General features: G+C 42.7%; 2 protein-coding genes across 5 annotated transcripts; one reads left to right on the top strand and one right to left on the bottom strand.

Annotated features, from left to right (window-relative positions):
* Nucleotides 1–30,997: 30,997 nt before the first annotated feature.
* LOC110498987 (renalase) lies at nucleotides 30,998–88,788 on the bottom strand. Of its 4 annotated transcripts, XM_036955825.1 has the most exons (6): nucleotides 88,616–88,747; nucleotides 78,604–78,756; nucleotides 43,307–43,373; nucleotides 38,662–38,835; nucleotides 34,312–34,487; nucleotides 30,998–31,535 (listed from the first exon to the last, which is right to left on the bottom strand). In XM_036955825.1, exons 2-6 carry the CDS (start codon nucleotides 78,715–78,717, stop codon nucleotides 31,383–31,385), a joined length of 684 nt encoding a protein of 227 aa, XP_036811720.1. In that variant the 5' UTR covers nucleotides 78,718–78,756; nucleotides 88,616–88,747; the 3' UTR covers nucleotides 30,998–31,382. The 4 variants fall into 4 exon arrangements, with proteins under 4 accessions (XP_036811720.1, XP_036811717.1, XP_036811719.1 ...); XM_036955822.1 differs by lacking the exon at nucleotides 43,307–43,373 and having other exon boundaries at nucleotides 88,616–88,788; XM_036955824.1 differs by lacking the exon at nucleotides 88,616–88,747 and having other exon boundaries at nucleotides 78,604–79,511.
* LOC110498985 (lysosomal acid lipase/cholesteryl ester hydrolase) lies at nucleotides 88,775–101,953 on the top strand. The gene is made up of 10 exons (XM_021575755.2): nucleotides 88,775–89,170; nucleotides 92,309–92,426; nucleotides 93,806–93,917; nucleotides 97,805–98,003; nucleotides 98,597–98,706; nucleotides 99,086–99,222; nucleotides 99,423–99,569; nucleotides 99,726–99,797; nucleotides 100,408–100,476; nucleotides 100,912–101,953. The coding sequence occupies exons 1-10, from the start codon at nucleotides 89,031–89,033 to the stop codon at nucleotides 101,149–101,151; spliced, it is 1,344 nt and encodes a 447-aa protein (XP_021431430.1). The 5' UTR covers nucleotides 88,775–89,030; the 3' UTR covers nucleotides 101,152–101,953.
* Nucleotides 101,954–103,443: the final 1,490 nt, after the last annotated feature.

Consider the following 103,443-nt stretch of genomic DNA (forward strand, 5'->3'; position numbering starts at 1 on the left):
TGGATTAGAGGCTAGCGCTCTGTGCCGCTGACATATGTGGGAGTGAGGAGGACATGATGTTCCAATGGAAGATGGGATGGCAGCCATAAAACAAACTCTCTCCCAATATCTCATTGAAAATAATGTGCCTTTTATCAGTACAAGTGGGGATTACACATCTAAGAGCCAGTGTGTTGTCATCCTCAATTTAAAAGAGAGACCAGTGATAACTCTCTCCTCACAAGAGAAATATCAAACATTTGATGTACAGTAAAGGAGGTAGGTTTTTCCTGACATTAAATTATGCCAGTGAGAATTACGAGACACATGACAGTGATTTCTACTGTAGATCCTTCCCTGTAGACATGTATGTTGTAGCTACCGTAAACGCATAGGCCAAACGTGATTAATCAGACAAACAGATTAGCCAATAGAGGTCTTCACTTAGTCTTCAATTAGATAATGAGATGATATCATCAAGAGGCATGGAATAAGATGGCCTCTGTCTCCCCGTGGCTTCCTATCCTCTGCTCTATCATACAGAGCTCTGTCTATTGTTCTTATCCTATTCACTTCAGTCAGTCATTTCGGCACAGTACCAGTTCGAGTTGGAAGGAATTGCTCCTTCTTAGTTTCCTTAGTATTTTCTTCTGTCAGGCAGGTCAGTTGCAGGTCGGCGTGGGCCAGCAACATTGCTCCTCTAGCTCGTTGTGTATGTCTGTTTTACTCAGTGACCAGAGGAGACACACATGGAGTCCATTTGGCAATTCACTGTTGCCACTGACCCTCTTCACGGGGGATGATGCAAGTATAAATATGGGCAGAAGGGGCGAGTGGGTGTTGCTGTGTTTTGAACATGACGGCTAATCAAAATAATGCAGTTTCAATAGCATGTGGACATACGCAAGATAAACCTGGATGGTTGTGCTCTGGTTTTTCAGATAGGGGCTGAGGTCACTCGAGCCTGGATGTTTCACTCTTCTTCACCAAGGTGTCAGTCCAGACCAGACAACCCCTCTCTTAGCGGGTAATATACCTTGTATCTACTGAAATACTACCTGTGACTTTTGAGCTTTGTGGGTCACCATTGGTGTTTGGGTATGAAAGGCTGGGTGTTAGAGAGAGCTCGATAAATCATAAGCCTGGGGCTGAGTGTCTCAGACAATCAGCTAGTTCTTTGGCGTGCAAGATGGCACCGACAGAGGTTGTCGCCATGCTTTTAGTCCTTAGGAAACTATGCAATATTTAGTTTTTTTAACCTGTTAGATCTCTAGGGGCGCTATTTCATTTTTGGATAAAAAACGTTCCCGTTTTAAGCGCGATATTTTGTCACGAAAAGACTATGCATATTCTGACAGTTTTGGAAAGAAAACACTCTGAAGTTTCAGAATCTGCAAAGATTTTGTCTGTAAGTGCCCCAGAACTCATTCTACAGGCAAAACCAAGATGATGCATCAACCAGGAAATTAGCAGAATTTCTGAAGCTCTGTTTTCCATTGTCTCCTTATATGGCTGTGATTGCGCAAGGAATGAGCCTACACTTTCTGTCGTTCGCCCAAGGTCTTAGCAGCATTGTGACGTATTTGTAGGCATATCATTGGAAGATTGACCATAAGAGACTACATTTTCCAAGTGTCCGCCTGGTGTCCTGCGTGGAATTCGGTGCGCAATTGCCAGCTGCTTGTACTTTTCCATTTGATATAGGGGAGAAACCATGTGTCCAAGAACGATATATCAATGAAGAGATATGTGAAAAACACCTTGATGATTGATTCTAAACAACGTTTGCCATGTTTTCAGTCGATATTATGGAGTTAATTTTGAAAAAAGTTCGCGTTTTGAGGACTGAATTTTCGGGTTTTTTTGGTAGCCAAATGTGATGTATAAAACGGAGCTATTTCTAATACACAAAGAATCTTTGTATCCTCATTGAAAACATCAGAAGTTCTTCAAAGGTAAATTATTTTATTTGAAGGCTTTTATGTTTTTGTTGAAATGTTGCGTTGAAATGTTGACTACAGCTCAGCATTCAACACCATATTACCCTCCAAGCTCATCATCAAGCTGGAGGCCCTGGGTCTCAACCCAGCCCCGTGCAATTGGATCCTGGACTTTGACGGGTTGCCCCCAGGTGGTGAAGGTAGGAAACAACATCTCCACTTCGCTGACCCTCAACACTGGGGCTCCACAGGGGTGCATGCTCAGACCCCTCCTGTACTCCCTGTTCACCCAAGACTATATGGCAATGCACGCATCCAACTCAATCATCAAGTTTGCAGACGACACAACAGTAGTGGGCTTGATTACCAACAGCGACGAGACAGCCTACAGGGAGGAGGTGAGGGCACTGTGAGTGTGGTGTCAGGAAAAAAAACCTCTCACTCAACATCACCAAAACAAAGAAGATGATCGTGGACTTCAAGAAACAGCAGAGGGAGCACCCCCCTTTGGCTTGTCACCCAAAACCCTGACAAACTTTTACAGATGCACAATCGAGAGCATCCTGTCGGGCAGTATCACAGCATGGTATGGCAACTGCCCATCGCATTACCGGGGGCAAACTAACCGCCCTCCATGACACCTACAGCACCCGATGTCACAGGAAGGCCAAAAAGATCATCAAGGACAACAGCCATCCGAGCCACAGCCTGTTCACATTGCTACCATCCAGAAGGCGAGGTCAGTACAGGTGCATCAAAGCTGGGGCCGAGAGACTGAAAAACAGCTTCTATCTCAAGGCCATCAGACTGATAAACAGCAATCACTAACTCAAAGAGGCTTCTGCCTACATTGAGACCCAATCACTGGCCACTTTAATAAATGGATCACTAGTCACTTTAAACAATGCCACTTTAAATAATGCCACTTCAATAATGTTTACATATCTTACATTACTCATATCATATGTATATACTGTATTTTATACCATCTACTGCATCTTGCCTATGCCACTCGGCCATCGCTCATGCATATATTTATATGTACATATTCTCATTCACCCCTTTAAATTTGTGTGTATTAGGTAGTTGGGAAATTGTTACGATTACTTGTTAGATATTACTGCACTGTCGGAAAACTAGAAGCATAAGCATTTCGCTACACTCGCATTAACATCTGCTAACCATGTGTATGTGACCAATAACATTTGATTTGATCTTGGTTTGATGAGCAAAACTCAGTAACACAAGATGCCCTTTCGACCGTGGCTGAACTGAGTGAACTCCAAACCCAGTGAACTTCCAACCCAGCACCCCTCTGGGAATACCACCCATCTCCCTCCTCCAGATGTGGGGCTCAAAGTTCAGAAACCACACCACAGTTTAGAAAAACTGTTTGTGTGTGTGTTGCAATTTTGCGACTAAGTGTGCAACAGAGACCATTCACAAAACAAGACCAACAGGATTCTTACAGAAACCTCTTGAGGTTTTCCTCAAAACAACCTCATTGTCTTAAGTTCTTATGAGGGAGAGCCAAAAATGTCCCTCGGAAGATCTAAGATCTGCAGCTGTCCATTTTACAGCTTCTTTACACATCTTCGAGTGAACCACCCTAAGTGATGAAGTAAAAAAAGGCCCATCGCATCAAGGGCAAGACTGTCGAGAGGTCATGCGTTTGACATCTCTACCTAATAATAGTTAACGTTCCAAGAATGTCAAGGACTCAAGGTTCACATACTCCTAATGAAAATGGACATTTATGGACCTCTAGTTTGACTCTGGGTCATCATCTGATCACTCAGCACACCCAAATAAAAGCCTTCTCTATATGACTGCCCAATGGTGCACTCAGGCAGGCCCCTGGCCCTGAACAGACATACATAGATGAGAGCCATCCACCCAGAAGAGTGCACACAACACCTTCACCAATAAACCTGTGAACCCACACAGAAGCCCCATACATATGAGATAGCCTGCCCTATGTCAGCACTCATCACGGATTTAAAAGATGTTCATTTATTTTAAGTTGGTAAAAAACTAAGTAATAATCATATCCGTGAATGTCTTTGGTGGCCCACTTCATTATAATAGATTATAAGGTAACAAACAAAGGCCACTTTCCTTTGAGGTTAACATTCTATTTAGTTACAGCTAAAGGACTGAGACTAGAGAATCAAGACAAGTTGCCTCAGAAGACGACGGGCTGGCCATTTTAACAATGAATATGTGTCTGGGTGTGAGGCCAGGCCAGAATAATCTGCCTCGTGGTCAAGAGTCAAGGTCCCTTACCCGGTCTTCTCCCCTCTTTCCCTTAAGTCCCCAGTCCATCAGTACTGCCTCCCCTCATTATTCAGGAGCCATTATCTCGTCACAAGGTCACAGCAGTGCCACAGGGCCTGCTATATATTGGCCCCTATTTTCTTTTGACAAACCCATGTGTGTTACAGCGGGGCCAGCATTTTCATTCTGCCATAGAATTCCCTTTCACTATGTCCTGATTACTCGGGCTTTCTGACATAACACAACTAAGTGCATGGTATTACATATCTGGATTGATCACTCAGGACTCACTGGGAACAGATGTCATTTCAATGTAAGGTTTTGATTTCAATTTGGTTGAGTTGTCAACTGACGTGAATTCAACGTGAAATCAACAAAAATGTCACCATGTCAAGTTGGGCGGAAAAAAATACAATGTCCTTACGTTGATGACAAATCCAATCAGTTGTCCACGTTGATCCAACGTCATCATGTGGAATGTTTTGGGTTGAAATGACGTGTAAACCATGATAATTAAACCATATTTTATACAGTGGGATATGTACATGTAGGTCTATATAGGGATGGGTTTCTGGAGCAGAATTAAATGCATGAGGACTAAGCACAGGATATATAACTATGTACAGTGCCTTCAGAAAGTGTTCACACCCCCTTGACTTATTCCAAATGTTGTTGTGTTCCAGCCTGAATTCAAAATATATTTTTTCTCACCCATCTACACAAAATACCCCATAATGACAGTGAAAACATGTTTTTTTATAAATAGTGACAAATGTATTGAAAAATAAATACAGAAAGATCAAATGTATATACAGTGAACAAAAATATAAACGCAACATGTAAAGTGCTGGTCCCATGTTTCATGAGCTGAAATAAAAGATCAAACATTTTCCATACTCACAAAAAGCTTATTTCTCTCAGATGTTGTGCACAAATTTGTTTACATCCCAGTTAGTGAGCATTTTATGCTTGTCAATATAATCCATCCACCTGACAGGTGTGGCATTTCAAGAAGCTGATTAAACAGCATGCACCTTGTACTGGGGACAATAAAAGACCACTCTAAAATGTGCAGTTTTGTCACACAACACAATGCCACAATGTCTCAAGTTTTGAGGGAGTGTACAATTGGCATGCTGACTGCAGGAATGTCCACCAGAGCTGTTTTCAGAGAATTGAATGTTCATTTCTCTAACATAAGCCGTTTCCATTGTCGTTTTAGAGAACTTGGCAGTACGTCCAACCGGCCTCACAACTGTAACCACGCAAGCCCAGGACCTCCACAGGACACAGGACCGGCTTCTTCACCTGCAGGAAATCGATTGATTTCCTTATAGAACAGTAACTCAGCAAAATATTTGAAATTGTTGCATGTTGAATTTATATTTTTGTTCAGTATGTATATCTATTCACACCCCTGAGTCAATACTTTGCACCTTTGGCAGCATTTACAGGTGAGTCTTTGTGGGTAAGTCTCTAAGAGCTTTCCACGCCTGGATTGTGCAATTGTTGCCCATTATTATTTTCAAAATTCTTCAAGCTCTGTCAAGTTGGTTGTTGATCATTGCCAGACAACAATTTTCAGGTCTTGCCATAGATTTTCAAGTAGATTTAAGTCAGAACTGTAACTCGGACACTCAGGAACATTCATTGTCTCTTGGTAAGCAACTCCAGTGTATATTTGGCCTTGTGATTTAGATAATTGTCCTACTGAAAGGTGAATTAATCTCTCAGTGTCTGGTGGAAAGCAGACTGAACCAGGTTGTATTGGATTTGCCCCAAACATAACACTTTGTATTCAGGACAAAAGTGAATTGCTTTGCCACATTTTGATCAGTATTACTTTAGTGCCTTGTTGCTATAAGTACGCATGTTCTGGAATATTTTTATTCTGTACAGGCTTCCTATGTCAATTATGTTAGTATTATGGAATAACTACAATGTTGTTGATCCATCCTCAGTTTTTTTCCTATCACATCCATTAAACTCTGTAACTGTTTTAAAGTCACCATTGGCCTCATGGTGAAATCCCTGAGTGGTTTTCTTCCTCTCCAGCAACTAAGTTAGGAAGAAAGCCTGTATCTCTGTAATCCAAACTGTAATTAATAACTTCATCATGCTCAGAGGAATATTGAATATCTGCTTTTTTCCCCCTTTTTCCCATCTACCATTTAGGTGCCCTTCTTTATGAGGCATTGGAAAACCTCCCTGGTCTTTGTGGTTGAATTTGTGTTTGAAATTCACTGCTTGACTTTGTGTACATACAGATAATCATAAAAAAATAATGTTAAACACTATTATTGCTACTTATTATGTGACTTATTAAAGCTAATTTGTACTCTTGAAATGATTTAAAACACTTCAGCTTTTCATTTTTAATTCATTTGTAAAAAAATGAATAAAAAAAAACATCCATTTTGAGATGATGGGGTATTGTGCGTAGGCCAGTGACACAAAAATCTACATGTAATACATTTTAAATTCAGTCTGTAACACAACAACATTTGGAAATATTCAAGGGGTGTGAATACTTTCTGAAGGCACTGTATGTCCTGAGTTAGGGTTAACCCTAACCACACATTGGTTTTACTATCCTTGTGGAGACCAAACCACTGATTCCAATTCAAACTCCTAGTTTCCCTAACCCTAAACTTAACCCAAACCCTTAACCTAGCCCTAAACACTAACTCCTAACCTTAACTCATAAGCCTAAAATGGTATTTTTCCCTGTGGTGAAAAATACACGCACACATGCACACACACTAATAAAAAGCAATCACATGGATGTTGCAGTCCCATATCTTAAATCACATTGACAAGTCTGGTTGGTTAATAATGAAAGAGCTGGTTTGGACTCAGTGAGAACGAAAATAGTTAAAAGGTTTTCATCAGAGATGCCAAACCCCAGCTTAAACTGTCTTTAGCACAATAAACCGGATTGAGATCAGATAACCCACAGCGGTGGAGATAAAGCATTTTAGCCCAACAACAGAGTAATAAGTATCTTTACAACCAGCCTATTAAATTCCATCTGGTCTTCTGGCGTGAGTTGACCACGGTCGCCTGCCCTGGTTGAAGGCACCATGTCATTTCAGACTGGTGTATGTAGAGGTCCTGTGTTCCAGTTCCACACTGTGGCCAACTGTTACATAAAACAACGACAGAGTGCTCTGGGCATGTTTAGAGGTTTCTCCAAACTTGACATTTCTTGGCGTTCCTGGAGTTCCCTCTCTGTTATGTTAAAGCATACCACTGATAATCAAGTCACTTAGGAAAAAGGATGTCTTTATATGGTCACAAAGAGAAGTCCCAGTCAGACTAGAAGTCACTCCACTCCATTACTGCAGGTCTGTGAACAGACGGCCAGCTCAGGCCCGGGGACGAGAGGGGAACAATGTATGCATTTAGCCCTCTGCCCTCTTATGTGAACCACTCTCTACTCTCGGCTGTTGAGTTAGCACTGAGAGGTTAGAGGAGGATAAACAATCCTAGTAGTGACATTGTGGGGAGGCCACTAACCCCAATCCCCTCGACAAGAGAATGGGTAAGGGAAATGAGGGTGCATGGGGGCTTGGGGTGTGTAGAGTCACGTGACCGGTGGTCCCAATCCAGGAGTCCCGAGGGAAGGACTCCTCCCTACTGTTGAGTTACAGAGAGAATCTCAAAGAAGAGTCCCAATCCGCCTCTACCCAATGTCTCCTCGTACAAACCCCAAATAAGTGTAGCATTGTTCTGAAACAAAAATATGGAGATCAGTCTAAATTACGAAAATACTCACTGTATCAAGCTTTCAGAGTAAGCTAAACATGTTGATGTGTGTGGACAACCTCTCCCCATGCTGCCTGGCAGGCTGCAGCTGATGAGATCTCTTAAGGGTTAACCCACTCTTCCGGACACCCCATTGCGGCTGCCCCCCCCCCCCCCCCCCCCCCCCCCCCCGCCTCTGCAGTTTAACTTCCCTAATCCATGTCTGCATCACTCCCACTGCAGCCGTCTCCCCTCCTCCACCCGTCCCCCAGAAATCAACTCTTGTCTTCAGGTTACTCTCACTCCTCCATCAGGTGTTGTGGATATTGGAGAGGACACTTGGATGAACTGCTGGGGGTGGAGGGGAGGGATAGCATTTGGTTGCAGTGGAGATGAGGATGGGGAACATCTGTGGAACAGATAAAGGAGATGCTTTGCTCATTTTCTCACGAGCCCTGGGTAGAACAAGGCCAAGCACAGTTCATCTCTCCATCTCAGCTCTCTCTCCTCAATGGCTGGTGTTTGCCTAAAGCCTTCAGGGGCTTCGGACCAGCCCCCAGCAGCCCCCACCAGCCCCCGACACACAGGACAAGAGCACAAGGAGGAAGTCAGCCCAGAGGTCTCGTGTGTGATCAAAGTTAGCCCTTATAAGCCTCATATTTGTACCAAACCCCAGTTATTTTCAAATGGCTTTAATTTCAGCTAGGTAAACAATATCCAGGCGTTCTCCTTTTTCAACCTCCCTCTCCAACCCTCCTGCAGTATTTCCAACCCCCTCACACTTTCCCCTATTACATGGATGGAGGGAAAGGGAAAGTTGAGAATCTAGATTCCTCCACAGGATAATTAATTTTCTGGGTATTAATGCTGATTTCAAAGGAGTATGTTAGGAGAGTGTCCCCTCGGGGGACCTCACATCAAAACCTTGAATACTTTACGATGACAAGAAAGTCAGCCATATGGAGTGAGGGAGCTCCGCTCTTTGATTCTCTCTCCTTCCATGTTACAGTCCATCAACCACATTGTTATTCCGGACTTGTCTCATTGCTAATGAGATTTCCAGTCTGCTAAAAAGCCATGTTTTTCTTTTCCTGTCTTATGAAACCCAACACCTTTTCCCTTTTCGCTAAGAAGGCCGTGAGATCAAGTGACCAAGAGTCCTTCTTTATCCCATCATTACGACGCTGACACCATCAGAGGGAAACAATAGAGGCTTTTCTCATACGAAATATATATGATATATTTTTGTTACAACCACAAAGAATGTATTAACACCCCTTGACTTTTTCCACATTTTGTTGTGTTTAGAATAGATGCAATTGAGATATTTTGTCACTGGCCCCATTATCTTGAAGTGGAATTGTGTTTTTCAAAAATGCTACAAATTAATACAATATTAAAGCTGAAATGTCTTGAGTCAATAAGTATTCAACCCCTTTGTTATGGCAAGCCTAAATAAGTTCAGGAATAAAAATGTGCTTAACAAGCCACATAATAAGTTGCAGGGACTCACTCTGTGTGCAGTTATAGTGTTTAACATGATTTTTGAATGACTACCTCATCTTTGTACCCCACACATGTAATTATCTGTAAGGTCCCTCAGTCGAGCAGTGAATTTCAAACGAATTTCAAACACAGATTCAACCCCATTGTTAATTGTTAAGGAAAATCCCAGAATGGAGCTAAGCACATGTAAAATTCTAGAGGAAAACCTTGTTCAGTGTCCTTTCCACCAGACACTGGGAGATGAATTCACCTTTCAGTAGGACGATAACTTAAAACACAAGGCCAAATCTACACCAGAGTTGATTACCAAGAAGACAGTGAATGTTCAGTGAATGAATGTGGCAAAGTTACACTTTTGACTTACGTCTAATGAAAATCTATGGGAAGAGCTGAAAATGGTTGTCTAGGAAAGATCAACAACTAATTTGACAGAGCTTGAAGAATTTTGAAAAGAATAATGTGCAAATGTTACACAATCCAGGTGTGGAAAGCTGTTGGAGGCTTACCTATAGACATACCCAGAAAGGCTGCCAAAGGTGATTCTAACATGTACTAACTCAGGGGCTTGAATACTTATTAAATCAAGATATATTAGTGTTTTACAGTGCCTTCGGAAAGTATTCAGACCCTTTGACTTTTTACACATTTTGTTACCTTACTGCCTTATTCTAAAATGTAGTAAAAAAAATGTTTGCACATTTATTACAAATAAAAAACAGAAATACGTTATTTACATAAGTATTCAGACCCTTTGAGACTCAATATTGAGCTCAGGTGCATCCTGTTTCCATTGATCATCCTGTTTCTACAACTTGATTGGAGTCCACCTGTGGTAAATTCAATTGATTGGAAATTATTTGGAAAGGCACACACCTGTCTATATAAGGTCTCACAGTTGACAGTGCATGTCAGAGCAAAAACCAAGCCATGAGGTCGAAGGAATTGTCCGTAGATCTCCGAGACAGGATTGTGTCAAGGCACAGATCTGGGGAAGGGTACCAAAACATGTCTGCAGCATTGAAGGTCCCCAAGAACACAGTGGCCTCCATCATTCTTAAAAGGAAGAAGTTTGGAACCAACAAAACTCTTCCTAGAGCTGGCCGGCCGCAAGGCCAAACTGAGCAATCGGAGGAGAGTCCCTCTGTTGAGATGGGAGAACCTTTCAGAAGAACAACCATCTCTGTAGCTCTCCACCAATCAGGCCTTTATGGTAGTGGGCAGACAGAAGGTACTCCTCAGTAAATGGCACATGACAGCACACTTAGAGTTTGCTAAAAGGCACCTAAAGTCTCTTAGACCATGAGAAACAAGATTCTCTTGTATGATGAAACCAAGATTGAACTCTTTGGCCTAAATGCCAAGTATCACATCTGGGGGAAACCTGGCACCATCCCTACGATGAAGCATGGTGGTGGCACCATCATGCTGTGGGAATGTTTTTCAGTGGCAGTGACTGGGAGACAAGTCAGGATCGAGGCAAAGATGAACAGAGCAAAGTACAGAGAGATCCTTGATGAAAACCTGCTGCAGAGCACTCAGTACCTCAGACTGGGTTCACCTTCCAACAGGACAACAACCCTAAGCACACAGCCAAAACAAAGCAGGAGTGGCTTCGGGACAAGTCTCTGAATGTCCTTGAGTGGCCCAGCCAGATCCCGGACTTGAACCCTGTGTAGCTGTGTAGCAACACACGCCATCCAACCTGACAGAGCTTGAGAGGATCTGTAAAGAGGAATGAGAGAAACTCCCCAAATACAGGTGTGCCAAGCTTGTAGCGTCATACCCAAGAAGCCTCGAGGCTGTAATCGCTACGCAAGGTGCTTCAATAAAGTACTGCGTAAAGGGTCTGAATACATATGTAAATGTCATTTTTCCGTTTTTATTTTTTTTATTAATTAGCAAACATTTCTAAAAATCTGTTTTTGCTTTGCCATTATGGGGTATTGTGTGTAGATTGATAAGGGAAAAACTATTTAATACATTTTAGAATAAGGTTGTAACGTAACAAAATGTGTAAAAAGTCAAGAGGTCTGAATACTTTCCGAATGCACCGTATTTTTCAAAATGTTTTATTATTATTTATTTTTTTTACAAATGTTAGAATTGTTTTATTTCCACTTTGACATTAAACTATTTTGTGTAGATCATTGACAAAAAAAATACAATTCAATCAATTTTGATCACACTTTGTAACACAACAAATTGTGGGAAATGTCAAGGGGTATGAAAACTTTCTGAAGGCACTGTATGTGTCCATTATCCTATATGGAGGCAGTGATAGAGCAATCATGGGATCTGGCTCTTCATATAATCCTACACACCACCATCTCTCCTCCAGCTCTGACAGAGATGTTTGGGAGATAATCTGGGTAAGAATGGAGATTGCATGTTCTCCCTGGACCACAGAGGAGCCACACACTGGCGCCGGAGGGGATGGCTACTCCCAACCAACTGTGCTATTTTGTTTGTTTTTTCACATTGTTTGTAACTCATTTTGTACATAATGTTGCTGCAACCGTCTTTTATGACAGAACATAGCTTCTAGACATCAGAACAGCAATTACTCACCTCGAACTGGACAAATATTTTTTATTTAATGAGTCCGACGCGAATGATATACTGCTTTGTCAAGACAAGACCCAAATCTCTGTCATCAGCGTGAAGAAAAGACAGCATTATTGGCCAACGTGCAATCAAAACAGGAAACCAAACTGGACGATCTATGATTAAGACTATACTACCAATGGGACATTGGCTGAACGACAACACGGATAATATAAAGCTGCCTAGCTTCTCCGTGCATCAGCAGGACAGAGCAGCTACGTCTAGTAAGACGAGGGGCGGGTGTGTGTGTCTATTTGTCAATAACTGCTGGGGCGCGATGTCTAATACTAAAGAAGTCTAGAGGTATTGCTCACCTGAGGTAGAATACCTCATGATAAGCTGTAGGCCACACTATTTTCCAAGATAATTCTCATCTATATTATTCAAAGCCATCTATTTATCACCACAAAACGATGCAGGCACTAAGACTGCACTCAACGAGCTGTATAAGGCCATAAACAAACAAGAAAATGCTCATCCAGAAGCGGTGCTCCTGGTGGCCGCGGACTTTAATGCAGGCAAACTTAAATCCATTTGACCTAATTTCTACCAAAATGTCACATGTGCAACCAGAGGGGAAAAAAACTCAAGACCACCTTTACTCCACATACAGAGAAGCATACAAAGCTTTCCCTCGCCTTCCATTTGGTAAATCAGACCATAATTCTACCCTTCTGATTGCTGCTTACAAGCAAAACCTAAAGCAGGAAGTACCAGTTACTCGTTCAATACTGAAGTGGTCAGATGATGTGGATGCTACGCTACAGGACTGTTTTGATAGCACAGACTGAAATATGTTCCGGGATTCATCCAATGGCATTGAGGAGTATACCACCTAAGTCACCGGCTTCATCAATAAGTGCATCGACGACGTCGTAATCACAGTGACCGTACGTACATATCCCAACCAGAAGTCATGGATTACAGTCAACAACCGCACCGAGCTAAAGGCTAGAGCTGCCGCTTTCAAGGAGCGGGACACTAATCCGGACACTTATAAGAAATCCCTCTATGCCCTCAGATGAACCATCAAACAGGCAAAGCATCAATACAGGACTAAGGTTGAATCCTACTATGTCGGCTCCTACAACATTTTATGCTCGCTTCAAGGCAAGCAACACTGAAGCATGCATGAGAGCAACAGCTGTTCCAGACTGTGTGATTACGCTCTACGTAGCCGATGTGAGCAAGACCTTTAAACAGGTCAACATTCGCAAAGCCGAAGGGGCCAGACGGATTACCAAGATGTGTACTCAAAGCATGCACGGACCAACTGGCAAGTGTCTTCACTGACCAAGTCTGTTATACCTACATGTTTCAAACAGACCACCATAGTCCCTGTGCCCAAGGAAGCGAAGGTAACCTGCCTATATGATTACCGCCCCGTAGCACTCACATAGGTAACCATGAAGTGCGTTGAAAGGCTGGTCATGGCTCACATCAACACCATCATGCCAGAAAATCTAGACCCACTCCAATTTGCATACCACCCCAACAGATCCAAAGATTATGAGATTTCAATCACACTCCACACTGCCCTTTCCCAGTTGGAGAAAAGGAACACCTACGTGAGAATGCTGTTCATTGACTACAGCTCAGCATTAGACAATAGAGCCCACAAAGCTCATCACTAAGCTAAGCACCCTGGGACTAAACACCTCCCTCTGCAACTGGATCCTGAACTTCCTGACGGGCCACCCCCAGGTGGTAAGGGTAGGCAACAACACATCTGCCACGCTGATCCTCAACACTGGGGCCCCTCAGGGGTGCGTGCTTAGTCCCCTCCTGTACTCCCTGTTCACCCACAACTGCATGGCCAAGCACAACTCCAACACCATCATTAAGTTTGCTGACGACACAAGTGGTAGGCCTGATCACAGGCAACGATGAGACAGCCTACAGGGAGGAGGTCAGAGACCTGGATCGTGAACTATAGGAAAAAGAGGGCTGAACAGGCCCCCATTAACATCAAAAGAGCTGAAGTGGAGCGGATCGAGATTTTCAAGTTCCTTGGTGTCCACATCACCAACAAACTATCATGGTCCAAACTAAAGGTCGACCGATTATGATTTTTCAACGCCGATACCGATACCGATTATTGGAGGACCATAAAAGCCGATACCGATTAATCGGCCGATTTTTTTATATTTTTTATTTGTAATAATGACAATTACAACAATACTGAATGAACACTTATTTTAACTTATAATATTTATGTAATATAATACATCAATAAAATCAATTTAGCCTTAAGTAAATAATGAAACATGTTCAATTTGGTTTAAATAATGCAAAAACAAAGTGTTGGAGAAGAAAGTAAAAGTGCAATATGTGCTATGTAAGAAAGCTAACGTTTCACTTCCTTGCTCAGAACATGAGAACATATGAAAGCTGTTGGTTTCTTTAACATGAGTCTTCAATATTCCCAGGTAAGAAGTTTTAGGTTGCAGTTATTATAGGAATTATAGGACTATTTCCCTCTATACCATTTGTATTTCATTAACCTTTGACTATTGGATGTTCTTATAGGTACTTTAGTATTGCCAGTGTAGCAGTATAGCTTCCGTCCCTCTCCTCGCTCCTCCCTGGGCTCGAACCAGGAACACATCGACAATTAGCGTGCGCTAACTAGCTAGCCATTTCACTTTGGTTACACGAGCCTCATCGCGGGAATTGATAGGCTTGAAGTCATAAACAGCGCAATGCTTGACGCACAACAAAGAGCTGCTGGCAAAACGCACGAAAGTGCTGTTTGAATGAATGTTTACGCACCTTCTTCTGCTTACCACCGCTCAGTCAGATACTTGTATGCTCAGTCAGATTATATGCAACGCAGGACACGCTAGATAATATCTAGTAATATCATCAACCATGTGTAGTTATCTAGTGATTATGATTGATTGTTTTTTATAAGATAAGTTTAATGCTAGCTAGCAACTTACCTTGGCCCACTGCATTTGCGTAACTCCTTGTGGAGTGCAACGAGAGAGAGACAGGTCGTTATTGCGTTGGACTAGTAAAGGTTGCAAGATTGGATCCCCCGAGCTGACAAGGTGAAAATCTGTCGTTCTGCCCCTGAACAAGGCAGTTAACCCACTGTTCCTAGGCTGTCATTGAAAATAAGAATGTGTTCTTAACTGACTTGCCTAGTTAAATAAAGATTAAATAAAGGTGTAAAAAAATGTAAAAATAAATTCAGATCCCAAAAGTTCTACAGCTGCACCATCGAGAGCATCCTGACCGGTTGCATCCCCACATGGTATGGCAACTGCTCGGCATCTGACCGCAAGGCGCAACAGAGGGTAGTGAGTACGGCCAAGTACATCACTGGGGCCAAGCTTCCTCACATTCAGGTCCTACAGTTGAAGTCGGAAGTTTACATACACTTAGGTTGGAGTCAATAAAACGTGTTTTTTTCAACCACTCCACAAATGTCTTGTTAACAAACTATAGTTTTGGCAAGTCGGATAAGACATCTACTTTGTGCATGACACAAGTAATTTTTCCAACAATTGTTTACAGACAGATTATTTCACTTATAACTCACTGTATCACAAAACCAGTGGGTCAGAAGTTTACATACACTAAGTTGACTGTGCCTTTAAACAGCTTGGAAAATTCCAGAAAAGGATGTCATGGCTTTAGAAGCTTTTGATAGGGTAATTGACATAATTTGAGTCAATTGGAGGTGTATCCGTGGATGTATTTCAAGACCTACCTTCAAACTCAGTGGCTTTATGCTTGATTTCATGGGTAAATCAAAAGAAATAAGCCAAGACGTCAGAAAAAAAATTGTAGACCTCCACAAGTCTGGTTCATCCATGGGAGCAATTTCCAAATGCCTGAAGGTACCACGTTCAAGCCACTGCTCCAAAACCGCCATAAAAAATCCAGGCTATGGTTTGCAACTGCACATGGGGACAAAGATCATACCTTTTGGAGAAATGTTCTCTGGTCTGATGAAACAAAAATAGAACTGTTTGGCCATAATGACCATCGTTATGTTTGGAGGAAAAAGGGGGAGTCGAAGAACACCATCCCAACCGTGAAGCACGGGGGTGGCAGCATCATGTTATGGGGGTGCTTTGCTGCAGGAGGGCCTGGTGCACTTCACAAAATAGATGGCATCACGAGGGATGAAAATTATGTGGATATATTGAAGTCTCAAGACATCAGTCAGGAAGTTAAAGCTTGGTCGCAAATGGGTCTTCCAAATGGACAATGACCGCAAGCATACTTCCAAAGTTCTGGCAAAATGTCTTAAAGACAACAAAAAGTCAAGGTATTGGAGTGGCCATCACAAAACCCTGACCTCAATCCTATAGAAAATGTGTGGGCAGAACTAAAAAAACGTGTGCAAGCAAGGAGGCCTACAAACCTGACTCAGTTACACCAGCTCTGTCAGGAGGAATGAGCCAAAATTCACCCAACTTATTGTGGGAAGCTTGTGGAAGGCTACCCGAAACATTTTACCTAAGTTAAACAATTTAAAGGCAATGCTACCAAATACTAATTGAGTGTATGTAAACTTCTGACCCACTGAGAATGTGATGAAAGAAATAAAAGCTGAAATATATCACTCTACATTATTCTGACATTTCACATTCTTAAAATAAAGTGGTGATCCTAACTGACCTAAAACAGGGAATTTTTACTAGGATTAAATGTCAGGAATTGTGAAAAACTGAGTTTGAATGTATTTGGCTAAGGTGTATATAAACTTCCGATTTCAACTGTATATACTAGGCGGTGTCAGAGGGCCCAAAAAATAATCCAGTCACCCAAGTCATAGACTGTTCTCTCTGTTACCACATGGCAAGCAGTACCGGAGCGTCAAGTCTAGGACCATTGGTCTCCTTAACAGCTTTTACCCCCAATCCATAAGACTGCTGCTACACACTGTTTATTATCTATGCATAGTCACTTTACAAATTACCTTGACTAACCTGTACCCCCGCATATTGACTAGGTATCAGTACACCCTGTATATAGCCTCGTTACCGTTATGTATTTTTCTTGTGTTGCTCTTTATTTTGTTTATTTCTTACTTTAGTTTATTTAGTAAATATTTTCTTAACTCTACTTCTTGAACTGCATTGTTGGTTAAGAGCTTGTAAGTAGGCATTTCACTGTAAGGTCTACACCTGTTGTATTCGACGCGTGTGACAAATAACATTTGATTTGATTTGAACATAACAGTCAACAAGGCAAGGCTGAAAAAAATTATATGCTGAAATCTGTTTTAGAAAAACTGGTCGGTCTGACGACATTTGTGTGACCTCCTGGCCTTTCCCACAGATATAAAACCCCTAGAGTCTGAAGGCTGGAGAGGGCCACTGTGGTGGGCAGACACACTGCTCTACCTCCTCTCTCCATCACTATATTATACTCTGTCTCTCTCTTGTAGGCTCCAATGGTAGAGTACAGTACCAAAGTGCCTGATTGGTAGTGAGTGGCAAGATGTGTCTCTCACCTGGTGTTGGGAACACCAGGGTGGATAATTCATCCAGTTTACTGTTTCAGACATCACATTGAGCTAGGCCAGCTTACCACAAAACACTTGTTATCAACAAGGCATAAGTCAGATGATACAGGGCGCAAAAAAATAAGACATTTGTAGAGAATTTATTTTTGAAAGATGAGAGGCAGAAGGGAGGCAGGAAGGAAGGGAGAGAATAAGAGAGACAGTTAATTGTATTAACATCACTGTATTAAACTGGTTGCAACAGCAAAGCTCTTAAAACATTCTTTATATAGTTTGCGACTTGCTAGCTTGTCTACGCAAACATTATACCTTTAAAGTATTTATAGACACTATGTTAATTTATACTTTTTGTCCCATGGATATGGACCGAACACATATAAATTAACCAAAGAAGAAGGCTTTTGCAAGATCATGAAGTTTAGAATTATAATTTTTTAGAGATGAGAGATCCGCAGTGAGTTTTACTGTAACCTGAGCTGTTTCACATACAGTCTTTAAGGGTTAATCTCTTCACAGGTTCGCCTCTTATCTTCTCACCTCAGAACAGAGATTGTGGTCGAACAAGAACACATGCCAGATGACAGAAAGAGTTTCCTGTCTTTAAGAGAAGGTGGCAAGTGAGTGTGTATACGTGCATGTGTGTGTGTGCATGCCTACGTGCATTTCTTAACGTGGGTGTGTGCAAGAGAGAAAGAGAGGGGAATACTGTATAGTCAGTGGACTAAATCATTCTTCATAGCCGTGAAAGATGCTCATTCTCATGGACTCAGACTTGAGGGAGTTGATAAATAACCCGTTTGAAATCGTCCGGAACTGTTTCAAACCACATTTGAGCGATCACATATCCCACTTTTTTTCCATTGGTGTCACAATTTAATAAGAGGAAGGTTGAAAATGTACTTTCAATAGATGTTATAATTGCTTAGACCTATTCAGTTTTATATAGAAAGTATAGCTTGCATGCTGTGTTGAGATGAGCAAAATGGTGAGCAAAATGTCTCATTACACATTCAGTTTGTGTATCAACAACCCTGCTTAATTGCAAAGATTAAATTTAAATGATTAAATTACCATCTTTGTCACTTTTTAACCACAATGGCCAGATTGTAAATTGATGTGACGATGCCAACTTGAGCAACTAGCACTGCCAAAAGTGCACAACAACAAACTCATGATCACAAACTGAATTTACAAGCAAACAAGTCTGTAAAAAAATGTATGATCTTACTAGTACAACCAACATATGGAATCTTGAATCCCTTAATGAGATGAAATGAAACGTGAAATAAGGATAAATTGTTAATGTATTAAATAAATTAATCATGAAGAAGGAATATTAATGCAGCAATAAAAAAGTCACAATCATTTAAAAAACTGTCCCAGTCAGAAGTATGAGTGATTAGACTGGACTGTGTAGCTATCGGCTCTATCCCCTCCCCCACTCCTTATCTCCCTCTCTAATCGAATATCAATGCAGGGCAGCTTTCACAGATTTTGTCCCCTTTTTTTTCTCTCTCCCAAAGTCTAAAGTCTAAAGCTGTTACAGATGTACAACCCAGGGAAGGCTGTTGTGGGTGTATTATACAGCGTGCGAGTTTAATCTGTGCTGAAAGGCTTAGTATCACAGCAGACTACTCTGGCCTGCGAGCGGCTGGGCTTGACCAGTGTGTGTGTGTGTGTGTGTGTGTGTGTGTGTGTGTTAGGGAGCTGTCCAGTCAGAGGCTGCATTTATCAAGTCCCTTGATTAATTATCTGACCCACTCTATTGGCACAGCTGAGGGATTTTCAATAACAATGTAGGGTTAAGAGCATTTTCTTCACAAGCAGTCAGACAGTGAGGGAATACTGCTACAATACACTACAATATACTACAATGCACTATAATAATACACTACAGTGCACTATAATACTACAGTACACTATAATAGTACATTATAATACTACAGTACACTACGATACTACACTATAATACTACACAAGATTACACTATAATACTACAGTACACTATAATACTACACAATAGTACACTATAATACTACAGTACAGTATAAGACTACAGTACACTATAGCTCTACAGCCCACTACAATTCTACAGAACACTATAACACTGCAATACACTATAACACTACAGTAAACTATAACACTATGTTGATCTGAGACTGGGCAGAAAGAACATTGGCAGTCCCAAAGATATGCCACAAAAATATTTAAAAATCTAAATAAAACAGTGAAATACAGTACTACAACAGCCGAGACTGTAACAAATACAGTACAACTTTGTAATAATTGAAGACTATTGTTAACAGCGTGTGTGTTGTGTCTGTATTGTGTTCATGGAGGTCTATGAGTACAATATGGCTATTTTGGGAGTAGGTAGAGGTGATACCTAACCCCTGGCATAGGTTCACCCCTCTAGTCAACTTCTAGATTGAAAGCGTTCTTACATTCAACATTGCCTTCTGGTTTGGGAACCTCTCAGTCAAGAGCAGAGATGTTTTTTAATTGTGATATTCTACTCTCTTGTGTTTGGTGTCAGTCATATGGATTTGTATTTAGCTACGGTATTCAAATTCAATTTTGAATTAACGATAATTCGCTACTTACTAAAAAAGCCTATAGGGAACACAAGGATAATGCGATAGATATGTATTTTTATAACACATTCAAATGCCACAAAAGCTAATGCAAAAAAAAACAAATGCAACAGCATGCAACAGCATGCAATGAAAGGTTAGTTGAGATCAGTTGACATCAGTTCAGTCGATGATCAGACCCTCTGTCTCTTCTGATTGGTTCCTTCAGACTCTGAACTTCCTGGTCAAACGGCTGATTCCAGTGTCCTCTTCCGGGTGACCCTGGTCACACTTGAGGCGATCCCACTGTCACTGACCTTATCTGACCTAATAATACAAATATAAATAAAATGTTTAATTTTAAGCACTTTCAAAGTCACCCAAGTACACTTGTACATATGGGGGAGATAACACAAAAGCAAGAAAATGTCAAGATAAAAAATAAAACAAAACACCTTTTTGGCACTGGCTCATTCTCTTACAGGGAACCCATGGTGGCGTCATAGGGACGAGAAAACTGTCACAGTCCTCCAATCTTCTCTTCTTCTTGGAGAGCTGGCCCTCTGGCTGAAAGTCTCCTGGGTGACTAATGGCTGATTCTTGAAACCATAGAGGTGTTCTCCTTTGGTGAGTGGCTGGGGACTGCCTGGTCGGGTTGCGGCTGTGGCTGACTCCACATATGTTGGCACCCCCACAGGGACAACAAGGACGTAGTCAGGCCCTGGTGATCTCAAGGCTGGAGCTCTGGGGGTTCTCATGTTGCTCTCCCACTACGACCTCCAGGATCTCCAGGCCCAAAGGGGCCATAGCATCAGCCACTGCCTGTTCCAGATCACCCCGGCTCAGGGCATCATACCTGGCCACTGAGGCTTCATGATCCTGGTCTTGGCCAGAGGGACCAAGCAGATGATGTCTGTGAGGGTGTGGGTTGGTATAGGGATGTTGGTCCATACGGACATGATGGCATCACGCAGTTGCTGCAGATTGGACAGCGGTACATTCATGCTGCGAACAGCCCATTCCATCGCATCCCAAAAATGCTCTATTGTGTTGAGGTCTGGGTCCTGCGCAGGCCACTCAAGTAAACTGTACTCGCTGTCATGTTCCACGCAATGTCATGTTCCACTCCTCAATTGTCCAGTGTTCGTAATCGTGTGCCCACTGGAGCTGCTTCTTCTTGATTTATCTGATAGGAGTGGAACCCGGTGTGGCCGTCTGCTGCAATAGCCCATCTGTGACAAGGATCGAGTTGTGCGTTCTGAGATGCAGTTCTGCACACCACTGTTGCACTGTACCGTTATTTGTCTGTTTGTGGCCTGCCTGCTAGCTTGCATGATTATTGTCGTTCTCCTTCGACCTCTCTCATCAACAAGCTGTTTTCACCTACAGGACTGCCGCGGATGTTTTTTGTTTGTCGCACCATTCTTGGCAAACTCTAGACACTGTCGTGTTAAAGCCCGGGAGGGGCGGCTGTTTCTTAGATACTTGATCCGGGACGCCTGGCACTGACGATCTGTCTTTAGAATGTTGACGTAGCATGCTATTAATGGTTTCCATGGCTCACCAAGCTGATTTCCTTGTGATGCACTAGATTCGTGCAGGTGTTGTCATAATGGTGGTTACTGTATGTGGCCAGGGAAAGACGGAGATTTAAACATTTTTTTATAATATTTGTCCAATTCAGATAACTATTTTTCAGGAACTTCTTGTGGTGGTTCATACAACAAAACCGTACAGACAATAGAGGACATGATATAAATTGCCAAACAATACTTCAAAAAGGCAGTCAGTGTGTGTATACAGGGTATTCTGGTCTCCTTCCCCAGAGAGCTTGCCTGTGCACACTTCCTTTACTCTGCAAAGTGGGTGTGATGCTGCTATATGCTCTCTCCCTCTTTTTTCATTTGCCGTTTAAAAAAATAATAACCTATATAATAACCCCCTCCCTGTCCCTGTATTTAACAGTAATGATTGTAGGATCCCCCTTCTGTCCTTTCCTCCTGTCTGAGGCTGAACCACTCTCTGATCACTTCCTGAGGGCCCCGGGGCTTCTCATCATAATACTCCCATCTCTGACCACCACAGCTCAACGACTACACGTCTCCTTACACACAGCTAAATGACAACTCTTCTCTCCTCTCTCTCCGCCCCTCACATCACAGCTGAGTTTGGGTGTCTACACACATGTAACCAGTTCAACTGAATAATGAGAACTCATCTATGATGTTGCAATCAAAAGCTGCATGTTATGCAAAAAAAAAAATACATTCTTCAGTATTATTCATGTGCAGCAAGACACATTTTTGGAGGATTGTTTTCTTTGGGCCAATTGGGGTAGAGAGAGAGTAGAAACAGAGGATAATGCCTTAAAAATGTTGTGTGACTTGGTGTCAGGCCGAGACATGGATTGTCCTGACAGAGAGCAGTGAGCACTTTGTGGGATGGAATCAGTTCACCATCCCCGCTGCGGGGAGCTTGGCACAGAGCCTACTAATGTCACATGTGGTAGGAGACAGACAGGGCTGTCATTCACTGACAAAACAGTCCCTGCAAAGGGGAAGGCCAGCACTGGTCAGACGAGTTAGGCTCGACTCACCTTGGCGGCTCTGCAGATTCCAGGTATTTAGTAGCTTGCTTGGCTGACTGGGGCGCAGCACAGTAATGACAGGCTGCAGTAGCTCTGCGGAACTAGCCGAGGAATCATAATCAACACAACATTAGGGGCATGTCATTTTTTTGGGCTGCTATAGACACCACCTCCTGGGCTTTAGTGTTAATACCTCAGTGTGTCCTATATGTGCAGTGACACTATGTATTATATTATAGAGGTGTTGTGGTAGCATGCAATATTCACCCTCTTGCGACCTGGATTTGATTCCCAAGCGGCACCCCCCTAGAAACCAGTCATGGTGAATGGTTGTGCATGGGGATAGCAACCTCATCCTATAAACAGCAACAAATATACACTACCGTTCAAAAGTTTGGGGTCACTTAGAAATGTCCTTGTTTTTGAAAGAAAATCACATGTTTTGTCCATTAAAATAACATTAAATTGATCAGAAATACAGTGTAGACATTGTTAAGGTTGAAATGACTATTGTAGCTGGAAACTGCAGATTCTTTATGGAACATCTACAGTGGCTTGTGAAAGGATTCACCCCCTTGGCATTTTTCCTATTTTGTTGTCTTACAACCTGGAATTAAAATAAATGTTGGGGGGGTTGTATCATTTGATTTACACAACATGCCTACCACTTTGAAGATGCAAAATATTTTTTTATTGTGAAGCAAAAAAGAAATAAGACAAAATAACTGAAAACTTTAGCGTGCACAACTACTCACCCCCCCAAAGTCAATACTTTGTAGAGCCACCTTTTGCAGCATTTTCAGCTGCAAGTCTCTATAAGCTTGGCACATCTAGCCATTTGTCAAGGCATAACTGCTCCAGCTCCTTCAAGTTGGATGGGTTCCGCTGGTGTACAGCAATTTTTAAGTCATACCACAGATTCTCAATTGGATTGAGGTCTGGGCTTTGACTAGGCCATTCCAAGACATTTAAATGTTTCCCCTTAAACCACTCGAGTGTTGCTTTAGCAGTATGCTTAGGGTCATTGTCCTGCTGGAAGGTGAACCTCCGTCCCAGTCTCAAATCTCAGGTTTCCTTCAAGAATTTTCCTGTATTTAGTGCCATCCATCATTCCTTAAATTCTGACCAGTTTCCCAGTACCTGCCGATGAAAAACTTCCCCACAGCATGATACTGCCACCATGGTGTTGGGTTGCGCCAGACATAGCATTTTCCTTGATTGCCAAAAAGCTACATTTTAGTCTCATCTGACCAGAGTACCTTCTTCCATACGTTTGGGGATTCTCCCACATGCCTTTTGGCGAACACCAAATGTGTTTGCTTATTTTTTTCTTTAAGCAATGGCTTTCTTTCTGGCCACTCTTCAGAAAAGCCCAACTCTGTGGAGTGTAAGGCTTAAAGTGGTCCTATGGACAGATACTCCAGATACTTCATGGTTACCTTTGGTCTCTTTGTTGCCTCTGATTAATGCCCTCCTTGCCTGGTCTGTGAATTTTGGTGGGTCGCCCTCTCTTGGCAGGTTTGTTGTGGTGCCATATTATTTAAATGGTTTAATAATGGATTTAACGGTGCTCCATGGGATGTCCAGTTTCAGATATTTTTTATAACCCAACCCTGATCTGTACTTCTCCACAACTTTGTCCCTAATCTGTTTGGAGAGCTCATGGGTCTTCATGGTGCCACTTGCTTGGTGGTGCCCCTTGCTTAGTGGTGTTGCAGATTCTGGGGCCTTTCAGAACAGGTATATACAGTGCCTTGCGAAAGTATTCGGCCCCCTTGAACTTTGCAACCTTTTGCCACATTTCAGGCTTCAAACATAAAGATATAAAACTGTATTTTTTTGTGAAGAATCAACAACAAGTGGGACACAGTCATGAAGTGGAACGACATGTATTGGATATTTCAAACTTTTTTAACAAATCAAAAACTGAAAAATTGGGCGTGCAAAATTATTCAGCCCCTTTACTTTCAGTGCAGCAAACTCTCTCCAGAAGTTCAGTGAGGATCTCTGAATGATCCAATGTTGACCTAAATGACTAATGATGATAAATACAATCCACCTGTGTGTAATCAAGTCTCCGTATAAATGCACCTGCACTGTGATAATCTCAGAGGTCCGTTAAAAGCGCAGAGAGCATCATGAAGAACAAGGAACACACCAGGCAGGTCCAAGATACTGTTGTGAAGCTGGATTTGGATACAAAAAGATTTCCCAAGCTTTAAACATCACAAGGAGCACTGTGCAAGCGATAATATTGAAATGGAAGGAGTATCAGACCACTGCAAATCTACCAAGACCTGGCCGTCCCTCTAAACTTTCAGCTCATACAAGGAGAAGACTGATCAGAGATGCAGCCAAGAGGCCCATGATCACTCTGGATGAACTGCAGAGATCTACAGCTGAGGTGGGAGACTCTGTCCATAGGACAACAATCAGTCCTATATTGCACAAATCTGGCCTTTATGGAAGAGTGGCAAGAAGAAAGCCATTTCTTAAAGATATCCATAAAAAGTGTCGTTTAAAGTTTGCCACAAGACACCTGGGAGACACACCAAACATGTGGAAGAAGGTGCTCTGGTCAGATGAAACCAAAATTGAACTTTTTGGCAACAATGCAAAACGTTATGTTTGGCGTAAAAGCAACACAGCTGAACACACCATCCCCACTGTCAAACATGGTGGTGGCAGCATCATGGTTTGGGCCTGCTTTTCTTCAGCAGGGACAGGGAAGATGGTTAAAATTGATGGGAAGATGGATGGAGCCAAATACAGGACCATTCTGGAAGAAAACCTGATGGAGTCTGCAAAAGACCTGAGACTGGGATGGAGATTTGTCTTCCAACAAGACAATGATCCAAAACATAAATCAAAATCTACAATGGAATGGTTCAAAAATAAACATATCCAGGTGTTAGAATGGCCAAGTCAAAGTCCAGACCTGAATCCAATCGAGAATCTGTGGAAAGAACTGAAAACTGCTGTTCACAAATGCTCTCCATCCAACCTCACTGAGCTCGAGCTGTTTTGCAAGGAGGAATGGGAAAAAATGTCAGTCTCTCGATGTGCAAAACTGATAGAGACATACCCCAAGCAACTTACAGCTGTAATCGCAGCAAAAGGTGGCGCTACAAAGTATTAACTTAAGGGGGCTGAATAATTTTGCACGCCCAATTTTTCAGTTTTTGATTTGTTAAAAAAGTTTGAAATATCCAATAAATGTCATTCCACTTCATGATTGTGTCCCACTTGTTGATGATTCTTCACAAAAAATACAGTTTTATATCTTTATGTTTGAAGCCTGAAATGTGGCAAAAGGTCGCAAAGTTCAAGGGGGCCGAATACTTTCGCAAGGCACTGTATGTACTGAGATCATTTGACACTTGAATAAAGTCCATCTGTGTGCAATCTAACTAATTATATGACTTCTGAAGGTAATTGGTTGCACCAGATCTTATTTAGGGGCTTCATAACAAAGAGGGGGAATACATACAGTGGGGAGAACAAGTATTTGATACACTGCCGATTTTGAAGGTTTTCCTACTTACAAAGCATGTAGAGGTCTGTATTTTAAAAAAATCATAGTTACACTTCAACTGTGAGAGATGTGTCATGCAATAAAATGCAAATGAATTACTTCAAAATCATACAATGTGATTTTCTGGATTTTTGTTTTAGATTCCGTCTCTCACAGTTGAAGTGTACCTATGATAAAAATTACAGACCTCTACATGCTTTGTAAGTAGGAAAACCTGCAAAATCGGCAGTGTATCAAATACTTGTTCTCCCCACTGTATGTACACACCACTTATATTTTCAAATTTTTTGAAATAAGTTATTTTTTTCATTTCACTTCACCAATTTGGACTATTTTGTGCATGTTCGTTACATGAAATCCAAATAAATATCCATTTAAATTACAGGTTGTAATGCAACAAAATAGGAAAAACACCAAGGGGGATGAATACTTTTGCAAGGCACAGTACATAGGCGTACAGAGGCCCATTATTAGCAACCATCACTCCTGTGTTCCAATGGCATGTTGTGTTATCTAATCTAAGTTTATAATTTTAAAAGGCTAATTGATCATTAGAAAACACTTTTGCAAGTATGTTAGCACAGCTGAAAACTGTTTTTCTGATTAAAGGAGCAATAAAACTGGCCTTCTTTACACTTCTTTACAGCTTCATTAAATAGTACCCGCAAAACATCAGTCTCAACATCAACAGTGAAGATGCGACTCCGGGATGCTGGCCTTAAGTAGAACAAGGCTGTCTGTATGGGCCTGACTGACTGACTGTCCCTCCCTCCAGGATCAATAGTGAGCTCTTAGGCGATCGACTGACTGTGCTCAGAGGGCTGTCGGCTGTGCCTGCCTACCTGCCACAGAAAGAGAGAGAGAGAGCTGACTGCTGTTGGTGACGTCACCTCCCATGGGGCTGTGCACCGCCTCTCTCGTTATCCCAGCTTGGGCTCTCTGTGGAGGCAGAGGAGAAGTCTAAACATCCCAATCTCCTGTCTGACACACACACACACGCACACACATACACACACACACACACACACACGCTCATGCATGTACGCACACACAAACACACATGCTTGTAGCGTGCACTCACTCACTTACACACCGTCGTGCACACAAGAGGCCACAGAGTGGACTCGCTTATCCTGAAAACCCAAGCCTCATTTCTCCTCATTTCCTCCCTGAAAACATCTTTCCCCCTGAGCAAATAGCCCTCCACCAACAGAGTAATCTTATGAGAAATGCTCTTGGATCTAAACACAAATACACCCCCCCCCCCCCCGACACTTATCCATCCCCAGTGGGAGCAGAGTAGAGTGAGTGCTCAGAGACTTTTAATCCCACTCCGGGGGTGTCTCCCAAAAGTGGAGTCACATGACAAGCCATGACCTGAATCCTGCCCTTGTGGCCCTAACAGGAGGACGGGGATGGAGGTAGAGGGGGGTAGCTGCTATCTCCTCAACCTCTGGTGCCATCTGCCAGTGACTTTGCAAAAATGCAAATCATCTACCCATAGTGCACAGCAGCCTTGCTCCATTGGAATAGCCTACGAAAATAGGTCAGACGCACCATGAACCTAGTGTCTCCGGCAGCATGCTTAACTGCTTTGTGCGATGGGGGATAAAGATGAGTGGGGGGACTCTTCACAGAGAGAGACACACTGTCTGGATCTGGAGAGGCCCTTTTGTGCATGCATGTACAATGCTGTAAAAAATCACAGAGAGAGACAGAGATACAGAGAGAGAGAGAGAGAGAGAGAGAGAGAGAGAGAGAGAGAGAGCGAGACAGAGACAGAGGGCGAGAGAGGAGGGTGGATAAAAGAGAAAAGGAGTCGGGGGAACATTTTAAATGAGTTCTGGCAGTGAAACAAAGGCTTCACTTGACTTTGTCATTTACCAAGCCAGCGAGTGCTCTGCCAGCCAGCCAGCCAGCCAGCCAGCCAGCCAGCCAGCGAGAACGACACAGTGCGCGCCGCTCTTCTCACTGCTCCAAACGTGACACTGCTCTGTTCTGTCCCCCTCTCGCTCTTCCCACAGAACAATCCCCCGGCAGTCCCCTATCCAACCAACAACACACAAGCCCGCTGGCAGTACCGGGTTTATTCTACCAGCACCCCACATCCTACACACCCTCCTCAACAACCCAAATACAAATCCCCAGTATTCTTCTCCCCTCCGCCGCCTAGCTCTCTTCAACCTTAACCAATTAATTCTTGTCGGACGCTAAAAAAAGATCAAAGACCCCCAGCTGAGGATGGGCGTGTTAATGAGAGTCAGACAGGCAGGCAGAGCGGAGAGGCAGGCAGGCAGAGCGGAGAGGCAGGCAGGCAGAGCAGAGAGGCAGGCAGGCAGAGCAGAGAAGCAGGCAGCTGATGCAACGCCGTGGCAAGGCTAGTGCAATCCAGGCAGCTGACTTCTATTTCTCGCAGGATGACTGCGATGAATTATGCATCCCCTTGGAGCAAAAAGCTAGTCTCTCCCCACCCCCTCTCTACCCGTCGCTCTCCTGCTGCATTTGGGTTCTGTTCCAACCAGTCTCTGTGCCCTGGACGAGCATTAACATGTAATCCGAGGAGGCTCCATCTCTCTCCTCCTGCCCCTAACACATGTGACGCTCAGTGTGGCACAAGGGGCAGTCCACTGACGGATGTAATCTACTGTCCGTGTGCTTTGTGAATGTCATTGCGACCTGAGTGCATATGTTACAGGATATCAAACACATGCATAGTGTTGTATTGTACACAAGCATGCACTCACACCCCTTGGGCCTTTACAATGATGCACTCGTGCAAGTTGTGGAAGGTCGGTTTCATATCACACTCCCATTGGAAAGCAGACAGTCCTGCACTGCAGTAAAACTGGAGAAACTGGAAATGAAACACTTCCATTTTATTCTACCATTGTGTTTATATTCTGTTTTCATATACTCACATATAAGATGACCCTGAGCGAAATGAGCTTGTGTCTGACCTTGAATTCACCTATTCAGTTAAGTGGAGGAGAGAACACTCGTCATTTAATGCACTGTTCAGTGACTGCCGGGGGAAAGAAGTGTTAGATCGATAATAAAAATACATCCAAAAACAGGGCAAACCCTTTAATAAAGGACAATAGCGAACCTGTCAAGCATGAAGAACAATACCCAAACCCCAAGAACAGAGATCAGGGTGATACAATCAGCTACGATAGTGTCCTAAAACCACTCTCGCTCTCGTTTGTTTCTCTTGATGGTTTTGGCCTCTTCGAGCCAGTGTGTGAAGTCTGTGCAGTGGGCTGTTCATAATTCAGCATTCTGGGCTTTCTGTGGCTCACTGTGTTGATAGTGCTAGCACGCGAGAGGGCATAGCCTAATCACACACAGGCCTTTTCCCACTGCCAGTGTGGAGGCAGAACCTGGTGCCATTGCGGGTGGTACTGCATGGGGCCTAAGGGCGATCAGGGTCCTGCAGCTGCAGGCTGGGTGTGTGTGTTTGGGTGCTGCTTGTTACTGCAGACTGTAAGTAGAGTGGAGTGAGCCTACTACTACCCCAGCTGCAACAGCCTGGATCTCCGGCCCAAAACGCTGTAATTATGTCGGATTAGTGGGGGCTCTTTCTCCAGACCGGCTGCCAAACATTTTGTCCCAGATTACTGTCCCGCCACTAAGCTGCTGAACTCGGTCAGTGTCGGGAGGCTGCCCCGGGTGGAATTACACCGCCACAGGCGCTGTATGGGGGTGGGGTGGCAGGGTTGGCAGGGCCACAGGGCTCTCACTGGGACACTTGACCTTCATGAGCACAGGGCAGACCTGGTGTAAGCCATACCAGGCAGTCATACCTAGAGTCCTCTGGCTACATCAATGGTGGGTGAGGTATGGTGTTAGCCATACCAGGCAGTCATACCCAGAGTCCTCTGGCTACATCAATGGTGGGTGAGGTATGATGTTAGCCATACCAGGCAGTCATACCCAGAGTCCTCTGGTTACATCAATGGTGGGTGAGGTATGATGTTAGCCATACCAGGCAGTCATACCCAGAGTCCTCTGGCTACATCAATGGTGGGTGAGGTATGATGTTAGCCATACCAGGCAGTCATACCCAGAGTCCTCTGGCTACATCAATGGTGGGTGAGGTATGATGTTAGCCATACCAGGCAGTCATACCCAGAGTCCTCTGGTTACATCAATGGTGGGTGAGGTATGATGTTAGCCATACCAGGCAGTCATACCCAGAGTCCTCTGGCTACATCAATGGTGGGTGAGGTATGGTGTTAGCCATACCAGGCAGTCATACCCAGAGTCCTCTGGCTACATCAATGGTGGGTGAGGTATGATGTTAGCCATACCAGGCAGTCATACCCAGAGTCCTCTGGTTACATCAATGGTGGGTGAGGTATGATGTTAGCCATACCAGGCAGTCATACCCAGAGTCCTCTGGCTACATCAATGGTGGGTGAGGTATGGTGTTAGCCATACCAGGCAGTCATACCCAGAGTCCTCTGGCTACATCAATGGTGGGTGAGGTATGATGTTAGCCATACCAGGCAGTCATACCCAGAGTCCTCTGGCTACATCAATGGTGGCTGAGGTATGGTGTTAGTCAAACAGAACATAGTGTGCCTACTTTGCCTAATGTATTTAGAAGTCATTAAGGGATCTTGATTACTTTCTAATTGCTTTTTGACTACCCACATCCATTTTGTACGACTTTGCTCTGAGCTCTGTGCTGATTGGTTCCCATACCACCTGCCATCTTTCTGAGTAAAAAGAAAGTGGAGTAACAGACACAAAGGGGAGATATAGTTTTCAATTTTTTTATTCAATCTGAACCAAAATCAGATGTTTAGAGAGAATCCTGAGTAGCAACACCATATTTACTTTCAGTAAAGTACTTCATTGGAACGGAATCATGGTCCACCTTGTTGTATTAGTGGGTCATATACACACCGGTTCCACATCTAACCACAAGTGAACACAGCATAGCATCAACATGTTAAAAAAAAACATATACTTCAGTGGACAGTTCAACTCTTCTATTTGACAGATTTCATCCATGATGTTGGGGGGGGGGGGGGGGGGGGGGGGGTAATGGATCAATGGCAGTACCCCCCTCTCTGGGCTAGCATACTGTACACATAGAGGCCCCCACACTATACTCCCATCCCCCCTACCACCCCTGAAGGCATCAGAGAGAGGACTTCAGAACGTCAAACACCTTCAGGGCAGACTCGATACAGCCGTCGAAATTGGAATGTGTGAAGCCGTCGCCCCCACACACCAACAGAGGCTGGGACAGCGGCGTCATCTGCCCTGGGCAGTCGGCCACCGAGCTCGTCACCTAATTAGTTGAGAAAGAGAGAGGGGGTGGTGGGGTAGAGAAAGAGAGGGGGGTAGAGAGAGAGAGAGAGAGAGAGAGAGAGAGAGAAGGGCCATAGAGCAGCAGGTGGAGTGGCCCTAACGGTCACTAGACCCAATAGAGAGGGCTGATTAGACCTTCATGCTGCTGCTGAGCTATTGAGTGGAATTGGCAGCTCACTGTCCTTCACTGATAAATGACGCATTGATTGTGTACTACACTACTGAAGCCAAATTGTTGTCATGGCCACAGATGTATCTATTTCCACAGCTACAGTAGAATGTGTATTGAGACAATGATTTGTTTGTGATACAGTTATCCTGCAATCCAAAAAACTGTCTGTGCTCAAGTTACCTCTGGATGAACGTGGTGGGATACCACAGATCAAGCCATAAAATGCACCGCCTTTGGCCAGACAGGCAGATATCAAATCAGCCTTGCGGCCAACTGTCTTCCTCATGTTTAAGTCCTGAATGCTGAGAGTTAAGTGTGTTAATGACTTGGGAGTGTAAACACACAAGCCGGTGTACGTGTCGTAGCTTCTGTCAGAGGCCTGTACTAAGAGGAGAGGCAGCAGATGGATAAACATCGAGGTACGCTGCCCTGCACCGCTAAGGGTAAGGAAATAGTATCCATTTCCTGCTGGGGCTTTTAATAGGCATCGTTATAGGCTACTATGTGCTGCTATCATAACCCCCACCCTCCACCTCCCTCCATCCCCACTCCTCCCCAAAAACATAATTGTTTGTTTGCTCATGCATCCTTGAAAAGGTCATCACCATGTAAATCAATTGATGATAAGCATTTTTGTTGAAATGTGGCCATGGACAAATTGTTTGGTTCACTCTAGTGGTACGTTGATAAAGTGGCCCTGGGCCCTGCCGTCTCCATATACAGTGTGAGGCTGACTTCCCATGGCAAAGAGCACGGAGCGCCAAGGAGGAGGGTTTGGGACCTTAAGATAAACGCCCCAATATAAACACGTTTTATCGCAAGGAAAGAAAGAGAATTCGGCAACTGAGAATACGTCTACTTCAAAAGAGAAGTAATCTAAAGAGCACGCAACCTATATCCTATATTTTAGCAACAGTTAAACTGATATAACTGTTTAATCATGCATTTGTGTCTCTCTGTCACAATGGTCTTTGTTAGAATGACTGCTAGTGCATTTGACAGGGAGCTGATGTGTGTACAGTATGAGTGAGTGTGCATATGTGTGTGTGTCTGCGCATTCCATTATGAATGTGTGTGTGTCTATATTATAATACAAATGTGCTTGTGTGTGTGTGTGTGTGTTACAGTACAAATGTGCGTGTGTGTGTGTTCTATCATGGCCCATCCAGTTCCAGTGGGCCTTGGCCCATGCTCTGGCACTCCCAGTGATGTGGCCTCCCACACAGATGTTCTGTGGCCTCTGACCCCCAGCCCAGCCCAGCCTCGCTTAGCAGAGCGTGTGTGGGTGTGTGTTGGAGCGAAAGAGAGAGAGAGAGAGAGAGAGAGAGAGACAGAGAGACAGAGAGACAGAGAGAGAGAGACAGAGAGAGAGAGAGAGAGAGAGAGAGAGAGCACATTTAAGAGATTGAGTGATGCAATCGCCGAGTGTGTACTTCAATCACTACAGAAGAGTGATGAACAGCTACGAGAGCCCTTGGAGGACATATTCTTGCTGGACATAAATAATGTAAATAAAGTCACAGTATCTCGTCCAAGAGGAACATGGAGATCCAGGGAAACATCACAGTAAACAGGACATTGGAGCTACTTGAAAAAGGAACACCATGTCCAAGCAGCCTCCGTACACTACACTCGTGTGGTATACAGAAGCAGAAAAACGTAATATGTTCAAGTTTAGTACGGCGTGATCATGATCGACACAGCATGTCACTCATCAACGTTCTTTACACAGACGATGAGTTTACTGAACCGAGTCTAACCCTCTGACCTTCTTTCCATGTATCTTGACAGGACTGTGAAGTAGCGACAGTTATTATCTCTTAAAGTTTCTATGAAGAAGAAAACAAACTCTTCCTCTTCTCTCAATGAGTGAATGAAATAAAACTCTTGGTATTTTCTCTCCTCACTCGATGAAGTAATACAGTAAAAATCCTGGTCTTATCTCTCCTCACTCGATGAAGTAATACAGTAAAAATCCTGGTCTTATCTCTCCTCACTCGATGAAGTAATACCGTAAAACTCCTGGTATTATCTCTCCTCACTCGATGAAGTAATACAGTAAAAATCCTGGTCTTATCTCTCCTCACTCGATGAAGTAATACAGTAAAACTCCTGGTATTATCTCTCCTCACTCGATTAAGTAATACAGTAAAAATCCTGGTATTATCTCTCCTCACTCAATGAAGTAATACAGTAAAACTCCTGGTATTATCTCTCCTCACTCGATGAAGTAATACAGTAAAACTCCTGGTATTATCTCTCCTCACTCGATGAAGTAATACAGTAAAAATCCTGGTCTTATCTCTCCTCACTCGATGAAGTAATACAGTAAAACTCCTGGTATTATCTCTCCTCACTCGATGAAGTAATACAGTAAAACTCCTGGTATTATCTCTCCTCACTCGATGAAGTAATACAGTAAAACTCCTGGTATTATCTCTCCTCACTCGATGAAGTAATACAGTAAAAATCCTGGTATTATCTCTCCTCACTCGATGAAGTAATACAGTAAAACTCCTGGTATTATCTCTCCTCACTCGATGAAGTAATACAGTAAAACTCCTTTCTGAGTAACCCCTCTCACCTGTAAGTATCTCCATTTCTGGCACTTGATGCTGTCGGGCTGTGGCAAGCCAGGCAGCAGCTTGTTCAGCTTCACCAGGATGATAGGCTCCACCTGCTCATTGGCCTCCTCCAGGTGTTTGACACCAAATGGAACACTGATGTGGACCACCATGGAGGGACCACACTCTGGGAATTCTGCACAGGCAAGCACATACAGCACAGTTCAGAACCATACCACCATAGACGGACTGCACTCTGCAGACTTTGCACAGCACAGGGACACACAGGAATACGGCACAGCTAAGAACACAGTTCAGTTCACAATTCACAATGCAGGAAAGTTGTGGTAAAATTCTGGTTTTTGAATTGAATTTTTGATTCAATCTGTTTTTTAAGACATTTATGTTTTGGCCATACTGACTTTCATCAGAATCGACATCTAAGTCAGTGAATACGCAATCGTTCAGTTGAACAGTAAACAGTAAACACTATGAAAAACACTATGAAATATACACATCGTTCAAAGGTTTGGGGTCACTTAGAAATGTCCTTGTTTTTGAAAGAAAATTATATTTTTTTGTCCATTAAAATAAAGATCAAATTGATCAGAACAACATTGTAAATGTTGTAAATTACTAGTGTAGCTGGAAACGGCAGATTTGTTATGGAATATCTACATAGGAGTACAGAGGCCCATTATCAGCAACCATCACTCCTAAGGCTAATTGTTCATTAGAAAACCCGTTTGCAATTATGTTAGCACAGCTGAAAACTTTTGTTCTGATTAAAGAAGCAATACAACTGTCCTTTTTTAGACTAGTTGAGTATCTGGAGCATCAGCATTTGTGGGTTCGATTACAGGCTCAAAATAGCCAGAAACAATTACTTTCTTCTGAAACTTGTCAGTCTATTTTTGTTCTGGGAAATGAAGGATATTCCATGCAAGAAATTGAAGATCTGGTACAACGCTGTGTACTACTCCCTTCACAAAACAGCGCAAACTGGGTCTAACCAGAATAGAAAGAGGAGTGGGAGGCCCCGGTGCACAACTGAGCAATAGGACAAGTACCTTAGAGTGCCTAGTTTGAGAAACAGATGCCTCACGTTCTCTGGAGTTTGAGAAACAGACGCCTCAAGTCCTCTGGAGCTCTGTCAGAGTGACCATTGGGTTCTTGGTCAATTCCCTGACCAAGGCCCTTCTACCCCGGTTTTTCAGTTTGGCCGGGCAGCCGGCCAGCTCTAGAAAGAGGTGGGTCCTTGGTGGGTCCAAACCTCTTCCATTTATGAATGATGGAGGCCACTGTGCTCTTGGGGACCTTTAATGCTGCAGAATTTTTTTGGAACCCTTCCCCAGATCTGTGCCTTGACACAATCCTGTCTCAGAGCACTGCTGACAATTCATTTGACCTCATGGCTTGTTTATTTACCTGACATGCACTGCCAACTGTGGGACCTTAGACAGGTGTGTGCCCTTCCAAATCATGTCCAATCTATTGAGTTTACCACAGGTGGACTCTAATCAAATTGTAGAAACATCTCATGGATGATCAATGGAAACAGGATGCACATGACCTCAATTTCGAGTCTCATAGCAAAGGGTCTGAATACTTATTTCTGTTTTGAATTTTTTTATACATATGCAAAAATATCTAAAAAAACTTTTTTTGCTTTGTCATTATGGGGTATTGTGTGTAGATTGATGAGGATTTTATTTAATCAATTTTAGAATAAGGCTGTAACATAACAAAATGTGGAAAAAGTCAAGGGGCCTGGATACTTTCCGAATGCACTGTATGTTGAGTGTTTGGTAACTGTACACACAACAGCAAGGCTTGGAGCCCTGTCTGCTGAGGATCCGGTTGTGTGGCGGTGACATCATGCGGGGAGTGGACACGGTGAGATCCTGTTTCTAATGACAGACAGACAGACAGACAGACAGACAGACAGACAGACAGACAGACAGACAGACAGACAGACAGACAGACAGACAGCTCTCAACCATACAGGATGTTTTGCATTGATTTATCGAGGCTGTACGTCATGAAGTTATCTCTCTAATGACATCGTCTTAAAACCATATTTAAACTGATTGTGGAGAATAATGGTTTACTGCCGCCAATAAACATGTCCCGCAATTGACCTGCTGGAGCGGGAAACAGAGTTACTACGAGGTCAATCATTTCCTCCAGCTTGGTTTGTTTTTTAAAAGCGGCAGACGGGACAACGTTGCGTGAGGGAGTGCACACACATCAAACACAGACGGTTGTTTTGTTCGGAGCCAAGCTGGAGATGCTGAATTCCCTTGTAGGGAACTAGGGATGGTCACTGTGTGGACAGTGTAGGGACAGGGAGACTTCAGTTTGGTGACAGTGACTATAGCACACAGACAGGCTACAGCACCCATTCCCTGGGGTCTGTCCAACTTCTGTCCAAAAGGCCATTCTGGTTTGGCTCATTGCTTAGATAGCCACCCTAACCAGTTTTTTTGACATAGTCCCCTCCCATAGGGCCTGCCAGAGATACAAGAGAGAGGGAGAGAAAAAAAGAGGAGGAAGGCAAACAAAGATGAGAGAAGTAGGAGGAAAGTTGAATATAAAGAGATAAGATAGAAAGAGGTGGGGAAACAGTCCGTATGATGGTAGCAAGGTAGGCAGGTAGGCTAGAGACTGGCACAAACTCGGCTTCTGAAGGAGAAGTAAGAAAAAAAACCCACACAGGTTACTAAGTTCACTAGGTAGACAGGCACCAAGTTGGCACCAAATGATGCGTTGTGCAATTTGAACGAGTTGCTAACTCACATATTTCATTCCAATCGGAGTACAGATGAAACTCGGAACATGAAGCTGTTTACTCCTAAATCTTCCTCAGGGGGCCGTCCAATCTTGATGACGCAGGAGGGCCATTGTCCTGTCCTGTGTGCTCTGTGACCTGACACCTGTTCCCCTGGTCACAGCAAGCTCCCTGTTTTAGACCACTCGAGAGAGTTGGAGAGACGCTCCACAGCTATTCTTACAGTGCCTCTCCTGCTCTCTGCATTCCTAGGCCTTTCAAAGGGCCAGTCAGAAATCATCTGTGCTTGCACCCTGCTTACTTGAGCTACAAGCAAAACACATTACACAAAGGAACAATAAGATTAAAGCGTAGCGGGGGAGGGCGAGAGGAGGAGGGCGAGAGGAGGAGGGCGAGAGGAGGAGGGCGAGAGGAGGAGCGCAGTAGCAGCACCGGGGCAGAGGAGACTTGTAGAATGAAACATTTACCAGCTCCTCTAATTAGGATGTTGCCTTCTGAACACTGGAGTGGATGAGAGGTGACAGGTGCGTGAACACTTTCAAAAGAGTATCTATCGCTCTCAGTTTGTCTCGCACTCTTTCTCACACATACACAAGTGACGTGCAAACACACACACACACACACACACACACACACACACACACACACACACACACACACAGAGAGAAAGGCACTTATCGTTTTTCACTGAAGCACACACGCACATATTTGTCTCTCTGTGAAACACACACACACCCCTCCAGGTCTGATATAAGATGTTGTTCCTTCTCATAGAAGCCGAGAGGCAGTGGTTTTCTAGCAGAGCTGATAATGAAGGCTGGTGTGTGTAGAAGCCTGATCTTAGGGTGTTGTGCTGTGTGTGCTCTCCTGCTCAGTATCTGCTTCATCTCCCTTCTGCGTTCACATCAGCAATGAAGTCGGACTACCAATGGCCAAGGCTTTCCCAGCACTCACAGAGCCAATCAAACACTAAGGTCTACGGAGGCTCTCAACAGCACGGCAGCGCCGTCAAATAAGAGAATGATGTGAGGTTGAATGGAAACAGAACAACTTAAACACTTACATTTACACACCAAATGCAGCTTGAAAGTCAAGAAAGAGGAGGGGAGGGGGGTGAGACAGAGATGCAGAAAAGGAAACAAAAAAATAGAGTGGAAATAAAGAGAGACAGAAAAAGAGAGTGGAAATAAAGAGAGACAGACAGAAAAAGAGGGTGGAAAATAAAGAGACAGACAGAAAAAGAGAGTGGAAATAAAGAGACAGACAGAAAAAGAGAGTGGAAATAAAGAGACAGACAGAAAAAGAGAGTGGAAATAAAGAGACAGACAGAAAAAGAGAGTGGCAATAAAGAGACAGACAGAAAAAGAGAGTGGAAATAAAGAGACAGACAGAAAAAGAGAGTGGCAATAAAGAGACAGACAGAAAACGAGAGTGGAAATAAAGAGACAGACAGAAAAAGAGAGTGGAAATAAAGAGACAGACAGAAAAAGAGAGTGGAAATAAAGAGACAGACAGAAAAAGAGTGGAAAATAAAGAGACAGACAGACAAACGCACACAGAGAAAGAGAATGACACTGACCTAAATTGCGCTTTTGATCGTCGATGGCGATGAAGCGAATGCAGGGATTATTGGAGACGTACTTGGCGGCCCAGGGGACGTCGAAGTGAGCCTGGGCCTTTGTAGAAGAGGCCCAGCGCATAGCGCCGACGAGTAGCTTACCGCCAAGCTGCTGCCGCGGAATCTCCTCTAGCACTGTCGCATAGGGAAACAGAGGGACAATGTCAGGGAGTTTAAGCCTGTTACCAGGCCGGCATCAGTTAGCCGAGCATGGATACCTACAGAACCTACAGTATGCTTACAATGGATACCACTGTGAGGTGATGGGACTGCACCCCGAAGTCTAGGAATCTGTCAAGCTTTCAGGTAACCAGGGTCAGGCTTCACTCATTTATTCCCACTGAGCCCTCAACAATGAGACATTAAATGACATGGATTACATTTTCTTAAAGGATTGGATCCAAGCAGGCTTACGGCAGTAACATTAATGCATTATTGAAAAAAGGGACATATCATTCATATCAAAACTGGAGTATCCTATCTAATGATGTTTGTGTGCTCACAGTATAATTAACGAGCAAGCATTCAGTCTACTGAGGCAAGATAGCCACATGCATTCATCCTGTAAGCTTGGGCGCAACTAAATAACTAAACTAACGTCCATATTGCATATGGTAGAAGAGATGTTCTCTCCTTAGTTTATTTATAAGGGTTTGAGTTGTTTTTTCAAAGCAAATCTCTCCTTGTTTCCAGTCTGAAACATCTGTTGTTTATTGGCCTCTGAAGCGCTAGCTTGGCCGCGCTTTAGTTATTTAGGGCCCCAGAGTATGGAGCATACACAGGTCAGAGGTCAACGCTGTGGATTCGAATACATATTTCCACTAGAACACGTTGAACAGAAAAATAACTATTTTAATCTAGGCCAACAGTGAGTCCTAAGAGAAGCAGCAAGTCAGCTAACCTGGCGGTCGTCTCTGGACGGTCCTAAAAAATACATGACTGAGGCGATTCTTGGAGCGCAGAGCTGAAATGTGGGTAGATAAACTTTAGTTAAACTTAACCTATGTATGTAGGACAAATGGACTGGTTGTTCGACAGCCGTTTCTGAATCTGAACAACGACTTACAGCAGGGTCAGTAGAATATATTTGGAAATAATTGCAAACAAAATAACCATAAAGTAAAACAGGGGCAGAGAGGCAAAGAGATAAAAATGTGTGAGGCTAACGAACACAGAAATAGTCCTTGAGCACAAGCCATCTTAACATGTTGCACAGTACAAACAACTACAAGCACCACAGCTGTATGCCTAACGTCCCAGTGACCAAAGCTATTAAAACAACATAATTAAAAATGACCCCACCTATATTCCCCGTGCTGTAGTTATACTAACAAGCAAATGTTCATCTAATTAGCTACACAACAGGCTGACGATGGGGGAATATGACAGCGCCAGTCACAAGGTCACATGACTTTCCCAGGGTATGGGGCCTTTTATCATTTTCTGTGTCATCCTGGAACATCTGGCCCAGATTAGGCCCATGTAAATGTGGACCTCGGTATGGCCGGACAATCTGCTGCGGCATCGCACAAATACACGGGCGCACACACACACGCTCGCACGCGGACGGACAAACACACACACACACACACACACACACACACACACACACACACACACACACACACACACACACACACACACACACACACACACACACACACACAGGGCCTGTCTGCACAGGGGAGAATGCAATACCACTATCTGACGCATCCATAAAGAGGCTTTCTGGTTTCTCATGAAAATGGAGCAAGCCCATTGTTGATGCCATTTAAAGATCTCAGATATGGGCAGGGCGGAAGCTAATCTCGTCTCAGAGTACCATTTTAAAACAGAGTACAGTCCCGCACCAACTGTGGATTTAGTACTCTTACTAAATGCATTCAACTTAAACACAGTCGGTCAGAACCTCGGCGAACATCTGGTAATGGAAAAGATTCTAATGATCTGAATAAAGACAAATCTTTTAGAAGACTTTGTTCAATTTAACAGTCAGCATTGGGGTCCACCCACCATACTTTACCTAGACCTCATTCATGGAGCTGTTCAAGTTATAGCCCTAGTAGATGTGAGGGGAATGTTTACTCAGGATCAAAATTACCCTGAGTAATGTGGCTTGTCCCAATGCTTGTTAATGGAATCCTCACAGTCCTCCCGCTTCAAATGAAGGCATGCTCCATTCCATCTCCTCTGCATGTCTCTACTAATTGTGTCCTGATGAAGGCTTATTGAAGGCTCATTCATCAGTTCAGTGCCTTCTCTGCTCATTCTCTGCTCTCTTCAGTGGTTTGCACTCCAGTGTTTTGTTGTGGGTGGGTGAGAGAGATGCCGTGCGTTTTTCCAGATGACTGTCCAATGTGGCAATCTGGGGGAGTTATTGGGTCCGGTGCCCAATTCTAGCACAGATGTTTAACAGGTGGTGGGTAGTGTTGCATTAAATGTTTTGGTATGAATAAATATGGAACAGGTGTGTGTGTGTGTGTGTGTGTGTGTGTGTGTGTGTGTGTGTGTGTGTGTGTGTGTGTGTGTGTGTAATACAGTACCTTGTGTTCAGGTCTCTAAATATACATTGCATTACTGTACATTACATTGCATAAAGATCTATTAGTTAAAGTCATCAATACATTAGGAACCATTCCATATTAGGGCTGACCCCATTTAGTCGACTGGTCAATAAATAAAAAAATCATGGTGTACAAGACTGTCTGATTCGCGCCTGTCTGAGTGGACTGATCCATCGCGGAGAGAATGGGGATGGCACAGTCCATCAGTCTAAGACATTTGCTACTGAAACTGTATATGGTTATATTATGTAAGAACAATGGTGCAACACAAATAACATTGTTTTATAACAAATGCGTTGTTTTTCCCCACGTTAGCGTTTGCTGTCCACAATTCTGAAATATGTCTGTGCGCTGTTGAATTGGCACCTTTTCCTAGGCCATGTTTCTATGTGTATAATATAAAAGTTAATCGCATTTTGGTGTTGAGAAGAATGTGGCGGAGGCAGAAGCGGAAAGAAAACAGCCCTTGCCTTAATTGTCTAAGAAAAGTGAGGAGAGAGGAAAGCCCAACTTAATTAGGTCTATAATCAATAGCAGGGGTGCCACTTTGCTTGTAGAAGTGGTGGGGACATAACCTGATGTGGGGTCTGGGGGTCCTCTCCTTGAATTTTTGGGTCATCTAAAGCTCATTTCCTGCAATTTTATACAATCCAATATGCAGTCTCTATTTAGAACAACAGTAAGCAAAAATACCCACAGTCATCAAGCTATGTAAGAGGTCATTATTAAACCTGTTTAAGTGATTAATAAGACTGAACTAGATCAAAGGTAATTCAATAATAAAATATTGTGTTGCTCCTTTAACCAAGACTAACAAATGAGCAACTCTTGAAAAAATACAAATAAATAAAAAATTGCAGCCTGACTGACCAGCAGCCTGAGACGCCTGCACGCCCGAGCCCCACCAGTCTAGTCAATAACTCAACTCTCGCCCAACACAATTTCCTTCACCGTTCACACCTTTCACTTTTTTAATTGAATGGGAAAGGTTTTAAATAAATAAAACACATACATTTCAAATACACATTAACGCACAGAAACAGCAAATCCTCCACATAATTATTCTCATACTACTAATAGTACTGTAGAGCTCTTTTTACTTGCACACAATATATTTCGGTCGCCCCGTCCTGCCCCTAACGGTCCACCACCCTGCAGCCCCCCAACCCAACACACCCCACTTAGCTTTAGGATTTTAGTGAAACATTCATTATTGGTATCAGGTGTGTTTGGCCAAGGCCAGAGTGACAATCCACAGGACGGCAGACCCCCAGGACCAGGACTGAGCAGCCCAGCAGCTAGATATGTATCTCCCCTGACGTGGGCATGTTTTCAATACAGACTACTTTAGTCCTACTGTATTCCATATAAGTCATCCAGACCTTGTGAACATTGTCCAGTATACCTTTCATTGTGTAATAAATCAAATCTAGTGATACATAACTTGACATTGTGGGAGGAAAACCAACCTTTCAATTAATGGCAATGCCTTTAGCCACTATAAATGATTGGTTACACCGTTTCTTCAGAAAACAGTCTCCAGTTTCAACATTTCTAAGCAAACAAAAACAGGGAGAAGGGAGAATCTGTAGACATGCTGAGAAAAAAATAAGATACTCTTGGCCAGAAATCAGCTAGCCTACACAAGACCATAACATATGCAAATATGTCCCCTTTCGTATTTTACACCTCCAGCTGAGGAAGTGCATTTCAGAGTGCATGATGTTCAGTTTCACTGGCATACAGTACATTCTATGGATGGTCTTAAACTCTAGTAATTTATGTCTGAGATGATATGAACATGACTGGAAATTCAAACTTATCTGTATCCATTCATCACCATCAATACCAGGCTTCTACCAGGTCTTCCTCACATTTTTGCTTTACATGTTTTGTGTCATTGGGGAAAGCCTCTATCAACCCTTGACACAGTTTGGAAGTCAACTTTGGAGGTTTGTCAGACTGCCTTAAAATAGCATCTGGCTTGTCCAGTGTTTGCTGCAGAGAGAATAAAGAATTGTATCTGCAAAAATTCACCTCACCTCTGCCACAGATTGGTCTTCCCTGGTTGCCTGACCCTGCTGAGACCCCTGTCACCATCTGATCCTCCTAAAATGAGGCATGACAAAGAATTACCTTGGTGTACGTTTATACATTATATTATCCAAGAATATAATAAATGGTTTAACCTCTTGGTGTTAGGGGGCAGTATTTTAATTTTTGAAAAAAAAACATTCCCGTTTTAAACGGGATATTTTGTCAGGAAAAGATGCTAGAATATGCACTTTGGATAGAAAACACTCTAACATTTCCAAAACTGTAAAGATATTGTCTGTGAGTATAACATAACTGATGTTGCAGGCGAAAGCCTAAGAAAAATCCAATCCGGAAGTGCCCCAGGTTTTGAAAGCGCTGCGTTCCAATGACTCCCTACTCAGCTGTGAATGTACCATCAACGAGCTTACGCTTTCTACGTATTCCCCAAGGTGTCTACAGCATTGTGACGTAGTTTTACGCATTTCTGTTGAAGAATAGCCGTAGGCGGCCACATTGCGTAAGTGGTCACATGGTGGCTCCGAGAGAGATTCTCGCGTAAAATACAGAGTTAGCCATTACTCCAATCGGTCCTAGTGAAAAACGAATTGTCCCGACGGATATATTATCGAATAGATATTAGAAAAACACCTTGAGGATGGATTCTAAACAACGTTTGCATGTTTCTGTAGATATTATGGAGCTAATTTGGAATATTTTTCGGCGTTGTGGTGACCGCAATTTCCGGGCGATTTCTCAGCCAAACGTGAAGAACAAACGGAGCTATTTCGCCTACAAAAATAATATTTTGGGAAAAAATGAACTTTGGCCGTCTACCTGGGAGTCTCGTGAGTGAAAACATCCGAAGTTCATCAAAGGTAAACTATTTAATTTGATTGCTTTTCTGATTTCCGTGACAAGGTTGCCTGCTGCTAGCAAGGCATAATGCTATGCTAGGCTATGATAAACTTACACAAATGCTTGTCTAGCGTTGGCTGTAAAGCATATTTTGAAAATCTGAGATGACAGGGTGATTAACAAAAGGCTAAGCAGTGTTCCAATATATTTCACTTGTGATTTTCTAGGAAGATTTATGTCCGTTGCGTTATGCTAATTAGTGTCAGATGATGACAACGGTCCCGTTCATGGGATGGGGTGTCACTACAGGTTAATAATTGAAATGACCATTATTCTCAGATCCCAGACCGTAGCTTTAAGCTTCAGGTTTAAGCTTCAGCTGCATCCCGCGGGATGCCTCTGCGGGACCTGCAGGTCTCGACAGAGATCATTGTGGCGCGGTCTGCATTTTTCATGCTACGGGTGGGAACGGGCGGTCAGGAGTAAAAGCTAGCCAAGTTCATTAACTTCTGAAACGGGACAAAATAAAGGCTACAAAACATTTCCATACAAACACCATCTGTTAGATAGCGATATGAGCTGGCTATTATTACGATCTGACAGATAACTAGAAGCTAGAGCTGACATGGCTGTGGTAGTTACTAGTTAGTGTAGCTTATATATTCACCTCAGTTGAGAGGGGATGAAACATTAGCTAACATTACTGTACATGTCAGTTACAATACTAGCTCAGCACTGTGAATAAACACTAGTTTAGTTTTCTGTTAAGTTAAACAGCAGTTACCTTGCCAGCTATATTCAGTCAACTAAAGAGTAGCCAGTTTCTGCTCTGCTTGCTTTTACAACTAAAGCACAACGTGTGTCCCCCGTCCCCAGTGAAAGTTGCGCCCCTGATCAAGAGCCTAACTATTAAATGCGCCTGGCTTTATAAAATCAGCCATATATATCTGCAGAAATAAGCCAGATCCTGCGTCTGTTGCCTGTTTGAGTGTTTGCATAATAGCCTACTAATTCCGTGCCTCAGGAAACCACAACATGTTGGATAAACAATTTCACAAATTCAGCAGTTTTAAATCTTTGCTATGCTATAAAGGCTTTCCCCTTTATTTTCGTTAGACCAGAATCTCTGGTATTATTTATAATAATAACAACCCTCCTTTTTCCTTGACCTCCTTCTTATTGTTATTATTATTATGACGATCATTATAACAATAAGTAATGTCATTATCATTAGTAGGCTTAGCATAGCAGCTTTGTATAACCACCATCGAGTTGTAGGCCTAAGAGCGCATCCTGTTAAGTCTTAATACCGTACTCAAGCCTATATTCCAATACTTACATAGGCTACTGTATCAATAAATCATTTATTTGTTCATGTCAACACACAGGAAGGAGTCTTTCGTGATTTGAAATGCAATCAAACATTTTAGTTTTAAAATTAAATAACAAAGTGACCATTGAATAATTGGCGTAAACAATAAATAGGCCTAAACCGTTCCATTTTGGAAATTGCATTCACGAATGAATGTGACTGTTTTTAGTATTTGCTGTAATAAAGGATTCAAAACAACATTACAACAGATTCTCTAGTACGCTTATAATGTATTTAGTGTTGTTTACATTGTTCCAAACAATCCGAAAATATATAGTCAAAAAAGTATACTGTAATCTAACAACACCTGTTCGGCACATATAATATGCATGCATATTACCTTCTTTTTCTTGATTTCCAGTATTTTCCACAACTAGTCAAATGTATTACACACACCTGACTTCCCCTTTACCTCCTGAGCAACCAGTAAACATTCCCCCATTTTGAGTTTATTTGTCACGTCCTCTGCATCCATTTTTCGGTCACGTGTTATGGTGTTCACAGTTTAATATAATACATTTATTGATGTGATTATGATATGCTATAGGTCAGGCCCTATTGGTCACATGCATGCAATGCATACATGTCTCATGTGTCGAGAGCAAGGGTTGAGGGAATAGGGATAGCCTCAGACAACAACATTGATGTATACGCTGAATCGGTGAGCGAGTTTATTAGCAAGTGCATCGGTGATGTTGTACCCACAGTGACTATTAAAACCTTTTCCAACCAGAAACCGTGTATTGATGGCAGCATTCGCGCAAAAATGAAAGAGCGAACCACTGCTTTCAATCATGGCAAGGCGACCGGAAACATGACCGAATACAAACAGTGTAGCTATTCCCTCCGCAAGGCAATCAAACAAGCAGAGCGTCAGTATAGAGACAAAGTAGAGTCGCAATTCAATGGCTCAGACATTATACGTATGTGGCAGGGTCTACAGTCAATCACGGATTATAAAAAGAAAACCAGCCCCGTCGCGGACACCAACGTCTTGCTCCCAGACACAGCCCGCTACCAAAACTTTCGGGCTCTCCTTCACCGCGGCCAATGTGAGTAAAACATTTAAGCGTGTTAACCCTCACAAGACTGCAGGCCCAGACAGCATCCGTAGCCGCGTCCTCAGAGCATGCGCAGACCAGCTGGCTGGGGGGTGTTTACGGACATATTCAATCAATCCCTATCCCAGTCTGCTGTTCCAACATGCTTCAAGAGGGCCACCATTGTTCCTGTACCCAAGAAAGCTAAGGTAACTGAGCTAAACGGCTATCGCCCCGTAGCACTCACTTCCGTCATCATGAAGTGCTTTGAGAGACTAGTCAAGGATCATTTCACCTCCACCCTACCTGACACGCTAGACTCATTCCAATTTGCTTACCGCCCCAATAGGTCCACAGACGACGCAATCGCAATCACACTGCACACTGCCCTAACTCATCTGGGACAAGAGGAATACCTATGTAAGAATGCTGTTAATCGATTACAGCTCAACATTTAACACCATAGTACCCTCCAAACTCGTCATTAACCTCTCTGATCTCCCAAACCCGGATCCGGTATCGTGACTACAGCCTCAAGCTCATTACCATAACGCAACGTTAACTATTCATGAAAATCGCAAATGAAATGAAATAAATATGCCATCTCTCAAGCTTAGCCTTTTGTAAACAACACTGTCATCTCAGATTTTCAAAATATGCTTCTCAACCATAGGAAAACAATAATTTGTGTAAAAGTAGCTAGCTAGCGTAGCATTTAGCGTTAGCATTAGCGTTAGCATCCAGCACGCAACATTTCAACAAAAACATAAAAGCCTTCAAATAAAATAATTTACCTTTGAAGAACTTCTGATGTTTTCAATGAGGATACTCTCAGTTAGATAGCAGATGCTCAGTTTTTCCAAAAAGATTATTTGTGTATTAGAAATAGCTCCGTTTTATACATCACATTTGGCTACCAAAAAAACCCGAAAATCCAGTCCTCAAAACGCGAACTTTTTTCCAAATTAACTCCATAATATCGACTGAAAACATGGCAAACGTTGTTTAGAATCAATCATCAAGGTGTTTTTCACATATCTCTTCATTGATATATCGTTCTTGGACGCATGGTTTCTCCCCTATATCAAATGGAAAAGTACAAGCAGCTGGCAATTGCGCACCGAATTCCACGCAGGACACCAGGCGGACACTTGGAAAATGTAGTCTCTTATGGTCAATCTTCCAATGATATGCCTACAAATACGTCACAATGCTGCTAAGACCTTGGGGGAACGACAGAAAGTGTAGGCTCATTCCTTGCGCAATCACAGCCATATAAGGAGACAATGGAAAACAGAGCTTCAGAAATTCTGCTAATTTCCTGGTTGATGCATCATCTTGGTTTCGCCTGTAGAATGAGTTCTGGGGCACTTACAGACAAAATCTTTACAGATTCTGAAACTTCAGAGTGTTTTCTTTCCAAAACTGTCAAGAATATGCATAGTCGAGCATCTTTTCGTGACAAAATATCGCGCTTAAAACGGGAACGTTTTTCATCCAAAAATGAAATAGCGCCCCTAGAGATCTAACAGGTTAAGCTTGAGGCACTAGGTCTTGACCCCGCCCTGTGCAACTGGGTCCTGGACTTTCTAACGAGCCGCCCCCAGGTGAGGGTAGGAAACAACATCTCCACCCCGCTGATCCTCAACACTGGGCCCAACAAGGGTGCGTTCTCAGCCCTCTCCTGTACTCCCTGTTCACCCATGAATGCGTGGCCATGCACGCCTCCAACTCAATCATCAAGTTTTCAGACGACACAACAGTGGTGGGCTTGATTACCAACAACGACAAGACGGCCTACAGGGAGGAGGTGAGGGCCCTCGGAGTGTGGTGTCAGGAAAATAACCTCACACTCAACGTCAACAAAACAAAGGAGATGATCGTGGACTTCAGGAAACAGCAGAGAGAGTACCCCCCTATCCACATCGACGGGACAGTAGTGGAGAATGTGGAAAGTTTTAAGTTCCTCGGAGTACACATCACGAACAAACTGAACGGTTCCCCCACAGATAGTGTGGTTAGGTAGGCGCAACAGCGCCTCTTCAACCTCAGGAGGCTGAAGAAATTTGTCTTGTTACCGAAAACACTCAAACTTTTACAGATAGCACAATCGAGAGCATCCTGTCGGGCTGTATCACCGCCTGGTACGGCAACTGCTCCGCCCACAACCGTAAGGCTCTCCAGAGGGTAGTGAGTTCTGCACAATGCATCACCGGGGACAAACTACCTGCCCCCCAGGAAACCTACACCACCTGATGTCACAGGAAGGCCAAAAAGATCATCAAGGACAACAACCACCCGAGCCACTGCCTGTTCACCCCGCTATCATCCAGAAGGTGAGGTCAGTACAGGTGCATCAAAGCTGGGACCGAGAGACTGAAAAACAGCTTCTATCTCAAGGCCATCAGACTGTTAAACAGCCATCACTAACATTGAGTGGCTGCTGCCAACATACTGACTCAATCTCTAGCCACTTTAATATAAAAAAATTGGATGTAAATAAATATATCACTAGTCACTTTATACACTGAACACTAAAATAACACATCCTAGATCTGAATGAATGAAATATTCTTATTAAATACTTTTTTCTTTACATAGTTGAATGTGCTGACAACAAAATCACACAAAAATGATCAATGGAAATCAAATTTATCAACCCATGGAGGTCTGGATTTGGAGTCACACTCAAATTAAAGTGGAAAACAACACTACATGCTAATCCAACTTTGATGTAAAGTCCTTAAAACAAGTCAACATGAGGCTCAGTAGTGTGTGTGGCCTCCACGTGCCTGTATGACCTCCCTACAATGCCTGGGCATGCTCCTGATGAGGTGGCGGATGGTCTCCTGAGGGATCTCCTCCCAGACCTGGACTAAAGCATCCGCCAACTCCTGGACAGTCTGTGGTGCAACGTGGCGTTGGTGGATGGAGCGAGACATGATGTCCCAGATGTGCTCAATTGGATTCAGGTCTGGGGAACGGGCGGGTCAGTCCATAGCATCAATGCCTTCCTCTTGCAGGAACTGCTGACACACTCCAGCCACATGAGGTCTAGCATTGTCTTGCATTAGGAGGAACCAAGGGCCAACCGCACCAGCATATGGTCTCACAAGGGGTCTGAGGATCTCATCTCGGTACCTAATGGCAGTCAGGCTACCTCTGCCGAGCACATGGAGGGCTGTGCGGCCCCCCAAAGAAATGCCACCTCACACCATGACTGACCCACCGCCAAACCGGTCATGCTGGAGGATGTTGCAGGCAGCAGAACGTTCTTCACGGCGTCTCCAGACTCTGTCACATCTGTCACATGTGCTCAGTGTGAACCTGCTTTCATCTGTGAAGAGCACAGGGCGCCAGTGGCGAATTTGCCAATCTTGGTGTTCTCTGGCAAATGCCAAACGTCCTGCACGGTGTTGGGCTGTAAGCACAACCCCCACCTGTGGACGTCGGGCCCTCATACCACCCTCATGGAGTCTGTTTCTGACCGTTTGAGCAGACACATGCACATTTGTGGCCTGCTGGAGGTCATTTTGCAGGGCTCTGGCAGTGCTCCTCCTTGCACAAAGGCGGAGGTAGCGGTCCTGCTGCTGGGTTGTTGCCCTCCTACGGCCTCCTCCACGTCTCCTGATGTACTGGCCTGTCTCCTGGTAGAGCCTCCATGCTCTGGACACTACGCTGACAGACACAGCAAACCTTCTTGCCACAGCTCGCATTGATGTGCCATCCTGGATGAGCTGCACTACCTGAGCCACTTGTGTGGGTTGTAGACTCCGTCTCATGCTACCACTAGAGTGAAAGCACTGCCAGCATTCAAAAGTGACCAAAACATCAGCCAGGAAGCATAGGAACTGAGAAGTGGTCTGTGGTCACCACCTGCAGAACCACTCCTTTATTGGGGGTGTCTTGCTAATTGCCTATAATTTTCACCTGTTGTCTATTCCATTTGCACAACAGCATGTGAAATGTATTGTCAATCAGTGTTGCTTCCTAAGTGGACAGTTTGATTTCACAGAAGTGTGATTGACTTGGAGTTACATTGTGTTGTTTAAGTGTTCCCTTTATTTTTTTGAGCAGTGTATAATGTTTACATACCCTACATTACTCATGTACTCTATACCATCTACTGCATCTTGCCTATGCCGCACGGCCATCACTCATCCATATATTTATATGTACATATTCTCATTCATTCCTTTACACTTGTGTGTATAAGGTAGTTGTTGTGAAATTGTTAGATATTACTGCACAGTCGGAACTAGAAGCACAACCATTTCGCTACACTTGCATTAACATCTGCTAACCATGTGTATGTGACCAATCAAATTTGATTTGAATGTTTTTCCTAAACAAATTAGGGATCTTGGTAACGTAACTTTTCATTCAGAAATGGCTGTAATGACGTTGCAGCTTCAGCAACACGGACAGTGTGATACACACTGTTGATGTTCTGTGTTGGTCGCTGCAGCAGGGAAGGAAGCGAGATAAATGGGTGCTAGTTACAGAGTCACTCGCAGTTTTTTTTTAAACACACGCAGCAAGTGTGAGCCAGGTCCAGCACAATCAAATCAATTGCGGTTGGACTCCCTCTAGTCATTTGTGTATCTTAATTATTTCATCAAACAGTTTGCTTAAAGCTCAGTGCATATACTTGTTTTGATTCAAATGTGTCTATATATGGAAAAATACACATTTAAACATTTTGACCAATCGATTGGTCGACAGAACAGATGACTCCTGGTCAGCCGACCAAGATTTTTTTGGTCAGGGACAGCCCTACTTTTTATGTCTGTTGGTTTACTGACTATGACGCTCAATATTCATTCAGCACAAAAAGGAGAAGACAGATATATCTGAAAAAGTCGCTTCTGCAAAAGTGGGGCCTCTTTGGACCTCTCCAACCACCTTCATTCACCAAGAGACAGTACTGCAAAACACACACCAACACGCACACACGTTATCCTCTCACACTTGTCACCACAGAGGCCTCCGGAGTGGGGGTGCCTGCCCTCTGTCTGTCCATACATTATACATTTCCTCTGCATTCTCTCTGCAGAGACTTGGCCAGCTGTGCTTTACGTGCTGAGAGGAGTGGTTCCCTCCAACCCTGGTGGCTTTGAACAAATGCTTTACGGCTCCTATAAAACACATTCAGAGCGTACAGTTCATCACTAAAAAAGTCCATATGAGCAGGGGCCTTTACTATACAATCACCTGGATGTGTTGCAGGGATCTACGAAGATCGTCCGTATGTGTGTGTGCGAACACGTGTATGTGTGTGTGAGCATGGGTGTGCCTGCGTGTGTGTGTGAGAAATGAACATAAAGAGAGAACAAATGTGTGTATGTGCACGCACCCACACGTGTGTGTGTGTGTGTGTGTGTGTGTGTGTGTGTGTCAGTGTACTTGGAGTTCAGTGCAGATGTGAAGGTTAACATTTTCCAGCGGGGTGGTGGTGCAGCGGGGCTGCCGCTGTGTGTGTGTGTGTACCGGTGGCCTCCCTGGTCTTTGATGTGGGAGTGGGCACGTTTGAAATGCACATAAGCACACAGCCAAGACAACGCAGGAGTGGCTTCGGGAGAAGTCTCTGAATGTCCTTGAGTGAACCAGCCAGACCCCGGACTTGAACCCGATCGATCGAACATCTCTGGAGATACCTGAAAATAGATGTTCAGCGACACTCCCCATCCAACCTGACAGAGCTTGAGAGGATCTGCAGAGAATGGGAGAAACTCCCCAAATACAGGTGTGCCAAGCTTGTAGCATCATACACATGAAGACTCAAGGTTGTAATCGCTGACAAAGGGTCTTCAACAAAATATTGAGTAGGGTCTGAATTCTTCTGTAAATGTGATATTTCCGTTTTTTGTTTTTAATACATTGGCAAACATTAAAAAAATATATATAAATATTTTTTGTCATTATGGGGTATTGTGTGTAGTTTGATGAGGGAAGAAAACAATGGAATCCATTTTAGAATAAGGCTGTAACATAACAAAATGTTGAAAAAGTCAAGGGGTCTGAATAGTTTCCGAATGCACTGTAAATGCCTATAAAAACGGTGGGACGGTGGGCATAAAAATGCCTCTAACTGATGGGATACACAAGCTACATTACTTGCACAATGACAACAGTTTTATCAAAATGGACTGGTTGATTGAAGTACGGAAATACGTGTTCCAACAACGAGCTGCAGTTTTAGAATAATTGCATCCCGTCTATTTTCCTCTTAGGCTACTTTGCAAACTGATAGTGCCATTTAGAATTGGTTAGACTAGGCTGTAACCCCCTAAACATAGACAGGTTCCACAATGAAAATATGCAAAAACATTTGTTTGATAAAGACAACGATTATATTTTCATCAGAATCACCAAGCCTAGGCGTACTCACCAGACAGCTGTAATATATCACCATGCAGTGTTCAATTTGGAATTGATTAATCCATTAAGAAAATACAAAAAAACTGACAAAATAAACAAAATCGAACCTCTTTAGGCTTATATCGAAAATAACACATATTTTGGTTTGTAACCCTGAAAATGGTTTATTTCAATGCACCAAACTGAGCCCCTTTTCAAATGATCTCTCTTTGGCAATAACTGTTCCAAACGCGTGAGGTGTGTACTTTGCACTGCCAACTTTTTTTCGTTTGGAAAAAATATTGTTAGATTTGTATTATTTTATATTACATCATGTTTTTGCTATAAAAGAGATGCGTCTTGACTGTATAACAAAACAAGGCTCTGCCTTCACACAGCCATAGGCTTTTACAAGCAAGCGCCACTGCTGAGGTTACTGCCTTTTTGAAGATTGTGTTCCACGATATAATATAACCAGTTGATATTATAGATTCAATAAATTAATCTTAAAGGCAATAGTTTTTTATTGATTGAATATACATGAGGCAATTTAGCAATTAGGTTTTGTTATCTGTAATGGGTATGATAAATTAGGCATTGTTGTGCACTTTCACATATTTGTTTTCCATTGCTGGCCTTGCCCTTCTAAAAACATGTATTTTTTCCATTACAAGTACTTGAAAAAAATCATGGGAGTAGTCGAACAGTCATAAAACGTCAAATGCCCATCCCTAGTATAGAAGTTCATACCCTGTCAATACCCGTATTAAAATTAATGCACAGCACATATAGTACAGTAGCAAAGGTCAAATGAACAATTCCTTTTAAAATGCCCCTCGGGAATGCTTTACAATGTCTATACATCCGAATTGGGACTGTCTATGGTCTACACCCCATACTTTAAGAAAGATTTATTCCAACAGTCAATTACAATGGCCCTTTATATGTGGACCCGCAGGCTTACTGTCTGATGTGCTAGAATTAAACTGCCTATCAATGCCTTAATTAAATGCCATAATTCAAATCTTTATGACTATACTACAGCAAGAAGAAAAGAGAAGAGCTTTGTATAGTGAAGTATAAGGTGGATGTGGAAGTCACAGTATCTATAGTCAGTAAGGGAGGAAGGAGTACTGTAAAGCATAAATGAAAAAATAAGTTTACACTCTAAAATGTGCTCAATGTTAAGGTCACGGTCATTGGCAAACAAATAGCTATCTACCTGTTCTGGGGGTGGTGGGGAAGCCTTCAACACCATTCAAATACACAGTATTTTACCTAATTTCAAGATTCACAATGAGGTGCTCTGAAAACACACAACAGTTGCACTGAGGAGGAAATACATTGCCCTTTAAGACATGAATGTATGGTGAAGTGGGACATGTATAGTGCAATGAATGCACATCACACCATTTCCCCTGTTGAATGACATAATGTGAAGGAAACAATGCGTCCTTGGGAGAATCTCAATTGCATTTCCTTGATCCCTTGCATCTTCTCTCTTCTGCCTCCTTCTCAAAACCCATTGGATGAGAAGGTCAGAGGAGAGAGGACGTGAGGAATCAAGGAAATGCAATTGAGATTCTCCTCGTGTTCAAATAAAATGGCTGCTCCTCTCCTAGCCCCTCTACTCTCCTGTGTCTACATGTCCTCTAGTCTGATAGGATACATGCTCCCCTGCACGTCGCCATCCCCGGAGGCAAGCGCTTCGCCCCTTCACACCGCAATGTCTTTTCACTTAATTGCATTTTTGTCAAACCTTGTAAAGGATCTGTGCGGGCGGCGGAGTGGCAGCCATGTGGAGTCGCGCATCACTTGGAAGGCCCGGTTACACATCATAAACGGCAATGCCTCTTCCCCATCTGGCAGGGGCAAGGCTGTAAAAGAGAATGTTATTGTGAAACTCGCTCGACGGCTCACAGCCGATCAATGGGGTGTAAAAGGGAGGGGGAGAGCGAGAGAGGGAGAGAGTGAAGGGAGAAACATGCAGGCCAGGCAAGGGCGTTTTCACATAAAATCCCAAAGTTCAGAGTTGGGTATTAAACATTTGGCCCATCACTCCCCTGCTTGTGTGGCATGTCCTTAAGGCAACACCAGGAAGACCGACTGTGATGCCCAATACCCTTGCAGACTGTCCACAGTGTGAGTTCGAAGCACAGAACCAAGTGAATCGATCCAGCCTCTCCTTATACTTCCAGCATCTCACTGCTCTGCTATAGTCCTGTCCCACAATTCACTAATATGCAGACTGTTAGTAGAACTTCCGCAGGGTGTCTAGTGGTTAGAGAATTGAGCCAGTAACCGATAGGTTGCTGGATCGAATCCCCAAGCTGACAAGGTAAAAATCGGGCGTTCTGCTCCTGAACAAGGCAGTTAATCCACTGTTCCCTGGTAGGCTGTCATTGTAAATAAGAATTTGATCTTAACTGACTTGCCTAGTTAAATACATTTTAAAACATTTTTTATAATAAAATATACTCTGTGCCAGAAGGGAGGAGGGCCCAGGATATATATGGCATGTTTACTCACCATGTCAGGGTGCTAGACTGCCATGCTACATAAAGGCTGTGCTGGGTTGGATGAGATTTATAGGCCCTGAAGCCTGGGCCAAGGAACTAGGAAGAACCACAGGCCTGCAGTGCTGCTGCTGGACTCCAAATGAGTGGGGAGTGTGAGCAGGGAGTGTGTACTGGCAGGCACTGTTAATCACTGCAGCTCTAGTGGGGGAGTCAGGAGTCTAGTTCGCTAAATGTAGGACTACTGTGACAGTCAAGGTGCATGTTTCCTTCCTAAAACTACAGGTTTAGGATCAGATTACTTTCCTAAATAATCCTATCTTTAACAATTAGGGGAATTAAATAATATCTGACCCTGGACTGGGGCAATATGGAGCTGCAGTGAGCTACCTTAATGATGCTCTATGAGGATCCCAGCTATGCCCATTAGTAAGGAGGAGAACATCACATCCATTGCATGGGGCGGCAGGTAGCCTAGTGGTTAGCGCGTTGGGTCAGTAACCGAAAGGTTGCTAAGATCGAATCCCTGAGCTGACAAGGTAAAAATCTGTTCTGTCCCTGAACAAGGCAGCTGTTCCTAGGCTGTCATTGTAAATAAGAATTTGTTCTTAACTGCCAAGTTAAATAAAAATGTAAAAAATCATGAACATGATAATTGACCAGGTTAGACACCTGCTAAGTGTCACTACACAGGAAGAGCTAAGTGTCACACTGACTCTCACGTCTCTGTTTTCATCCTCCTAGATCTATCCGCTGCCTTCGACACTGTGAACTCCTCTTCACCGTCACAGAGCTGGGCATCTCAGGCTTTGCACAATGTTGGATTGCCTCCTACCGGACAGGCCGCTAGTACCAGGTGACGTGGAGAGGATCTGTGTCTGCACCACGTGCTCTCACCACTGCCTTGGCAGGTCCCTAATAACATTCAAATACAAATCCTCTGGTGTCCCCCAGGGCTCGATTCTAGTCACTCGGCTCCGTCAAATCCTCACATGGTCTCTCCTATTATTGCTATGCGGATGACACTCAACTACTTTCCTCCTTCCCCCCTTCTAACACCCAGGTAGCGACACAAGTCTCGACAAGACGGAGCTCCTCTTCCTCCCGGGGAAGGCCTGCCTCCACTAAGACCTCTCTCTCCATCACGGTTGACAACTCCACAGTGTCCACTTCCCAGAATGCAAAGAGCTTTGGCGTGACCCTGGACAACAAACACTCTGTGGTTCTCTGCAAACATCAAAGCAGTGACTCGCTCCTGCAGGGTCATGCACCACAACATCCATAGAGCACAACCCTTCCTCACACAGGAAGCTGCACAGGTCCTAATCCAGGCACGTCATCTCCCGCCTGGACTAGAAGTTCTCCCATGTCACACGCTACTCTGCACACTCCACTGGCATCCAGTCGAAACTTTGAAAGTTCTTAAAATTTTCCGAATTGACTGACCATGTCTAAGAGTAATGATGAACTGTCATTTCTCTCTGCTTATTTGAGCTGTTCTTGCCATAATATGGACTTGATCTTTTACCAAATAGGGCTATCTTCTGTATACCACCCCTACCTTGTCACAACACAACTGATTGGCTCAAATGCATTAAGAAGGAAAGAAATTCCACAAATTAACTTTCAACAAGGTACACCAATTAATTGAAATGCATTCCAGGTGACTACCTCATGAAGCTGGTTGAGAGAATGCCAAGAGTTTGCAAAGCTGTCATCAAGGCAAAGCCCCATATACTACCCACCATTGCGACCTGTACGCTCTCGTTGGCTGGCCCTCGCTTCATACTCGTCGCCAAACCCACTGGCTCCATGTCATCTACAAGACCCTGCTAGGTAAAGTCCCCCCATATCTCAGCTCGCTGGTCACCATAGCATCTCCCACCTGTAGCACACGCTCTAGCAGGTATATCTCTCTAGTCACCCCCAAAACCAATTCTTTCTTTGGCCGCCTCTCCTTCCAGTTCTCTGCTGCCAATGACTGGAACGAACTACAAAAATCTCTGAAACTGGAAACACTTATCTCCCTCACTAGCTTTAAGCACCAACTGTCAGAGCAGCTCACAGATTACTGCACCTGTACATAGCCCACCTATAATTTAGCCCAAACAACTACCTCTTTCCCTACTGTATTTCATTTCTTTATTTATTTTGCTCCTTTGCACCCCATTATTTTTATTTCTACTTTGCACATTCTTCCATTGCAAATCTACCATTCCAGTGTTTTACTTGCTATATTGTATTTACTTTGCCACCATGGCCTTTTTTGCCTTTACCTCCCTTATCTCACCTCATTTGCTCAGATCGTATATAGACTTGTTTATACTGTACTATTGACTGTATGTCTGTTTTCCTCCATGTGTAACTCTGTGTCGTTGTATGTGTCGAACTGCTTTGCTTTATCTTGGCCAGGTCGCAATTGTAAATGAGAACTTGTTCTCATCTTGCCTACCTGGTTAAATAAAGGTGAAATAAAAAAAAAATTAAAAAAGGGTGACTACTTTGAAGAATCTCAAATCTAAAATATACTTTTTTGGTTACTACATGATTCCATGTGTTATTTCATAGTTTTGATGTATTCACTAGTAAAAGTATAACTCATTTCACATTTCATATATTAAGCAAACCAGATGGCACTGTTTTCTTGTTATTTAAATGTATGGATAACCAGGGGCACACCCCAACACTCAGACATAATTTACAAACAAAGCATTTGTGTTTAGTGAGTCAGATCAGAGGCAGTAGGGATGTTATCTTGATTAGTGCATGACCATTTTCCTGCCATGCTAACCATTCGAAATGTATCAAGTACTTTTGGGTGTCAGGGAAACGTATGAAGTAAAAAGTACATTATTGTCTTTAGGAATGTACTGGAGTAAAAGTAAAAGTTGTCAAAAATATAAATAGTAAAGTAAAAGTACAGATACCCCAAAAAACTACTTAAGTAGTGCTTGAAAGTATTTTTTACTGAAGTACTTTACACTACTGCCATTCTGCCACCTCTGGTTTCTCCCCCTACGGGAGGTCAGCTCAGCTCAGCTCAGCCCAGTCAAATCTATTTTTCTATCCTTGCACCTCAAATGGTGGAACCAGTTTCCCCCGAAGCTAGGACAGCAGAGTCCCTGCCCCCTTCCGAAAACATCTAAAAACCCTACCTCTTCAAAGAGAATCTTAAATCATCTTAAATAATCCCACAACCCATGAAAAATTACTAAAATAACACCCTTGCTTTTCTTGACCTAACACTTGCACTTGATAATCTGAGAAGATCCTTGTATGTCCCTCTCACTGTAATAAGGATGGTTTGTCCACCAACACCAACTCTATAATAAAGGATAGTCAACCGGCAAGACAAAACGATGAGATGAGAACACTGCAAATACACTGACCACAACCACAGGCCTGTTAACACAGAAGCTTAGGTGTCAAGTGATGTACACGCTTTCCTTGACAGGAATGATAAAGTGTGACAACAGTTAAGAAATAAGATGGTAAAATAGGAAGTACAAAGTGCCACATCTCAGCTGCTCTGCTCTGTTACTGTAAACATTCTTGAGTGCCATGCTTCCAAGCGTAATTTACAAAGCATAGCTGAATGTGATATGCAAAGAATGAACTGTGCCTCACAAACCAAGGACTCAATGAAAAAAGCGAAGTCCTGGCACTCTTACTGGCAAGTGTTTATTCACAAAATCAACAGCATCTGTTTATTTTTAAAACGGGGGTGGTAGGAGATTTATTTCACGTTAGTATTGTTTTAAATGGACATTGTTGCAAGTGAACACAAAGGTTTGAATGGGTCAGAACACTACTCCCAGCCATTCTCCATTGTTCCCAGCCAGGACCTTGCCTTTGGCTGCTTCCCTAGGGGGGCTCGGCCCCAGCACCACAGCAGCGCATTGAAAAGTTATTCATAGAGCCAGCACTCCGCGCGCGAGGCGAGCTCTAACTGCACCGTTCCCCCAATTTATGATCTCTTAGCCCTTTAAAGGTTGATTTAATATTTGCCTGAGAGGTTTTGGACGGCATCCCATTAGTTAGAAGGGGAAAAAAGAAAAAGGAGGTTGTTTTGCTAACCTTTAATGCACTTGTACATGAACTGTGTCCAACAATAAGTAAAATATTTATTGTGCAGGGTGAGTCATTGGCGTGCTTACTGAGAGGGGAAGAGAGGAGAGGTCAGCGGCTCAGCGCCCAGCACTCTGTGTCTGTCAGCGGTCAGAAAGCCCCCACACAGGAGTGACCGGCCCCGTCATTAGCCCCGTTTCCTAATGGATCCCATCTGAGAACTAATTTGTTGGAATGACGAATGGCGTAGACAATATATTTTAGGAAGGGGGCTAAATGACTTTTCCAACTGCAGCACGCATCTAGATTAAGGTCAGATTAGAGACACTCTACAAAGAGAATGAGGTAGTGTGTTGGCCAGACAGAGGAGTCTGGATGAAGTAGCCTACTTGGGGTTTTACCATTAGAAGGGGTCAGAATATCTCATTCATGCATTATTTCTCTCTGACTGTTTGGTGTCCTTCTGTTGGTGTATTTTGCATTATTAAAAGATAAAATCTCAGACAAAGCTCTCAGATAGCCATGCCAGTAACTGACTCTGCTGTTCCTCACCACAACAAAGATTCACTTTTAGCTACCACTTCTCCCCGAGCCACAGAGTCAGACTAGAGATATGAGTGGCAAACATATAGACCGGTCTGGACATTCATACATCCCCTCACACATCTCTCTCGCTGTAGCATGCGTCTTGCTTCTGTAGAAGAAAACTTCTGGCCTCTTTATCTCCGGGGTGATGCATGGAAGACGGCAAGGAAAAGCGGATCTGATTCTGACCAACTCCTCCACAGCTGCAGACACAGTGTACTTTTAACCCTTTACACTCGTGGGAATTGGCTTATATGAATAGGGCTACATTGAAATGTTTCTTACAGAAGGAATATGAAGAGCATATGCATACACATCCGAGCAATTGTAAGGGAACAGATTGTAGATGATGGGAAAATTATTAGAGCAAAGTTGAGGACACAACATTTCACCTGACACAAGACTGAACCAAACATTACACTGTTGATTCTATGTGCATTTTACATTTACTGTACTTTTCACAGAATTAATTGATAACGATATCTGAATACATTCTGGATACATTCAGTAACATGTTCAGAATATTACTGGAAAATGTGGGGTAGGTGCAACATAAGACAACAAAAAAATACAAGGATATGAGTGAGAGGACGTTACTGGTGTCTCCAAGTGGCCACACACACACACACACACACCTTTCCAAAGTGTGCACAGTTCCTAATTAATTTCAACGCACTTTCATGACTCAAAGAAGAGTCTTCAACTATGAGGTGCTTATTTTTTTTTAGCTCTCCAAGCTGTGCCTTTGAGGAACTAGAGCAGGCACACTTCAAGTTGTTTTGTTTGGAACACAACCCTGCATCCCCACCGTCACACAATTACTGTTGTTGTTAACAAACTTTTTAAAAAAAATTAAAAAACGTATAAATCACGATCTGGGTCAGGTGGGCATCATTTGAATGCTTGTTCTATTGCCAACATGACTAGCTAAGTTATAAAATGCAATCTTAGTGTTAGGCTTTCACAAAGTCAATTCAGAGAAACAGATCGTCATTTTGGTGCGCATAGAAAGGAGTCATGAGTGCATTCAGGTGCGTGTCCCATTGCGAATTTTCTTCACAATACAGTGGGTTTTGACCAGAGGTAGCGCATCCTCTTGACAACGCTTTGCTCCAACGCTTCGCTCTCCAACGCTTAGCTTGAAATTAGCATGAAACAGAGCGCAACTTTTTCAACCGCTCCGCTAGCAGGGTTTCGCCACTCACCTTCTCACAATCCCCCGCACATTTCTCTGTGTGCCCTCGTTGAAAATGAACAGGGAAGTAAATTCTTCTGCTGAAAACCCTACGACAGACAAACATAGGCTCATTCTGTTCAGAACAACCCAAGGTATGACGCCATATCATCTTGTAACTGTGCATCAAACACCGTAGAGCTGGTCGATATGGCCAAAATATCATGTTATGGTATTTAAAAAAAAGCTTGGACGGTATTTTATGTTTTTGAACAATAAAAGTTCTACATTTGCTTTATGAGTAGTGCGTGACCCTTGAGTGACAACACATACATTCTAAGTGATTTCAATGGTGCTTTTTCCATTCTGATTGTTTTAAACTGTTCAATTCAACCCAAAATAATTGATCAATTTCTGCATTTCCTGCACTCATTTGATATCATTTCCAAACTGCCAAGCAGGGCTGCACGATATGGGTAAAACATCTAGGCCTTATTTTTAAATAAATGTTGCAATTGACATTTTACACTTGGGTGAACTGTTGGAATCTTGGAAATTTAATGAATATTATAATTCTATGGTTGGAATATAATAGTGGGCACTTTGAATACAGTGTTGTTTGACATGACAACAAATTAAAATGCCAGGGAGGAGTTGTGACAGGGTAGGAACCAAAGTGTTGATAAGTTTTTCCTAGTGAACCCTATAATCTACCTAATTTTAGCTAACATTCTTGCTTCGTGTATTCCTCTTTGATTTAGAAGATACTGTTTCACAAACAACATGCTGATTTAGGTCTGCACTATCACTGGTATTTTCAGGCTCTATAGCTAATTACGTTTGCGCTGACTCATTAACTAGCTAGTGATTAGCATTAGCAGCTAACAAGATTTAGGCCCAAGTTGCAGAGAACAAACTAGCTGTTTGCAGATGTAAGAAACACAAACAAATATTGTAATTATAGAACGCTAGTGGTTTTTATATTGAGAAGCAAAGATAAAACAGCATCGTTGTCATCGACATTGGTGCATGTGATACATTGACCATGCAGACTGAACTCAAGTGTCTCGTAGTCGAGAAACAAATGTGCTCCTTGAGTGACAGGGGGCGGGGCTAGGTCTGTGTGGAAAGTTGCGTCGAGAGAGAGAGATTACTTAAATAGCGAAGTAAACTATAAAAATGGACGTTGCACACAGCATATCACATTTGGCAAGCCAAATGTTCAAATGACGTTATAGAAGGTAAAGTAAAAACCCAAACCGGTCCGTGCATCAATACCGGTATATCATAAAATACGGTATACCGCCCAGCCCTAAAACACAATGATTATACATGTTGACCCTGTTTATGACATGAGTTTTATGATATGGAAGTGTGAAGTGCACATTTGGACTCACAGATGTTTACTTGTATGACATCAAAGTGGTATTTATTATAATCCTCAACGTCTCATCTTTCAAAAATACATAGAGTCCTCTTAATATACAGCATTTCCCTCACTGAGACAAACAAAACATTTAGGGGAGGGGTGGGAGCAACTACTTGTCGCGTGCGGTGCTCAAGTTCAGAATGGCTGTCAGTCAAAACCCACACAGCGCTGTGAAGTGCAGAGCTCTGACGTAATGTATAGCATGTTACTGTACAGCCACTGTGTTCCAATTTAGACACTTATCAGTGACTAAATCTGCCATTTTCAACCCGTATACGGGGTACGAGTATAAAGGGCTACAGCACACATTCTCGGGGGATGTTTCTTAATGTATTTGCTGGAGTTTTTTTTTCCCTTTCTGCAAACAATCTTAACGGACCCCTTTGTGTAGCCAAGCAAATTAAGCTAGGTTGCTCCGATGTCAGTTAAAACCATTTTCTGGGTAAACAGAGCACCGCAGGGCTTAAATGGCTAGGTTTATTTCAGAGATAGGTTGTGTTTAATTCTGTCCCAAACAGAGACATTTAGAGCGACAACCTGCAGGCTCCAGGACTGACGTCAAGCCAGAGTGGTTATTTTTAGCAGGGAGGGAGTAAAAATGTGCAAGTTCCACTGTCTTTTTATAGGGGGAGCTAAACACTAGTTCTGACCAGCTTAACCTATTCATACTAACCCAGCTATTCATATTGCTTCGTATCATGCAAACTAAACTAGAAAGGTATTTTTATTTCTGACTTTGAACTGGGTTGATGGATAGCTACCAAATGCATTCATAAAAGTTGCAGTAGTACACCGTTTACCTACGAAATATTAGTTATCTCTAAATCTATGGAACATCCCCTCTTCTCTCCTCTGTAGAAGTGTCACTGCTGCAGTCAGAGTGCTGCAGGACAGAACAGAATCGAACAGAATAGGAAATCAATAATCCCCATTTCAAACTACACAACAGTTCCTCTACGAATGAAAGCCGTTGGTACAACTGGAGGAGGGGAAAAAAAATATCTACTTACTCAAATTCAGCCAGTGAGTAGAGAATTGAAAAATTGCATACCACCCATTTAGTGCAGAGCTTTGGCTGACATCTATGCAACCCCTAAAATGGATGTGTTTGGTGCTTTCAATCGATGACATCATCTGTGCACACTGGCAGGCCTGTGAATGTGAAGCCACCTAGCTGCTATATAAACCCTTCACAGTGCTCTGTGCAGCAGAGACAGAACCTGGCGAGACATCTGTGGCCATAGTTTCTATTTTGAATAAAAGTGCTGGTAGGCAGGAGTCTTTGGAAGTATTTTGGGTACTTACGGGTGAGCTATGTAAATAAGGGGTTCACGCGTTAAGTGGGTGTGAAATACTTGAACCCCAGAGGATAGGGGATGTGCGTCACCACTTGTTTCCGTCTCCTTTATAAAACGTCTCATCAACCACAGTGAGGAACCAATAAACCTTCTACTTGTTTCCTTACCCTTAACAAGCAACAGAAAGTCCATTATATATTTTCACATGCACTTGCAATGCAAAGCAGCAAGAAACAAGAGGACAGAAAAAGCAGCGAAAACAGGGTTGCTAGTGGAAACAGGAAACAATGTTGGTGTGACGTGAAATGAGGAACATACATACAGAACATATACTGTAGTCTACACTCTAGCATCATCATCAAGTCCTCAACATATATTTTGGACACGTATATTGCACATTTCTGTCCCCTCTATGGTTCGTCTTTGTAAGACGACACAGAGCAGGCAGCAAAAAAAAAAAAAAAAAACGATGCATCTCTGACAGTAATCAGAGAGAAGGATTACATCATTTTAGGCACACCAGACTGAAGCACTGCTGTAGCTACCCCAGGCAGACAGACATACACACTGTCTGAATAGAGAAGCTGTGCATAACAATACAGTCCAACTATAAACCTGAACCTGTTCAAAGGATACAACTGCATAAATAACTAAAAGGTATGAATGTTTCAACAATGAATAAACCGAAATGTGCAATATGGCTGTTTACTAATGAATTTGTAAAAGAATACTGTAAATAAAGGGAGTTCTGGGGAGAAATCCTCAGTGTGCATACTATTCATCTCAAACTATCAAAGCCACAAATCAAACTTGGCTGCCAAAAACACAAATTGCCACACAAGCGAGGCGTGCCTGCCAAGAACAGTTAGGCATTTCATAAGAACGGAACAAGAATTAGGTTTCTCAATATCAGACTGGCGTGGGAGCCGACACAGAGAATGAGGGGTCAAATATAGGAGGTGAGTGACTGCCTGACTGCTCTGGTTCTGGTGCTTCCATCATACTCCCCTTCGCCCCATGCGGCAATACTTATTCTTATTTCTATCCTGCTGTAATTATCTGTGGCTATCTGCAGCTCAGGGAAATCAAAGCAGTGGCCTAAAGGCTCTCAGCACTGTGCTGTGACCGGACAGGACGGATGATGTCATCGGAGAAAGGCAGGCGGTAGGGCAGGCGGGCAGCAGAGGAGGCACTGCTATGTGCTGGCCTCCATGGGAAGAGGGTGTGGTCCGGCCAGAGGGACAGATAACGGAGAGATGAACGAAGGGAGGGATATCAGTTCGAGGCCAGGGTCGCAAGTGGTGGTGACAGTCTATGGGCAATAAAAGTTGAGGAAACCTGAAGGGGTACTTTGGGGAGAGGTGAAATGCTGTGAACCCGCGAGGATGTCATAAACTACAGTCGAGTGGATCAGGGCTTTATGATTCATAGCTTGGTGGAGGCAGGTTATAATTTCTCAGTAAAAATAGTTGGGCCTTGGCTGAGGGAGAGCTGGGGAGGACCAAGTGCACTTTGATCATGCAGATCTGTGGATAAATTGTTTGACAGATGATAAAACCAGTGCAAAGGGGATTGAGAGTGGCTACACACTGATAACCTTTGATAGATCTGCTCATTGCTTTTCATTTGACTTCCACCTCTATAAAAAGAGTAACACTTAAGCTTCGACTATGAAAGCGATCACACTCAGATAACACAGGAGATATCTACATTCATTTAGGCAGTAACACTGCTTTTACTAAGAAGCCAGTACTTGCAGTATATTATTGTAAATCAATATATCTCAACATATTTAGAGGACAGTGAAAACCATTTATCACTATTATACTGTACTTGCATGCATATACAGTATATCACAAAAGTGAGTACACCCCTCACATTTTTGTAAATATTTGAGTATATATTTTCATGTGACAACACTGAAGAAATGACACTTTGCTATAATGTAAAGTAGTGAGTGTACAGCTTGTATAACAGTGTACATTTGCTGTCCCCTCAAAATAACTCAACAAACAGCCATTAATGTCTAAACCGCTGGCAACAAAAGTGAGTACATGTTCAATGTTCAAATTGGGCCCAATTAGCCATTTTCCCTCCCCGGTGTCATGTGACTCGTTAGTGTTACAAGGTCTCACGCGTGAATGGGGAGTAAGTGTGTTAAATTTAGTGTCATCGCTCTCACACTCCCTCATACTGACTGGAAGTTCAACATGGCACCTCATGGCAAAGAACTCTCTGAGGATCTGAAAAAAAGAATTGTTGCTCTACATAAAGATGGCCTGGGCTATAAGAAGATTGCCAAGACCCTGAAACTGAGCTGCAGCACGGTGGCCAAGACCATACAGCGGTTTAACTGGACAGGTTCCACTCAGAACAGGCCTCGCCATGGTCGACCAAAGAAGTTGAGTGCACGTGCTCAGCTTCATATCCAGAGGTTGTCTTTGGGAAATAGACGTATGAGTGCTGCCAGCATTGCTGCAGAGGTTGAAGGGGTGGGGGGTCAGCCTGTCAGTGCTCATACCATACACTGTACACTTCATCAAATTGGTCTGCATGGCTGTCGTCTCAGAAGGAAGCCTCTTCTAAAGATGATGCACAACAAAGCATGCAAACAGTTTGCTGAAGACAAGCAGACAAAGGACATGGATTACTGGAACCATGTCCTGTGGTCTGATGAGACCAAGATAAACTTATTTGGTTCAGATGGTGTCAAGCGTGTGTGGCGGCAACCTGGTGAGGAGTACAAAGACAAGTTTGTCTTGCCTACAGTCAAGCATGGTGGTGGGAGTGTCATGGTCTGGGGCTGCATGAGTGCTGCCGGCACTGGGGAGCTACAGTTCATTGAGGGAACCATGAATGCCAACATGTACTGTGACATACTGAAGCAGAGCATGATCCCTTCCCTTCGGAGACTGGGCCACAGGGCAGTATTCCAACATGACAACGACCCCAAACACACCTCCAAGACGACCACTGCCTTGCTAAAGAAGCTGAGGGTAAAGGTGATGGACTGGCCAAGCATGTCTCCAGACCTAAACCCTATTGAGCATCTGTGGGGCATCCTCAAACGGAAGGTGGAGGAGTGCAAGGTCTCTAACATCCACCAGCTCCGTGATGCGGAAGAGGACTCCAGTGGCAACCTGTGAACTCCATGCCCAAGAGGGTTAAGGCAGTGCTGGAAAATGATGGTGGCCACACAAAATATTGACACTTTGAGCCCAATTTGGACATTTTCAGTTATTTTGAGGGGACAGCAAATGTACACTGTTATACAAGCTGTACACTCGCTACTTTACATTGTAGCAAAGTGTCATTTCTTCAGTGTTGTCACATGAAAAGGTATACTCAAATATTTACAAAAATTTGAGGGGTGTACTCACTTTTGTGATATACTGTAGGCCTTCATAGAAACACTACTCTTTTCTATGGGTTAGCCTGTAACATTTTTATAACAGAGGGTCAACTAACTTCCTCTTTTGTCCTATTCTTTCTTTACCCACAAGAACAGAAACGGTTCCTCTTATGCTTTAAAACGGTGTGTGCCAAAGCGGAAGTGAGTTTATATCGCATTCTAATTTTAAAAATGACCTTACTCAGCTCTTCTGCATTGTTCCAGGACCGGGTTAACCACCTGTTTGTAATACCGATAGTGCTCCACTTCTGGCCTGGATCCAGTCGAATTCGAGGAAAGTGTGGGGAAGAGGAGGATTGTGTCATGTTTTTTTTGTGGGTTGACATGTTTCATGGACGGTTTCCAATGTGGGTACAGCATGCTGTGTGTGTGTGGGCTGCGGCTGGCTGTAGGGAACACCCTCCGTACCAACAGGGGCCCCTGTGAACACTGCAACAGACACACTGGCCATCAGAAACCGTTCAAATGTCTTATGTCATTTAGTGACTTTGCAAACTCTGCCAGCTCTTGCAAAACCAACATTCCTGCTTCTGTTGTTCATTTTTGGCAGCTGGCTTGGGTTGTCAATGAAATCAGACATTTCGCTAGAGTAAAGGGTAAAAAGAGGAGATTCTGCAAAAGCTCCAAACATTAAGACAGGGAATTCACTTCCAAGAATAAAAAATAAAAAAAGAGTCATGCAATTGGCTAGGGTAGAATGCATTAAGCCTCTGGCAAAGACGTTGGCAAGCCACCCTGGATGAAAGGACACCTCTCCTCCCTAAAACTAGTGCTCCAGGAACCGTGTCAAACCGCTGACCCCAAATCCTCTGCAATATATTATGGGGAACAAATAAGCCAGGAGACCACAGTGATTTATATCAGGCGTGCCATGTCCCGCCAGTGCTCCCCGAGTTCATTCATCTTTTGCAAACGATACATGGCCGTATTTCCCACTCATTTCCCCTGCAAGGAAAGGAAAAGTGCTGTGAAGGCCAAGACACACCACAAGACGCGCACAAGCTATGCCTGAGTATTCAGCCGGATACCAATCATAAAACCAAACGCTTCAGACGAGACAACATTGAACAGTATGTTCAGAACTTGCCCACTGTACATTTGACAGCTTGGATATGTGGTTGATTGAAACCAAGGGCTTTGATTTCTTTCATATTGTTTGCAGTTCTAAAGGGATAGTGGCCAGATCGTCAATCGTAAGGCAATAAATCAGAAATCAACAGAATAACATGCACACATCCAGTCCAATCATCTAATAAAACAACGTTTTAAATTTTTTTATTTAACCTTCATTTATACAGGTTTTTCTCATTGAGATAACATCTCTTTATCAAGACTAAACAACTTAAGTCTTTTTCAAGACAGTTTCAGACTAAACAACTTACATACACTAACGCAACATTGGACAAAACTATAGGCACATACACAGTACAACAATTACATATTATGTAACAAAGGACTCCAGTACCTTTGACAGTACAGACAATGTTGATATGGGTCGATAGGTGTCAAGTAGCGAAGGATCTCCACCTTTCAGGAGAGGCAGTACAAAAACAGATTTCCATAACTTCGGGATTTCCTTAATGTCAAGCGTGAGGTTAAAAGTACATGTTAAGGGGGAGCAATGATGTCAGCAGCTAGGTGTAGGAGGCGGGGGTCTAGATCATCAGGGCCAGGGGATTTCTTTCTATCAATTTCTTTCAGGGCTTTATGCACTTCTGAAAAGGAGAAGGATGAGAAGGAGAACCTGGCGAAGGAGTGCACAGGGGTGTCGGGTAAATTCACGGGGGGCTCATTTATACCTTCATCCTTTTCAAATAAACTGCCTGCATCTAGAATATGCTGATTTAAGGCTTTCAGAATAGAGGTTCTCTCAGTTACAATCTGTGTCTCTACCAACAATTGTTTGGGAAGCTGTGTATCTTCTTTTGCACTCCAAACCTATCACTACTTTGCCAAAATTTGGAGGGATTATTTAAATTATCCGAAGTAGATTTAAGGTAGTGGTATGCTTTCAGTTTTCGGGTCATTGCCACACCCATATTTCAAAGACATTTAAAAGACATCCAATCATCCTCTTGCTGTAGCCCACATAGCATTTCGTTCCCTTATGATTTTAGTAAATTCATCAGTAAACCAAGGGTTCTTTCTGCACATAATCCTGTTTTTTTTTTTTTAAAGGGGCATGCCTATTGCATACATCCTGGAATGCGTTGTGGAAGTAAGATAAGGCTAGTTCAACATCAGGGACTAATTCAATTCTATTCCATTCCATGCTAGATACGTCATGTAAAAAAACTTGACTATCAAACTGATTCTAGTTTATTTTCATAATGACACGTGGAGATCGCTTAGGAGTTAGTTTTACCATCTCACACACAGGAAATAGCACAGTGATCACTAATGTCATTTGCAAAAATACCAGAAGCATTAAAACGATGAGGAGTATTGGTTAAGATCAAATCAATCAAAGAGGATACTTTATAATCAACCTAGTTACACTGTTGACAATCTGGGTGAGATTATAGGTATTCCATAGAATTTTGAGTTGATCAGAGCTAGATGTTAACCAATCCTGATTTAGATCACCCAGCAGGACAAACTCAGAGTTGACATTCTGTGATAACAATTCAAAAAAAATACAATCCAGAGAGCCAGCAGTAGCAGATGGAGGTCTATAAACAACAAGATACAACAATATCTAAAGATGAGACGAGGTTTAGGATCTAAGACAGATATTCAAATTGCTTAGGTTTGGTAACAGAAGTCAGAACGACCGTCAAGCTTCAGCAGAAGACTTCTTACATTCATATGCAGAAACTTTAGGCCACTCTGACTACTTACTTCGGCAGGGGTATAAATGTCAGAACCTGGGTTAGATTGCACATTTCCAGACAGTAGAAGCAGCAAGATAATGGCAAGTCTAGATCGGGGGTTTTTACAGACGGGACTTGAACGACAATCCATAGTCACCAGTCTTTAAGGCCACATATTTCAGGAGATGTGTGAAGTCCAGAGACATGGTTAAGCGCCAAGAGAACAGTCCTGACATGTAAGCGCAAGAGTCAGATTTCTCCCATGTTGTTTGGGAGAAATATGCACAGTTCTCACGTGCATTTACGGAGCAAGAGGGTGGTTTCTCCCGAAACACGAAGGAGAAACAGTCATGTATTTCCTCATTCACAGAGCGACGGGCTCTAAAAGTATTGCCAACATGGTAAAAGCCGAGGTCAGACAACAGCAAAATGAGCTACAGCAGCATGTTAGTTTATTGCCCTATCAATTACCATGGGAGAAAACACAGTGCTAGGCACATACAAAGTTAACAGAACAACCTAAGATGTGTAGCCAACGCAATGCTAAACCCTCATTAAATGGGCTATGAATGGGCTACTTCAAATGAAAAACGTTCCTAAATAATAATACAAAACACAGCAAGAATCACTAATCAAATAGTCCAACAGCAGATCAGTAAACAAGTCTGCGAAGCTCTGGGGGGAGAGAGGGAGGGAGAGAGAGTGGCGAGGGCACCTGTAGCAGACTGGGAGAGACAGACCAGGGCAGACGGGGAGCAGTGCAGCAGGTAACAGGAGGTGGCCAAAGAGAGGCCCTCAACTAGGCAGACATCCAGGGCGACAATAAATTATAAAATAACCGTTGGGCAGAAAACAAAACCATGAAGGTGATATAATTGCTAACCAGTACGGTAATAAAAATGGCTAAAATCCAGACCAGAATGGACGGTCATGTAAAAGCAGGGAGCAAAATGTTTGGTGATCAGATCCAGTGTGATGCTGTGTTCACACTGTCCACAAAATGAGGTGGAAAAAAAGACATGCACTCTTGCATTCACACTAAATCTATATAGCCTATGACTAAAAACAGATAGAGGAACAGGTGCAGATAGGTAAGTCTTCACATACTGTACTCCTAACCTAAGTTTGCCCAGAGCAACACAAAAGGAATTCTATGGAGGAAATCGTACCACTTTTTTGCAAACAGAGCCATGCTATATTGAAACCTTAAGAACAACAGGCCTATACCTAGACCATCTCTATTATGTTAACCAAACGTAGAACACATGAAACCATTATCTAAAGACTAACTGCACAACAAAGAGCTGGACCATTCAGATGCTTCAAAAAAACACTAGATCCCCGCGGTTTCAGATGCTTCAAAAAGCACTAGATCCCTGCAGTTTCAGATGCTTCAAGAAACACTAGATCCCTGCGGTTTCAGATGCTTCAAGAAACACTAGATCCCTGCGGTTTCAGATGCTTCAAGAAACACTAGATCCCTGCGGTTTCAGATGCTTCAAGAAACACTAGATCCCTGCGGTTTCAGATGCTTCAAGAAACACTAGATCCCTGCGGTTTCAGATGCTTCAAGAAACACTAGATCCCTGCGGTTTCAGATGCTTCAAGAAACACTAGATCCCTGCGGTTTCAGATGCTTCAAGAAACACTAGATGTCTGCAGTTTCAGATACTTAAAAAAAATAACTAGATCCCTTTGGAGACTCAGTCAAGGTGATTCTGAGGGGTTTTACCAATAAACTAGTTCATTTCAAAAAGGGTCGGCAGAGAACAGATAAATCCACATTGACTCTGTTCAGCGAGATCAAAAGTAAAATTCATACAGTAGCTGCCAAAAAGTACTATTTTGTGTATGATTTGGCTTTCTAGACATGTTTTATTAGAATTACTGTTTGGGTAGATTTCTGCACATTATCCGCAGACTATTCTTATTCCCCATTGCTCTGTTCAACATAATGACAACACATTTATCAGTGTCTCATATTTTCAGAATTTTGAGCAACCAGGACAGAGGAGGAAGTGTGAAGCAAGGGTTATTTTGGAGCTTGATTCTGTTTAAATGACTTCCAGACTGCATCCTCATGGGGGCAGGGACTGGCTCCAGCTCACACCTGTTACTGCCCTCCTCTGTCCAGTCCCTCGCACTGCACCACTATCACTGACATCTTCACATTTTTCGGAGGACCTTTTTTGCTAAATAAAATGCATAATGAATGAATCTGACAAAGTTATTACTACCACCCACATTTAGAAATATATCTTATCTACTGTATATAATTTGCATCTAATCTATAAAGGTAAACCAATGTATGGTGGTCTTAAACATGTATAAATATACACTGAGTATACAAAACATTAAGAACACCTGCTCTTTCTTGACATAAGACTGACCAGGTGAATCAAGGTGAAAGCTATGATCCCATATTGATGTCACTTGTTAAATACACTTCCATCAGTGTAGATGAAAGGGAGGAGACAGGTTAAATAATGATTTTTAAGCCTTAAGACATGGATTGTGTATGTGTGCCATTCAGAGGGTGAATGGGCAAGACAAAATATTTAAGTGCCTTTGAACAGGGTATGGTAGTAAGTGCCAGGGGCACTGGTTTGTGTCAAGAAGTGCAACACTGCTGGGTTTTTCACGCTCAACAGTTTGTGTGTATCAAGAATGGTCCACCACCCAAAAGACATCCAGCCAAATTGACACAACAGTGGAATGCTTTCGACACCTTGTAGACTCCATGCCCCGACGAATTGAGGCTGTTCTGAGGGCAAAAGGGGGGTAGCAACTCAATATTAGGAAGGCGTTCCTAATGTTTGGTATACTCAGTGTATAAGTAGCCTTGTTGCACAAGCCATGGCTTGGAAGAGCCAGAATGGCTCATTAGGGGAAGGATATTATTTATTGTTGCTGTAGTGTAAGGCAGCTTCATGTGTACCACTTGGACAGGACGCTAGTCTATTGCCGGGCCTATTCAGAGTGTGGCAAAAAGTATATACACTATATATACAAAGTATGTGGACACCCCTTCAAATTAGTGGATTCAGCTATCTCAGCCACACCCATTGCTAACAGGTGTATAAAATCGAGCACACAGCAATGCCATCTCGATAGATACATTTGCAGTAAAATGGCCTCACTGAAGTGCTCAGTGACTTTCAATGTGGCACCCGTTATAGGATGCCACCTTTCCAACAAGTCAGTTCATCAAATTTCTTCCCTACTAGAGCTGCCCCGGTCAACTCTAAGTGCTGTTATTGTGAAGTGGAAATGTCTAGGAGCAACAACGGCTAAGCCGCGAAGTGGTAGGCCACACAAGCTCACAGAACGGGACCGCCGAGTACTGAAGCGCACCAAAAGAATTGTCTCTCCTCAGTTGCAACACTCACTACCGAGTTCCAAACTGCCTCTGGAAGCAACGTCAGGACAATAACTGTTCGTCGTGAGCATCATGAAATTGGTTTCCATAGCCGAGCAGCTGCACACAAGCCTAAGTTCACAATGCCAAGTGTCGGCTGGAGTGGTGTAAACCTTGCCGCCCTTGGACTCAGGAGCAGTGGAAACACGTTCTCTGGAGTGATTAAATCGCACTTCACCATCTGGCAGTCTGACGGACGATTATGGGTTTTGCGGACGACAGGAGAACGCTACCTTCCCCAATGCCTAGCACCAACTGTAAAGTTTGGTGGAGGAGGAATAATGGTTTGGGCTAGGCCCCTTAGTTCCAATAAAAGGAAATATTAACGCTACAGCATACAGTGACATTCTAGACGATTCTGTGCTTCCAACTTTTTCCTGTTTGTGCCCCTGTGCACAAAGCGAGGTCCATACATAGTTTGTCGAGATCGTTGTGGAAGAACTTGGCAGGGCTACACAGAGCCCTGATCTCAACCCCATCGAACACCTTTGGGATGAATTGGAACGCCGACTGTGAGCCAGGCCTAATCGCCCAAAATCAGTGCCCGACCTCACTAATGCTCGTGGCTGAATGGAAGCAAATCCCCGCTGCAATGTTCCAACATCTAGTGAAAAGCCTTTCCAGAAGAGTGGAAGCTGTTATAGCAGCAAAGGGGGGACTAACTCCATATTAATGTTCATGATTTTGGAATGAGATGTTCGATGAACAGTGTATATTCATACACTAACCATTGTTTTCCCAATGATGTTGAGTGTTCTAGAATGAACCAGTTGTCCTTCACATTCTAGGGGCATTTGCTGTTACTTACAACACACCCGATGAATACACACAATCAATCCATGATGAGATCAACACACTACATGCAGACAGATGGTTCGGTTGGGTCAGATTTAATTTGACCGAAAACTATAGCGAGAAGAAAATATGCATGCAAGTGTCAAAAGATCTGTGTATAAATTACAAACAACAAAGGAGCCGGGGCTCTGAAGAATGCTCCCAAATGACTCCAGCCTGTCTCTGTAAAGCAGAACCATTTGTATGGATAGAGTTTCTCACAGTAAACCTAAGCCCAAAAGGCACAGAGCACATTTCTCAAATGAATCCATAAATCTATTTCTAAGTCATGGGGGCTTTGAAGTCATTTCTATGGCTTTGAATGAAAGCAGTCAAACTGGGCCGACTAACTAGCTTTGGAATTTGTCTATTAAGTGAACTCACTAGCAGCACATTATGTACTTTTACCCCTACCCACATGTACATACTGTATTATCTCAATTACCTCAACTACTTCGTACCACTGAGCGTTGACTCAGTACTGGTATTCCTTGTATGTAGCCTCGTTATTGTTGAAATTGTGCTACTATTTCCTTTTTTATTTAGCAAATATTTGTCTTACTTTTTAACTCTGTGTTGTTGGGAATGTCTACAGTAAGCATTTTACTGTAAAGTTGTTGCATGTGACCAGCATGTGACCAATACAATTTGATTTGATCCCCAGTAGAGATTTTTTTTTTTTTTACATTTTCTCGAGACAACACTGTGAATATTGTAGAGACAGGTTATTCGATATGTAATACTTACAGAGGCTCTGTCTTAATTTAAATAACCTATTCCACTCTGCTCCTTAAGATTCAGCGAATCTTGAATTGGACTGACATTTACTGTTTGTAAAGTACATGTCACAGTCATTCAGTATATGGTAACATAGCTGACACCATCACTTCAGCCAGACTATAGTTCCTTTCAGGTGTACCTCCCAGCTTTAACTGTCACTCGCAGTGCAGCACAGTTCAGGAAGATATCTCCGCTTCACCAACTCATCCTCTACAGTCGTGACCAAAACTTTTGAGAATGACACAAATATTAATTTGAACAAAGTCTGCTGTCTCAGTGTCTTTTGATATTTTTGTCAGACGTTACTATGAAATACTGAAGTATAATAACAAGTGTTTCATAAGTGTCAAAGAATTTTATTGACAATTCCATTAAGTTTATGCAAAGAGTCAATATTTGCAGTGTTGACCCTTGTTTTTCAAGACCTCTGCAATCTGCCCTGGCATGCTGTCAATTAACTTCTGGGCCACATCCTGACTGATGGCAGCCCATTCTTGCATAATCAATGCTTGGAGTTTGTCAGAATATGTTGGTTTTTGTTTGTCTACCCACCTCTTGAGGATTGACCACAAGTTCTCAATGGGATTAAGGTCTGGGGAGTTTCCTGGCCATGGACCCAAAATATCAATGTTTTGTTCCCAAAGCTACTTAGTTATCACTTTTGCCTTATGGCAAGGCGTTCCATCAGGCTGGAAAAGGCATTGTTTGTCACCAAACTGTTCCTGGATGGTTGGGAGAAGTTGCTCTCGGATGATGTGTTGGTACCATTCTTTATTCATGGCTGTGTTCGTAGGCAAAACTGTGACTGAGCCCACTCCCTTGACTGAGAAGCAACCCCACACATGAATGGTCTCTGGATGCTTTACTGTTGGCATGACACAGGAGTGATGGTAGCGCTCACCTTGTCTTCTCAGGACAAGCATTTTTCCGGATGCCCCAAACAATCGGAAAGGGGATTCATCAGAGAAAATGACTTTAGCCCAGTCCTCAGCGGTCCAAACCCTGTACCTTTAGCAGAATATCAGTCTGTCCCTGATGGTTTTCCTGGAGAGAAGTGGCTTCTTTGCTGCCCTTCTTGACAACAGGCCATCCTCCAAAAGTCTTCGCATCACTGTGCGTGCAGACCCACTCACACCTGCCTGCTGCCATTCCTGAGCAAGCTCTGTACTGGTGGTGCCCCAATCCCGCAGCTAAATCAACTTTAGGAGACGGTCCTGGCGCTTGCTGGACTTTCTTGGGCGTCCTGAAGTCTTCTTCACAACAATTGAACCGCTCTCCTTGAAGTTCTTGATGATCCGATAAATTGTTGATTTAGGTGCAATCTTACTGGCAGCAAAATCGTTGCCTGTGAAGCCCTTTTTGTGCAAAGCAAATGATGACGGCACGTGTTTCCTTGCAGGTAACCATGGTTGACAGAGGAAGAACAATGATTCCAAGCAAATCACCCTCCTTTTGAAGCTTCCAGTCTGTTATTTGAACTCAATCAGCATGACAGAGTGACTCCAGCCTTGTCCTCATCAACACTCACACCTGTGTTAACGAGAGAATCACTGAGATGATGTTAGCTGGTCCTTTTGTGGCAGGGCTGAATTGCAGTGGAAATAATTTTGGGGGATACAGTTCATTTGCATGGCAAAGAGGGACTTTGCACTTAATTGCAATTCATCTGATCACTCTTCATAACATTCTGGAGTATATGCAAATTGCCATCATACAAACTGAGGCAGCATACTTTGTGAAAATGTATATTTGTGTCATTCTCAAAACTTTTGGCCACGACTGTACTGCCCTACTTTGACCATCCTCAACATTCTGTGCGTGATACCAAACTAGTCATTCGGAATTCAGCATCTTAGACCATCTCTTCACCCTAATAGCAATAGGCACTTTTCCACCATTTTCACTTGTCTTATTCCCCTTTTCAGTCCAGTGGCTCATTTGGAATGCAGCGACTTCTGCTCACACTCTGCATTATTCACCGTTTCCAAGAAATTCTACACACCCTGGAGGACTATGCCTTCCTCTCCCATTTCCATATTCGTCCTTTAGGAATCTACACTACACTGCGTTAGGGTTTCGAAATCTCACTTGGAGAATACAAATTTGGCTGTGGATGCGAGCCCCTCGCAGCCAGAGAGACAGCTGGAGACTGATTTAACATGCGACTGGAGGGACCCGGACAGCGGTGTGGCAGCCAAGACAAGGCTTTGTGTTTGTTGGTCTACTGGTGGGGCCTAATCACCCACCGTCCAGCCAGTCAGCTGTCTTTCTGTCTGTCTGGAGAGGCCAGAGTGATGCATTCATACATATGTGTTGGAGAGAGGAGCAAATATCAAGAAAGATTTCTCATAACATCCAATTTCTTAAGTCAGAGGAATGATGGGGAGCTTCATCATGAACATAAAATTAAGTAGCAGCTTGTTGTCAGAGCCAAGGTCCAACAATGTCCAGCATACCTGGCACAATTGGGGGGAGCACAATGGCAGATTTTTCTACCTTGTCGGCTTGAACTGGCTTGAACCAGTTACCTTTCAGTTACTGGCACAACGCTCTAACCCTGAGGTTACCGTAAGACCTGGCTTTCTCCAGCTATGCCAAAACTCACATTTAACTAGAGGCAGAGGTGAACTAGACAATATCTGAATATCTCACATATTGTTCAATGCACATATTTTACTGATTAGAAACAAAACCATAGGCTGTATATACACTGAGTATACCAAACATTTGGAACACCTTCCTAATATTGAGTTGTACCCCCGTTTTGCCCTCAGAACAGGATCAAATTCGTTGGGACATGGAGTCTACAAGGTGTCGAAAGCGTTTCACAGGGATGCTGGCCCATGTCGACTTCAATGCTACCCACAGTTGTGTCAAGTTGGCTCCTACTACCACACCCCATTCAAGGCAACTAAAATCTTGTCCTGCCCATTCACCCTCTGAACGGCACATACACAATCCATGTCTCAATTGTTTCAAAGCTTAAAAATATTTCTTTAACCCCGTCTCCTCCCCTTTATCTACACTGAATGAAGTGGATTTAACAGGTGACATCAATAAGGGATCATAGCTTTCACCTGGATTCACCTAGTCAGTCTGTCATGGAAAGAGTAGGTGTTCCTAATGTTTGTACACTCAGTGTACAGTATATCAGGGGTACATAACTCAGGCCCTCAAGATCCTCAGTCAAGCTGTTTTTAACCTCCTTGGATCCTAATTGATAAAAGGCCAGGATTAAAAAGGAGCAGCATACAGCACATCGGCCCTCAAAGACTGGAGCTGTGTAGTATTATGACTAACCATGCATATGTCTGTGCATCAGCGGATGGTTGGTAGATCAATACTCACAGGAGCCCACGTCTCCTTGCAGCTGTAGGATCTGCGGTATGGCCACAGTGAGGACCACAGCGTCAAACTGCTCCGTGGCCGTGCCCTTCCGACAAACCTCCCAGCTCGCGCCATTCTGGTAGATGTGGGTGACTTGGTGGTTAAATAACACCTCTGCACCTCACCGTTCCAGTGAAAGAGAGGGACGGACGGAGGAAGAGAAGGAGAGAAAGAGAGACGGTGAGGAAAAATCCAGAGAGGATGTCAAATACAGAGAACCTGTTTGATTGTGCATCACTGGGGAAATGATTCAAACTTTGTGGTTAATGATACACAGCCTGGAGATGGTTACACACACACGCTCTGCCGCACATGGCGGTGGCAAGCGACGAGTAGAACAGTATGTTACCTCACCACAAACAGTAATCAAATGATGCACAATGAGGAGGAAACACAGGATGAGATAGTAAATTAGAGCAAGGATGCACAGCTCTTCTCTCCGAGGACCCGGAGTTGTACATTCCAGAATTAGACTACAGAATCTCTTTAGAGATGAAGAACCAGGTTAGGCGCACCATAGAGATCCAGAAAAAATATAGATGGAGCCCTCAACCTCTTTTTAGTGGAGACTGGAAATAAAATAGCTGTTGTTGCATGAGGGTTGTGATTTGATCTGCTAACACTGTACTATTAGGTTTTGTAGGCTTCAATTCCTGTGAATGTTTTCTAAAAGGCCTGGGTATCCCCCTCCTTTATCTGTTGATAGTAGAGGTCAACTGATTACGGTTTTTAAACGCCGATACCGATAATTGGAGGACCAAAAAAAGCCGGTACCGATTAATCGGACTATTTAAATTATTTTTTTATTTTTTTTGTAATAATGACAATTACAACAATACTGAATGAACACTTTTATTTTAACTTAATATAATACATCAATCAAATCAATTTAGCCTCAAATAAATCATGAAACATGTTCAATTTGGTTTAAAAATGCAAAAAAAAAAGAACGTTTAAGTTCCTTGCTCAGAACATGAGAACACATGAAAGCTGGTGGTTCCTTTTAACATGAGTCTTCAATATTCCCAGGTAAAAAAGTTTTAGGTTGAGGTTATTATAGGAACAACATAGTTTTTATAGCCTCCGTCCATCACCTCGCCTTCCACTGAGGACAACAGTGGCTTCAGAACACCATGGGCCAGCAGCTCTTCATTGAAACTGAAACACAATGTGATGATGAAGATGAGAGCCATATTGGAATCCAAAGAATAACTTGCTCAAAGTTGACAGAACAAACAGACACCAATGGATTGACATTTGTTGAGTCCCCTTACAAATATTATTGGTAAAATGTTGTAAAATATGTCCATATTTGATTATGCTAGTATCATATTGCCATAATTAGTCTGGTGGTCAACCTTCAAAAAGGTATTTCGTTTGAGATACCCCTACCTGAGGCACAAGAAAACACAACCATGTTTTTTCACATCTCTTAATGTCTCCCATATACAGTACCAGTCAAAGGTTGGGACACACCTACTCATTCCAGAGTTTTTCTTTATTTCTACAATTCTCTACTTTGAAGAATAATAGTTAAGGCATCAATACTATGAAATAAAACATATGGAATCCTGTACAGTTGAAGTTGGAAGTTTATGTACACCTTAGCCAAATACAGTTGAAGTTGGAGTCATTAGGTTGGAGTCATTAAAACTCGTTTTTCAACCACCATTTCCTGTTAACGAACTATAGTTTTTGCAAGACGGTTAGGAAATCTACTTCATGCATGACACAAGTAATTTTTCCAACAATTGTTTACAGACAGATTAATTCACTGTATCACAATTCCAATGGGTCAGAAGTTTACATACACTAAGTTGACTGTGCCTTTAACCAGCTTGGAAAATTACAGAAAACGATGTCATAGCTTTAGAAGCTTCTGATAGGCTAATTGATATCATTTGAGTCAAATGGAGGTGTACCCGTCCTACCTTCAAGTTCTACAAGTCCTACCTTCAAACTCAGTGCCTCTTTGCTTGACATCATGGGAAAATCAAAAGAAATAAGCCAAGACCTCAGAAAGAAAATTGTGGACCTCCACAAGTCTGGTTCATCCTTGGGTGCAATTTCCAAACTGAGTTTAAATGTCTTTGGCTAAGGTGTATGTAAACCGACTTCAACTGTATATATTGTGTCTTGCCCATTCACCCTCTGAATGTCACACATACACAATCCTTGTCTCAATTGTCTCAAGGCTTAAACGTTATTCTATATTCTATTCCTGTCTCCTCCCTCTTACACTGATTGAAGTGGATTTAACAAGTGACATCAATAAGGGATCATACCTTTCACCTGGTCAGTCTGTCATGGAAATCGCAGGTGTTCATAATGTTTTGAACAATCAGTGTATGCATAAACAACATTGAAATGATAACTAACTAGATGGTAACTGTACATGAAGTAAAGTTGTGGGGCTTGCTTTAGCTCTTCAAAAGTATTTTTGTGGTAGTGGAAGAAGTGTACAAAGTTTAACCTTACTATTTAAAGCAAATTAGTTATATTGAACAAAAATATAAACACAACATGTAAAAAGTGTTGGTCTCATGTTTCATGAGCTGAAATAAAAGATCCAAGAACTGTTCCATACGCACAAAAAGCTTATTTCTCTCAAATTGTGCACAAATTGGTTTACATCCCTGTTAGTGAGATTTTCTCCTTTGCCAAGATAATCCATCCACTGGACAGGTGTGGCATGTCAAGAAGCTGATTAAACAGTGTGGCAGTTTTGTCAAACACATATGTCTCAAGTTTTGAGGAAGCGGCCAATTGGCATGCTGACTGCAGGAATGTCCACCAGAGAATGTTGCCAGAGAATTGAACGTCTCTACCATAAGCTGCCTTCAACGTTGTTTTAGAGAATTTGGCAGTACGTCCAACTGGCCTCACAACAACAGAACACGTGTCACCATTTCGCTACACTACAAGCATTTTCGCTACACCACAAGCATTTCTCTACACTCGCATAAACATCTGCTAACCATGTGTATGTGACCAATAGAATTTGATTTGATTTGAACCATGCTAGCCCAGGACCTGCGGGATCGTCTGAGATCAGCCACCCGGACAGCTGATGAAACTGTGGGTTTGCACAAAAGACACATTTCTGCATAATCTGTCAGAAACCTCATCTGCGTGCAAGCTCATCTGCATGCACGTCATCCTCACCGGTGTCTTGATCTGACTGAAATTCAGCGTCATAATGACTTTAGTGGGCAAATGCTCACTATAGATGGCCACTGGCACACTGAAGAAGTGTGCTTTTCACGGATGAATCCTGGTTTCAACTGTAGCAGGCATATGGCAGACAGTGTGTGCATGGGGTTGTGTGGGCGAGTTGTTTGCTGATGTCAAAGTTGTGAACAAAGTGCCCCATAGTCGCGGTGGGGTTATGGTATGGGCAGGCATAAGCTACGGACACAACGAACACAATTGCATTTTAACGATGGCAAGTTAAATGCACAGAGATGCCGTGACGAGATCCTGATGCCCATTTTCGTGCCATTCATCCGCCGCCATCACCTCATGTTTCAGCACAATAATGCACGCACAATGTCGCAAGGACACAATTCCTGGAAGCTAAAAATGTTCCAGATCTTCCATGGCCTGTATACTCACTAGATATGTGACCCATTTAGCATGCTTGGGATGCTCTGGATTGACATGTGCGACAACGTGTTCCAGTTCCCGTCAATATCCATGCACTTCACATAGCAATTGAAGAGGAGTGGGACAACATTCCACAGGCTACAATCAACAGCCTGATCAACTCTATGTTTAGGAGATGTGTCGAGCTGCATGAGGCAAATGGTGGTCACACCAGACATTCACTGGTTTTCTGATCCATGCCTCTACCTTTCTTTTTTAAGGTATCGGTCACCAACAGATGCATATCTGTATTCCCAGTCATGTGAAATCCATAGATTAGGGCCTAATGAAATACATTCAATTGTCTGATTTCCTTATAAACTCAGCAAAAAAAAGAAACGTCCTCTCACTGTCAACTGCGTTTATTTTCAGCAAACTTAACATGTGTAAATATTTGTATGAACTTAAGTTTCAACAACTGAGTCATAAACTGAACAAGTTCCACAGACATGTGACTAACAGAAATGAAATAATGTGTCCCTGAACAAAGGGGGGTCAAAATCAAAAGTAACAGTCAGTATCTGGTGTGGCCACCAGCTGCATTAAATACTGCAGTGCATCTCCTCCTCATGGACTGCACCAGATTTGCCAGTTCTTGCTGTGAGATGTTACCCCACTCTTCCACCAAGGCACCTGCAAGTTTCCGGACATTTCTAGGGGGAATGGCCCTAGCCCTCACCCTCCGATCCAACAGGTCCCAGACGTGCTCAATGGAATTGAGATCCGGGCTCTTCGTTGGCCATGGCAGAACACTGACATTCCTGTCTTGCAGGAAATCACGCACAGAACGAGCAGTATGGCTGGTGGCATTGCCATGCATGTCAGGATGAGCCTGCAGGAAGGGTACCACATGAGGGAGGAGGATGTCTTCCCTGTAACGCACAGCGTTGAGATTGCCTGCAATGACAACAAGTTCAGTCCGATGATGCTGTTACACACCGCCCCAGACCATAACGGAACATCCACATCCCTATCGATCCCGCTCCAGAGTACAGGCCTCGGTGTAAACGCTCATTCCTTTGATGATAAACGCGAATCCGACCATCACCCCTGGTGAGACATAACCGCAACTCGTCAGTGAAGATCCCTTTTTGCTAGTCCTGTCTGGTCCAGCAACGGTGGGTTTGTGCCCATAGGCGACGTTGCTACCGGTGATGTCTGGTGATGAGCTGCCTTACAACAGGCCTACAAGCCCTTAGTCCAGCCTCTCTCAGCCTATTGCGGACAGTCTGAGCACTGATGGAGGGATTGTGCTTTCCTGGTGTAACTCGGGCAGTTGTTGTTGCCTTCCTGTATCTGTCCTGCAGGTGTGATGTTCGCAACCACCGATCCTGCGCTGGTGTTGTTACATGTGGTCTGCTACTGCGTGGACAATCAGCTGTCCCTCCTGTCTCCCTGTAGCGCTGTCTTAGGCGTCTCACAGTACGAACATTGCAATTTATTGCTCTGGCCACATCTACAGTCCTCATGACTCCTTGCAGCATGCCTAAGGCACGTTCACACAGATGAGCAGGGACCCTGGGCATCTTTCTTTTTGTGTTTTTCAGAGTCAGTAGGAAGTCCTCTTTAGTGTCCTAAGGGTTCATATCTGTGACCTTAATTGCCTACCATCTGTAAGATGTTAGTGTCTTAACGACCGTTCCACAGGTGCATGTTCATTAATTGTTTATGGTTCATTGAACAAGCATGGGAAACAGAGTTTAAACCCTTTATAATTAAGATTTGTGAAGTTATTTGGATTTTTACGAGTTATCTTTGAAAGACAAGGTCCTGAAAAAGGGACGTTTCTTTTTTTGCTGAGTTTACACTCGGACAACTACACTTGTATACAGTGTCCTACTAGAATACCACAGTATATGACAACTATAATAATAGAGCACAGAAGACAATGAGACATTGTTGAAGTTTTAAATAAATAAACACTTTTTTTCACAACGTATTTGGACCAGTGGGATGTTCATTAAGTCCTCTCTGGGCTGGAGGAGGATCAGTGGGAAGAGGTACCCACTGGCCAGAAAGGGGGAACCCCTTCCCTCTGAGCATCTCAGCCCCCAAATCAAATTGAACATTTAATTTGTTTCCTAATTCCATTTAGGTTTCCATATCTTTTTCCTCTCTAAAAATATAACTTTTTAAAATAAAGAAAACTACACAATTGGACATTCTAAGTCCACAACAATGCTTAAACCACATCAGGAGATCACTTTTGAGTTTTATGTTTGGGAATAGTTACACTTTAATGCAGGTGAACACCAGCAAGAGACCATTTTTGTTTGGTTAGCAATGTTTCTGTCGCGCTCATGTGATTACAGAGCTTGCAAAACAAATGGCCAGTGGATTGATGCAAGTAATCCTTGTATTTTTTTATGCGGTTACTAAAACAGCTGTATCATTAGGTTAGTAGCAGATATCTTTGTTTCAATTTGCCCGATTTGAATAGTAGATAAGTAGAAGAAGATGTCATATGCTCCAACATTTTCTAACTTGTTGGGAAAGTGGTCAAAGTAGCTGATTTGTGTCAAAATTGCATTGTTGCATTTAAGTGAATGGAATGTTGGAAGTGATGATGACAATGGGACATTCAGAATGTAGAAGAAATCCCATAAAAGTGGATGAAGGACAAAAAGAAATAAACATTTTTTATAGTTTAAAAAGTATTTTAAAAAGTTGTATACAAGCAACTTAATCAAGACCGGTCTGCACATTTTAAAGTTTAAAGATTTTTCCATGTTAATACTTGGTTTGCAGTGGGGCTTGTATAAACCGACCTGTCTCCCTCTACGACAGGGTTAGTCAACCCTGATCCTGGAGTGCCACAGGCACTTTAAGTTTTTTATTTACCAACTGAACCTGGAAGACCAGGTGTGTTGCATTTAGGAAATCACTGAACTGATCAATTAACTCAGTTGGTCAGGTGTGGTGCCTAGTTGGAACAAAAGCATGCAGTACCTGCAGCACTCTAGGAACAGGGTCTACGACCTGTGCAACAATGTATAATTTTACAAATGCAATCTCTCCTCTGCCAGTAGGCTAGCTAGCCCAAGAATGAACGTTAAACTAATAATTACCCATGCAAACCATAAACACTCAAAATTCCATTAACCAGCACAAGTATGTGGATATCCCTTCAAACTAGTGGATTCGACCATTTCAACCACACCAGTTGCTGACGGGTGCCCACGCCGTGCAATCTCCTTAGGTAAACATTGGCAGTAGATTGGCCTTACTGAAGAGCTCAGTGACTTTCAACGTGGCACCATCATAGTATGCCACCTTTCCAACAAGTCAGTTCGTCAAATTTCTGCCCTATTAGAGCTGTCCCTGCCAACTATAAGTGCTGTTATTGTGAAGTGGAAATGTCTAGGAGCAACAACGGCTCAGCTACGAAGTGGTAGGCCATTCAAGCTCACAGAGCGGGACTGCCGAGTGCTAAAGCACGAATTCCAAACTGCCTCTGGAAGCAGCGTCAGCACAATAACTGTTCTTCGGGAGCTTCATGAAATAGGTTTCCATAGCCCAGCAGCCGCACACAAGTCTAAGATCACCATGCCAAACGAGTTCTCTGGAGTGATAAATCACCCTTCACCATTTGTCAGTCCGACAAGCGAATCTGGGTTTGGCGGAGGCCAGGAGAACACTACCTGCCCCAATGCATCGTGCCAACTGTAACGTTTGGTGGAGGACAAATAATGGTCTGGGGCTGTTTTTCATGGTTCGGGGTACGCATCTTAGTTCCAGTGAAGGGAAATCTTAACGCTACAGCATACAATGACATTCTAGACAATTCTGTGCTTCCAACTTTGTGGCAAAGTATGGGGAAGGCCCTTTCCTGTTTCTGCATGGCAATGCCCCCGTGCACAAAGCAAGATCCATACAGAAATGGTTTGTCGAGACCAGTGTGGAAAAACTTGACTGGCCTGCACAGAGCCCTGACCTCAACCCCATCGAACACCTTTGGGATGAATTGGAACACCGACTGCGAGCCAGGCATAATCGCCCAACATCAGTGCCCGACCTCACGAATGCTCTTTTGGCTGAATGGAAGCAAGTCCCCGCTGCCTTCCCAGAAGAGTGGAGGCTGTTATAGCAGCAATGGGGGAACCAACTGCCCATGATATTGGAATGAGATGTTTGACGAGCAGGTGTCCATATACTTTTGGTCATGTAGTGTATGCAGGCCTATTGGATATTTATTAAATCATTATTTATTTAAGTTCTTCTCTCTTGAATGACAGCTAGCTACATGCCAATGATTTGTTAAGCATAGCAACGTCGAATGAATAGAACAAATTTACGACAGAAAATAACTAATGACCAGCCTGCTTGGGTAGCAACTTCAGAATGGAAAGGTTATTCGATGCGGGCTTGGAGGCAAGGGAAATAATGGCTGAGAGAACTCAAGAGTTATTGGTAGCCTAAAATGGAGAACAGAAAGCGCTGGAGTGCCATTTTAGCTGGCAACGATGTGTGTGACCTCCCATTCTCTGCCAAAGAAGAGGCAAGCACTGGCTGTCACCAACTAGCGGCAGGAACATGGACAGTTCTTCCACTCGTGCCAGCAACAAAAATGTCACTATTAACATCACCAACTAGCTTCATTGGCTATTACTCGATAACCATAATAGTTGTTGTCTATTTTTTATCTATTTTATCTTTATTTAACTAGGCAAGTCAGTTAAGAACAAATTCTTATTTTCAATGACGGCCTAGGAACAGTGGGTTAACTGCCTTGTTCAGGGCAGAACAAAAGATTTTTACCTTGTCAGCTCAGGGATTCGATCTTCCAACCTTTTGGTTACTAGTCCAACGCTCTAACCACTAGGCTACCTGCCGCCCAAATGTAGGCCTATTGGATATTTATTAAATCATTATTTATTAAAGTTCTTGTCTTTCATTTTTATTAAATCTCTACTAGCTAGCTACAAGTAAAATGATTTGTTTATCAAGTCTGTCTGTGAATGATTAGAATTAACGACATGAGAAACATGAGAAACATGTCAAAACATGAGAAAATGGTCCTCCCAAATGGCACAGTCTTAGAGGCATCATTACAGATCCAGGTTCGATCCTGGGCTGTGTCACAGCCGGCCGCGACTGGGAGACCCATGAGGCGGCACACAATTGGCCCAGCTTTGACGGGGTTATTATGCCGGCCGGGATGTCCTTGTCCCATCGCACTCTATCATTTCCAATTATCCTCATATTTTTTTTCTAACTGTCCGTTATCTGGTTTTAATGTTCATTCTAAAATGACCCTTTTAGCCAATCAGAAACAAGTATTCAATAACGCTAATTATAAATTGGCTGACAGCCGTGGTATATCAGGGCGTATTTCACGGGTATGACAAAACATACATTTTTACTGCTCTAATTACGTTGGTAACCAGTTTATAATAGCAGTAAGGCACCTCGGGGGTTTGTGGTATATGGCCAATATACCACGGCTGAGGGCTGTATCCAGGCACTCTGCGATGCGTTGTGCCTAAGAACAGCCCTTAGCCGTGGTATTTTGGCCATATAACACACACCCTCGGGCCTTATTGCTTAATTATAAACTGGGTCGTTTGAGCACTGAATGCTGATTGGTTGACAGCCGTGGTATATCAGACCGTATACCATGGATATGACGAAACATTTATTTTTACTGCTCTAATTACGTTGGTAATTAGTTTATAATAGCAATAAGGCAACTCGAGGGTTTGTGGTATATGGCATATATATACCACGGCTAAGGGCCGTAAACAGGCACTCCCTGATGCGTTGTGCATAAGAACAGCCCTTAGGCGTGGTATATTGGCCATTTACCACACCCCTTGGGCCTTATTGTTTAAATAATAAGTCAGAAGTATGTAGAAGATTTGAAGTGGGGATTCTTGCTTCGCAAGCCCCATTAATGACATATCAACAGACAGACTTGATAATAGTTTACTGATGAGATTTCAATAGTGTTCCATGTCAATTCAAACAAAACATCTGCATGTGGGTTTATGGAAGTCACAGGGAGGTCAACAGCAGCAGAGATAGCCTATGAATTAGAGTCAAATGTCATCATCAATATTTTGTGATTTATCCTTCAAAAGAAGTACTGAGATGCCACTGAGAGGAGCAGGAAGGGTTGAAATGTATGGTAAAAAAAAATCTCACGTCACAATTGGCCCTCACTTTTTTACTGTTATCTGTGGAATAATAAGCACGCAGCCGACATTGTAACGATATAAATTAATTTGGCCAATTATAATTATGTGAAAGTCTCGTCTCAAGTAGCACGCTTCGTATACATTTGATTTAAATACAATGTAACAACTTCCGCGGCAACTGACAAATTTACCTGCTCCTCGCGATTTGTCCCAGACAACAATAACTTTGTTTGGCATTTCTCTTCGCAGAAGACAAGCGCATAAACTGCATGTCAACCCTGCACCAACTATAAGAACTCGTGACATTGAGTTCAACTTAAACTATAAACAACTGTTGCTGGCAATACACAAATAATTTACTTTTTAAGTTTCGTTGCGCGTGTTTGGTAAAGCCAGATTTCACATAGTAGCCTAAAGATGAATGGCTGTTGGCCGACCAAAATGTTCCCTTGGATGCATGGAAAAAACAGTTTATTCAAGTAAAATAAACGTTAGTTTCTATTACAAAATCGCACTGTCAGCAGTATTGTCATTGCCACATCTACAGGACTGATTAATTAGGCTAGAGCAGGGTGGAAAGATTACATCAGCATTTAATCTTTCCCAATGTTCGTTACAAGCCCAATCGGCAACAAAAGCTGTAGGGAGCCTCTGACGTTTTATCACGCTGCAGCTCCTGTGACTTCCTCTTCATTTGGCCAACCAAGAATACAGTATTATTATTCTACACAGCAGAAGTTGTCCGGGTAAGTGTTTGCACATGGACACATTGTAGCTATCGTAAAATACATTTATGGGGATATATTCGCCACTGATACAAATGTATAGCCTACATTTTCCAGATATCACATATATGCCTGCCCTGTGATGTAATAGTTTAGACATGTACAGGTTTAGTGTCAGTGAGTAGAGACCACCTTGTGAAATGTAAATGTCTACAACAGCCTACTGAAGCATAACCTACTCATATTTTAACGCATGCTGGTCTAATTAGATAGTCAGTCCACATATGTCATAGTTTTGTATTGAATCTCCACAACTAAGAGTTTCAAGGCAAGCTTAGTTTATGAATAATGTGCAGGAAAACAAAAGATCAGGGGTAAAATAAATGCTGAATTAATAATGTAGTAATTGGGTCAGAGTTTTTGTAAAGGCTAGAGATTGTTGTTACTTTCACATCCTTATGGACATCTTGGTGTTATATCTAGTTTACTCCCACAGTTATCTGAAACTCTTCACAACAACTAATACAAATTAATGTTTTGCTCTTTTGACTGGAAGGCTTCATACTCAGTTTGTTTTTCTCTAACTAATCGGTTATGAGACTCCATCAATAGTCCAATGTCTATTCTAAGTCTGGAGCCACTCAAGCAATATTTGTAGAATTGATCATCTAGTGCTTTATTCTTGAGACAATGCAAACATCTTTTGATATATTACACAAACAAATGACTAACTTTGAACTGTTGTGAACACAGTATCAGGCCAGATCTCGTGGTAAAGAGAAGAGATAGCAGCCGACTAGTTTTTTTTTAAATTCGAACATTAGTAGTGGAGACAGCAACATTTGGATTGCAATCATTTTGGTTAACCAATAAACTATACAGTGGGGCAAAAAAGTATTTAGTCAGCCACCAATAGTGCAAGTTCTCCCACTTAAAAAGATGAGAGAGGCCTGTAATTTTCAACTACTATGACAGACAAAATGAGAAAAAAAAAATCCAGAAAATCGCATTGTAGGATCTTTAATGAATTTATTTGCAAATTATGGTGGAAAATAAGTATTTGGTCACCTACAAACAAGCAAGATTTCTGGCTCTCACAGACCTGTAACTTCTTCTTTAAGAGCCTCCTCTGTCCTCCACTCGTTACCTGTATTAATGGCACCTGTTTGAACTTGTTATCAGTATAAAATACACCTGTCCACAACCTCAAACAGTCACACTCCAAACTCCACTATGGCCAAGACCAAAGAGCTGTCAAAGGACACCAGAAACAAAATTGTAGACCTGCACCAGGCTGGGAAGACTGGATCTGCAATAGGTAAGCAACTTGGTTTGAAGAAATCAACTGTGGGAGCAATTATTAGGAAATGGAAGACATACAAGACCACTGATAATCTCCCTCGATCTGGGGCTCCACGCAAGATCTTACCCTGTGGGGTCAAAATGATTACAAGAATGGTGAGCAAAAATCCCAGAACCACACGGGAGGACCTAGTGAATGACCTGCAGAGAGCTGGGACCAAAGTAACAAAGCCTACCATCAGTAACACACTACGCCGCCAGGGACTCAAATCCTGCAGTGCCAGACGTGTCCCCCTGCTTAAGCCAGTACATGTCCAGGACCGTCTGAAGTTTGCTAGAGAGCATTTGGATGATCCAGAAGAAGATTGGGAGAATGTCATATGGTCAGATGAAACCAAAATATAACTTTTTGGTAAAAACTCAACTCGTCGTGTTTGGAGGACAGAGTGTTGAGTTGCATCCAAAGAACACCATACCTACTGTGAAGCATGGGGGTGGAAACATCATGCTTTGGGGCTGTTTTTCTGCAAAGGGACCAGGACGACTGATCCGTGTAAAGGAAAGAATGAATGGGGCCATGTATCGTGAGATTTTGAGTGAAATGCTCCTTCCATCAGCAAGGGCATTGAAGATGAAACGTGGCTGGGTCTTTCAGCATGACAATGATCCCAAACACACCGCCCGGGCAACGAAGGAGGGGCTTTGTAAGAAGCATTTCAAGGTCATGGAGTGGCCTAGCCAGTCTCCAGATCTCAACCCCATAGAAAATCTTTGGAGGGAGTTGAAAGTCCGTGTTGCCCAGCAACAGCCCCAAAACATCACTGCTCTAGAGGAGATCTGCATGGAGGAATTGGCCAAAATACCAGCAACAGTGTGTGAAAACCTTGTGAAGACTTACAGAAAACGTTTGACCTCTGTCATTGCCAACAAAGGGTATATAAGTAAGTATTGAGATAAACTTTTGTTATTGACCAAATAGTTATTTTCCACCATAATTTGCAAATAAATTCATTAAAAATCCTACAATGTGATTTTCTGGATTTTTTTTCTCATTGTGTCTGTCATAGTTGAAGTGTACCTATGATGAAAATTACAGGCCTCTCTCATCTTTTTAAGTGGGAGAACTTGCACAATTGGTGGCTGACTAAATACTTTTTTGCCCCACTGTATATCTTGTGTAATTAGTCTGTCAATGAGAGATTAAGATTGCAATGAAACATAAAATTGAATGTATAAAGTCTCTGATATATGCTCATATTTAAGTAGGTGTGTACTGCCAGGGTTGTCTTGTACCCCCAACATCTGAAAGGGCATAAAGAAAGTGAGGATGGCTGGAGGTGGTCCGGAGGGGGGCTAGGCCCCCTACCCGGAAGTTGGAGAATTTAGCATTTTTCAAACACCTGCAACTTAAAGCCATAAACATTATGCTTAATTCTATGTTAAAATAGGTCTATATTTCTGCATATCTAAGCATACATCTTGAGCTGTCAGTATCCTCCTGACTGGTGTTTCTTTTTTGCATCTCTGCTAAAATCTGGGTAAAAGACTGAATGGAATGTCTTATTCAGTACATTTAGTTATTGCTTGCTTTCCTAAAGTCTAACAACTTTGCCAGCAGGCATACCAGGTAAGATAGATAGACAAGCTAGCTGCTCTAATTTATGTTGGGAGATTGGGAACCTATCTGGGCTAGCTAAAGCCAACTTCATAAAATTGCTAGTAGTAATTGTAAATTAAACTTTTTTTTTTTTTTTTTTTAAATGGGCATGATGCCTCTGTGCGATGCTGAATAGGTTCTGACATAATGTGGTCGGAGAGACTTCTGAAGGTTTATAACACATGTATTATGTTTTTCAGACTGAAGATGGTGTGGATACTACTTTTAATGGCCTTCCTGACCACTGGGGCGGTCCAGTGTCAGAGATCCTTGCTGAAAGACAAAAAAGGACTGGACCCAGAGGTCAACATGAATATTGTGAGTTGGCTAAAAATCAATAACAGACCAACTGTATTCTCAGAAACAAAGTGGACAAATACTGAGAAATTGTATTTATCCACACAGTTTTTCCAGACAGACTTCAAACTGTTTTAATACCGACCATAGATAACTGAACACAATACTGGACTTCATAGGTCACAGGGCTCATTAACTATTCATAGAACTAGGCAATCTTCTGGGCCAACATGAGCAAATAATAGTCATGGTGGTTACCTCACATGGGGGGAGTTCTGCTTTGCCCACATTCTGCACTTTGTCCCCCATATATCCCATAAGTCATCTCAAGGAAAGTCAAAACATGTGATACTGAGGCTTGGGCAAGGTCACTCGAAAGGAAATCTCTCTGTCATGTATTAAACTTCAGCATATATTTATCACTAGATAGGACAATATCACACCCATATTATATGACTAAAACATTAAAACATTAAGTCTGAGATCTGACCTAACTAAACATAAAAAGCAGTATAAAAATGAGTCCCTGTAAGTTGGGAAAAGTGTTAAATGAAACGGTTATTTTGTGGCATGGCAGTCAATCAAATTCTTTCACCACACTTTTTCAGAAAATATATAATGTATGTTTATTCTGAGGTATGCCAATGATACAATCAACATTTGTGGATTTGGGCCTGGTACATGTCAGTGGTTAACCTCGTATCTTTTATAGGCACTGCATAGTAACAAAATGACATTAATCCTAATTCTAGTGTGTCTATAGTTAGTATACAGTATTTGTCATTGGAAACTACACACTATCAATGATATAAGCCTAATACAATTACCAGTACGAATAGTTCTCACATGAGAAAACATATTTCCCATTGTTGGCCTGCAAGCACAGACCCTTTCAATATCTCTCGCCATACTGAGGTCACGTGACATTACATTATTTTTCATACTCAGCCATTTCCCTGTGTAAAACCAGAAACAAAAATGAGTCAGAGCAGAACACCAATCCTTCCCTCCACCCCTGAGATGACCTCGGTGTGTCGAACCAGCAGGTTTATCCTTAAGTGGCCCAGAGTCAGTAGAATGTGCAGACTGGCAGCCTAGAGGGAGGGGGGGGGAATGGTGGTGTGTTTTAATTATGCATGGCTAGATCGCATGGCAGGCCCGGCTGGAACCAACAGGCTCAAACACTTTCTTTGAAGTTCCAGAGTAGCGTATATATAGATAATATCTGGGAGGGGGCGGTGAGAGGGAATGCAACAGGGGAAGAATTGTCTGCTTTAATTTTACTGTAATGTGAATACCAGTGATAATGGGGCTGTAAAATAAAGTGTTACCAGAGATCCCCATTATGTCAGAATTCAAAATATATTTGACAGTTTGTTTGTCTTCTTTCTATTCCACAGAGTGAGATCATCAGGCATTGGGGCTACCCAGCAGAGGAGCATGACGTCGTCACAGAAGACCTCTACATCCTCAGTGTCAACAGGATCCCACATGGCCTGAAGGACAGTAAAGGTGTGCACCAAAGGGTTTTAATGCAGTGCTTCCCAAACTTTTCACTCATGCCCCCCTGTCATCATGGGGGGACATCTCGTGACCAACTTGAATTGTGACCAAAAATCCAGCTTAATTTTCTCCTAAAGATAATTGAATAATTGATTTAAAATATACTGTATATACATACAGTATAAAGTTTAGACACACCTACTCATTCAAGCGTTTTTCTTTATTTTTACTATTTTATACATTGTAGAATAATAGTGAAGACATCAAAACTGTGAAATAACACATATGGAATCATGTAGAATCCAAAAAAGTGTTAAACAAATCAAAATATATTTTAGATTTTAGATTCTTCAAAGTATCCACCCTTTGCCTTGATGACAGCTTTGCACACCCTTGGTATTCTCTCAACCAGCTTCACCTGGAATTATTTTCCAACAGTTTTGAAGGAGTTTCCACATATGCTGAGCACTTGTTGGCTGCTTTTTCTTCACTATGCGGTCCAACTCATCCCAAACCATCTCAATTGGGTTGAGGTCGGGTGATTGTGGAGGCCAGGCCATCTGATGCATCACTCCATCACTCTCCTTCTTGGTCAAATAGCATTTACACAGCCTGGAGGTGTGTTGGGTCATAGTCCTGTTGAAAAACAAATGATAGTCCCACTAAGTACAAACCAGATGGGATGGTGTATCGCTGCAGAATGATGTGGTAGCCATGCTGGTTAAGTGTGCCTTGAATTCTAAATAAATCACTGACTCTGTCACCAGCAAAGGACCCCCACACTATCACACCTCCTCCTCCATGCTTCACTGTGGGAACCACACATGGGGAGATCATCCTTTCACCTACTCTGCGTCTCACAAAGACTCAGCTGTTGGAACCAAAAATCTCAAATTTGGAATCATCAGACCAAAGGACAGTTTTTCTGTTGTTGTTTGTTGTTTGTCTTTGCTTATTTGAGCTGTTCTTGCCATAATATGGACTTGGTCTTTTACCACATCTTCTGTATACCAGACCTACCTTGTCACAACACAACTGATTGGATCAAACGCACTAAGAAGGAAGGCAATTCCACAAATTAACTTTTAACAAGGCACACCTGTCTGTTAATTGAAATGGATTCCAGGTGACTACCTCTTGAAGCTGGTTGAGAGAATGCCAAGAATGAAGAATTTCAAATATAAATAGATTCTGATTGGTTTAATACTTTTTTGATTCCATGTGTGTTATTTCATAGTTTTGATGTCTTCAATTCTGCTTTACAATGTAAAAAAATTGTACAAATAATGAAAAACCCTGGGATGAGTAGGTGTGTCCAAACTTTTGACTGGTGCTGTATATATTTCATTTATTTTAGTTGTGTTTGTTTATCCCTTACTTCTCTGCCCTGTAATCAGATCCACATATCTAAGACCAACACAGACAGACCTTATCTAACATCTGAAGTGCTGATATTTCTCACATTGTCAAACATTAGTACTGAATCAGGATCCAAAGAGAAGTGGTTTTCAGCATTAGTCACCTTGAGGAGAGCGGAGGAGGAGGAATCCATTTATATATTTTGAGATTGCACCGCCCAGCCTACTCCTGGCTTTTCGTGTTATCACAAGCTATAATATCACATGCATCCAGTGAGGTTGTCCATCTGCTAATAGGTCACCTCTATGCTAATCATTTTGAACCCAGTCTATGATTGAATTTAATTTCTGTAGAGTTTTTATTTGTTTGGCATTTCTCGTAATCCGTCCCTAGTTTGAGCTGTTTCAAATGTAGCTTGGCTAACGTTCATCCAGCGTCTCATTTATTAAGCTCTTGTTACAATGTACTGTAATTACAGCTTATTTTCAATATGTGATGGGAACAGTAATAGTGACAGTAATGAGGAGCAAACTGTTTGCTACGTGATTTGAGTATGTTTAGGAATGCGCCATGGTATTAAAAGTTTTAGATTTCTTGTAAAGAGGAAGTTGTTCTCTTACAAGTTTAGTCTAAATACTGTGATGCACCGCTTCTGTCAGACACTGCCACTGTCCCTCTCCAGTTCCTACAAATCAGTATTCAGTTTCTCTTTCCTTTGTGGCACCTATATTTTATTAATGAGCAAAGTGAGTGCTAAACCTCACACTAATCTCATCGTGGGAACCCACTTGTGTAAAAACAAATTCAGAGGCAATAGACAATGCTTTTTCCTGAACACAGGGTCTCATATTATTCTGAACAATAACTAATGTTATCGATACAGATCTCTCTGTAGGTGAATGTAAGTGCCTTCGAGTATTAAACACTGGCTTTGGCCCCGCTCTTGTTTTTTCGCCATTGCTTTCTCCATTGCATTACTTTCCAAAACATGAATCAGTAAATGAATGCTGTGTACTTAATTTGCCCCTCTCCAACAATTTAAAATGTACATTCAGTTTAGTATTAATATTGACAGTGATTTGTCATTAGAAATGCTTCATCAACTAGGTAGGGGTTCCACTTTAAAGATACGCCCAATACGATGTGATATGCCAGGGCTGAGGTCGTCTGGGGAGTTAAAAATCTCAATAATACATTCTGATATCCTCTAAATAAGTAAAGAGCCATCATGTTGTTTGTATCTCTTGATGCCTCATACTCCCTGCTCAGTAGTATGTGGCAGCAGCCGCACATCCAGTAAGATAGGCAGCGGAGCTCTCTGATAGGCTGGAGAACATCTCATTTCCTGTTGTCCCACTTCCCCTGGTCACACGGGAGAGCGTCTGGATCTCAAAGGAACACAGCAGAGCTGGAATTATTTCAGCCCCCAAATGGAATTTTGATATGAAATCGTGCTAGCTAGAATAGCTATTGCTGGAAATCTTTGATGTTCAATCTAGGAGAGATAGTGTAGATTTCTTGCAAACAGCTGCATTATGGTTGAAATGCCTAGTACAAGTACAAGGCAGTCTAGGCTGCAGGGCAGACTAGGGGTCCATCTCAAATGCCATCCTATTCTCTATGTAGTGTACTACTTTTGACCTGGACCAGAACCCAAAGTAGTGCACTATATATAGGTTGCCATTTGAGACAACCTAGGGGTAGGGAGGGAGGAATGGCTGGTATGAAGTCAAACAATCCTATCATCTAAAGGTCTGTTTGTGCTACCGAAAGGACCCGCTCACATCCTGTTTCTGACAGATCGTAGCGATAAAGCTCCCAAAAAAGAAAAAGTGCAGGGCCACAAGAACGGCTGGGATATAGCTTAGACAGACACCCCCTCCTGGTGGTTACAATCAACACAACACTTGAATTATGAATAGAACATACTTTTTTATAACTAACCATTTTTGTAACTATACACTTTCCGTTTATGTTGTTTCGGGCATGTTGGAATGTGAATGGATACTTCAACCATGTTTGAGAAGATTGGAGAAATACTATACATTACCACATGGGCTTTGCCTATGATCCTTGCTTGGAATAAGGTTCTCCTGTCACGTTCACTGTCTTCAAACTCCCTGTCATAAATGAGCCAAGGCGCAGCGGGCATGTGATTCCAACTCTTTAATCAAGTGAAAGCTTCACAAAGAAAAAAAACAGGTCAACTGAACGTGACGCAACCGTAGAGTTCACAAACACACAGAAAATAAATTACCCCCAGCATTAGGTGGGGAAAAGGCTGCCTAAGTATGATTCCCAATCAGAGACGATAGACAGCTGCCTCTGATTGGGAACCACACGAGGTCAAAAAGAAAAAAAAAAGAAAACATAGAATGCCCAACCCAAATCACACCCTGACCTAACCAAATAGACAAATAAAACTGCTCTCTAAGGTCAGGGCGTGACAGCTCCTCACTTAGTATTTCTTCCATATCTTGTTACAGTATTCATCCTATAGCATTATGCGTAATGTAGTCTTTTTCTCATATTCCTAGATCCCAAGCCTGCAGTGTTCCTCCAGCACGGTCTCCTAGCTGCGGGGAGTAACTGGGTGACCAACCTGCCCAACACCAGCCTGGCTTACCTGCTAGCCGACGCTGGCTACGACGTCTGGATCGGCAACAGCAGGGGAAGCACCTGGTCCAGGAGACACCTCACACTCAGCCCTGACCACGACGAGTTCTGGCAGTTCAGGTAGCTAGAGAGATTTATTCCACTTCTACTGATCCTTGCTCGCTCGGCTATTCACCCCATTGCTATGCGCCTAACCTGGATCTACACTGAGTGTACAAATCACTAGGAACACCTTCCAAATATTGAGTTGCACGCCCTTTTCCCCTCAGAACAGCCTCAATTTGTTGGGGCGTGAACTATATACGGTGTCGAAAGCATTCCACATGGATGCTGGCACATGTTGACTCCAATGCTTCCCACAGTTGTGTCAAGTTGGCTGGATGTCCTTTAGATGGTGGACGATTCTTGGGGAAACTGTTGCGTGTGAAAAACCCAGCATCATTGCAGTTCTTGACACACTCTTACCGGTGCGCCTGGCACCTACTACCCAACCAAACATTCAAAGGCACTTACATATTTTGTCTTGCTCATTCACCCTCTGAATGGCACAAATACCCCATCCATTCCTAATGTTTTGTACACAGTGTATATTCCCTGTGCTTACCAATAGAATCACAAGAGGTTGTAATAGAAATACAATATATTATTTGAAATGTTTATTTAAGTAGTCTTATTATGGCATTCACTGAGTTTCTTCTGTTCTTATTCTTCAGTTATGATGAGATGGCAAAGAAGGACCTGCCAGCAGTGGTCAATCACATCCTGAAGACCACAGGCCAGGAGACGATCTACTATGTAGGCCACTCTCAGGGAACCACTATTGGTGAGACGGCTTGATTTAGTTAAATGTGTTATATTACAGTATGAAGCAGTATATTTCTTATCTGTAGTTTGACACCGTTAACTACACTATGGTTTACAGTTTTAAACAGGGGCGCAACTTTCACTGGGGACGGGAGGGACACATTCTGAAATTGCATTTTGTCCCCCCAGTTTTATCATTGGAATGTGATACAAAACGAGGCAACGGTGTCCTTTAGGACCATGCGCATGCCTCCGAGCAGTCGGGTAGGCTGTTTGGAGTGTTTATCCGACTGGATAGAAAATAATAATAATAATGCCTCCCCCCCACTTCTTAAACCAAAGTTGCGCCCCTGTTTTTAAACCATGACATATCTGACTGTATGTCTCTGTCCCTGTAGCTTTTGTTGCATTCTCTTCAATGCCTGAGCTGGCAAGCAAAATCAAGATGTTCTTCGGCCTGGCACCAGTGGCCACCGTGGCTTTTACTGCCAGCCCCATAACCAAGCTCTCCAGCTTCCCCGATTTCCTCATTTGGGTGAGTAGCAAAGGCTATTTTTCTAACTTAAACTGCATTATGCCACAATTCATTCATACAATAAGTCTAACCTGTAGTTTCCTTTTTCAACCCAACTTGGGCATCATTTTTTTTTTTTATCTTGATCGATCTGTCAGAATTCTTTGAAAATATTTCAATACTGACTAATGCTAATCCATTGTTTGGTTTCCATATCCTAGGATCTATTTGGGAAGAGGGACTTCATGCCTCAGAGTTCTCTCATCAAGTGGTTTGCTACCAAATTCTGCAGTAAGGAGCCTCATAGTGAGCTGTGTGGAAACATCTTCTTTGTCCTCTGTGGCTTTGATGAGCTGAACCTCAACATGGTGTGTTCCACAGCGCTCGCATTTGATTGCTTTTTGAAAGTGATTTTTACATGATTACTATTGTGGACTTCCTTAAACCTAAAGCCTTCAACCTCAAGCCAATTATATAGGCACTGTATGAGTTTGGTGAAGATGTTCATTTCTCTTTTTGTCCAGACTCGCACACCTGTGTACATCTCCCACTGCCCAGCAGGCACCTCAGTGCAGAACATGATCCACTGGTCTCAGGTAAGAACATACCTGAGAGGAGCTTCTCAAAACATCCTCCAATATGATTCCACTTCTTCAAACCTACAGTACAGATCCCATCCCAACCCCTGTTTGTTAAAACTGTCATGTAGGCCTATAGTGTAGATATCAGGCCTATAATTTTACCTATATCCTGTGAGGCTGGGGTGTGGTCAACACAGTCTGAATCGAGAATGAGTTTGCACTTGTCAAACCACAGTTATCAAACCGATACTGACATTTTGGTTTCACAAGCAACAGAGCAAAAACAGTTACTCAGGACAGAAATAGTTGATCTCAAAGAGATTATTTTTCAGCTTATTCAGTGTCACAAATAATTATTTACCTCAGTCTCACACCCAAGTCAACTATCATCGACATTCCACTGTGTGAATAGGTGAGGCACAGACATTCCTGCTGCACACTGACTCACACACCTATTTGTTGCCCGATCCTTGAGTAAAGGTCAATAGCAGATTTACCGAAGACAACTTTAACTTTACTGAAGTTGACATATTGTTGGACATACTGTATTACCTATACATACAGTACCACCATCTGTTCAGCTATCTTGAGACAAGTATTTTTTTTATGTGTATTCTTTTTACAGGCGGTGCATGTTGGAAAGCTGATGGCGTATGACTATGGGAGAGCAGGGAACATGGCTCACTATAACCAGGCAAGGCCAGCTCAGAGCTCATTAGTCTACCAATGTACACTGTGTATACAAAATATTAAGAACACCTGCTCTTTCCATGACAGACAAGTAAATCCAGGTGAAAGCGATGATCCCTTTATTGATGTCACCTGTTAAGTCCACTTCAACCAGTGTAGATGAAGGGGAGGACATGGATTGTGTATGTGTGACATTCAGTGGGTGAATGGGCAAGACAAAAGATTTAAGTGCCTTTCAACAGGGTACGGTAATAGGTGCCTAATGTTTGGTGTTCTCAGTGTACACACATATCACTTCACACAAGTTGTTTTCCAAAGCTCTCCGAAGCTACAACCTCTTTCTGAAAGTACCTTATCTTTACTGCTCGATATCCACTGTGCCGTTATGACCAGTCAATGCCTTTAGCTGACATCTAGTCCATTCTTGTCCCTCCTCCAGTCGACCCCTCCGTTGTACAACATCCGGGACATGAAGGTGCCTACGGCCCTGTGGTCCGGAGGTCACGACACACTTGCTGACCCTAAGGATGTTGCAGTGCTGCTCACCCAGGTCTCCAACCTGGTGTACCACCGCCACATCGAGCACTGGGAACACCTGGACTTCATCTGGGGCCTGGATGCCCCCCAGGAGATGTACCGTGAGATAATCAAACTGATGAGCCAGCAGGACTTGGTGTAAACAGTGAATAGGCAGGGAGATTTGGATAATTTTAGCCTCAACTCTCATCACAATCGCTGAAGAGATTTTAATACTGTATCTGACATATTTTGGGAGTCATATATCAGAGTGCCTGGGTGCGAGTGTTTGCACTGTATGTGTGTTTGATACTATAAGGGTGTGTAAGAGAGTATTAGCACGCATGTGTGTGTTTGACTAAACCATGAGCAATAATCATTCACCTCTAAATTGGGGTAGTGCGGTACACAAGCTGAGTTTAGGGTTATGTGTGAGGAATCATCTTGTATTATTTTTTGTCTTACTTTACTACTGTCCTCTCTTCCACAACACTTGAATGGATTTTAATCTGTGTTTTGAGAATTTCCCGGGTTTGTAAAAACACAGAAGTACATTTAGATCCTGTTGAAATCCTGCTTGTAGGTTTGGATGAATATATCTCAGTCATTGGTGCAATATCATGGTTACTGTCCAGGGCCCAGTTCAACACCCAGTACCTCTCTCTTCAGGACTTGTTGGGTTGGTTTATTTTGCTGTGCCTTTTTAGTCATACAAATTCATTGTTTTGTTTGTTGACCACTAATTTAGCTCTTTCCTGTGCTGTTGACTGTCTTTTTATTAGCTACTTCCTCAATGTATTTCTATTGGATTTTAGGTGATCTTGAGAATTAATTAGGAAGGGTGCTGACCAAAGAATGACTGACTTGTTTGTTCATTCATGGTCTACTTATGTTGTGTTATAACACTTATTTATGCCGCCTTGTAACTAATTGAGACGACTACTCAATAAATCTCCATTACAAAATCAGGTTGTACGATTCAATTACTTGACAACATTTATTGAAAAGTGCTTGTCTACTGAGTATCTACTCATATATTTGATTTATTTAAACATTGTCAAAGGCTTTAATCTGTAACAATGTTTTAATTCACTTACTCATATGTACTGTACAAAGGACAATATCAAAACCAGAAACAAAACAAACACTCAACTCACTCACAAATATTTAGAGAAGCATACTATTAAGAAAAATAGTAGACACTGAGTGAACAAAACATTATGAACACCTTCTCTTTCCATGACAGACTGACCAGGTGAATCCAGGTGAAAGCTATGATCCCTTATTGATGTCACTGGTTAATTCCATTTGTGCATGTGTGCCATTCAGAGGGTGAATGGGCAAGACAAAATATATAAGTGCCTTTGAATGGGGCATGGTAGTAGCAGCCAGACGCACCGGTAAGAGAGTCAAGAACTGCAACGCTTCTGGGTTTTTCAATCACAACAGTTTCCCTTGTGTATTAAGAATGGTCCACCACCCAAAGGACATCCAGCCAACTTGACACAACTGTGGGGAGCATTGGAGTCAATATGGGCCAGCATCCTTGTGGAACCCTTTCGATACCTTGTAGTCCAGGGATCATCTAGTCAGCTGCGGGACTATTTTTTTCTTGAGCGGATAAATAGAAGTTGGGGAACCCTGTTGTAGTCCATGTCCCAAATAATTCTGAGGGCAAAAGGAGGTGAAACTCAATATTAGTGTAATGTTTTGTACTCAGTGTAAATGTTATGAATAATTCAAATAGGATCAACCATGAGGCATTTGAAAACAATTACATGGCCACTTGTACTGGTATTAACTTTAACGAATGGTTGATATACAGCTGAGGCTATGGTGTCCAGTACGAACTACAAACTGTATAAAAATGACTTTGTCAGACAAAAGACTACTGAAAAGAGGGTGATGTTGCCATGGTGAAAAGTTCCCCCTCGTCCTCAAAACCCCCTTAAAGCTTTCGGTCTGTCTTTTTCAGCATTGTTACAATATTCTTGAACTGCAGTCTCCTTGCTATATCCAGTGGGGTTTTATCATTCTAAAGGACAGAAGAATACATCATACTACCACCAAAACTTGGATAAATATATCCCTGTCAAACCAAGACGAAAAGCCGCCAACTTTACCATGACGCCAACTTTTGTCCGACTTTTATTTATATCTGAAAGGTATTTGCAGTAACAAAGCCTGTACTTTTGTTTAATAGTCCCGTCAAAGCATCAATATAAAACGTCCCTTCATTTTAACGGATTGAGAACGTTTTAAATCATGAACATGCCATTGTTGTCTGACATCAAACTTGTCCGCGTTAATCACAAAGCTTTACGGAAATGCTTTTAATGCATTTATGCTCTCCATCTAAATTGACTGTATGCACAGTGTTCGGAAAGTATTCAGACCCCTTGGCTTTTTCCACTTTTTGTTACGTTACAGCCTTATTCTAAAATGGATTAAATAA

Source organism: Oncorhynchus mykiss, chromosome 20 (genome assembly GCF_013265735.2).
Source record: "Oncorhynchus mykiss isolate Arlee chromosome 20, USDA_OmykA_1.1, whole genome shotgun sequence".
In the NCBI taxonomy this organism is placed as follows: domain Eukaryota; kingdom Metazoa; phylum Chordata; class Actinopteri; order Salmoniformes; family Salmonidae; genus Oncorhynchus; species Oncorhynchus mykiss.

Bases quoted from the DNA above. Each gene is read 5' to 3' on its own strand.
- LOC110498987 (XM_036955822.1), bottom strand. From the start codon at position 88,730: ATGTCACGAGTTCTTATAGTTGGTGCAGGGTTGACATGCAGTTTATGC. The intron at 38,836-78,603 runs GTGAGTATTGAT...CCTATGCGACAG, and splicing joins GCAAGGAGACGTGGGCTCCT to TGCTAGAGGAGATTCCGCGG. The intron at 34,488-38,661 runs GTCAGTGTCATT...TTGCCTGTGCAG, and splicing joins CGATCAAAAGCGCAATTTAG to AATTCCCAGAGTGTGGTCCC.
- LOC110498985 (XM_021575755.2), top strand. From the start codon at position 89,031: ATGTTCGTTACAAGCCCAATCGGCAACAAAAGCTGTAGGGAGCCTCTG. The intron at 93,918-97,804 runs GTGTGCACCAAA...TCATATTCCTAG, and splicing joins TGGCCTGAAGGACAGTAAAG to ATCCCAAGCCTGCAGTGTTC. The intron at 99,570-99,725 runs GTGTGTTCCACA...CTTTTTGTCCAG, and splicing joins ATGAGCTGAACCTCAACATG to ACTCGCACACCTGTGTACAT.